Source organism: Tauraco erythrolophus, chromosome 7 (genome assembly GCF_009769465.1).
Source record: "Tauraco erythrolophus isolate bTauEry1 chromosome 7, bTauEry1.pri, whole genome shotgun sequence".
In the NCBI taxonomy this organism is placed as follows: Eukaryota; Metazoa; Chordata; class Aves; order Musophagiformes; family Musophagidae; genus Tauraco; species Tauraco erythrolophus.
This window is the reverse complement of record NC_141471.1, coordinates 12,146,580-12,290,758: the sequence shown is the minus strand read 5'-3', so window position 1 is coordinate 12,290,758 and position 144,179 is coordinate 12,146,580. Positions and strand designations below refer to the sequence as shown.

Here is a 144,179-nt window from a genome sequence, read left to right as displayed (position 1 = left end):
TTAAATTTTAAAAGCAATTTGTGTTGGATTTTATACTCCAGTTCTGTCTGTGGGGATGTGCACCTCCAGTCCTATCCCTGAAGCTGAAGTGCTTTGATTCATCTTTAATCTGAACAGTTTTAAAAAGTGTATGTTCCAAGATGTAAGACATGATCATAGTCTCTGGTGTAATGCTTAACTAACTGCTTGTTAGTTTTAACATTTAACGTATGACGAAAAATAACTAGTTTCAATAGGTTATCTGAGCCATAACAATGCTCAACATAATTTATTCCGTCAGATAACAAGAACTATTTTCGAACATAATGAGAAGCTAATAAAGGTCACTGTGCCTACAAACACATATACATCACTACTAATTTAACAGTACCGATGCTGAACACATGCATTTCAAGTACAAATTTCTTTAACTGAAACCGCGTGATGTTAGAAGAAGGAAGGCAACTGAATAAATCTTCAGCATTTAAATTAAAGCTACAAGTTACAAAACTTACATCTAAATCAAGGATCAGTCTGATACTAGAATCAGACTAGATTTTGGCTAAGAAGCCTGAGTTACCCAATTAAACCTGTAAGGGCTAAAGCTTTAAATAAAACCTGCATTTTCCTAAAGTTTGAAGTTGAGATCCATTTTCCCTGTTAAAAGTAAGGGCAAAGCTGAGGATTTGTGTGTAAGTTTTGGTGCCTCCTTTTTGGTTCATGCAAATAGATTTCCAGAAAGATATCAACACTTTTTCAGGATATTCTTAGTCTTCTCCTGTAAATTAAGCCCCTATGTGAAGGCGAGAAATTTGAAATGCTAATGTTGCAAATTGAGAACTGTTTTAAAAAGTTTTGTCCTATCACTGTCTAGAGGACAACAGCAGCAGATCTCTTCAATGCTGTACGCATTAAATGCAAATACAGATTTGGGATTTACTCGGGTTTTGCCAGTACGTTGGTCTCAATGACTTTGTGAAGAATTTTGCTGTCAAATGAGAAGTGCTGTGGCGTTTCCCAGGTCATACAGGTGTGGCGACAGAGAGAAGCAACAGCTAATATACAGCAAATAGATGGTGTAAAATAATTGCTAAATGGATCATAAGCAAAAAGACTAGAAAATACTTCATGTACAAACCTCTGTTCTAACTAGGTCCATCAAAACAAAATAAAATGCTGAAGCCTGGAGGTGCTGCTCCATACTGTAATTAATGCCAGATTTCAAGGTGCAATTGTTCTAATTATGCAGAGCATTGGCAAGATCAGTATGTTCAGTGTTGACCTCATTGGTTTTTGTTTGTTTGTTTTCTGGTTTATTGCAAAATTGATGTAATTATTTACATGAGGACTTTTTATTTTTTGTTTTAATGCCTTTGTGTGCCATGGAGCAAACAGCAAATCTCCGTCATCCTGCTGAGCAGCCTGTCAGAACAGGGCAGCATGTAAGAAAGAGGAAAGAATGGAAGGAAGCTTTTGTTTTTCTGCTTCTAAATTGTTTTGAGAGAAGCTATGTTATTTTTTGCTTTTTCAATAATACTTTAGAGCAGACCTTCAAAAAGAAAATCATCCTTGTAAGCCAGGAAATCCTATTCTTCTGATGGGCTTATAGGCAATATCAGAGATAGTTGTGCATCCTAAATCAAAATGAGATGTCTTTCTAAACACATATTCTGTGCTGCTCCTTAGGAAAATCACAATTCTGTCAGATCTACCTCTCTCCAGATCTCTATGTGGTGCTGGTTTCTCTTCTACAAGCCTACTCATAATGGCTTTGAAAACCCGTGAGTCTTCCAAGTCTTACTCTTTAAAATAAATACAAAGATTTTCTCTTGGATATGGAGAATCCTGTTTTAAACATGAATATCTTAGCTGGATGCCAAAAACTCTGAGGTCTGTGTGGCTCCTATATGCGTTTAGGTTTTTGGAAGCTGTGATTTACAAACTCAAGTGCCTGTGTTTGGAAAACCACAAAGGTTCCTTTAAATATACGCATGTGTGCATACAAAAGTGATGTATATGTGCGTTCCTATAGACATCGTCCATAACAAAGCTCCAGGAGTGTCCACAAGAGTTGATAATCATTGTTGTCATGTGCTAAAATCCCTTTGGATGACTTTGGCTCTTGTTTGTAGATGGGAGGCAGCTTATGGAAGAGATTTTCCAAACCGTAGAGGACTGCATACATATCCATTAAAACTGAAGATATGCAGCATGGCTTTGAAGATTTCAGAGCATCCTTTTGCCAGCTTTTCTGAGTCACACCTTGAAACCAGCTTACAGTATCTTTTCATTGAGAACAGTGCACATTGAAAGGACAAATTTACACAAAGGGCTAAAGATAGTAGCATTGAAATTAGAATGTTACAGAAAAGCCTCTGTCAGCAGAGTCCTCAAATAACAGTGCCAAATGACCTTCCTCTATGGTTAAAAATACATGCCAGCTATTTTAGGTCAGATATCTTTATTTTCTTTTAATTATGCTACATGTAATGACATTACCAGAAGGAGTCGTAACAAGGTATTTTGGGTTATGTGCACTCTGAGTCAGAGATTGCCATTTATGAGAGGCTGGAAGCCTCTGGGTGTGGACTTCAGTCTGGACATTAAAAAATGCAAAATATTCTGATCCATAGCATATGTTTCTAACTAGGTTGTCAGAAATAAATATGGCCCCAAGAGATGCCTGGGACTTCACTGGGATAATACATGGAGCTATGGCGAAGGACGCACATTCGGGAGCCCTGTTCTGTTGCTCTCTGAATCCTTTTGCACCTTTGCCCGCAGATGGGTCATTAGCCATCAGATTTCTTCTGCAGCTCATTCCTGAAAGTCATACTAACCAACCATAAGCACAACATCTTTGTTCCACAGGGGACTCTGCAGATGAAGGCAGTGTTATTACTTCTGCACTAATCCGGTAGTCTTCTTTTAACAACCCAACTCTGGCAGTCGTTAGAAGCCATCAGAGTGGGGTTCATCTTATCTAACCTTAGCCATTACTGTGCTAAGAATCAAGTTGATCAGACAAAAGACTCTGGGGCAGTCAAGGGACTTGTTCTAGTTTAGTCTTGAGAGGCTCTCTGATTTTATTCACTAGGAAAGGAGGTCCACTGCCATTCATTAGGAACAGAAGTTGCATCTCCTTTTATATGGTAAATAATGTAGGTTATTGCCATAATTTACCCAATGGATTCATACGGATTCATACTGAGGAGGTAGTCATGCAGTCTGGACCTCCAGATCTATTCAGCAGCCTGACTAGAGGTAGGTCATGCCAAGTGAAGACTTAATATGCATCAATATTAGAATAGATGCTTTATTGTTCTTATTTTTCTATTCTGCAAGCTAGTATTTGTATTTATTATTAGCTTATAAAGAGATTTTTGAAGTGAGTTTTACATTTTAAATATGCTTTGGTGAAAAAGAATCACGAAAATGTTCCTTTTCCAACTTATTTTGTATGTGCAAATCACTGCACCATTGTTTTCATTTCTGTCAGGACACTAAGCATAGCTGTTAAGAGTCAACAGATAGTGACCCTTGTTATGTGACTGAGAAATAGCTTTTGGTAACCTTGTTGGGTGACTGGAGACAGATTACAGTAGAGATTTGCAAAACAGTTCAGGGGACTTCAGGGATCAGTCATCTGCAAAAGCTCTGGAAAACTGCCGTTTGCCTTGGGTGGCTGGTTACACAGTGTGAGTAGTGAACAGTCAAACAAATAGTTTACATAGGCTGAAATATGTTTACAAAGTGCATTTGAGCAAATTCCACTGACTAGTATATCTGGAAAAAATCAAAGTCTGATACAAACAGGAAAAAAAAAAGCTTAAAACCACTGGGTAAATTAGGTACAGATCACTCTCTCAGCAGCAGACACGTGCTAGACAGATCCCAAGCTGTACACATATCAATGACACAGACTTCAATCTACAGCCCGAACCACCTTACAGCATCAGGGCCATATGGAGCACAACTTTATGTTCTTCTTGTCCCTATGAGGAGAAGATATGGCTTTGTTTTTCTCCATTTCTTTTTGAATCGAACTGGTTCATTTTTCTGCTAGTAAGTCATTTGTGAAAGTGGCAGAGGTCACATTCCAACTCCGAAATTTTGTCACTCAGAGCTGAGGAAACGAACTATGGGATTGTTTGCATTTAAATCATCAACATTAGACAATTGCATTTATCCTGAAAACCGTCTATGAAGTCTGGAAGCAGAATAGTGGAAACAGACTTTCTTCCATAAAACCCTGTTCACTCAAAATTTATTGTGTGGCTACTTCTGGAGACAAATTGCCACGTATTCTTTCTCCCTCTTTCTCTCTTGCTCTCTTTTGTTAACAAGTATGAAGCAAATCCATACGAAGAAGTTCAGCCAAGGCCAAAGTGTTTCAATTTTCTTAACATGGATGCTCCTGGGCACTCTGAATAGTCCTGGACAAACAAATGCCTTGGAAAAGTTAATAAATATGGTTGCAATGTCTTGGTCTTCAGCCATGACACTACAGAGATGACCCCCATAACTCCAAATACATTGTACTGTCCTGGATTCAGAATTTGAACAAGAATGCGGAACAACTCAGAGCACAGCCTATTTCTAATACTGAAGAACTGAGGTTATAAGTATTGTTTTTGACATACTGACCTAGCCTTTACTTATGGTAGAGTAACAAAGAAACCATGCACCCCGCAGGACGTGAGGCTGAAGGCTGGCCCTGTCAGAGGGTTGCTCAGATGAGCCCTGTGGCAGAGCCAGCAATTCCCTGTCCTGGTGCTCGCTGCCCACGGACGCATGCCCACTCTTTCAGCGCCCGTCTTGTTGGTACCACTGTCACCCATCGGCTGTGCTCGGGATGGTGACCCGGTGCTGGTGGGACGGAGTAGGCATGTTCCTGTGCTGTAGGGTCTGCTGCAGGGTGGTCACGGGAGACATCACACCTTGGTGCTTTACAGTGTGTTTGCTGCATACCAAAACCCAGAATATTTTAATCAAGGGCTTGGAAGTCAAGCAGTCATAGAATCATAGAATCATAGAATGGTTAGTGTTGGAAGAGACCTCAAAGATCATCTGGTTCCAACCCCCCTGCCATGGGCGGGGAAACCCTCCACTACACCAGGTTGCCCAAAGCCTCATCCAACCTGGCCTTGAACACTTCCAGGGATGGGGCATCTACAACTTCTCTGGGCAACCTGTTCCACTGCCTCACCACCCTCTGAGTGAAAATTTCTTCCTTATATCTAATCAAAATCTCCCCTCTTTCAATTTAAAGCCATTGCCCCATGTCAGGCAGTGCCTTTGGTGTAACTGGGATGTCAGACTGATGTCTCCTACAAAGAATCCTTTTATCTTTCTCCCAGTGTGTGTGCACCCTTTGTGTCAGATTTTTGAAGCCAGTTAAGCCCAAGGTTGTCTCCATCTTCCTCCCTAGTCGCAGAACCGGAGTGATTTCAGAGCACTGGTGCATCGTATTGTTTCAGCTTTTCCACCCGACTCCAAGACAAGGACAAGGTACAGGCCTGAGTCACGGGCTGGCTGCCCCTGGACCTGCGAGTACACACACAGAATTCCCTTCATTCCTCAGAGAGGGGAAAAATGAGTTTAACACAGCTCAGCCACTCCATTCCTTCCCCTGCCTTCCCTGCAGAGGCTGCCGGAGGCTCTGCCGGCACGTGCAGACATGCTCCTGTCCAGGGGAAGGGAGCCTGAGTTAATCACCAGCAAGAGCCGCCCGGGTCCGTCTCACTGCCTGTGTGAGAAGGGATGCAGTGCGTGAAGAAGACCCCACCAAGTTTCATGTCCAGCTCACAACCATGAGATGTGACAGAATGTCTTGTTGGGTTTGGCTTTGGCAGCATGCTCCCGGAAAGCTTCCGACTTAACGGGAGGTGAGGAAGCAATTTCAATCAAATGAAACAGGTAGATAAACAAACAAAAAGAAAAGAAGAATGGAAATCGTGGGGAAGGAGACACAAAGAATTGCAGACAATTATGGCTGCAAATTTTCTAATGCACTCTGAAGCATTCATTGAAGTCAAAAGACTTCTTATCCTTAAACATTTCACTTCCCTCACAAGGCTTTTCTCTGAAGATCTCTGAATATCTTGCCTAAGCCAAAGTTACCTGAAAGCTCGGAAAAAAAATGTCATAGAGTGTATGATTACTGCAAGGACTGGTATTTTGGATGTTTGGATTAGTGCCTGCCGTAATCAGAAGTGAGGAAGAGCAGGATTACTGTTAAATGTTCATTATTATTTTCCTACATTGAAAACTCACTGGTCTAATTTAAAGCTTAAAATATATATAGAACAGCATTAAAATATACATAGAAAAGGAACTGTATGTGCGGGTAACCAGACCGTCTTAAAAGCGTGCTGTTTGTCATGTCCCTAAGGGCACTGACGGGCTCCCCTCACCCTGCCCACAGCCCAGGACCCCCTTTCAGCCCCCCTGGGGTCATCAGCCCCAGCCCCAGGAGTACCAGTCTCCAGCCCCACCATAGCTCTGCTCGCAATAAATGCAGTGAGTATGTCACACTGGTTAAAAGGGTCTCCCTTCACTGTTGTCCCCACCTACCCCATCTCTTAAAAGACACGATTCCTGCTCTTATTTCCTCTCAGTTTGAAAGACAGGGCCTGGACTTCCTCAGGAGGAAGCCTCAAACAGAAGAGATCCCTCCCAGCAACCCTAAGCAAGCTCCCCAAGTCCTGAAGAAGGATGGGATTTAGGACACACTCTAGTCTTCAGAATTTATTACTGACTACTTTACTCACTAAGGTGGCTGTCACCTGTGTGTCCCTTTTTGAGGTATCTGGTGCTCTCCAAACCTTACTAAGTCTCTTGAGCTCTGATGCAGGCTTACAGGTTCCACTTGGGAGGCCACAAGCTTGTGCCTCTATCTATATTCCTACACCATTCAACTACAGGTATGAGCCTCAGCCACCTTCTGACACCATGTTGTGCCTAGACTCTAGTGCCATTACTTTCCCTTCTTCTGCCCCCTTGTGCCTTAGTTTCCGTAGGAAGAAAACCTAGATGCAAGCCAAGGAGGACACTTCATGGAAGCAAGTGTGAAGCCCTGTGAGTGTGCAGATATATGACATTGGTTTCATGTGATCAAACATTTACCTCTATATCTGAGCCAGTCACACAAAGTTCCCTTTGTAATCAATGGAGTTTAAGGCACGATTCGTCTAAACCTAAAATTCAACTCATGGTCATTAGAGTTTGCCACCAGTGGTAGAACAAATGGTATGTAGCACAAAAAGAGTTAGGTTTTGCTGACAGTGAGTATACTTACTTCTGCAGTAGTTTAATTTCTGTAAAGAGGTAGCTTTTATTTTCTGGGGGTTTTGGAGAGGACTGTAGTCATGTTCCCCTATTAGCACATCCCTAGTTTATTAGGAGCTCATTAGCCATGGCAGATACTGCGGTCTTTTGAATCAGTGCAGTTCAAATAACTCCTGCTTTACCAGAAAAGAGGATTTTCTTTGTTGTTGTGGAAAGAGGGAAGATGGCTCGTAAGAGGGAATAAAAGATACTGAATTCACATGACTAATGGAGTTAGATACATTTGAAGAGTGTGAGCTTTACATTTTCTAGTAAAGGGTCTCTCTCCTCACCAGGATTTCCTGTGCCAGAGGGAAGAAAGTTTCAGATTGCTTTTGCATTTTAAAATGAAAGAACAGAGCATGGGAGCTGTTTTATAATCTCTTGCTGAGATCAAAGGAGAAGGGAGGTAAATGCATATGTACTTCTTTCTCTGGTGCTGCACCAGCTATTTAGTAGAACTAATGGAGCCTCCAGTGTAGAACAGGCAGAGATTAGCCTCTTCATCTCTGCTAACTGTAAAGAGTCCAAAAGGATTAATATTATTAAGAGTGAATTTCAGCTAGAAAGTAGGAAGGAATTCTCTCTCCTCTCTTTATCTTTTCATCTTTGTTTCCAGAAATAACTCTGAACCATGGTTTTCAGCCTGCCACCCATTCCTTTTTTTTTTTTTTTTCTTATTTCTCAGTAAAAGAAGACTTGGAAATATCTAACACATCTGAGAAGCTTTGACTTTGTGCAGTTTTTGACCAGTTTGCATGAGAACTGTGAAGGACTAATGAGACTGAATAGTCATAGTGAGTTTATGGGCTCAGATCCTCAACTGGCTGGAAACAGTTATGCCGCTGACCTCAGCTGATATGACTCGGTGTATGTTCATGGACTTCAATGAAACCACACAGACTCACTCCAGCTGAGGATCTGACCCGTGAAATTATAGTCTTATCCAAAGCAAACTGAACTTCTGTCATGAATTGGTCTTCAAGGGAAAATAATTGCTAATTCAATGACTCCCACTGTTTTTACTGCAGCTGCTAGTCAGTGTGTGCTGCAGAAAATCTTTGCTTTTAACTGGTGAATCAAGAGTTTCCCCAGCAGCTTCAATACACAGAGGATCAGAGGTGCAGAAGTGTATACACAGTCCTCCAAATGTTATATATTACAAGGCAAGCCCTGGGGTCAGTCTAGGAAGCAAAAGCGACATACTCAGGTGAAATCTTCGCAGCCAGATGTTATGCCTTAGAGTCCTATTAGCTTTTCTGGTAAATGGTAAAAAAAAACCTAGAATCCTGGTTTAGATGGGACTTGGGTTGTCTTACCAGGGTTAATTTTGTGTAGAAACAGTCTGAAAGAGCTTACTGGGACCTGTTTTCAGCGTATCAAAGCAGTAACCCTGGCATGAGCATTGATGCTGCAGCACCATCCAGACAAATCAGTCCTCAGAATTGCAGAATTTGGAGCTGAAGAAAGCAAGCAACCTGCTCAGGAGGTTACAGTTCTGCTGTTCGTCTTGGCAGCCACCAAAGGGAGATGAGCAGAAAAGAAAAGTGATAAAAAAGTAAATGGCACTTTCCTGCTAAGCTAATCAGTTCTGTTTGAGAACAGAGGGCTGTGCCAACTGCAAATCAATGCACTAAATCACTTTCGTTCTTGTGCGAGTCCTGCCGCCATGGCAGCTGCTAACAAGGGAATAAAGAAAACTGTTATTGGACATTTAGTGGACTTTTTAAGTGCTTGTGTAAAATACCATGTTTTATTTAATGCAAAGTTATACATGTAATTGGAGTTTATGGACATTATAGCAGGGAAGAGAAGAATAAGATTCTCTTCTTTCTGCACAAAGAGCTGTTTATGTTCCCAGACCATCCTTATTAAACTGTCTGCAGTGCTAAAGAGCAGCTTTCCTATCAGATTCTACCACTTCACTAGTTTATTAAGGGGTAAACACTGAGATAATATATCTGATATTTCACATGGCTTTTAACGTGTTTAAGTCACAGAACAAGGCTAGTACATACTTACTTTAGGATGGAATTAATGTACTTTAATGCCACAGGCTATATTGACTAAGTCTTCACTGACTATAAGAACATCGAGAGTGACTGCTCTGGATGTGGATATGTACAAAAGCACGTGTAGATTTAATCAGATAATCCCACTTAAGACAACAACTGTACCAAGTGGATTTATACAATGATGTGATGCTATATACTTGTCTTTCTGTTCCTTTCCAAATAATTCCCAAATAATAATCTTTCTTGTCCCTAGCTGTGACTAGGACTACTCTCAGTTTCTGTGACCTGTCTCTGGAGCTTTCAGTAATGTTATTAAATTGTTCATGAGAAGGTTGCAGTTTTCCTAGAAAGCTCCATTTCTACAGCATTCTCAGAATTCTCTTAGCCTAAAATACAGGACTCACATCCCTGAACTCCTGGTTCAAGTCACTGTTGCACATACAGAGCAGCCCAACTTTTAAATCATCAATTGTAGCTGTGCAGTGAAACGCTTGATATAAAATACCCACGGGCAAGCAGTAGACTGCCTTCTCTTTAATTACATCAATTCTCAATCACCCCAAAGCAATGCCATCCTTGGAAGTACTAACTCTGACAGGTAGTACTTCTGGGAATGCCATAAAAACGCCAGCAAAGCAGCAATGGCAGAGAAAATAAGCTGCCTCATCTTTGGAGAATTATTGGACTGTACTAACATTCAAGGGTACAATGTCAGCACAATGCAGAAAGAGTTAGATGCATAGCCCCCATTATTATTGTTGATGGGAGTCAGGTGTCAGGTTTCCTTTGCATCACTCTGAAAAGTTAGCCGCCTTTGTAAAGCTTTAGCCAACTTTTCCTTTGTCACCACTCTTAATTGCAGGATAGATCAGAAGCCATTTGTGCTGTGCTTAAATAAAGACTGAAAGAGTAAAAAGAAAATACAAACAAAGTAGCAGTGATAAACCTAAAGCTTTCAGGCTCTGTGCAAGCTGTGATGGAAAGCTTAATAAATATTAAAGGCTCATGCTTTAACAGGTGAAATTGAAGCAGTTGCTTTGTAGTAAATGGCACTGTAATACCAGAAACACCTGGGACAGCCTCAGAGCAGCCCCTAACTCCTTCTAGCTGACTCAGCTCCCACAGGGTCAAATGGGAATTTAAGTGCCTAAATACTTAAATAACTGGCTCAATTAGCAGACCTGACTTCTGTCAGTAGTATCTTGTCTGAGAAAGCCCTGTAAATCTCAGCCCTCTTATATCACTTGGAGTTAATTGTTTGCTCTCAATAAGCACATGTATCTCAGTAAAAGCATTCCTAAATGGTAACGGTAGTGCCTTCAGCATTCTGCCCACAGACAGATTGGTTGACATGAGACCGTCTCGTGTTACAAAGGATAAATCTTAGGGCAGGATCCAGTTTAAATATGCATTATTATGGAAGTACAAGAGAGAGAGGTCATACTTGGCCTGCTTACAGTAGATAAACAGAGAGCAGATTAAACAAAGCCTTTCATCACCAATTGCTGATTGGGCCTTTCTGATGCAGGCTGTTCATTTCCTAATGTTTAAGCAGGTGTTCGGTTTGGGAAGGAGGGGGTTATACCTCAAAGGCGAGTGCTGTCAGGCAGTGTCTGCCCTCGACTGGGCTGTTTCACGTTGGTCCCTTCGTCGATTACGGAGGGGACCTGAACAGCTGTATCCCCATGAGCATTTGTAGGCATTATTGCAGGTTGGAGAATGGTATCTTAGAAGAACTAAGAGAGCAGTTTGTGTTGAGGCAAAGCACATTGTTATGCCTGTGTTAGGTGATCCACACACTATACAGTGAAACTTTCGTTTTGTAAAGTGTAAAAGAAATACTTAGCTGTTCATCTACACTGTACGAATACAAACATCTTCCTACATTTTCTCCATGTACAAAAACTCCTGATGTTTGCAATTCTTTGAGCGCCCTCAGCATGAGCTCTATGAGCACAGAGGAGTCCTGGTCCCTCCTTCAGTAACACGCAACCTAGTTCATTACCCAAACCTATGTGAAGATCAAGGACTGAAACGATGTCAAGAAGACCTGTAACCAGCAGAGCCTTCTTGCTGGGACCACATTGTTCGAGGAAGTGAAACATCTCCCTCTGCACCATGTAATCCAGCAACAGGTGGTGATAACACCCACCAGAACACAGGTCAAGACTTCCTGGCAAGATAGGGTGGAAATCTTGTCTCCGAACTTTGATCACCTACAAGTTAGTCTTCTAGTCCAAGTCAATTGTCCAGGCCCTCAATAAAATCAATAGGCACTTTCCGAGAGGGATTTATTGTACTTAGCAGGCATTTATCTGTACATGTCCATGCCAGTGTCTCCTCTCAGAAGGTAGAGATCAGTCCTTCCTAGGATTATTAAGCCCCTCTTAGAGCAGACAAGGGTTAAACTTGGAGACTTAGAGTTTGGAGAACTGAAGTCTGGCTTTAACAGCTCATCCCCACCACCCAAGTGGACTACTGATTTCAGAAGGTGACAAAACCTTTCAAAATCAGTTAGTGCAGCACAGAGCTTTGCATCGTTCATGTCCTTCTGCATGTGCAGTCCTGAGATGTGGTCTGCTGTAATGCCTGCAAAGGCAGCTGCTTCACCTCCCCAGACCTCAGCTCCACCAGTTCCAGCTGTCCTTTTAAATACTTTTGCTAACTTTGGTACTTTCACTTTGACATAGACCACTGTCGTGGGTTAGGCCGATCCGGCAACTAAACCCCACGCAGCTCTCCCACTCCAATAAAGTGGAGAGGAGAAAAATATAATAAAAGGGCCGAGGGTCAAGACAAGAACAGAGGAGCACCCACCAACCACCGTCCCGGACAAAAGCAATACTCCGCTTTCTTAAAGCAAAGCAATTTATTAACAGCTACCTAAAAAGAGAAAAGCAAACAAAACCAGTTACTTGAGAGGGTAACAAGAAAACAAGGCCAGAACTTAGAATCAACACCACCACCACCCCTTTTCCTTTTCTTCCCGGCTCTACCTCCTCCCCCCAGCAGCGCAGGGGGGCAGGGAATGGGGGAGTGCAGGTCAGTTCATTCCATGTTGTTACTGCCGCTTCTCTTAAAGGAGAAGGAGTCATTACACCATATTCCCTTGCTCCAGTGGATCCCCTACTCACAGGAAAGCGTGAGTCCTACCCACAGCAGGCAATCCTTACCCCATCGGACTGCTCCAAGTGCGGGCTTTACCACAGTCTTGGACTTTTAAGGAGTTGTTGCCACTCGTTCTGGCGTGGGTCGTCATACAGACTTTAAATGCGTAAATGTGCCCAGACTTTAGATGCGTAAATGCATAAATGCGCCTTGACCTGTGCCTGTAATTCAATAGTCTGCGGGCTCAGGCATCTCCTTTAACAAAGCACCTCCCCATCGGCGGGGGTTGTCCCACGGACTCTAGATGCGTACCGTACTCAGGCTCTGGCATCTCTTCTTGACGTGGATCCTCCACGGGCTGCGAGTGGGTCTCTGCTTGCTCCACCGAGGACTGGTTGCAAAGGGGGCCGCTTGCAAGGGGGACTCAACCACGGCACACGTTGTCCCGTTCCGTCTTCACTGACCTGGTGTCTCTGTGGCCGTTTCTTTCAGATCTCAGTCTTTTCTGGGTGAACTCAGCCCGGTGGGCTCCCCAGGAACAGGGCTCTCCCCGAATTCCCCAAGCGGCTCCGCCGCCGCCATGCTCAATGGGGCCGCCAGCCCGGCTGGGCTCAGAGAGCGGGGGCTACGCCCCCCTCCCTTCTCCTTGCTCCTGGGCAAAGGCACACCTTTCCGGTTCCTTTGTCCCAACATAAATAGGGCAATTCGCAGAGGCGCCGATTGGCTCAAGCCCCGAGGGGGATGGGAGTCCAGTCTGATGGGCAGCTTCTGCCACCCGGACCTCCCCCCCAACTTCAAACCATGACATTCACTCATGTTCCATATGGTCATAATTCAGTTAACAGGTTTAAATTAGTGATGGGCAAACCTTTCTTAAGCCAAACTGAGCATATTCGTGTTCCAATTTAACTTGAGTTTCCTTAAGTTGTATGTAGACACAGCCTAATGAGAAATTAGCCTGTTCACCTTAATACTGGCCAAAGTAGTTTCCCCTTTGATTGAAGAAGCCCTTCACTTTGCCTCAAATGTGCAGACAGATGCTCTTTGATAATACTGTTTGATATGCAGCTGGCATACGATCAAATAGTCATAGGTAGTGTTAATCATGCATATTTATTATATGCTTAATAAATCCACTGGCCGTTTTTATGGTCTTCATTGCAAGACTTCAGCACACCGAGCTGAGCACTGATGGTTTTTACACAAGCATTTTCTCTTGTGCTTCTCTTGTTCTCTAAAGTGATGACATCCAAAAAAAGGGAGGGAGAAAAAGAGAGGAAAAAGCCTGTCACAGTTTATAGAATGAAAAATAAAAATATTTCAAAATGAATGTTCAAATAGCATAAGAAGCTTGCAAAGACATGATTTTTAAACTTCCATCTCCAAGCCACAGCCAAATCACTGAGAAAATACATGATATAGTACACTCCACAGGCAGACGGAGATGCACATAAACTGATAATAACTCAAGAATTTTTATCTCTGTGTGTCCTCAAGCAAAGCATCAGGAGAGAAAAACACTCTTGCAACAAAATTAAATAGTTTTAGATCTAATTTTACTAGGCTGAACTAGATTTCAAATTGATTTCTGTGGAAACTAATAGAGAACAACACACGTACACATTATCTTTCTTACAAAAAAATCCATCAACCACCTTGTGTTTTTACTTACTTTACTCTTTACTAGAAGTAACAAGAAACTAATATTTCACAACATAACATGTTTCATTCTGTAAATGGTCTTTCACGGTAAAGGAGCTTGGAGTGGGCTGTTACGGCGCGCTGAAGTACAGCCCCTGAGATTTGTCTACTCAAATGCCTGTTTACATTCATACGGTGAAACTGCAGATAAAACCATCTCTATTCTGGAAAAAGAGGAGAAGAGAGCTGCAGGACATGCCACTGTGGAAAGAAGTAATGTCCCAAATGCTGCATACACTGACTAAGGCCCATGATGTGATCAATTAAACATATCCCAGAGGATATATGCAGTATCTCAAATTATGTTGGATGGATCCATACAAATCACATGCATGGCTTTATTACTGGCCCTTTCTGCTTCCTGAGTGGTAAACTAGAAGTTATTTTGACCTCAGAGCAAATGAGTGTGGCTGTGTATGGGGGTCCTGGTGGGATGCAGGGCTGTGGAGCGGCCAGAGTACAGGACAGGAACCTGTCGCTGCGTGTTAGGATTGTCACCGGCGAAACATTTCACATGGCTTCCCCAAAAGCTTTCAGAGAGTAACAGTTCTGGGTCAGTAAACAGCCAGAACAGGAGGTACAGAAGTAAAAAGCTCAGTCCAGTTGCCAGCCCCTGAGCTAACTGATGCTTCACATTCAGTGTTCTCTGCAGTATCATAATACCATAAACTGTTATTGCTATTTAATATAATGGCATTTCAGAGTTCTCGTCTTGGACGAGGATCCCATTTTGCTAAGCACTGAACGACAATAGAGCAGAAAGATATTCTCTGCCCAAGAACTAGATAAATAAATGATAAAGGCAGCAAGTAGGTTTATTTACAGCAGACCCCTGCACTTGGCAGGTCACAATCGACTTCCAGGCGAGGCATGAGGGCAGGTGCTTTTGTCTGTGAGTGTCATGGTTTGAAGTTGGGGGGGAGGTCAGGGTGGCAGAAGCTGCCCATCAGACCGGACTCCCATCCCCCTCGGGGCTTGAGCCAATCGGGCCTCTGCGAATTGCCCTATTTACGTCGGGACAAAGGAACCGGAAAGGTGTGCCTGTGCCCAGGAGCAAGGAGAAGGGAGGGGGGCACGGCCTCGGGCCGGGCCAGTGCTCGCCCCCTGTCGAGCATGGCGGTGGCAGAGCTGCTTGGGGAACTCGGGGAGAGCCCCGCTCCCGGGGTGCCCACGGGGCCGAGTTCACCCAGAAAAGACTGAGATCTGAGAAACGGCCACACAGATCATCCAGGTCAGTGAAGATGGAATGGGACATGTGTGCCGCAGTTGAGTCCCCCTTGCAAGCGGCCCCTTTGCAGCCAGTCCTCGGTGGAGCAAGCAGAGACCCACTCGCAGCCCATGGAGGATCCACGTCGAGATGCCAGAGCCTGAGTATGGTACGCATCTAGAGTCTGTGGGACAACCCCCGCCAATGGGGAGGTGTTTTGTTAAGGAGATGCCTGAGCCCGCAGACTATTGTGAATTATGGGCACAGGTCAAGGCGCATTTACACATCTAAGTCTGTATGACAACGCATTTAAGGTCAATATGACGACCCACGCCGGAGCGCATTTAAAGTCTGTATGATGACCCACGCCAGAGCGAGTGGCAACAACTCCTTAAAAGTCCAGGACTGGTAAAGCCCGCACGTGGGGCAAATCCGATGGGGTAAGGATTGCCTCCCAGCGGGTAGGACCTCACGTTTTCCCCATGAATAGGGGATCCACTGGAGCAAGGGACTATGGTGTAAGGACTCCTTTTCCTTTAAGAGAAGCGGCAGTAACAACATGGAATGAACTGACCTGCACTCCCCCAGTCCCTGCCCCCCTGCGCTACTGGGGGGAGGAGGTAGAGCTGGGAAGAAAAGGAAAAGGGGTGGTGGTGGTGTTGATTCTAAGTTCTGGCCTTGTTTTCTTGTTATCCTCTCAAGTAACCATTTTTGTTTGCTTTTCTCTTTTTAGGTAGCTGTTAATAAATTGCTTTGCTTTAAGAAAGCGGAGTATTGCTTTTGTCCGGGACGGTGGTTGGTGGGTGCTCCTCTGTTCTTGTCTCGACCCTCAGCTCTTTTATTACATTTTTCTCCTCTCCATTTTACAGGAGTGGGAGAGCTGCGTGGGGTTTAGTTGCCGGATCGGCCTAACTCACGACAGTGAGTACGGCATCACACTGAACAGCTTGTTGAGCAGTTTTGAAGGAAGCCTTTATGGCTCTGGGTCACACCTCTGACTTCTAACTCAAAGCACAACCTGCCTCATGCAGCTGAAAGCCTTCACCTGAAACGCTAACTATCCAAATGTTCCCTGATTTTGTCTTCTCTTCAGTTATCAGAGAAGAAAAAATCTGTTTGATATTTTACATCTTCGTTTTAGGTCCCTGATGAAGCAGAGAACAAAACCAGTAATGCTGAATACATTATTTTTTTTCTTTTAAAAACCTGAACCTGAATTCCTTAGTCTGAATATTCCCTTGTCTCCTTGCTTTTAAGAAAAATGTTCCAGGCAAAAATCTTATTCAACTGGAAGATTTTCTCTCTGCCTATTCCTCTACTACCTCCAAGAAAGCTTCCCTTACTGTTCCCACCTGGGCCAGGGTGGGATGTCATCGCATACGCCTTGAATTGAAAATCAATTATAAAGAGCAGATCTTTAGTACTGTCCACCTCAGAGGCCACACTCTCAAGGGTGCCAAGCAGCACCAAGGGTGCATCTGCAGACAGTAACAGTCCCACATGTTTTAACCCTTTCATATCCTCCAGTAAATGAGATTTTTTTTTCCCCTTGGGCTTTTCAGTTGTTCTGCTCCCATTGCATTGACCAACAGCTCTCAAGGACCCATGATGCCAGCAAGGCTTCGCCTTCAGGCTTCCTAATGTAGGAGTGAGAGAACAAAACACAAACCAAGGAGGAATGGCCATGTGTTAATAGCCCTGTGCAGATATATGCGGGCTCAAATTTATGCTGTGCAATGCAAGGCACCAAACTGGAACCCCTACACAAGGCACATGACCGTGTCAAAGCTGCTGATGTGTCCATGCAGAAACACAAGCCCTCTGAAGGTGTTTAGGGCAGCCATGCTTCTAACTTCACCACCACAGCTAGAGGGGATGGACAGAGATGGTCGTCCCAGCCTCACCAGTACCGTGGTGGTGGTTCACAGGCACCCCAGCACAGCTTTGTTGGAGTGGATGTAAAAGAGCATGGCACAGAGCCTTCCCATGAAGCAAAAAGCACTTGTGGAATGCCACCGCAGCCCTCCACACTCGGTAACTCATGACTCAATGGCTGGTTCTCCAGTTCAGCTGTAAAGGCTGATTCTCACTCCAAGCAAGTAAATCCCTGAGTGGAAACTGGCTGCTTAAACTAAGTGATGCACCATGGTGGCTGTACAAGCCATAATTTAGGAGGCTGTGAGCCCTTCTCAGTAAGTGCCGTGGCTTAAAGACATTGCTATTTTCCCCGCAAATTTACCATTTTTTTCTTTTGTGTAAAGAATCCCCTCATCCTGTCAATCACTGTCAGCCCAAGCCTGAACTGACTAAGATATAAGAAGGAAGACAGAGAATCATCTCCTGATGTGCAGGCTCTCTTCCCTCCCTATATCCCCCCTTTCAAAATAAATCAAGGCTAACACAACTGTAGAAATGTAACTATTTGAGTAGCTGCATATACTGCTTCAGAGAAATAAAAATAAGGCTTTTTTTCAAAAGGTTTTGATGCTGAGTTTACATTATTACCTCAGAATTGACCCTTCCTGAGTAATTTCATACTGCATGCAAACCAAACAAATTACTTAAGGACTAGTTTATAATGTCCACATTGTGTTTTTCAAAGAATACTCTCAAAAAAAACCTCGGACAAGTAAAGTAGCTTATGGTAATCAATTAGAATATGAGAATGAAACTAATTCAGTAAAACATTGCTAACGCTGATCTGGCAAACCACTGGTGGCCATCTGTCCGATCCTTCTTGTGTTCAGAAGTTGCTTTTTTTAAAAAAAAAAATATTAATAGTGTTCATTAGCTGCCAAGCAAAAGAGCATATCACAAGCTTCTGCTCAGAGGTTAGCTGATATCAGCAGATACTACCCACTTTTCCAAGTTTGAGCTAGAACCTGCTCCATGGATGAGTTTTCCTACTGGGATCGACACAGATAGGAGATACTATAAGTGACGGGCCCAAGGAGAGGTGCAACATCCTGCAGATGCCAGTCATCTTCCTATAGCCCTTCAGCACCAACAGCTCCTCATCCTCCGCACTAGACGATCTGTTCCAGTGATGCACTATCTTTACTGTTAGAAAGTGGGTTTTAATATCTAAAGTGAATTTTCTTTGGTGTAATTTAAGTCCATTACTTCTAGTTGTGTTAATGCACACGGAATACAGTTTGCTCCTTTCTTCTAAGCAGCAGCTTTTTATGTATTAGAAGACTGTTGTTATGACCCCACTCAGTCTGCTCTTCTTAAAGCTAAACAATTTGTCTAAGATGTGTAAGGCCTCGTTTTTAAAAATGTTGAGCTCCTGCTATTCCCATTGCTTTTATTCAGGTGAATGAGAGTGAAAGAACTTCAGTACATTTGATGATCAAACCGTATTGTCTGGTGCCCTTTAAATACTGATAGGTATGAAGGGCACAAATGCTGTTTATAGCTGTATGTGTGTATTCTCATCTTCACGATAAAAGCGTATTTATGGGACCTGTGGCCAGTCTTCTGACTGCATCCACAGGGCAAGTGCAATTTCACAAAAAGAGCAGATTTTAGTGGAAACTTGGCTGCCTTATATCCCAGGCTTTGCTGAATCATTTGGACTAAATAATTTTTTTGGTTTTGTCATGGTTTAGGCCGATCCAGCAACTAAACTTCACACAGCCACTCTCTCACTCCTTCTCCAGTAAAGTGGAGAGGAGGAAAAAAAATGTAATAAATGGACTGAAGGTCGAGACAAGAACAGAGGGAGCATCCACCAACCATGGTCCCGGGCAAAACAGACTCGGCTTTCTCAAAACAAAACAATTTATTAACGGTTACTTAAAAGGACAAAGGGAAACAAAACCAGTTACTTGAGAGGGTAAAAAGAAACAAAGCCAAATCTTAAAACCGACACCTTCCCCACCCTTTCCCCTTTTCTTTTCCTCCTGGCTCTACTTCCTCCCCCCAGCGGCACAGGGGGACAGGGAATGGGCGAGTGCAGGTCAGTTCATCCCATGCTGTTACTGCCGCTCCTTTTCTCAAAGGAGGAGGAGTCCTTACACCCTTTTCCCTTGCTCCAGTGGATCCCCTACTCACGAGGAAAATCCACAAACTTCTCCAGCGTGAGTCCTACCCACAGGATGCAATCCTTCCCCAACAGATTGCTCCAGTGCGGGCTTTACCACAGTCTTGGATTCTTAGGGAGTTGTTGCCACTCGCTCCGGCATGGGTCGTCACGCAGACTCCAGATGCCTCTCTGCCTTGTCGCGCGTCCCAACACGATCGTCCTCAGGCTCAGGCATCTCCTCTCCACGGGCTGCGAGGGGGTCTCTACTCCACCGAGGCTGTCCTGGCTGCAGGGGAAACTCAGCTCCGGCACACCTCCTCCCGCTCCATCCTCACTGACCTGGTGTCAGTGTGGCCGTTTCTCTCAGATCTCTCAGTCCTCTTCAGGTGAACTCGGCCCAGTGGGCACCCCGGGAACAGGGTACTCCCCGAGTTCCCCAGCCGGCTCCGCCACCGCCATCCTCAGTGGGTGGCACCAGCCTGACGCAGGCTGCCGCCCGGCTGGGAGCCAGGGAGCGGGGACAGTGCCCTCCTCCCTTCTCTCCTTGCTCCTGGGCAAAGCACCTTTTCCGGTTCCTTTGTCCGACGTAAATAGGGCAATTTGCAGAGGCGTCGATTGGCTCAGCCCCGAGGCGGATGGGAGTCCGATCTGGTGGCCAGAACCGGGTCCGACCCGGTGGCCAGAACCGGGTCTGACCCGGTTCCAAAACCAGGGAGGTCACAGGGAGCAAATCCCCTCTCCTGCCACCAGAATCCCCCCCCCGCCCACCCCCCCCCCGTCAAACCATGACAGTTTTTCATTCAAAATGTATCTTGGCTGATTATTTTTTGATTTGTTTAAATTATTTAAATGGCTACTGTCAAAACAGTGTTCATGATTATTCTTTAACTGTTTGCTGTTGTTGGAAAGTATAAACTTAAGAAGTGTGAATTGAAATCCTTTTCCATCCCAAAACAGAGGAGAGTGAGGTTTATTCTATAATGGACCTCATTAGGAGAAACGGTGATTTTTGTCCTTAGGGTACTGGAGTAGAATTCCACTTGGTGTCACTTGGAAGGATTTTTTATAATGAATATGCTACAAAATATGACGCTATTGTCCTGCCTTAGTGCTCCAGGGTGGCTAGAAGTAAATCCCACCATACTTGTTCTTTGTCGCTCAATTTCCGTTGTAAATACAGCTTCCTTTGTGTCCGTGTAGGTCCCCACGAAATTGCTCCTTAATGTCGTCAGAGGCTTGTGGTGCAATTGTAAAAGCAAGCAATAATAGCTCCTTGTGTTGGTTCTCATAAATGTAGGGTTATGTATTCTGTCTTTCTAGAGAAAAGGGTTTTTGAAATGTTTTGTTTTCTTCTCTTAGACCCTCTCTCATAGCCTTGAAAAATAATTTCCTCAAACAAATACAGAGAACATTGACAATTATAAAGTAAAAATAGCCACTCTGATTTTGGGCTACCTGTCATTGCTTCTTTAAAAAAAAAAAAAAGTATTAGAAGGAGAAGAGAGTGAGAGAAAAAAAGGAGGCTTTAAAAGTATTCTCTGAGGAACTATATGGCTTTTTTGTATTTAGCCATGTCTTTTATTCTTATTCATAAGATTTCATCAGCTACTGGAAATAAGACTAATTGTGATGGACATTAAAATATACGGGGACCGCAAAGCACAAATACACAGCTCTCCTAAACTTGTTCTGAAATGGTAAACAAAACTAATGCTGAATTTCAGCACTGACAATAAAGCTGAAGTAGTGTCCTATGGTATATATATGGTAGCAGGCAATAACACGGAAAAGATGAAAGTGCACAATCATACCAATAGTTTTATACCTAGCCAGATTATTTCCCTGTGAACATCTACATTTAATTATCCTGTTATCTATCTTCCCCTTCTCCATACGCTCAGTAATTCATCTGTGCTGCGTACATACTACGGCTTGTCTCTTCTGCCTCCTCCTCCTTCCAGACACACACTAAATCTTCCATTGCTCAACCAATGGATGGAAATATTAAATTACAATTTTTATTGTCTGTATTGATTGCAGGATATTCTGTTATTAGGGGTCTGCATGAGTTTGGTTGACACGAACCTGCCCGTTGCTGCTCTAAGAGTGCAGTAAATTTTACAGGGCGTCCTGTTTCTCTGCGACACAAAGCAAAGGCACTAGCAAGGTCTTTGAGAAGGTGGGAAACAGTAGCAACAAAAGCTTAAAATGGCTAAAGGGTCCCTTAAGGCAAAAGGGAGAATAATTTGATGAATTTTAAATCTACGTTATAAATCTCACCTATTGATTGCATAAAATTGGTTGGGGTGAAAGATAAATCAGAGAATATTCTTTTACCTAATAATAGTGTAGTATAAAACTAAACAGTTTTTCTTTTTGATGGGCAGCAGGAGTTGGCATTAGCAACTTTAGCAAGAAAGCACATGTCCTCGTTGCTTGGTTAATGGATTAACTCTCTATGAGAATTGAGAATATTTTCTCACCAAGGAAGCTTTAAGTTTGTGTATGACATCCAGTGTCTTGAGAGTTGGTTCTAAAGGTCCAACAGCCGTCAGCAGTCAGGCATGGGCAGGGTACACTAGCTCACTGCATCTCAGTATCCAGACACCGTAGTTGTTGCTGGTGCTGAAACTAAGGACTGCCCTGATCCTACATATATCATCTGAAGCGTTCCCCTTACCCACTGTAGCCTTTGGATTAGGTTCCAAAAGCCTATGAAGAAACCAGTTGAGAAAGTCGGGAGTGAACAACAGTCTTTATCCTGATCACAACCTAACAGTCTCACATGCACTGAGGCAATGTCGTACAGAGATACCACTTTTCTCAGTGAGCAATGCCTTAGCAAAAAAGTATTCACTTAGAAAAATCTTTTGGCTAAAGCTTTCATAAGTAGCTTCATTCTTTTGGTTTCTGACATCACTACAATCTGTTAATGAAATTGCAACTCAAGGAGGCTAATTTGTGCTCTAATTATATATTAGTCTGGGCTGAAAGGTTTCTGGATGGAACAAGGTTTCCTTCAGGCAATCTTTTATTCCACTTATTGTATTTACTTAACAAAGAGCAGGCAGCTTTTGCTGTGCTTTTTCATGATAGAGTTGAGCTGTAGTGTTACCTAGCAAAGGGCAAACATCTGCAGTCATTTTTGATGGATTCTGATAATAGCCTTTAACAAGAGCAAGGATTATTTGCAAATGCAGAAAGAACCAGGCCAAAAAGCTAACAGATGTGCTGCTGAAAAAGTTTAAGAGCTCTTCAACTGGAATGCCTTCCAGACCAGTGGTAAATTAGCAGCCAGGTATTTTAAGGGAATTCAGATAAACACTTTCTCACCAATAAAGAAATTCCCCATGGAAATCATTTTTCCTGTGTCACTTGAAAGAAGACATTCTTGGTTTGGTTTTAATGCTTCTGCCGCAGGATGAAAGTCCAGCGTTGTTCACAATGTGCAGGATTCAGAGCATTTCCACTTAACTGAGGATTTCTAAGCAGAAGAGTTCTGTAGGAAAGCAACTAACTCCTTCAACGCTATGAATCATCTTTGTCAGTCTATTTTTGTTCTTCTGCAACCTGAAGTAGACAGTCTGTTCATGTAGGTCCTCAGCAAAGTACTCATAGTTTGTCAGGAGGAATTCAGCCTAAACAACTGAACAACAAACTAAATAAACTAGTTAACATACTAAATAAAAAATGTATCTTCAATATATCTCTGTTTCTAGTCTTTGTGTTAACAGCAACTTTTCACTATAGATAAATCCTGAGCCAAATTTTGAGCTCGTATAAATCAGTATCAGTTCTCATTTTGCTGAATATGTCCTGGCAGCTAATGCAGAGGTTGATCATGGCACTGGAAATAAGTGTCTGTGCCATCTGCTATCTGCAGGATAAACAGAAACTGCAGGTAGAAGGAATGGTACTTAATATGAATGTGAATAAGAAGGATTTCCAGTAGGATTCTTATTGTTTAGGTAGTAGCTTCCTGTGCACACCATCAAGGTCTTCCAAAAATCAAATCAACAATTTCTAGAATTAGAAGCCATTGTAGTGTCTTGTGCCATCAGCCCTTGAACTTTCTCTGAGACTTCTGGTTCAGCCTCTGTCAGGGAGAGGAAACGAGGAGGTGAGCTGATGCTCTGATCCATTAGAGCAGCCTCATGTCCTTCCTCCCAGGGCTGACTGCCTCCACCGTTCCCAGATGGACCAGCTCAAGCCTCCTGCTTTCCCAGCTCTGCAGTGCTCGAGCACCATTGCTGGGAAGCATGGCCAAGGAGCACTACACAGGAGCAGAAGCCAGGAGGGACGTGTGTTTGGTATTTGCACATGCCAAGTGTCATAAGCTCATTGCAGTTCAGTGAATTTTGAGGGGGGCTGTAGATTCAGGAAAAACAAAAAGGAAATGAACTTGCTGAGATGTTTTCGCCTGTGCAAAAGTGTGGAGTAGATCAAAATGCACTGACAAAATACTGATTTTATGTCTCTTTTTTTCTCTTTTCTTCCAGAAAAAGTAAGCATACTGTCAACCTTCATAGCGCCCTTCAAGTACGTGAGTCCTGGCACAACCACCATGGAGGATGAAGACAATTTAAGTAAGCAGTCTCTTTCCTTTATAGGCAGATGAATAATAAAGTTTAAAGGTAAAAGCTCTACACTATTGGGGTAATTGTGAAAAGGAGGCGGATTTGCAAATAGTGGATTTGCAAAAAGCCTAGTCCTCATGTAAAATGCAAAATTCCCTGATGCTAAGTGCAAACATGTTGTCCAGTCTCAAGCAAAGCGAGGGTTAATCTCAGCTCACCTTCCCACTTTTCCTTGTGCAGACCCTGGCATGGCAGGGCTGTAAGTGGTGTGTCACAAATGCAAAGGAAAAACTTCTTATAAACAGGAGATATTTACACTCAGGCTTACAAGACTGTGGAGCAACTCTTCCTTTCCAGTTTAAGTTACCTTAGTTTAGTCGTTTGCTTTTCTCACAGTCCCTAAAACGAGGACATTCTGGTGCTATGTCTTACCCCTGTTTATATTTCCTCGATTACAAAAGGACTTTTGCAAAAGTAAAGATTGCAGGAACAGGCCCTCTGCTTGAAAAAAAATTTTTCTTTTTTACTTCTGTGATATGATCTGGAGAACAAAAACAAAGAAAAAAAAGAAAGAAACCAAATCCAATTGAGAAGAGATGATTAAGCAGGCTTAAATAAACTAGATGTAACCCAAAAAATAGTCACCGGATTCTCTTGGGCCCTTACACCCGAACAAAGTCACTGACACTCTCTGAATCCATGACTGTAGAGCTGGAGGAAAGTGCTGCTGGCTTTGAAGGAGTTATGAGGTCTTCAAAACACCAAGAAGTCTGAGAGCGTGCAGTTAGGACTGAATAACCCTCAGTAAACCCTCCCATTTATCACCTAGAAGCAATTATTGTGTGTTATCCAGCCCCACTTATTGTAACGCATCTCAAGTCATTAAAAAAAGGGAGGGAAGCTCTCTGAACCAAATGAGCAACTCTCTGAGTTTCAGTATCACCTACCAGATGGGTTTCTTTTCCAGCCAGACACACACTGACATTTTGCCCTATTAGAGTCAGTGGGTGGGAGGAGTGGTTTTTTTTCCCCCTGTTGTTGCTAATCTGCCTTGGTTTGATCATGGTGTGGCACCAAAGGCAATAGCTGTTGAAGGAGTGAAGGAGCGCAGCCCTGTTTTCTGCTGCTGAGTATCCCATGGACATCACACTGTTCTGCTGCACAGGGACCGGCAGGTTTTTACATATCTTAGCAAAGGCAAAAAAAAAAAATCCTGAAAATCCTTCAAAATTGGTCCCAGGGAGGCTACATTTTCAGGAAGAGATATGAGAAGTACACACAGGAAACATTATGCACATGATGAGCTTGTGCAGGCTCCTCCTGTGTAATGTTTCCCAAATGTGCTACTTAGTTATTTTTAGGTAATGTAGGAAGTTTGTACAAGCCAAACACTGTAACACCATTTTCTTACAGCTGCTGTAATGCCAAGACTGCTTCTTGCCTGTGCTGGCTTTAAAATAGCTCACATGGACAGGGTAAGCTGTGTTTTCTGAAAGAGAAATAGCAAAATTCACTGGTTTAGGGGACATCCTGCCTAGTCCTCTCTTGGGTCAAACATACACTCCAGTGATAAAGATAGCAATTTTTTATTTGGTGCCTACAACACATTTTTAGGTGTTACTATTAGAATCTTTAAAAAGATTAATTAATTTAAAATCAGCCATATTTCAGTGTTCACTTCTAGTATGGTGGTATAAATCCCACTAATTTCTGTAGCACACCTGTACCTGTGTAGTAATTTGGCATTTTAAAGAGCTTCAGTGATTTGTTCTGAACAAGCAGAAGAACTTTCTGTGTTAACAATTTAACAGCCGCCTAGGACAATGCTAGCAAGGCAGAGCAGTGGTTTGCTTATCCCTGTAGTTTTCTGCTCACTGAGCATCCTGTGAGAGTAAACTTTCCCAGACCATGTGCTACATCCATACTCAGAGCTCCACTAGCTGAAACGACTTCAAATCCTTTTTTGCATTCTTTTAGGCCTTCTTTACAAAGGGTCTGTGGTTTAACCCCAGCTGGCAACTAAGCCCCACATAGTTGCTTGATCATTTCCCCCACAACGGGATGAAGAAGAGAATCAGAAGGGTAAAAGTGAGAAAACGCATTGATTGGAATAAAACCAGTTTAATAATAATAATAATAATAATAATGAAAATAACAGAGAGAGAAATAACACCCAAGACAGACAAGTGCTGGAAATGAAAACAGTTGCTCACCACTGGTAGCAGAGGATGGTTGCGATCCATGCCAGGTAAACTACGCATGCATTTTCAACTGGTGATTATTAGCATATAGACACTATTATTGTGGTTTATGATCCATGAGCTGATACTAGAAAAATCTATCATAGGCACTAGGCTCCTTTGGAGTGGCCTTTTGGGTAAACTGGTCATCAGTCTCTGATGAAGACTTTATCTTGAACGTGTGAGAAAAGGACCACTCTGTTCATTTCCAGAAGTCAAAGTTAGCTAAGAATGTAAGAAATGTCACACGGGATTAGAAATAGGAAGTTTAGCTCTGTACACTGTCTTCAACATCTGCTGTTAGTGACGCATTGAGAAGAAGGACATTTAAATGGTGATCTTCCCCTTGATATATCTTTCTAGCACGTAGCAAGAAATTTACTCAGCTACAGTTTGCACTTGAGTCATCGTATTTCTTAGACATCAACAGACCTGTCTAGTCCTCTTCAGAGCCTACTGATACTTCTGATCTCAACATCTAGGAACAGGGAGTTCAGTGATTTAGTGTGTTGTCAAAAAGTGCACCCTTTTATTGCTTCAAGTCTGCTGTCTATAGTGCTTGGATTGCATGAAACAGTGAATGATCATTCCCTGTTTGCTACCTGCCTGCCTGCCTTCCATGATGTTACAGACCTCTGCCTGTCCCTGATATTTAATCATTCCATCCACACTACGCCACGGCATCAAGGCAGATTATTACCAGACACACATACTTGCAAATCTACGGTGCACCTCTAGCAGGAGCATGTGATTCCTGAGGATCGTACTGTGCAATGCTGTCGTATGCGCAGACTCGGTGCAACACCCTTCTGCAGGTGTATACCTCTGCCCAGTGCCTGCAGAGGGACCTGGTGGTGATGGTCCCCAACATATGGATTTCGGCCACTGCAACAGTCTTGTAGGATGAATCTCAGCCCCAGATTCAGTGTATTGAAGCATGTTCAATTATGAGCATGTTGGTAAAATTCCTCCTCAGGCAGCATGAGGCACCAGAGCTTTTGATTGCACAGTGTGAGATGCAGCAGGGATCCTGCCTCTAAGAGCACAGCGAACATCCCCTGGCAGCAGTCAGAGCCCCAAGCAATCCCACACAGAATCAAATCCCCTGATTTTGTTTTGAAAATTGTCTCTGTTGCCATCAGTTGGATTTCTCCCATGCCTAAGGCTAAGCTATAATCTGGTCCTGATTCTGGGAGGCATGGACTTAGATCTGTTTCTGCCAAAGGCTGCCCACATTTTTTGCTGCATGCACTTGTTTGCTTACTTGAACAGAGAGCATCAGAGTCTGAGTATCATCTAAGTAAGGTCATTAGGTCATTTGAATAATTTCCCTTGGTAAGAGCTGTACTAGATGTGCATGGATCTCAGTTATTTCAGATAACAAGATGGGCAAAGTGGAACGGTGTGAGCTGATGAGGAGGGCTCAGTAGCAACAGAGAGATCATGGCAGGTTTCGCTTAAGTAGACTTCTTTGGTGAGGGTTTAAAAAGAAATGTCTGTCTGTTTTCATGTAAGAGAGGAAGAAGTGATTTGTGTTGTTAGCTACGAGTTTATTATTCTAAAGTCAAGAATACAAACATAAAAATACGTAAAAAATCCCAGCAAAAGAGTTCCCAATCCTCTGTTGTGGATTCAATAAGTGTATGAAAATGCCATCTTGCTTGCAAGAGGAGACTGCCCTACATTGCATTTGATGTAGTAGCTGACCTTGGACAAAGGCACCATGGCTCTGGCTCCTGGGTTCATACCTATTGCTTCTGATTTAAAATTTTTCACTTTCAAGTATGCCAGGAATTATGAAGGTCAATCCTTCTAACCTCTGCAGTCAATATGATGTAGATGGATAGCAAAAATGTACTCTACATAAGCAGGTCAAACAGGGGTTAGATGTTAAAACGCAGAAAAATAAAAATTAAGTCCTACCTGTATTGTTAAAAATGCATTGGTAGCAATATAGTGTTTACCAAATACTTCTAAAGACAGTATCCTTCCTCTGTCAGAGATATCAGTTGAATCAGAAGTTTGCTATACTACACAGATTGCAAATTCTTTCTTCCAGTGTCAAAGGTTTCAAATAATGTACTGCCCCTTGTAATTCAATGTTAAAGATGCCAGCCAAAATGAAGATGCCATCTACCATCTCTCTTTTCCCATCCTCCCTGGAAGTTGACTTGGCAGCAGAATAACCTTCAACAGGAACAATATTATCGCTTCAAATGTAGCGTGGAGTATCGGATGGCTAGTTCTGCAGAGCCCTTATGACCCAGAGACATAGGCAGTGTCATTATTAGTGATGCATTATAGTTCTGAAAAGCTCTTGATGATGCAGACTCTCTAGGTTAACTCTACTGTGCATAATGACCAAAAGGAGAAAAACATGAAAGAGCAGACAGAAGATTGAGGAATAGTGCATAAATAAATATATTTCACTAACTGCTTTCTTCTCTCTCATTCAATTACTGAAGCAAATACACGATTATAATGTCTCCTCTTGCTTGTGAAACTGCAAAAATCAATGAATAAAGTTACCTGAGGAGATATCCCAGTGCAGAGGTGAGGATTTTTTTTAGAAATCTTACACAATAAATTAGAAACTATTGCCAAAAAATGGTAATATTTTTCTTTCTCCTTTTTTTTTTTAACTCTGTCTCCTTATAATTTTATTATTCTCCAACCTTTCATCATAGGAAAACCATATTTTATTATCTTTTTTTTTCCCCCAAATGTAGAGAATGTGTTTTGGGAACTCAAAAGCAAAAACATTATGAGAGATAACAGGACTGAAAATGATCCACGGTTTTGCATTTTCCCTGTGTGCATCCTCCGACTTACCCCTTTCCTTTTAGCGCTCTTCATTTCTAAAATTGCTTGTGATTGTTCTATTACAGCTGCTTACAGTATTTATCTTACGCAGTTTGGTGTCATTTGCCTGCTTTGTCTGATTCTCACAATAGAAGTACATGTGCCACCATTAGAGAGGTAATCTCATGTCTGCTACACAGAGGTCTCATAAAAGACACATTTCAAAGACCTCCTATTTCAAAGATACCTGAAAGTATAAAGTAATTTCACATTGCCCGGCGACTGCCAGGTATCACACAAGGCTTCCTGAGGCACTCTCTGAATTTAGGCTGCTTCTGGTTTACAGGCGGTGATGGGTTTCGACCTCGCTGAGGCCTGTGAAGAGCTGAGCGATTTCTTGGTGTTGCAGGACAAGGTCCTCTAGAAATCTGGTTGACTTAAGGATACTTGCATGGATATTCTTCATTGGGGCTAGGCCAAAACATACCAAAAATGCAGACACGTCACTGTCACGCACACTCGAACTTGTGTCCTTTGCGCCTGATCTCTGTAAGTTTTACACTTGCATCTCTGCATTTTTTTCACTATGTCAGTGAAAACTCCCTGTGAGCCAAAACCTGGACTAGAAAACTTCATAGACAAACAAGTAATGTTTATTTTATGTCGCCATCTTTTTCGTTGACCACTGCGTTAGTGACGGTGATTAGGTAAGATGCTAAGGTCACACATTCTTGTTCACAAACCTGTGGTTCTCTGATTATGAAAAAAAAAAACAGCTGGAAAAGGACAATATGAATTATAAATACAAATAACCCCTTGATTTTCCTATTCAGTGGTGCATAATCAATACAAATTCTTTTCAAACCTGAGTACAGTGTAAAGCAAGATCTATCTTTCTTTTCATGCTTCCTGACTACAGTATCATTATGTACCATAATTGGCTCTGTAAAAACCTATTAGGTAAGATGAGAGAGGAGTGTGAAAGACAGAACCAAACCCACTTCCTGCTAAAAAGTATGTCTGAGTAAAAGTATTTCACTTTTATTTAAAAAAATGCACACACCGAAGAGGCGTATTCTGAGTGGAATGGAAACACAAGAAACAGTCACGGTGAAAAATGGCTGGCCAAAGCCACTGCCAGGGTAAATAGAGCAAAGTTAAAGTTGGCGTCTCCTTCCCCCTCTGATCAGAGCTTCCATAAATAGAGTTGTGAACTCAATGAGAAAATACCACATTATCCTTGTGTCTTAGTTAAGCTGACCTTTTAAATGTCTTATTTCCAGAGAGACTGGTTTAAAGACGTCACATTTTATGTGGCTGAATGCCATATGATGAAACTTTCTTTTTTTTCTATTATGTATTTCTTTTTCTTTCCTTCCTTACCTGTCTTCATTCTCTCCCCTTTGCTTCAGAAAGTAAAAATTAACTAGTCACTAAGACCTTAATTTGTCAGTTCATGTTCTACCTCAGCAGAGCACTGCAGCAGATAGCTCTGCGAAGAACTTTGGTGAGACACAGGCACAGGCTGGAAGCTCAGCATGTGCTGAAGGGCTTTCGGGAAAGGGAGCCAAAAGACTCAGTTCTGCAAATAGACCCCTGCAAATGCAGTCAAGCCATGATATTCATTCATGTCCAAGCAGTGAGCTGCTTTCTGTGGAACAACTTGCATGAATGCAGGCTTACTGCTCTGATGGGAAAAAGTGTTCTGATATTTAATAGAAGTGCAACTCATCAGGATATAAAGGAGGTTTTTAATCACGACAATTGGTTCCACAGAATTCTCTGCAGGCTCCTGTGCATCTGTCAGCCCATTTTAATACTGGTCTGCAGCAGAGACACACCGCTCCAGCAGAAACTCCTCGAGGCAGAGCCAGCAGCTCATCCCTTACATCCTTGCAGCCAGCTTGTACATCAGGGTAGATAGAGAGGAAACCAAACGTGGCCATGGCACCACAGAGAGGACGATTCTCTGTCCTCTAAGGACCACAGAGACCTTCTCTGTGCTTGGGACTCACACAGCCTGCGCAGGTGGCATGCTCATGTCTGACAATAACAAACCATGGGGAACACTCCACGCTCAGTGCTGGCTGGAATACAGCAGGCAGCTCAGAAAGGATCAGGTGCATCGCTCCAGGGACAGGTTGCTTCACGGGTTGGTTACGCTCGTGTTTGCTTCCTCAACTTGTCTCTGCCCCAAGCGACGCACAGGACTGGAGGATGTATCAGAGATGCAATACATTTAAACAGACTCATCAGAAGTGACAGAAATCTTATAGGATGCTTACTTGACAGCAGCACATTTTCTATCTCATTCGGAACCTCAGTGAGATGAATCTCTGTTCTCAGTCATGCATTCGCTGTAGCAAAGAGCTCTGCCTCGCAGCATGGGCGTTGCACAAGCGTAGTTCAGAGCAACGCGTGGTTCGTTGGCTTAACAACGTAGTGCTCCCTCCATAGCTCCCCACTGTCATTTCATTCCCTTCCTGGTGCTCCTGGCAGTCACTCCCATTGCTTTTCTTTGACATAGATCATTTTTTACATCAGTAATTACTTCCGTCTGGCTTTTCCTAGTCTTGTTGAGATTTATCTAGAATTTTTGCTATATTAGTTGTTGCTGATGCAGGAGTTAAGAGTATCTGCAATTGAATTTGACAGAATCATAGAAATCATAGAATGGTTAGGGTTGGAAGGGACCACAAAGATCATCTAGTTCCAACCCCCCTGCCATGGGCAGGGAAACCCTCCACTACACCAGGTTGCCCAAAGCCTCAACCAACCTGGCCCTGAAAACTTCCAGGGATGGGGCATCCACAACTTCTCTGGGCAACTTGTTCCAGTGCCTCACCACCCTCTGAGTGAAAAATTTCTTCCTTATCTCTAATCTAAATCTCCCCTCTTTCAATTTAAATCCATTGCCCCTTGTCCTATCACTACACGCCCTTGTAAAAAGTGCCTCTCCAGCTTTCCTGTAGGCCCCCTTTAGGTGCTGGAAAGCCACTATAAGATCACCCCGGAGCCTTCTCTTCTCCAGGCTGAACAGCCCCAACTCTCTCAGCCTGTCTTCACAGCAGAGGTGCTCCAGCCCTCGGATCATCTTTGTGGCCCTTCTCTGGACTCGTTCCAGTAGCTCCATGTCCTTCTTGTGTTGGGGACTCCAGAGCTGAATGCAGTATTCCAGGTGGGGTCTCACAAGAGCAGAGTAGAGGGACAGAATCACCTCCCTCGACCTGCTGGCCACGCTCCTTTTGATGCAGCCCAGGATACGGTTGGCTTTCTGGGCTGCCAGCGCACATTGCCGGCTCATGTCGAGCTTGTCATCCACCAGCACTCCCAAGTCCTTTTCCTCAGGGCTGCTCTCAATCCATTCTCTGCCCAGCCTGTACTTGTGCATGGGATTGCCCCGACCCACGTGCAGGACCTTGCACTTGGTCTTGTTGAACTTCATGAGGTTCTCACAGACCCACCTCTCCAGCCTGTCAAGGTCCCTCTGTATGGCATCCCTTCCCTCCAGCATGTCCACAACATCACACAACTTGGTGTCATCTGCAAACTTGCTGAGGGTGCACTCGATCCAAAGGACTCCCACTTATTATTCTGGAAGCTGAGTCTAGACCAAAGTATTGTTTCAAATGCTAGGAAGTTCTGTCAGATCATTTCTTAGGCTGGATTCGTGATTTTAGCAACACAAGAGCCTATGGTGTGAGTAGAGGCGGACAATGTATTCATTGCAAATAAATTATTCAATGCATTTGCCTATTTTTCTGTTTGTGAATCATTTGTGAAGCATTTCTAATTTCTAAAAATTTGTTCATAAGTATCCACCCACATGGATTATAGAACAAATATCAGCCTAAGAGAACTTTGCAAACTATTTACTTTTACTAGCAATTACCCGGTGTGAATGCAGTAGTTCATTTAAGTCACATGACATTAGTTATTCTTCATCTTTAAATGATGCAATCTTTTTTTAAAACAGGTGTCTAGTGCCTGATACAACTAGAACTTTAGGGACAAGTAAACATTCAGGACATGCAGCAAATCTGTGCTATAAATAATAAATGAACCATTATACAGATATTTGAGGAAAATCCCCAAAATGGCCAAAGCAAGTATAAATATAATTAACTCTTTTTCTTTTTTGGCTATTCTGCCAGCCCTAGGCATAATGTGAGCTAGTATGATGACAACTGTAATGTGGGGTTTTTTTCTTCTTTCTTTACTGACAGGTACCAGCAGTGCAGAAGTAAAGGAAAATCGAAACATTGGCAACCTGGAGGATCATCCGATATCCTCTAATGAGAGGGCAAGAGGGGGCACACCCAGCAGTAAGAGAAAAAGACCCTTAGAGGAAGGCAATAATGGTCATTTCTGCAAACTCCAACTCATCTGGAAGAAAGTCTCATGGTCAGTGACACCAAAGAACGCTCTGGTTCAGCTACATGAACTTAAACCAGGTTACAATATAAAATGGTTTCCCAGACAGGTCCGGTGCATGCTCCAGTCTTTGCTGTTGCTGTGGAAGTAAATGGACTTACGTTTGAAGGCACAGGGCCCACAAAAAAGAAAGCCAAAATGCGCGCTGCAGAGCTAGCTCTGAAGTCCTTCGTTCAGTTCCCCAACGCCTGCCAAGCTCACTTTGCCATGGGGAACTGCATCAACCCATCCACGGACTTTACTTCTGATCAGGCAGACTTTCCAGACACTCTGTTCAAGGAGTTCGAACCATCTACGCACAGCAAGGACTTTCCGTCTATAACCCCGTTAATAATGATTTGCTTTCCACTGCTTATCGACACGGGCGCTTACTCTGCCACAGGCTGGACTTAATTGGGCCACAGTAAGCAAAACAAGCACAGGACGGCCTCCAAAGCGGAGAGCGAGAAGAACCCGGTGGTGCTGCTAAATGAGCTGCGGTCAGGCCTGCGGTATGGTCTGCCTGTCAGAGACAGTGGAGAAGCAGCACATCAAGAGTTTTGTGATGGCGGTGCGAGTGGACGGGAGAACGTTTGAAGGCTCAGGACGTAGCAAGAAGCTGGCCAAGGGTCAAGCAGCGCAGGCAGCTCTGCAGGCACTCTTTAACATTCGGCTGCCCAGCCACATTCCCAGCAGGAGTAAATGTCACCATTTGCCACAGGTGAGAGCTCCTGGGTGGCCACTACCACCACATTGGAGGAACTCTTTCAATGAATGGGATCAGTATTGTTGTAGCTGTTGTTGTTCTACCAGATGGTTCCTCTGATGCTATAGCGAGCACCATACGACAAAATAGCTCTTTTCTTGTAGAAAGCGCCAGATGACACAGGCAAAAGCTTAAAAATCGTATCCTGAAATCACTGGGTACAATTCGCAGCCCTTTCCATAGGAGGCATAGATGAGAGAGCAAAATGTAGGGAGAAATACCAACATTTCGATTTGCTAGAGACAATAACATTGAAGCAGGCAGAAAAATAAGGTCATTCTGTGGTGCTGCATCTTTCTTGACTGAAAAGAGCCCATAAACAAAGGCATGACCATATCTTCCTTTTAAAGTTAATTTTTGATGAGGACAGTGCCATTCAGAGGAGACAGCAATGACAAGGAATGCACTTGTCTCAGAGCAAACTCTCCAGACAATCTGTCCCTAGAAAGTTAGGGATTTTTGTTTATTATAGGCTTACTTTTTGGACTTTTTTTCTTTTCAAATACACCTCCAAAAACAACACAAAGGATAATGAAAGCTCTAAGGTTTTCCTGGAACAATGTAGAGATTACTGCTGTATTCATACAGAAAATACAGATCTGAGGGACATACTTAGCACATCAAAATTTCATAGTTGGTCATATGTCAAAGGCTATCTTAGCATTACTGAAACTTGTTTCCAAGTTCAAAAGAAACCAGGATTTACAGACATTGGAAAGCATTACATGGATTCAAGTAATTTCTTGATTTGTTTGCGCTATCATAAAAGGTTTGATCCACCAGCACCAGGAGGTGATCTAACACTACAAAGCTCCCTTTATGAAGGGGGCTGTTAATGTCCAGGATTTAATGCAAAGCACTGGGTGCACTAAGAGTCATTCTGCTGCTTGCTTGCTGTGAGACCCTAGGCAAGTCATTTAAATCCAATATGCCTGTAATAAAAATGAGCATATTATATGAAAGAACACTTCAAGATCCTTAAGTAGTGTGTAAATGCAAATTATTAGTAGCAATTCTCATTAACATTAGTAAAGATGTTCATTAGACATTCAAGGAGTATGATAGGAGATTAATCCTTTAGATGACATGATTGCCTGCAGGACCCAGGAATTATGTTTGGTGACCCAGAAGTTTCCTTCCTGTGTTTCTGAAAAGAAAACATGAGAAATGTAAGAAATTCTAAAATACATCATAATCCTTCACCTCTTCCTTTTAAATCTGGTTTGTAAACTCCATGAACCTGTGGGATAATAACATATTTTAATAATAGCAGTGATCTTCACAGAGTGCTTTGCAGGCTTTTTGGAAGCCTTGGCCAATCCAGCAGTTCCATCCTCCCACTACTCCTCCGAAGTACGGATAGTTTTAAATGAGAAATCTATACCGTTCCGTGCCCAAATTAATTCTGGTAAAAAGTAGCTTGTTTTGATGAACATGCCTATCCTTCCCCATTGAAACCTAGCACTTGGATATAAAGAGGAATCTCTAGTCCCGTCCTACTGGCAGCTTTGTTGCCTCCCATGAACTTTGCTGAGTGGGTGTGCAGGTAAATACCACGCATTCATCAACCGATGGTTTGTCATGTTCTGACACTGCACTGCAAGTACCATTGCCTCAGTTCCTGAGCTCTCTGAAATATTCCCTGGTTGCTTGGCTTCACAACCATCTTCTACCTGAAAAATCACATCTTACCTGGATCCTCAGTTGTTCACTAGGCAACACGTTCTTCAGTGTATATTCCTTTTTTTATGGCCTTTTCTCCTTTCTGTAGACTTCTGCCCTCCTTATCTTCTTCTTCTTGCTGTTCTGGAAGTATAAATGTCAGTGAAAACATGTCAATGAACTTGGTCAGTATTTTTTGAGTGGTTATGTATTGTCCAACTAAAAGATTACTCACGCACTTTTAATGCCAGCATTCAGCACATTAATTGAGGGATAAACCTTGTAGCTGATTTCTGCTACAAAAGCTGGACCTCCTTACTAGCTGCTCTCATCAATAGACATTGCAGCCATGACACAAAACGTGAATTTATGTTATTGTCTTAAGTCATAACCCAGTTTGTACTGAAACCAACAGACGTATTTCCACTGATTTCAGCTTTTGCACTAAATCCAGAAGCATCTTTACTTGTTCCTCAGCTGTGTTATGCCATATCTCCTCAAGTGTCCTGTCTTTTGCTTCAGTCAGCCCGTCTGGCGTTTGGTCAGTTGAAGCGATGGTAACCGTATCGGGGAAAGTATAGTTCTCATTGAGCTGTGGTCAGAGCCAGCTGCTCCAAAAGTTGTTTCAGCTCCTTCTTGTCTCCCTGATCTTCTGCAAATCACATTTTCAAGGACACATTTCAAGCCATGTTTTCGAAGCTATTCCTACTTAGTAGGCTCAGCTTGTTTTGTGACCAAAAGTGTTTAAGAGCAGGAGAGCACTCTGAAACCCAAACAGCTTGGGGATACAATTTGAAATATTAGAGGGTTTTAATTTCTTCACAGAATAAGGAGTAACTATTGTCCTATCCAATCATTCACTCTCTTCATGTGCTTCATCTTATTTGTCAGGATATCAGATAGCTAACTCATTGATAGTAGGGACAGGTGACTGAGATCAGCTGTAACAGTTTCATCTATATTTTAAATATTTTGTAGAACCTAGGAGTATGTTTATCTCTGTGGTTGCCCTTTACAAAGTGTATTCCAACTTTGCATGTTCCTTTTCCTGTTCCTGTTGCTGTGACTGGTGGTGTTAGGCCAGAATTTGGCTTTTCCTAATTCCTCCCTGGTTGGAAACAGGAAAAGTAAAAAATCTTGCAACACTGCTAGTCTGGTTGTGCTGAACTGATGGATTTCATCTGGTAGAAAGAAGTGTCAAAAAAGTTCAGACCTCCTTATAAGCTGGATCTCCCGACCATTGACATTTCTGCCATGCTCATCAGGGCTCCCAGGGAACCTGGTGTCCCTCAGCTTGGCCCTCAGGCATGCCCTTCAGACTGACAAACATTTTTCCTGCTGACCAAGGGAATTCAATGTAAAATGTCAAAAGAGGCACCCTATCCTCCAGTCTGTCCTGATAGGTGCTGCCTACACAGGAGGCTTCCTGAACTGCCTGGAAATGCAGAGCATTGATGTAAAATACTGCCACCTTGATCTCTTGTGAGTTAGGCAAAACAAAGAAATGCAAGAATAGCAAAGCCAGAAATAGATGAATTCTCTGAGGCAGCTGCAGTCCAACTTGCTTCTTCAGCTGCCTCTCATGCCCCTCACCTGCAATGCTGAAAACCCTCCGTGAAATTGTGAGCACTTTACTATATTGGTGCTTTCCTTAGAACGTCACTGTGCATCCGGATTTTCGTCCCTGTGATTTTTCCACATGCAATTTGTGCTAACTGCAAAATTATATCAAAAAAAATAAAGGTACATCACACTTTACACCAGGAGAAGGTTTTAATCTCATAATTTAAAGCAAAAATAATTGAGATTGTGGCTTCTTCACAGCCCTCAGCAGTGCTTTGATCCATTTCTGTCATTCTCATACAGGTACAATGATGGCTGGGGGACCTGAAGCTCCTTGCCCGTGTATAGGTTAAATAGAAGGTAGCTGAGATAATCCAAGGACCAACTGAAATGGTCACAAGATTTGCCTATCAATCTGCCAGCTACTGTTCTTCCTCAAATGAGATGTCTTATCTGTGCTGTGCCACTAGAAGTGCAATAGAAATACTATTGATGGTCTGAGGCTGGGCATACCATGTTGGTCAGAGTAGCCAAGATAGGAGCCTGAAGATCTGTTGAACTAACGACAGAGATAAAGAGAGTCAAGAGAATGGAAATCACAATGCATCATAGTGTGCCTTCTCAAAGTCACTAAACATTGCTCCTTGTCTTCTAGCATACTTGGTCTGAACTCATATTATCCATCAATTAATATGCAATTTCTTCAATTATCAGCTCTTATGAAAGTCTGACAATTGTTTCTCCCCACCCTGGGAGCTACTGTTCTTATGTTCCAAAACAGGAGACAACATCAAAGGGTGCTGACCTAACCATCCCTAATGTGTCTGTGCTGATAGAAATCCATCCACATGCTCCCAGACTTTCCAAGTGCAGTGTGCTCATTTCAGGAGATCAAGGTGACCCCCAGCTGTGTCTGACCAGTTTACAGATTGTTTTTCTGATCTTGTCATCCCTCTAATCTATCTCACTCAGTCTAAACAGCATTCTTACTGCTGTAGAGCTAAACCATTAATTAATATTGCCATAGCAAATCAGTGATAGAGGGGTGCTTGGATTTCAAATGGAATTAAATTTAAAAAGGTGTGAAAAATTGCATTCACTCCGCTTTGAAATAACTCAATGCTGCTGTTGCTGGTTTGCTTCCAGAGCAGTGGCTGTCAGTTTATTTAGTCAAAAATCTCATTGTGTTTTGTGTGTGTCATCAAAAAGAAGCAGGTTTTTTTCCCCTTTTGGAAATAAGGCTAACTATCTGAATCCAGTTAAATCCCCTATTTACCAAAAGCTTCATTTGCTGACCAAGGCAGTCTGAATATCCCCATTGCACTGATTCCTTACCCCAAGGGAAGTGCAGGATTCCCGCCAGCTAACATCAGTGTCACCTTGGTGAGCAATGCCATGGGCAGAACAACCACCATACCCCACGTCTCTCATCCACTTCCCTCCAGAAACCTGTTTCTCTGTGATGCAACACTAGTTCATTTTCATGCAGTATTGATTGTTCCTGCCTCCTTCACTTCATTTCTCTAACTTTGTTTGCCAGCTTTCTTGCAACCATGCCCTCTCACCTGTGTCACAATTAAGCAGAGACTGAGGTTGACACTGACAGATTGCACTCTGGTGTGAAGAGGGACAGCACACAGAGCTGGCATTGAGCTTTGAGAAGATGTTCCAGCATGTTTATGTGAAGAGTTTTGTCTGGTCAAGTGACCAGGTCATTTTTTAATGACCTTCTCTGTTTCCTCCTGCTCAAAGAGAAGCAGCAGCGGGGGAGGGGGTAGCTCCTGATAGTGAGATACAAGAAAGGGAAACGGTGGGAACCAGAGAAATGCCTCTGCGATACAAATAGTGTTTGATATTCAACCATCTATTTCTGACTCTGTAGGTGAGGAAAGTTGCTTTTTATAATGAGAGCAGCGGGCAGTCAAGGTATTTATAGGATTACAATTTCTTAAGCAAAACAATGGCAAAAGAACCAATTTAGAGGCACAGCATTAGTGCACTGGATACTGTTATTATTATTATTATTGTGGCTGCTAATAAGATTGCAGTCACCTCTAGGCTCACAGTTGAGGAACCAGGACCACCCCTCATATAAGTCCAACATAAAAGATGATTATTGCCCCAGAGTTTTAATGTATATAATCTATGCAAGATCAAAGGGAGACGCAGAAGGACTACTTACACAGAATCACAGGAAACAAATTAACAAGGTAGAAAGGGCTCCAGTCGCTTGCCCTCATACCATTGGCACATACGTGTAGACACATTTGCACATGCAAAACAGTCATCACTGCAAAAGACACATGACTTTGCATCAGCTGGGCTACAGTAATGCTCCAGCTATTTGCTGCAGAAAACAAGCATCTAATTCAGCATATCCATCTCCACCTTCTGTACCTCTCTCTGTTTTGCTCCTCAGTTGCTATATCCTGTAACTCCCTGCTCCCTCCTTGTCACTCACCAGCCTGGGCTGCAGCTCCAAGGATGCTGTTGCATCTTCCACAGCCAGGAGGAAATGGCCCACCTTTTGTAGGCAGGGTCTAAACCTTAGTTAATTATAATTATATTCAATTCAGGCCAGCTAGGTAATAACAATAGGATGCCATAATTCCCCCTTTTTGTTTTACAGTTTTTGTTTCCAGAGGTTTTTTCAAGAAGGCTTTGCAGTGAGCAGAGACCCAGTCCATTCATTCCAATTCCAGCACACTTCCCTCCCACAAATATCACATCGGGGCTTGCAGCTTTACCTTCTTCACCAAAGGACTCTCACTCCAGCTCTTTTGGCTCGGGCTCTCAGCTTGGGCTCTGGCTCCGGCAAGGGAGTCAGGGTCACAGTCTTCAGGTCTCTCATGTTTGTATCATGTCAGGGTCACCAGATGTCACTCACCACCTGGGCTGCAACTCTAAGGATGCCATTGCATCTTCCACAGCCAGGAGGAAGTGGCCCGCCTTTGTAGGCAGGTCTAAACCTTAGTTAATTAGTTAATTATAATTATATTCAATTCAGGCCATCTGGGTAATAATAATAGGATGCCATACCTCCTGGCCCATAGATAACTCCAGCAGGATCCCAGAAAGATTCCCCTGCACTTGTCTCTAAGTCCTATATTATATAGAGTGTGCTCAGGGCTTTCAGAGCATTAAGGTATGCTCAGTCAAACTCTTGTGATAGAGATGTTAAAGTCTAAATATACCACTTACCTAATTAATAATACTTAGGAGAGCTGTAATAATGATGATAATTAGTTAATGAATGGCTGATCTTCATTTACAGAAGTGAAAAAATAATTTTAACATCTTCAAGGAAAAAAATCTTTAAGATTGAAAGACACTTTTCTCAAGAGTATATATTCTTACGTAGTTTAAGTTTATAAGCAACCTAAAACTCTTATTTCACTGAAAAAAGAGGAAAAATAAAGATATGTAATTTTCCTTTGTAAAGACTCTGAAGATTCCACTGTGAGTACAGTGCATTAGAGTGAGGTGAATCTGATTTAGCTGTCTGACTTAGCTGCTGACTGCTTCCTTAGTGTAAGTTTGCAAATACTTCATGCCTTCTGTACATCCGCAAAACAGCGTTTGATTTCTTCCCTTCAGAGCCTAGATTGCTTATTAAACGTGGGTAGTGAGATGCAGTGTGGAGACTTCTGCTATTTACTCCGTGGAACAGCCTTGCCAATCCGGGAAGCTGATGGTGTGGATCTGATTTGTGAAGAATTATTATTTGTGCGACCCATTATGGTGAGACAGTTTGTGCAGAATGATTAGAGCTCCAGCAACGAGCAGAGCTAGTTAGTACATGAAAGCTGAATCCCAAGCTGGTGTCCATCCACACATAAACTTCCTTCTAAACCAGGCACTCTCACAGCTGTCAGAGTCGCCTTTGTTGCTTTCTGGCTTTGTAAGTGAGCTAGGGACACTTCAAAAAGCTCCAGGCAAGCTGGACCTCATTAAAGCTCCCGCTTCATCCTGGACTTACATCCTGACATTGTTTATGATGCTTCATTATTATCTACTTAATACAAGCCATGATCGTTCTGCTCCACTAAATGGAGCTGTAATACAAGTGCCTGGAGTGAATTTTTCTTTGGTCAAGTTCCATGCAAAGCCTTCTCTGTTTGAGCTGGAGCGTTACAGTCATGCCAAACTGCGTTCTTTATCTATTTTTATCTGTAGTCACATTTAGGAAGCCTTAATTATTCAAACAGATTTTTCCTTCTGTGTACAGCGTATCAGAAGCAAGCTCCTACCATTTATTTTACGATGCCTACCTCCCTCTTGTGGTCCTCATGCCAGCCGTGTGGCAGGCAGATTATCGCCGTGCAAAGAGAAGATTAATAACACAAAATGCCAGCACGCCTTGGAACGGTGGCAGTCCAGAGCCTGCAGTTTCCCCAGTGATGCTGCTGAGAAGCCCAGTGTCACCTGCAGCAGAGGCACCGCTCCCTGCCTGCCGAATAACAGGGAAACGTCTCCGTCCGTTTCATTTTATTAGCCTTTAAATAGTGCATTCGTATAGTAATTGTGGAGGAAAACAACATTTCTCCTGCTCCTTTATCTCAGCTGAACTACTTATACATCCTGCAATGTGAAAGGATTATATACATCCACATACCACACACACACACACAAAATAGTATGCATGTCGTAAAATTCAGTAGATGGGATATATTTAGGGCTTAATCTTAGATTGTTGAGAATTAATGGACAGAGCAGACTTTAGACGTTGTTGTAATGGATGTAAAATGTGATTTATATGTTTAGACATTTATACAGCCAACAAAACCAGAGAATTGGCTCGTGTTCCTTGAAAGAGTACAATCTTTTGTTGTTCATTTAGTGCTTTCTTTATATGAATGTCTTACAAGTGAGTTTAGATCTCTAAAGGGAACAAAATTTATCAGAGCAAGTTTGTTTTTTTTCTTTTTTTACATGCCTGATGCATGATGTGGACTTTTGTTAAGATAAAATATTTTTACAAACACACGAGAAATAGAAGTGGTAGATAAATATGCATATTCACTGGAAAGCGAGTAAATTATCCATCTCCTTTCATCACAAAGTTGTATTCAATGAAAACAGTCAATACTGTCTGTGTCTCATGATACCCATCAGCTTCTTCGGCTGAATTCTAAGAAATATGAAATATTATACATCCATTACCTTTCCTCCTCCACCTTAAATACTTCAATGTTGTCTTTAGACAAATTCATGTTGCTTTTTCATCTTTTCTGGTTTCTAATTGATAAGTCAGAGTTTACTTTCAAGCAAGGTAACCATTATTTCCTATTTGCCTTCCAAACTGAGTATACATTTGATCTGAAAGCATCTAAGCATGATTGCTCTTAACCTACTTGTCATCACATCTGCTGCAGGCACTAGCTACGTAATCAGACCTGAATTCAGACAATGGTACCTTAAAATCAGTGCTACATTGAGATGTCACCCAAATGAGCCTATGCTACTGAAGTCACACTGATGTGCTGTATAAATTCCTTGTGTGCTGTTTCTTCTCACTCTTTATCCAGTTCATCTCTAAAAACTAAAGGTGGAAAGAGAACATTCCCTGAACAATCGTATTCAAATGAACAAAATGAACATGTTTTGGTTTGTTCAGAGAATAGCCTAAGTGTCCCACGATATCTAGGTTTCTTCTGTTCATGTCATTTCATTTTTGAGTTCCTATTTTTAGGCCATCTTCTATGAACTGGGGCTATTACTCACAGAAATGATTACATCAACTCCTTTCCCTCCTATGTGGGTCATTGCTTTATTAGGTTAAACACAAGGAATAATGTGAGTCTCCAGGGTCTTGTGGGGAAAGTGAGATGGCTACACTGGCTTCGTTTCTTGTTTGATAATTAGTTTTTATGCAAATCAACTCTGCCCTATACTTTTAAGGAATAATCCTCTCAGGGATATTGGAGAATAAACTCATTATTCCTGAATCAACCCCCTCTTTTATTTCCCTCTGCTTGATATGCACACAAGTAATTCTAACCCTCAGTGCCTGTTGACTCTTGTACACTCATAATATGGACAACAGTTCATAACAGCACGATAAACATACTGTTAGGGCTTGATTATCCTAGTAATTGCAGAGAAACAATGTCCAAGAGAGGTGCAGGAATTCAACATGCTTTTTTAAACCTGAGTCAGCTGCACAGAAACTCTTTGCAAACTGAGTCAGTGGCCATTAACATGCAGCAGCCAAAAAAGCCGAGCTAGAAAATAATAGGGAGCAGTGGTTGGTAACACAACAGGCATAAAGTCAAGTTCCTTCAAGGCTCGTGGTCATGGCAGCAATGAGCTGACTGATGCGCACAAGGAGACACAGATCAGAGCCACACTGAAGCTTTTGTGTCCGAATATCAGCAATTCAGATGAAAATGGAAACAAGTCATATAGCTGTTAAAACTGTTCTCTGAGCCAAAAGTTAGCAGTTGCACCACTTGGAATAGCAGCATGATTCGCCCAAAACAGTGTCCTATAATAATGCTTATAGTGGCTCGTAATATGATAACATGGAGAGAAGAGGAATGTCCATGAAGGTCACCATTCTGAAAAACACCTTCACAGATGCTACAGGTAGTTACCAACTCCCATCCAAGAAAAATGAAAAAACCCTGTCACAAACATTCCTATAGATCATTGACCTTGCAGCTCAGCCCAAGGGTTTTACTATTCCCAGTCAGGACTGACAACACATTAAAACACTGTCATAATTTGCTGCCTTTTGTGGCGTTGCATCTTGTCCCTTCACTGCTCAGCTAAAAGCCCCTCAGATTTATTCCTTCAATCTACTGAGGGAACTAACATTGTATTATTAGTGAAGGCTGGTTGCTGTGACTTTCCAGTACTGACTTCTGCTCATTGCGCTGCTCTCGCGGAGGCGTGTCTTTGGTGCTTGGTGACTTGGATGTCTCACTGGGAAGTTCATCGTGTCATAGAGATCACAGTATAGAGTTACATGGACGTTACCGGAACAGCAGGCATGAGTTCTTGACGTAAAGATATCTTTGCCCATTTTGTGCTTATCTTCTTCAAAAATACACCTTCCTCAGTGCTATAGCACATTCCTGCTGCTCATGATTTGTGCATATCTGTCTGGTTCTCTGATGGTTTAGGCATGGCCTAAACGATCAGTATTTACTCTGGCAAGTATCTCAGCATGGCTGGAGGAGTCTGTGGAGTGCGTTTACCCTTCCTCTAGGTGCTGGCTACTAAGCAGAGAAGATAGCAAGACATGTTAAAAATTATTTATTTGCTAAATAAGCAGATTATTTTACTGAAATCCACTGAAAAGTTCTGAAAAACAAAACTACAAAATCTTGCCATATGAACCCTCAAGTAGAAATTACTTTTTCCTTTCCTTTTTATTTTTAACTATAGTATATTTTTGGTAACAAATGTAATTATCCTACTGATAGGAGATGCCCTCTGCCTTTCCAGGGCAAGAACCTTCAGCTGCGTGTTTTACATTTCAACTTTGAGGGAAATCAAAGCACAACAGGGATGAGGCTGCTGCTGTCACCACATTCTGAAGAACACTGACGAGAAGAAATTCCCCATTCCCCAAAACACTGACAAGCTACAGTGCATAAATTTTCCTTTTAAGTCCTGTATCATAAAACAAGAAAGTAACATGACTTTCAGATTTACTAGTCTTTGATGTAGATATTTTGAAATCTTTCCCTCTATGAATAGGCAGGAACCTGGAATGTATGTAAAATTTCCAAAAGTTTGCCTGCATCTTTTCTTGGATGTTGGTGAACTTAGAGAGATCTTAAGCCATCCCTCTCTCAAAAAGGGGAAAAAAAGAAAGTCCAGTCTCCTTTATATATCAAAAATCAAGCAAACAAGCCAAATTAGAAAGTGCTTACAGGCAGACAAGACATCCATGCCATGTAAATTAGCCAAAATCAAGCAGCTATCTGAGCAAAGTTTCCCCCATGTCAGAGTGGGAACGATTCGTACAAATCTGAGGGATCTGTTGGGGGAGCCCTTGATAACAACAGGTCATCAGATAAAGGCCAATGATGCTGAACTGAGAAATGGGAAAGAAAGAAACTTTGCAAAGACAATTGGGGGAAAAAAAAAAAAGGTTTCCAGGCTGTCTTTGATAGAAATTGATCTGAGCAAATTAAACACTCATACTATAGGTGGTAGTGGCCTGTGTAGTTTTTTTTTCTTCTCTTTTCGAAATGCAAGATGCCAGTGGGGAGATCAGTGCGGGCAGTTTGCCTTTCCTAGGCAGTGGTACCTGGCGTGTAGGAGCAGGGCTGCTCCCAGCTGCAGACGTGAGGGGAGCTTGGTGGGGTCAGGAATAGAAGCTTAAAATATAGAAAGGACCTGGGAAGAGTTTTTCGAGGCAAGGGGCAGAACCAACACCTTTGGTGAAATCAGGCAAAAGCCCCAAGTCTGGGAGAGAAATTGTTGGAGATCATAGCACAGACCTGAAATGAAATCCTCATGGGGATACGCATAGGGGAATGCTCTGATGGAAGCTGGAAGCTGTGTTTTGCTACCCATGCCACGTACGGTATTCTGGGAGCTTATTTCTTTGCACATATACTTGCTAGCATTACAAATATTAGAAGTCTTTTTTATGGTTGGGAAATTAAGGTGAACCAACATAAACTAAATTTGCTCTGATATACGTGGGCATGAAGCCACAAAACAATGTGGGAAGCTAATGCCTTCATTCCATATTCCCACAGGCATAAACCAGAGTAGAATTTGAACCTGGGGATTTATAGCGAATAAAATATCAAACTTACCCTGAAATATGTTGCAGCTGTTTCTCATTCCATCGTGCAGCTGATAAATAGCTAATCTCCAGTTCAGGCCTCTCTATTTAAATAAGCACAGTAAAAAGTTTAGCTATCTCTGACTGAACTACTTCAGCTGAATATCCTTCCTTCACTGCTTCTGGCCCCTATTAAATGCAATCCAGATAAAGTCTGTTTTTTACTAGTATTTGTTTCTCTCCTGACACAGTTGATATCTGCTCCTGCTAAAAGCTTTCAGACTGGAAGGAAAACCTACTGAAAAGTGCATTATTGAGTAAGCATAACTCAGCATCACTAATACGAGGAGGACAGAGGATTTCTGCTGTGTTAACATAGGTCTCCATGGACAGTCTCACTCTCACCATTAAAACCAATGATTTTGCAGAGCTGACACCAAAAAAGAAAAAGGGGACTACATCTTTCCTGTAGCAGAGCAGACGAGCAGGAGCTGTGAGACACCCTCAATTTGCTGCACATTCCGCTTAGGCCGCTCGTCTGCTCCATGAGTCGCCATTGGCCCCTGACGGTGCCAGGCATCTGCCGGCTCCGCACGCGGGGCTGCGGGCAGCAAGCGGGGCAGCTCTGCCATGCCCCACTCTCGTGGCACAGCCTCCCACGGCACAGGGTCACCCACGGCTTCCAAAGTCCTCACCTCAATTCCCTTTTCTGGCTCCGGTTGTCCCTGTTGCTGTTTCCATTTTCCCTTCTGACACCTCATCTGAGCAGGAGCAGGCTGGAGCTGGAAGTAAGAAAGCAGCTGTGAGAACAATTCAGTAAAATTTTAGGTCAAATGTTTGGTGCCCTGTCCTTGTGGTAATCACTTGCATTAGAGCACATTAACACAATTGCACTTGCAGCGAATTAACGATGATCTGTGCAGAGGCACAAAATCAAGTGCAATAATAATACACATGTATGAAAAACAACATGATCACTACCTAATTAATTAATAATCGGTTACTGATTAAAAGGGGAGCAGTTGGAGCTAAATGTGTCCTTGACAACACTAACAGGATTGGTTTAGCACTGATTGTATTTTGCGATAAGATATATAAGTGCAAATAATTGCTTCCACTATATCATTAAATTAGTTCCATGACAGTTCAGCTGATTACTTCAAGGTTTTATCTGCATTTTGTAGCTGTAGATACGCTACCATTTTACACCATTGCTATCTGGTAGAGAAACGCCGTTGTCTGTTTACATGTATTGGCATGTAATGTAGCAGGAGCAGCAGAATCAATACTGTAGATATATACAGTACCTGCATTGCAAAGGGTTACCGTGCTTGGAAAATAGCTGATGAAGACTTGAGGTAATGAGCTGAAACATCCTGAAAGTAATTCCTAGCAGCACTAAGACAATAATATACTTCACCTGACATGGGGTAATCCTCCGCAGACTGAGGGAAGCATAATTTTTTCTGGAAGCGAGTTTTGTGGTCCACTGAGGGTTTGAGTGAGATATGGAATATACCGTCCAAGTGAGGAACAGCTCGTAACTCAGGAGAGGTGGAACCTAAATGAAGTCACAGAGGTCGTTCTTATTTTATCACTGGGGGAAATACGCCCTGTATATCACTCGGCTTTTTCATATATTTAGTTACTGGGGTAATTCTGGGTACAACAAATCGTTCATGTTTTTTTCATCTTGTATTTCATGAACAGAAGGCTTTTAAAACAATTAAAAACAATTGCAGAGAGACCATTTGCCCTGCGAATCCAAGGCTAGGCTTCTTTACGGGTAAGTTTAATGAAATACATGGGAACTCTGTGGTTCACGTAGGGCATGGAGCTATCGGCTAGACATTTTTGTTCTCTTTCAGTATGTTTTTGCTCCTACTGCAGCACAGAAGCTAGAAGGGCCAATGAAGCACTCAGAGAAGTTTGCCCATCCTTTTATCTCCCTTCATGGTAGCAGCCATTCATGTGATGTGAATATTTCTGCAGAAGAGATTTCCATGCCTGTTTTCAACTGCTTTCCTAACAAAATTAGCTTTCTACTATCATGCTTTCTGCTGCTCCTAGTAATCCTTGAGATTGTTCAGCTGTATTTGGTAGCAGCAGATATCTCAAGGCACTCGGTCTCTATCTATACCGAGGCTTTGTAGATGCAAGAGCAACTCAAACTAGTCCTGTGCAGGGGACAATGCAGTTACCTCCAAGGCAGCAGCCAGTGGGCCAGGCAGGATGCTGGCAAGACATACGGAGACATACTGGTGTCTCCCTTTGATCTTGTTTCTTCTCTTCTTAACACAGGGAGTCTGTGTGTCCTCTTTTTTAGACGTGTGAGTCTATTTGAGCCTGCAGAGTCACACAGGGTGTAAGAGGAGTCTTGGGCTTAGTTAGTGCTTCCCTGTGGCTGCATGTTATCAAACTATTTCTTAATTGAAGTCTAGACAAGGAATCAAATTTGTGTAATGATGATATTGCTGTGGCTGTGACCTGAAACAGGTTTTGATATGATGCATCTCAATTTGTCCCCTTTGGGAGACAGCTGGACTTCTCTTTTTCACTTAAAATGGAATTCCTCGGGGTGGGATGGGAATTGTGTAAAAATGTAGGCATCTGGCAGCCTTGTGGAGTACCCAGTTCTGACTTCAGCACCAGGCAGGAATCTTTTTACTGTCAGCACAACGTTGTCCCAGCCTTTGAGGGTACCACATGTTTGGCACCACCATGCTGCATCTGTACCAAGCACAGGAGGCCACAGCAGCATGAACCAGGCTCCAGCGTATGCACATCCAGAGCTTGTGCAAAAGCCCCTCCTACCACGTCTTGGCAGCTGCCTCCTCCCAGTCCATCCCTGAGAAGGCTGGAAGAGGAGTACAGGCATTTGCGGCAAAAACGGTGTCAATGGGATGGCAGAGTGTACTGCTACAGGGGTCTGAAGTCTCTGGATTTTCCTTGGGGTAGCCTGGCTGCCAGGGACATCTCATACTTTTTATAGAATGGCATATTGCATCCAGAAGTCTTGTTTCTATAACACATATGTGGGCACTGTAGCTTCATTTAACTGTCGATGTGGGAATATACAATACAAGGAGGCAGATTTCTCTTGTGTATGTTTGGTCTTCACTGTACTAAGTAATTTTTTTAATATAAAAAGAATCTCTCTTATATGAGCTCCATGGGCCTATTTTCACTTTATACTGTACAGAACAAAGTAGCAGGTGACATTACGGTGACCACTGGGGCACAGTCCTACTGAACCAGGGCCAGTGCACTCTAACGGGACCGCTGGGGATGGAAAGGCTGAGCCCACATGTCGGTGTGGGACAAGGCTGGAAAAGACAAATATGAGGGCAGTCATCCCAGTGCTTGATTGGTGGGGCCCAGGCAGCAGGCAAGAAAAAGCCTTGCTTGTTTTATTTATACCTGTGTTGGTAACCCAAAATTGATCATCTGAGTTTAAGTACATTCTAGTAACGGCTGTGAACAATTTCACTGTTTTTCAATGCAGTGTATTGCCGGTTCAAAGGTCTCTTAGTAATCCTAACAAAGCTATTTCTCCCTCTCTCAAACAGTAAGATAAACTCAGACATGAAATTATTAAATTCTCCATTTTTTCAAACATACCTGGTTCTAATTTTCTGAGGGGCTTAATTAGCAAAAAGCAGAAGGTTGAGAAATGGTTGATTAGAGGTTCAGCTGTAAACTGGAAATGTACTAAGTCAGATGTCTGTTGATGAGTCTACTATGGTACATTTGTTATAGGATAGATGGGGCAGGTGCTAAAATCCTTACTTAACAAAATTGAAGCCAATGAATGTTGACACTGAATTAAACAGGAGCATTTGCTGTATTTGACAGCTGTGAAGGAGTTTGCAGTTTGTTAGACAAAGGGGCAGTCTGCAATGCATCTCAGGGGTTGTGTGTATCAAGAGGTGACTTATGGCTATCACCCAGCTGGCTTGTAATTATCTAATTAAGGTTTAGACTCTGCCTACAAAAGGCGGGCCATTTCCTCCTGGCTGGGGGAGATGCAATGACATCCTTGAGAGCTGTAGCCTGGGCTGGTGAGCAATAACTGGTGAGCCTGATGTGATCCTCACGAGAGATTCTGAAGACTTCCACCCTGCACCAGAGCTGGAGTGAGAAGTCCTTTGATAAAGAAGGTAAGCTGCTACCCCAAAAGAGGGAAGCATGCTGGAGTTGGAAATGGAATGAATTGGGGTCTCCGCTCATGTAAAGCCTTCCTGAAAACCAAAAAACTGTAAAACAAAAAGGGGAATATGGCATCCACCCAGCTGGCTTGTAATTATCTAATTAAGGTTTAGACCCTGCCTACAAAAGGTGGACCATTTCCTCCTGGCTGTGGGAGATGCAATGGACCCTGAAGAATGAATTGGGTCTCTGCTCACTGTAAAGCCTTCCTGAAAACCAAAAAAAACTGTGAAACAAAAAGGGAATTATGACGATCACCCAGCTGGCTTGTAACTATCTAATTAAGGTTTAGACCCTGCCTAAAAAAGGTGGACCATTTCCTCTGGCTGCGGAGATGCAATGACATCCTTGGAGCGCAGCCTGGGCTGGTGAGCAACAGTGACTGAGCCAGGGTTAGGAGGCAACTGAGTAAGTGGGTGTACTGGTTTTGACTGGCATGGAGTTAACTTTCCTCATAGCAGTTCATGTGGTGGTGTGTTTTGGATTTGTGACCAAGTAGTGTTGATAACACACATGTTTTAGCTGAGCAGTGCTTAAGCAGCATCAAATCTTTTCTGTTTCTCATGCTGCCCCACCAGTGAGTAGGCTGGGGCACACAAAAACTGGGAGAGGACACAGCTGGGACAGCTGACCCCCATACCATATGACATCGTGCTCAGCAACAACAGCTGGGGGAAGAAGGAGTAGAGGGGACCTTTGGAGTTAAGGTGTTAATAATAGACCTATTAAACTGTCTTTTATCTCATCTCTTCTCACTTTCACCCTCCTGATTCTCTTTCCCATTCAACTGGAAGGGAGGGAGAGAGGAAGCAGCTGTGTGGGGCTGAGCTGTCTGCTGGGGTAAACCCATAACAGTGAGCAGCACTGGGACACAACTGTGGGAAGTATGTAAAGGCACCGTTTATGAATCTACATTGACATACTGGTTTCCATTGAAGTCAGTGACAAAATTTTGTTGGGAACAGATTCCATGTTAGAGGACCACGTTTAGGGAATATTTGGAAAGAAAAAGACCAAGATATTACAATTTAAAAATCACATTGATGGCTTTTCTCTAATAGCTGCCTGGTTTCCATTCATACCTTGAGGGGCTAATCAATAAAGCATAATTATCTCCTCTGTTTATAGGGTGATGCTTGTTATCAGTTTGAATTGAGAACTATTGAAAGGCCATATGAGGAAGACCTGAATGTATGTGTCAGGATCAATTCAGAGTTTAAATTGCTTATAATGGCTTTTTAATGTCAATGCAGATATCGCCAAGTGACCTAAAGAGAAGGTGACAAAAAAGTAACTGGCTGTGTCACCAGCCAGTTTTGCTTTTGTAGTTTAAAGGGATGTTGTCAAGTGGAAAACCTAGGCAACAATCTAAGTGTAGTACTAAATACAGCACTTTGCATCTTGCTACTGCAGCTTGTGATTGTTTTATTTATTTTAGCTTTCTTTTCTCCTCAATTGCTGTTGAAAGATTCAAATTTATAAAAAAGAAGAAGAAAAAAGATGATCACTAACTATGGAATTTGTTGAAAAGCTAATCATGAAGATTTTGATAAATAGAATCACAGAACAGTTGAGATTGGAAGGAATGTCTGGAGGTCATCTGGACCTAGTCCAGCCCTGTTCAAGTAGGATCAGCTATAGCAGGTTGTCCAGGGCCCATGACCAGTTGTGTTTTGAGTATGACCACAGATGGAGATTCCACAACCTCTCTGAGCAGCCTGTTCCAGTGTTTGACCACCCTCACAGTAAATATTTTTTTTCTTGTATTCAGATTGAATTTCAGATTTTTTAATTTGTGCCCATTGCTTCTTGTCCTGTCACTGGGCACTAGTGAGAAGAGTTTGGCTCCCTTGCCCTCATTCCCTCCAACATTGATGAGAACCCCAGGAGCCTTGTCTTCTCCAGTCTGGACAACCCTAGCTCTTGCAGCCTCTCCTCATAGAATCATAGAATGGTTAGGGTTGGAAGGGACCTTAAAGATCATCTAGTTCCAACCCCCCTGCCATGGGCAGAGAAATCCTCCGCTACACCAGGTTGCCCAAAGCCTCATCCAACCTGGCCTTGAACACTTCCAGGGGTGGGGCATCCACAACTTCTCTGGGCAACCCGTTCCACTGCCTCACCACCCTCTGAGTGAAAAATTTCTTCCTTATCTCTAATCTAAATCTCCCCTCTTGCAGTTTGAATACATTGCCCCTTGTCCTATCACTACACGCCCTTGTAAAAAGTCCCTCTCCAGGGACTTTCCTGTAGGCCCCCTTTAGGTACTGGAAAGCTGCTATAAGATCACCCCGGAGCCTTCTCTTCTCCAGGCTGAACAGCCCCAACTCTCTCAGCCTGTCTTCATAGCAGAGGTGCTCCAGCCCTCTAATAATCTTTGTGGCCCTCCTCTGGACTTGCTCCAGTAGCTCCATGTCCTTCTTATGTTGGGGACTCCAGAGTTGAACACAGTATTCTAGGTGGGGTCTCATAAGAGCTGAGTAGAGGGGCAGAATCACTTCCCTCAACCTGCTGGCCACACTGCTTTTGATACAGCCCAGATACGAATTTGCTTTCTGGCTGCCAGTGCACGTTGCCGGCTCATGTTGAGCTTCTCATCCACCAGCACTCCCAAGTCCTTTCCTCAGGGCTGCTCTCAATCCATTCTCCGCCCAGCCTGTACTTGTGCTTGGGATTGTCCTGACCCACGCGCAGGACCTTGCACTTGGCCCTGTTGAACTTCATGAGGTTCTCACAGACCCACCTGTCCAGGTCCCTCTGTATGGCATCCCTTCCCTCCAGCGTGTCCACAACACGACACAGCTTGGTGTCATCTGCAAACTTGCTGAGGGTGCACTTAATGCCACTGTCCATGTCTCCAACAAAGATGTTAAATAGCACTGGTCCCAGTACTGACCCCTGAGGAACACCACTCATCACAGGCCTCCACCTGGACATTGAACCGTTGACCACAACTCTTTGAGTGTGACCATCCAGCCAGGTGGAGGTCGCTCTCATAGGTTTGCTATGAGAGGTGCTTCAGTCTCTTAATCATCTTAGTGGCCCTTTGTTGAACTCAGTCCAGTGTGTCCATACCTCTCTTGTACTGAGGAGTCCAGCACTGAACCCAGCACTCCAGATGTGCCTCACCAGTTCTGAGCAGAGGGAAAGGATCTCCTCCCTCAAACCTGCTGACAATGCTCTTTCTGATACAGCCCAGGAGTCTGTTTGCCTTTTTTACCATGAAGTCACATTACTGGCTCACAGTCAGCTTATTGTCCCACCAGGACCCCAAGGTCCTTTTCAGCAAATCTGCTTCCCAGCTGCTTAGCTCACAGCGTGTCTGGGTGGCTGAGGTTGTTGCTCCCAAAGTTGGCAGTTCTCTTGAGCTTGATGAGTTTCCTCCCAGCTCGTTTTTTCAGCCTGTCAAGGTCCCTCTGTATGCCAGCATGACCCTCTCATGTATCAGCCACTCCTCCTAGTGTTGTATCCCCAGCAAATTTGCTGAGAGTACACTCTGCCCCATCATCCAGATCTTTTATGAAGTTGTTAGTAGTATTGGACCCAGTGTTGAGCCCTAGGGTATACCACTAGTGACACACCTACATTGGACTTTGTGCTACTGTTCACAACCAGTCCCGGTCATTCAGCCAGTTTTCAGTCTGCCTCACTGTCCACTTATCTGACCCATACGTTGTCAGCTTGTCTATAATGGTGCTATGGGAGACGGTGTCAAAGGCATTACTAAACCCAAGTAGACAATGTCCACGGCTCATCCCTTGTCCACCAAGTCAGTCACCTCGTTATAGAAGGCTATCAGGTTGCTCAACCACAGTTTCCGCTTCATACATCAACGTGGACTGCTCCCAAGTCTCCTTTTCCCTCATGTGTTTGGAAATGCTTTCTAGGGAGGATTTTGCCCACCACCTTCCCAGAAATGGAGGTGAGGATACAGGCCTGTAGTTCCCTGGATCTTCCTTCTTGAAGATTGCTCTCTTCCAGTCTTCTGGAACCTCTACCAGTTGCCCTGAGCAGGAGCAGGATAGAGATGGGTATTTTCCATTTGATTTTCCTCTGAGCTACAAGTTACTGAGTTAAAGCTCTTGCAACACTTTCATGGTCAGTGCTGGACTGGAAGCTGGATGAGAAGATCAAAACAGTCCCTTCTAGCTTTAAAATCTTTGGGTTTGAAAGTGCTCGTAATTCTGTCAAGTCAAATACAGCTGATACTAATACAACACCTTTTTTGTAAGTTGATCATGTCTCTTAGCTCGATTATTTGATAGTCCTAAACACTCCTGTTAATAATATGTGACAGGCAACTGTGGTGGGAATGCTTCATGATTGCTCCTTATGCAATATCACGCTGAGATTGCAGACCCATGCTCTGCTGTTTATGTTATCTGTACTTCACTTCAGACATGTTTTATATAGTACTTTAAAAAGGAGAATGGAACATTTTATCATATTTTCCTGCTAAACCCCTTGTGTCTATTTTTTTTCTTAAAGAATTGTTTTTATCATCTATCTTTTACTGTGTATCACAGCATTATCTTCACCTGTTAAGGGAAAAAATGAATGGACTTACAGTGTACAACAGACTGACAGCAAATCATAGCGGTGGATGTTCCCTTCAAAATGACAGTTATACCCAGATGGCATAGTGACTAAATAACTCATTGTGAGAAACTCTTTTCACAGACAGTTGTTAAATTGAAGGTATTACCAAAACAGAACGTAAGAATTATTGCTTGCTCTATGGTCATTTTTCTTTAGGTAAGTATATCCACCTTTTTTTTTTTTTTTTTTTTTTTTTTTGCCTTCTATAAGAAACGAGCTGAAAGAACCAGTCCAGTCCTCAGCATCATTACAGCACCATTATGGTTTATGCTGACCTAGTATTTTCACTATAAATCCTGTTTTCCACATTAGTCTTGAGATCAGGGTTCATTTGCAGTCCAGGCCTGTTTAGGGGAGAATATTTTTAATGCACTTTGAGGACTGAGTCTAGCCCTTTTAAAATTACAGTAGAGTCACATAAAATTGAAATTAGTTCAGGATGCTTTCTAGAATTGCTCTTTCATTCCTGTACCAAAGAAGCTAGATCTCAGTTTGAGTTGAGGTTTTGCTAACGTTTAATGGAAAATTAGTATAGCTCTGCATAGATTAGAATCAACACATTCAGATGAATGGCTTAATTTATTTAGAAGAGTGCCTAATTTTCAGAGCAAATAAATATTCCAAAAACTTTACTGTATAAATATAATACAAAAACTTGAGCATCTCCAGTACTCTGAAGACTGCAAGGTGTTTTGTTTATTAAAAGATCAGCAGCAGATCAGAAATGCAGATGAGCAGATATACCTGCTTTGAGTACTGACATCATAGATGATCAAAACCGTGTCCACTACTTATTGGACAGGCTCTGCAGGTGCCTAATTAAAGTCTGGCCCTGTTCATTACTGAGCAGAATGTCCCAGTTAAGTCCTTGCTGCATGGCAGAACTCATCTGGATTTAGCCAGTGTCTGTTCCTACTGCCCATAACGTGCGGTTCGACAGCGTCAGGATGCAGGCCAGGAGCAGGGGTGGGAAGCAGTTCTACACCACCCGAGCTCTTGCACTTGGAGCACCTGGGCACCCAGGCAGCTCGCACTGGGCAGCAGACATTATTGCTTCACCTGGAGAGTTAGTGCTCAACACACAAAAACCTGTCCAGCAGGATAACTGAGTCATCCTTTGGGATAACTGGGCCCTGTCAGCCCAATTCCTGCTTTCCAGAGCCTGAAGGTGAAATTAGGTTTGACTCTTGCTGAACAATGAAATAGGGAAGGAAGAAAAAGCTTTTGTTCCTGTCTCTCTGCTGTCTTGGAAGTACATGACAATAACACAGCTGCATGTGGATTTGCAGTGGTTTAGCTTCACACAGAGTTTAACAGCTGATTTAAATTCAGCAGGTACAAGTTTTCTGTGTGGACAAGACTCAAGTCTGTTGGAAATCAATGGGCTTAGGCTTTTCTGAAATCTTCCTCTGTGCCAGGCAGTATGAGATTCTCTAACCCTGGCGTAAGTGCCTGCTCAAGGTGCAGGTGAACGCCTAGTCAGGCCAGCTGACTGATTCTCATAAAATCTGTTTTCTGCCTCCCTTTTCACATCCCTCATTACTTTATTATGTTTTTTTTTTTTTTCAGATACTGGTGTTAAAATGACATCAGGATCCTAGTTTGATCTGGCAAAGATTAGGGACAGAGGGAGATTAGGAGTGCTCTTGCAAAACTGTCGAGAACACGGAGTAGTCCAGGTGTCATAGTGTCCATCTATTCACCATTGCTTTATGCTGCTGATGAGTATAATAAGAAAAAATTTTTCATTCATCCATCAAAAAACGTTAGAGCTATTTACACACATGTATGCAGAACACATGATATGTTTGGCACGAATGCTTTAATCACGCACGATTCAGGTGTAGCCTACATGTAGCTCCACAACGGGAGTGTAAGACATCTGTCTCGAGTGCAGGCTGATAATAAGTGTCATGAATCTTCCCTCCAGATCCTGCAGCACTTCCCGGGTGATGGGCTTGATTTGGCCTGGGCTTTCATGCAAAGCTTTCACTAAAGGCAGAAGCAATTCCATGTGCTGAAGAGCCCGCTGCTCCACACGGAGACAGCCACTTCTGGGGGGTGAGCCAGAACCTTGCTGGCGGGAGAATTGTCTTTTTTCCCCCTAAAATTCTCAAGCCAAGAACTGATGAACGAGCACAGAAAATGTCGTGATATCATTAATGTCCGAACAAAGGCAGAGGGCACATTCTGTGGGACTCCTCTGTAAAATTTGTGTGCCTTTATTGTGCTTTTAAAGGAAAGAAAAAGGCATCTGCTACACAACACATGGAGGATGATAGAAATGCACAGAATAGTCTTTTGTGATGTGTGGAACAGGCATAAAGTCAGTGAAATAAGAAACAGTGCCGGTTGTAAATGGAAGATCATTTTATTTCCTTATAATTATACTTATAAAAAAATTTCCTGTCCTATTTCAACACTGACAGGGAGAAATAGCTTAAATCTAATATTGTGGTGTTAACCAGATGAAAAACAGCTTTGTTGTGTTTGATTTTACTGAAGTGTACACACACACACAATTGTAATTGCAGAGGGATAAACTGGCGATTTTACAAGGTCATTTGAATAAACTCATGTTCTAAAATAAAGCTTTAAAAATAGCTTTTTTTCATAAAAACTCAAATAGGAAAAATAAATATTAAGGTGCTTAGAAATAAAATTTTGAATCCTAAATGCTTTCCAGAAATATTTGCAAAATTATCAGAAATGCTTCGTAAGTTTTTTCAGATACTGATTAATGGGAATTTTTTCATTACTGCAACTGGAATTTGATCTGGCCATGTTTACATGGATGGATCAAATTTGAAGAGGGAGGAAGATACATTTTGTTTTCAAGATTGTCAGGTTTTGATCTTTTTTTTTTTTTGTCTTAGCTTTACAGACAGTTACGAAGAATTGTATTGAAAATTGTGAACATAAAATTCAGTATATTTACACTTTTTGAATGAAGCCCGGTTGAAATAAGTGCTACAAAGTGAAGTCCATATACAGTGAAAACCTTTAGTATTAATTACTCCTGAATGTTTGTGAGTACCCAAAATCCTGACATAAAAGCTGTAATTTCTATGCAAGTAGATAGGATGATTGAGTTATAATTAAAATGGTAATTATACCCTTAATGCTCTGTATTTGACTTTTCAGAAAATGTTATGCTCCAAGAAAAGCTATTTAAAGATCAGAGAAAAATGTTTGAAAAATGAATGTATTCAAGACATTCTAGATCTTTTAAAATCCAGTTATTGATTTTTTACATGCTTCCATGTGTAGTCTGAAACATTTTCTTCATTTATTTTGGTCGATGGAAATAATAAAAAATCATTGGAACGTGAAAAGCTTAAACGAACGCAATATTCTCCGAGTTGATATTTAACACGATAAATATTTGAAATGTTGGAGGGCAGGCGACAGTATTCACTTGCTGACTAAAAGCCTGGCCTTCATCCTCTTAAATGGGTGATGCCAGAGAAAGAGCCGGTACAAATTCAGCAGCCCTAGAGTTCCTCCCTTGCTGGTTCGAGACGTGTCATGCTGCACCCCCCATGGGATAAACACGACTTTTCTTTTGATCCCTCATTGACTCCTTAGACTTAAAATGAGAGCACCTAAAGCTATACATCAAATGTCAGGAGTGGCAGTCTCCTGGAACCGTATCAATATTTGATGATGTGTGGCTTGCTGGGAGGCGTAGAAAGGCTGGCCATGGTGGCGGTGACACCCGGGATGCTTTGCACTCGCCTGGCCGTGGTGCATGCCCAGAGCTGCAGGAACGGGTGGGAGAGCCGTGACTACGTGGTGAGATGTGCCGGCAGATCTGAGAGGGGACCATTCGCCTGCCACCACCAAGCTTGTTTAATTCGGGGCATGTGCGCTCCCTTGCCTGTGCAATTAGTATGTCCTAACTGGGATTAGGAGCATCTTTATTCACCGTGGAGTCGGTACAGTAGTACCTTCTGCTGCTTGATTAAGCGCTGCTCTGAGAAAGGCAAATGGAGGGCTGTAGTAAGGTAAAAGCATTTACAGTAAAATCAGTAAAATTGTGCAATCTTAGATGCTTGGGGGTTTTGTGGCATTACTCACCAAAAAAAGGCTTTACTTCCATCCATCTATTTACCCCATGTATTCATCACTTGCCTTGGACATCATGACTTTTCCTTGTTACTAATCTTGCAGATATGGTTGGACATTTTTCCTTATGTCCCACAAAAAACATGATAGGGAGGTTTTAGGTCAGAGTGATGAAATTTAGTAATTTCTGCAAAATACACAGCAGTGATTTCCTAGTTTCAAGTTAGCTTTCTCTTGCATAAAAAGGAAAAAGAGCCAGGGACTTCACTTCTTCTGTTTGATTTTCTGCTTTCTTATTCCACCCATGGGTGGTGGTGAGGAGCTCTGGGCAGGCTCTGAAGTGGGGGTAAAGCTGGAAAACCACTGAAGGAAATGAGCTTAATTCCTGTTACATGTGGCCCCTCCTCATCCAGTACCTGATCCAAAGCCAGGACTTGCATTCATCTCGCTAGTGGATAGTCCTCCTACTAGCCTACGATACTCATCTTTTGCAAAAGGACTCCCAGCTGATGGCAGGGATGATGGCATTTTCCAGTGTATGCACTGAACAACATCCTTGGCTCGGTGTTTGGCAGGTCATGTCTCTGCCCAACGCTAGGTCGTACTGCCTCGTCCCAGCATTGTTGGTCTTCCCTGCTCATGCCCTTATGCCATGTACTTGTAATGCTCAGGGTCCTCCTCTTTTCTCATGGGACTAGAAATGGTAGCTGGAGAAAAAAGGGGGGCAAAAAGCACATCTGAAGGGTACAATTGAAAGGATTTAGTGTGTGAGAACAAGAGAAACCTTCATAAAGAGCATCTGAGAGTGATTCAAAAGAATCAGTGAAAAGCCAAAGGGGGAAAAAATGGTAAATAAGCAAGTAGTGTGTGAGGAAGAGTGGAGAAATCTGAAAGAAAAGCAGGGGACAAAGACTATTGGCTGTCACCTTCTCTTGCTTTTTTGCAAGAAACATTTGTGAAGTTTTTTTCCTATTGAGTGAGCCTGTTTCAGTATCCCATCCCTTGTTTCATACAGTGGTTTATAGTCTGTCTACCTTCTGTAATTGAGAGCTGCTATTTGCAATCCCCTGCAGTAAGTTCTGAGTCGCTGGTTTTTAGTCATTGAGATTTTTAGAAACAGTACTAGTTAGCAGAAGACATGCTACGGGTGTACATCAATGCCAGTTGGCCCGAAAAAATGTGTTGGTAGGCATCACTGATAGCCATTAGCTATTCCAGATTTTTACAGATGTAGACTGAAATTGAATGCACAAGCAAATTTTTTTAAAGCTTTGCATAAAAAGTTGAACTCATGAAATCACAGAAATGTTCCACTTTTAAAGACATAGGAAGTCCAAACCAAAGACTGCTTAAGCAAAGGTAAATGTTTCTATGGGTTTCTCCGAGGTTTGTCTCGGGTTCTAAATTCATTCCATTTGTAACAAAACTGCGGTCTGGCAGGGAGGCTTTGTGGGGGAAAAAGGAAAGCAATAATTTTCCTAAAATTATCAGTGATGGTGGATTTATAAATTGCTTTTTGAAGTGCTTTATCACTAAAAAAAAAAAAAAAAGCACATTGGACTGCACTCTCAGCCGTGTCCAACTGGACTTGCCTCATGGAAATGAATGTATCTCACCCTCTTCTTACTAACGGAGGATCTCAGCAGCTGTGATTACTTTGCCAAAACTGTCATGAACATGTGCCGGTCAATAATTTTTTTTTTCTTTATTTTGTGCTAGTCCATGCCTTTTGAGCTGGGTTTTACATTTGAGGCTTTCTAAACTAAAACTCTTGAAGTCTTGAAGTAGATTGGGTTGTGCTCCCTTTAAGGGACTTTGATAATCTCTCAAGAGATTTTTAGAAATGTTTGTGGTATGAATGTCCCTGGATCCTCGACCTTCCTGGGGAAGAACAAGACCACATGCTAAGAGGGCTCCTTCTCCCCTTATTCTGTGTTATGCAGGATATCTGTGAAGCTGGTGCAAGCTGCAAAAGCATTTCAGTCTTGCCAGGTAGTGAAGCAGAACCAGAATCAGCCCTTGAGCTCCCTAAGCCCAAGTAGGCTATTTTCTGCTTAAAACAAGTTGTCCTTAATGGCACTGGTGTTGCTGGCTGTGATGGAGGCTCGTGCCTGAACACTTTCCCGGGAGCTGCCTCTGACCGGTGATATACAAGTCAATGTCTGCTGTATCCTTCAGGCGGGACAGCTGTGCACCTCCCTGGAGAGCTCGTGGCTGTTGATTTGCCACCAGCCAGTACACACAGCAAGCAGCTGCACCTGGAGCAACGTGGTGGAAAGTGGTTGTCCTCCTCCTGCAAGGTGTGACAGCCCACACACCACTCTGCCTTCCCATCAGGGCATCGAGAAGGCAAAAGTAGCATCTTAGCCCATTTTTTTAAAATCAGGGAGACATAGATGAAAGATGGTTTTACGGTGTCATCTGCCATTGGTGTTGAAGGACTGGTTTTGTAGCTGAATTTTGCCTGTAAAGGATTAGGACACGCTGTGCCGTGTCGCTGACGTGCCAACACCGTGATGGCAATGCTTCACTTTGCCGTAGAGATTTACATACTGAGGCCATTTGCAGACACAAGGGAGGTGATCCCTGAGGTCCTTCAGGCAGATGAATGCAGGTACAGGAACTGAGGCACAGGTATCTGATAGCTGCTTCAACAAAATGGTTGCAACTTCTCGTCAGGTCTGTCATGTGTGTACCAAAAACCATTAGAGTCTTACGTCCTTGGCATCACATAACATAAAAGGACAAACTCACGTCTAGTTTGGGCCTGCAACGAGACTGAGTTCTTCAAAGGCCTCCAACCATCTATCTGTGCAAGTTCGATACTTAAAAACCCAAGGGAAGCTCAGGTTTTGCCCTTTTCTGTGGTATGACAATGCATTTTGCAGTGACAATACCCTGAGAGATTTCCCATCATCCTTGCCTTGAAAGGCATCTTTGTATCTTTTTGGTGAGCATTTGTTCTGTGTTTTTTCTAGTTCTATATGCACAAATTGTTAAGGACAAAATAAAAGCAGTAAAGCTTGACATGCTAAAGTTTGGATAGATAAAAAAGGAATGACACTAGTACATCCCTGTTAGAAGCCAGTGAGCATTAGTCTTCCGACAGTTAAACCTTATATGTGCTAAAGAAACCATAAAACACATGACACATGGCATAGATTCTAGCTAAACAGTTGTTGAGATGTGGTGGAAATGTCAGCTAAAAAAAGCCTCCTTAACCACCTTAATACATATAAAATGGCAATCTACAATTGGCATGACATATGCATGTATATATATATATAAGTACATGACAAAACACAGCTGTACCACATCATTTTAGCCAGCAAGGGTAAGACTTTTGTATTCTGTTTGTTTTCCAGGTCGCAAGGTCTGTGATAATTTCATTAGCTGCTGAAACATATTTTTACTGTGTTCCAAGGACAATGTTAAGTGCTCAGGACTCCTGTTATTGGCAGTGAAAATTAATATCTAGGACATTTCAATAGGATCTGAACATTTCACTGGAAAAGCATGGCAATATAATGAGTGTAGAGCTAAATGGATTTAGGAGAGGGGATTTTATTCCATTTCCTGGCGTAAGGAAATCACTTTACTCTGATCACTTACTACTGCCACCTATTCACTATTACTACCGCACTGAATCTGAAGGGATAGGGAACCGATTTAATCTGCTGCTGAGAGTCAGTAGATCTGGGCTCACTGTATGGTCAAGGGAGAGAATAAACCTCTTACAGCCAGAGATGGCCAGAATATGGCCATCATTCAGGGGGCATGCATGACTCCATTTGGGCTGACCACTGGAAATGGGAGTAGCCACTGAAATGTTCACCTAGAAATAACAACCTCAAACATTCAAGAAAAGGTGAAGAGTGCCCAGTTTCCTAAATCCACCTCACTTAACACAGCCCCTCCTAGCGTAGCCAGCTGCCTAGGGACCACTACACTGCTTTCCATCAAGGACTGAAGCTTGTTATCCTCAACAAAGAGATGTTACAGCTCACCATACGTTCAAAGTATGTTTCAGTATTAGTCAAGGAGACAAAAATATATGTCAGAACATGGCATCCTTTCACAGTACAAACTGAGTCGAACCATCTCTTGATTGCCTGTGGAAGCAGAGGAGTGGGGTACCCAGGACAGAGACAAAACAGAGTAATGTGCAAATCAAGTTTTAAGAACCTACTGGATTGTAAGAAGGAGGAAGAAGAAATGTAAGGAAGAAGGACTATAAGGAAGAAGAAATAAAGCAAGCTTGTGTTGGCTGTGGAGGACAGAGACTCTGAGGTACAATTGTGTTGCCCAGCCATGTATTACCCAGCCATTTGTCAAGACAGATATCTTGGGGCATAATGTGGAAGTGGCAAGTAACCATCAAACAGAAGGAAGTGACTCTGTGGAGCTCAGGAATGGCTTGAAGATGTACAGCTTTGGTGAAAGTATATTTTGGCACTTTGACGCAAGAGCCATAGAATCACGTTTCCCAGCTCAGTGACCTTGCAGAGCACTGTCTGCATCGCAAAAAACAAAATCATAGAATCATAGAATCATAGAATCGTTAGGGCTGGAAGGGACCTTCAAAGGTCATCTAGTCCAACCCCCCCGCAAGGAACAGGGATATCTCCAACTAGATCAGGTTGCTCAGGGCCTCATCCAACCTGGCCTTGAACGTCTCCAGGGATGGAGCATCCACCACCTCTCTGGGCAACCTGTTCCAGTGTTCTACAACTCTCATGGTAAAAAATTTTTTCCTAATATCCAACCTGAATCCACCTCCCTCTATTTTAAAACCATTACCCCTTGTCCTATCACAACTAGCCCTCCTGAACAGCCTCTCCCCATCTTTCTTGTAGGCCCCCTTGAGGTACTGGAAGACCGCTATAAGGTCACCCCGGAGCCTCCTCTTCTCCAGGCTGAACAGCCCCAACTCTTTCAGCCTGTCCTCATAGGAAAGGTGCTCCAGCCCTCTTATCATCTTCGTGGCCCTCCTCTGGACCCTCTCCAACTGGTCCATGTCCTTCTTATGTTGGGGACTCCAGAACTGGACGCAATACTCCAAGTGAGGTCTCACGAGGGCAGAGTAGAGGGGGAGAATCAAAGCACAAAAATGTGCTCATTTTAGCTGTCACCACTGTAAGGGCAAAATATTATTATTATTATTATTATTATTATTATTATTATTATTATTATTATTATTATTATTATTATTATTATTATTATTATTATTGCATACTTCACAACTAACCAAACGTTAAAATGCAGTAGATTACCCCGCATTGCCCCGTCAAGAGATATGATGGCTTTTCTCTCTCTCTCTCCCCATCTCCTTTTCTTTAATCAGTTTCATTTCTAAACGGATACAAAAGTTGTGTGAGTCAGACCAGCAGTGCTCACTCAGCCTTGGCAAGGTAACTCAATGGTTTTAATGTTTTGTCAGTTGTAGTCAACAAGAACAAGTCTGATGCTTTTAAATTCCTGTCTGAGGTTTCCTTCGGTTCACCCTCCAGAGCACAGCATCTACTTGCAGCGTATCATCCTGCAGTGAGGAAGGAACAAATGGCCAGCAAGGTCCAAGAGTGTGTTGTGTGCACAGGTTCACACCAACACACGAACATGCTTTCATGCTCATGCTGCTCTGAAAAGAAAAAAAAAACACAAACCACTGCTAGAGGAGACTTTGCCAACCTGCTACTCACCTGTGAAAATGAACTACCCAGATTAATTACCTGACAAAGGCTGGACCACAGCTGTCAGCTCAAAACAAGAGTAGTGTGTCAAAGAGAAACAAAACCAGGAGACATGTTTGAAAGGCTCTGTGTGCACCAGGTTTCTTTTTTTTTTCCCCTTTTCTTTTTTTCTTTTCTTACTTCTTTTTTTTTTCCCTCTCTCTTCTGAGAAATCTCCCCTCTGTTGCCATCACTTATTATTTGCCTTGCAGTCATGCTGAGGCTCCCTGGACCTGGAGCGTACCCGTGTTAGGATAAACTACACAGATGTGAAGCAAGAGCACTGCCAACTGCAAGGCTACACAATTGTAACACAATCGGGAATACTATCGAAGTGGCTGCGTTATTAACCACTGCCACCAGTATCACATGGGTGGTGGTTAAAATGGTGATAGCTGCATGAGCTTCATATTGGTTGAAGCTTTTTACTCTTTCTGATTCCCTTGGAGGACTCAGAAGTGGTAGCAAGAGCAGGAAGCATTTCTCCTGGAGTAAACCAAGCAGATGCCCTCCATACTCGAGTTGCTGAGTGCAGCATCGGGCTGCTATCAGGGCTCGGCACAGCTGCAGGGCCAGTGCTGGTCATAGCGGGGCTGTTTTACCACTCGCCCTCCCATATTGCCTCGGTTTAAAGCTAGGCACCATGCAGGGTGGAGGGCTGGGCAGGACAGTGCTAATCCTATAGTAAGATTGGCCATAAATTGAAGTAGAACAGTACTTTGATCCCCACCTGTATCAAAGAAGTCACACGCATGGCTTCACCAAAATGTTCCTGTTTTACATATGGGAAACTGAGGCAGGGGCTGACAGCATGTCTGGGATCAGGCTGCAGGGGATGCGGGAAAGGGGGCAGAAGCTCAGCCCAAATCCCTGAGCCATCTCCCACCTGCTGCCCTGCCTGCTTGTCAGACTCAGAAAGGCTTCTTTGTGCTGTTTTAACTGTAGTGAAAACAAGGCTAAGAGCTGTTGCAGTTTGAAGCCTACATACGGAGTTGGGAAGGGTCCTATCCTGTGGCTGAAAGATTTGCAATGCAGGTAAGGGCGACCTAGAGTCGGCAGTGAGTGCGTAAATCACTGCTCACCCTGGAGCCGCCTGAACTGCCACCCCATCCGTTACACCTCCAGTTGTTTGCAAAGCTTTTCTTCACCCGGGGCGGATTTTCAGTCAGATGCATGTAGAAATTCTCAGATTAATTTGGTTTTGAGGGGGAGGCAGGGGGATTTAAGTGAGGGTTTTTTTTTGTTTGTGTTTATTTCTCCCCTTCGAGCTGCCTTTCATTGCGCATTTACTAGTTCTGGAAGACAACACCCTGCTGACACTTAGAGAAGCATCAGTGAATAAAGTCTGTTGTACAGGCTGCAAAGCCATCTGGACTTTCTACTGAAAAGGTTGGACATGGTTTTAGGCAAGATTTTATCACATCTGAAAAAAAACTTCTGCACTCAGTACCTCTTCCAAGGTTGATGTCAGATTTTTTTTTTTTTGTCAGTTGCAAAACAAAAAAATTGACGAACAGTTGGAAAGCAGTAAGGATGGAGATATAAATCTCTAGAGGAAGCTTTGTCAAAGGTAGTGGAGTATAAACAAAAAATAAATTAGTTTTGGTGTTATCAGAAACTGGACAGGCTTTGATTTGTATAATAGTTTGTCTGGGTTTTCAGACCACCTAGACAATGCTTCTGTGAGGCTAAGCACAGATTCACTTGACAGAAGAGGTGGGGGAAATGGTTAAACACATAATCACAGGAGCAGAAAGGATGAAGAAAGACAAAAGACAAAGGTGCCATGGCAGACAGCCTTGAAATCCTCTGCTTTTTTGCTTTTACTGTTTTCAGGGGCTACAAGCGGTGAATTTTACCTTGCTGTCCATATTAGTCAGCTCTTGAGTCCAAGAATTTTGGGTAGCCCTTGCCTGCTACAAGCCCCCCAGGTTTTGGCAGGACAGTTTTGTAGACTGAAAAGAGCAGCACAAGGCTGGTGTGCCAGCTCCTCCTTGCTGTGGAGCCTTGTGAGCAGAGCAGGAGAGAGAAACATGCTGGATGTAATTTACTGGAGTGCCCTTTAGGTTATGTGCATCTTAGCAAGGAGCTAACATCCAGCGATTACCTTAAAAACACAGATTGGTGACACACAGTTTTATGTATTCTGAGAGCTGGGTATGAAGTTGATTGTTCCTCTTTTCTTTCTGGAATTGCACTCTGAATTTTGGGAGATTCTTTCTTACCCCATGGCTGTAATCCTAGACATGTAATGCCAGACACCTTGGAGATCCTTAGAGGCATCCTTCCAGAGGTATGGTGTGCTGATGAAAGACATTTGTTCATATTTTTATTATGCCTTTTTTTTTGCTGCAAGGGAATAATCGCACATTCTGTTTCTTGTCTGTGATGTGGACTTACCTGAGCAAAATGTTAAAACTGGTTGTCTCTCAATTAAATCATCAGTTATATAGGAACAAATATATTTACCTATATGACATGAATTTTATAGATTTTGGCCAATTTGTAGGTAAACTGTTTTGAGAGTTTTGTGTAAATAGTTAAATAAATAGAAATAATTGGTTTTTACTTTAATTACTAGGTTTATCCATTTATTCTTTGACTTTTTTTCTCCCCTAAGAAGATCTTCTTTTACTGCCCACAGTGAATAAATCAGTTAAAGCAACTGTCCCATGATAAGGAAATTTTCTTGAAGATTTTATTTGCCATAAGAAATCTGATCTGTAAGTGAAAGCTGCAACATCGCACTCATTTGCAGGCAGGTCCCTTCCACCCCTCTCACAGGCATGGTCCCAAGGGAAGGTCATCCCATGAAGGACAGCCCACACAGTGCCACTCCACAGTCTCCTGGCCTTGTGCTCCGTCCTTCACAGGGCTCTTGCTTAAAAACAAGTCTGTTGAAGCAATGGGTTTTGCCCAAGAGTGTTGTCACAGGGTTTAAAAAAGACATTCCCAGATTCCCAGTGTGGACACTTCTTTAGGAGTTTCTTGACTGGAGATGGAGGGAAAGGTGATGGGGAAGTCGTTTTGGCTTTTAGAGCATGGGCTAGAAGTTATGCTGAATTTTTAGCTTCAGATGCAGGTTCTCAGCAGACATAAAACAGTAAAACTCTTTCTTAATTTCAGCAATGTTATGTTAATTACTTGTGTTTGCCCAGTAAGGGACAGTAAGTCAGGAAGGGCATGTACCAGTCTCAAATGGCTCTGTTGGGTGCCTGAGTGGCAATCGGGATTCAGCAGAAATCTCGTTTCTGCCTCTCCTCACACGAAGCCACCATAGATGATGGGAACTGTACCCGCTAATTACACATTTGAGGAGAAGCCCAGAGATGGGTGAGGTAACATGAAATGTAGATTGCCTTACCACCCCTCCCAGCCAAGGGAAAGGTTGTTAGCAAGGTTATAGCCGGATTTCAAGAATCATTACAACAAATGACAGCAAGATCTTTAACAACAAGAAAGGAAAAATTCCGATGTCTGTATAGTAATTACCACACAGTGTATTATACGCCTTGCTCTGCAGTGATTCACAAAGTTGAATCATTCAGTGCCTTGCTGGGATCAGCAGTTCAAAATAGATTAAATTTGTTTTGGACACTGACTGCACCCTGCTTTATCTAACAAAGCATATGTGTGATGGGAAAGACTCTTAATAGCGCAGTTCCTTAATGACAGCCATAAACATACAGGTGTAGATTTTCAAAGTGATGCTCAAGTGATTGGAGCAAGCACTGTTCCCTCCCTGCTTTGAACATTTACCCAAGAGCTGCTAACTGGTTAGGCTTCAGGAAGAGAGTGGACCTCGAACAGCCAAGAGTATTGTATGTGACGAGGGTTTTGCCACTGTTAGTTTCCAAAGGATGTTCATTTTAATGCACCTAGGAAAGATAAAGCAAGGAAACAGAAAACTGAAAGGACATTTCTCAGATAAAGCATTGATTTATTAAAGAGAGATGGCTCATAATATGAATCTAAAATCCAGATTTTTATAGAGAGCATAAAAGCCTTTGTACAGAGTTAGCCATTCCTGGGCACTGGTGGTTTTATAGAGCTTTTATCTAGTTAAAGAAAACCCATTCGTGCTAATTTAATATCTGTAGTGTACAACAGCTTGACACCTGAGGCTTGTCCTGAAGCAGGCACAAGGCTGCAGAGTGAACACTACTTTATTGTTTTGAATTATTCAGCACTTGCAGCCAACCTTATGTGTGCCTTTGTAGAAAGATGGCTTTTGGGTTAAGGATCAGTAAAAGAAAAGAAAAAAAAAGGCAAACAAACAACCCCTCCTTTCTGGTGTTTGTTAGCAGGTGCAGTATTGACTTCAAGAATGATTCTGCAAAATTGATATGGACATTCTTCATTACCGGAGCAATAAATGCAGAGCTGTAGTCAAAAGGAGCAAAGCTGGAAACTGAGCGTGACCTTCTTTAGGGAGCAACTGTTCATGTCGGTGGAAAAGCTTGTTTCCTCTAAATTCATTGAAATGGTACTTATTGGTAGCATCTTTTTAGAGCAAGATGAATGCAGACAGCAATGAATCAACCTCAAATAGAGGGGCTCATCTGTTAGCATCCTAACATTAACACACTAATGTGAATTTAAAGATTCTAATTAAACCTACATACAAAATGTTTTCCTACTAAATAGAAAAACGTATGTTTTAGAGGAGCTGGGGCATTTGGATTTGACAGCATTTCCTTTTCAATAGTATGCTTATTTTATGTGTTCTATTTCCTTTCAGTCACTCCAGGGGTTTCTGAAACAAATAAAAAGATACATTATATTAAGTTTGGTTGATTCCCTGTAGTCAAGAGATATATTGAGAAAACAGACCAATTTTTTTCAGTGAGCTTGTAGAATAAATTCCTATTCGATCTTTGTACGTCCTCCTGTTGCTACAAATTTCTTTTGAGATATTTAACATTCATTAATTTCATTTACAGGATCACATAGTAGTACTCACGTACAAATTCAGAAGCTTTTTCATGATAGCAGAACTCACATCATAGCTATCAATTTCGAAATTTCTCCCTCCCTAAATGCCCCAATAAAACTTGGTGTCCCCCTCCCCATTTCAAACTTTATATTTGTGTGAAAAATTCAACGTTTTAAGACAAAGTTCTATGAACACTGGCACAGTATCTCTTCGCCAATCATGACTGAAAATCTCACTGAAGAGATTTAAAACAAAGTTTAGTGGGAGACTTTTGTATTCCCTGGTAAAAAACGTTTCATATGCAGTGGAGGACTTTCAGCTTGCATTTAGCCACACAAGAAACATCACAAGCGAAGAGCCTACTGCAGCCTTTAATCATTACTGGAGCATATGCTAGATATATGAACAGTCTTCAAAATCTGATAGAATGTTTTTTAGCAGACCTCACATTCATTAGAACAGGGTTGAATATAAAGCCTAAAGAAGTCATTGGGAAACCTCCCAGGCATAAAGGTGCTGAGATTCATCAAAGATGGACCTTAACTAACCCTCCCATTCTACCTTTGTCTCATCTTAATTTCTCCATGCATGTCATATCCTCCCAACCCCAGCACAGGCGGCAGCTATTGTTTTCATAAAGCCCTAGGTCTATTGGGAAACGCAAAAAACAAATGGGTGGGAGAAGGAATTGTCTATTCTGACTCCCATTCTGGGGTCTTTCAGGACATTTTGTCGTTTTTCTGTCTGCCACACAGAGACTGTTTTCAAAGTCTGCCTCATAGAGCAGCCAGCACAGTGCTGATGTTTAGTAAATGATCACTACAATACAAGCAATGGTGTGGAGGCAGATATGTTTTGTGGGGCCTGGGAAATTAGCAGAGCAATCAGCCTCCAGTGGGGTGAGGGTTGGAGAGGGAAGCAGCCAGCAAATAATCACTTTGAGTCCAGGAGCCCATTACACAGCCTGCGCGAGTTGGCCAAGTCAGCCGAGGTCAGCCGAGCCACTGAGGAGTCTTCATGAATGCAGAATAAGTTCAGGACATTTGACAATTACAGAAATAAGAAATTCATTGTGGTAGCTCAGCGTCATATGTAGCTAAAACGTTTGTAACAGGACTATGAACAGATGGAGGGGATGGTGAAAGCATTTCTTTTGACTGAATCAATAGGAGCAGTTGATCTTCCCCATCAATCTTGATAAGAAAATCATGAGGATCTTCAGTTTCAGAAGTGCGTTATTGTTATTGGAGTTTTCATTAGAAGCTCAGTGTGGGAACGTGTACCCAGCTGCTGCCTGTGCAGCGCACATCCATTCCCCTCCGAGAGGCATGAATGAGAAGACCTCTCTGAATCAGGATGTACACAGGATACACGAGTGCAGTCAGCTGAAATGAAAATGTATGGCCAGAAAAACAAAACCGCGTCCATCTGAGATAAAACAAAGCCCATATACGCTGGCCCTGAGGGATAAGCCAAAACCAGACATAATGATCAATACTGTAGGAGTTATGATCAGAGAGAAATAATTACTACACATCTCAAGGAAAGAACCACAATGAATTCCCTGGCAGTGCCTTGTTCTTTGAGTAATACTCTGTAAATGCCTGTGCATCCTGAAGGAAGGCTGAGTTATGAGGGGCTGTGCGCTGCAGCCTTCAGTCTGCCTGCAGAAGTCCTTCCATGACCCTGCTTGGAGACTCTCACCACCGTGAATGCCATTTGCCTCACAGTTCCCTTGAGAGTAAAAATTGTCCCCTTTTACCTCTGGGAAAGTGGGACTCATGGCAAAGCAAGCGATTTGCACCGAGGCTTCCAGGAAGCAGGGCAAGGAGCGAACCCAGCCTGCAACCTGCCATCTGCGCCCCGCTGCCCTCCTTACTGCCACAAGTCATCCCCACCTGCCTGTTCCTCCAGGTCCTCCTTCAGCCCTTTCCACCATGCTGGAGGAGCTCCTGGTGACAGGAGTTAAACTGATGCCAGAAGACTGATGGTGGAGGGCAGCCCACGACCCTCTGCTATTGCTCTTCTCAAGGCTGCATCTTGAAGATGATGTAGTACCTGGGAAGGGCCTGACTAATTCATTGGCTCGAGGGTACAATCACTTTGCGATGAATCTCCAACTAGCTACAGCAAACTTATTTACAAGCCTGGGAAAAAGTGTCTTGTGTAGCAATTTGCTACACACCCTGACCAGGAGCAGTGCTTCAGGATTGATGTTCTCGCTGCTGCATTTTCCTCCCCTTCCACTTAGACACTGAGAGTTCTCCACAGGAAAAAATGCAAACTCCCGCTGTCAAGGAGTGTGTGTTCCCCCTCGGCCAGTAAAAAGAACCAGGTGTGCATCTCCTTTTATCTGTGAAGGGAGTTGTGAACTTAATTCAACCCGATCCCCATTCATCGTGTTCAACATTTACCCCCAAAATGTCAGTAATTTTCTGGAAAATAAAGTACTTGTGGGACAGGAGAAACAGAGCCCTTCGTGATATCTGTATAGTAGAATATTTCTTCCCATCCATATGCAAATCTAACCTTTTTGATATTTCAACCCTATAAACCCTAAGACAGGATTTCAATAGAAAATGTTTACTAAAGGCTTTCTCCTTTATAATCTATTGATTTTAATATCCTTACTACTCCTGTTGAATGTCAGTTTTACCCTGAAGACTCCCATTGCAAACTTGAACACATTTAATTATTTATACCATTTGAAATATTAGTGCTGAGAAATGACTAGAAGTTTTCGGTTCTGTAGTGGTATGATCTAAAGTTTGATTTTCCTTTGTGAATAACACAAGTAATTTGATATGGTAATCAAAGACAGATGAATACTTCAGACAACACAATGCAGTTTTAATAGTAATGACATCTATTTTTCATTTTTCCAGCCTTCTTGTAGATGTTAAAATATAGCTCATTAAGTACAGCAGGATCTCACAGTCTTTTTTCACAGTAAAAAGTTCAGCATTATGTTTCTCTCTTCTGCTTGAACAAGTTACTGTTGCTTCTACTAGTGGTAGTAGGCATTTAGGCAATGTCTATGGGTTGAGTGGAACCAAGAGCAGATTTGCTTCTCAGTGTGGGTCTAGCAGTCTTGTTTGATTGCTCATGTCACTCACTGAGTTAGCAAGATGAAGCAAAGTTTTGATCTCAAAGAAATTGTCTCTGAGACAAATATTCTTTGTACAGAACAATCTATGTGAGGACCTATGAAGGGATAAGATTTTGATAGCAGGCAAACCAAAGCAGGGGATTTGAAGGAAACTCAGCACCTGAAAGATTGGTTCTTCCCCAGAGTCACGTTTTTTCCTCCCAACATGCAGGTGAAGCCAGCGTGGCTGAGCTCACCCTGCCTGGCCTGGGCACAGGCATGCTTGAACTCCTGTCCTTGCTGGTTGAGCCTTATGTGGAGCATCTCTAAGTCAGACATTCTTCCACTCGCTTCAGTGGCATTTTACATCAGATCCCAGTTTTCCGAGGAGATTTAACACCCAAACATAAGTCCCCTAGGTCCAGCACTCAAGCGCATTTTGGACATTTATTCTCCTGTGTGCCTTAGTAAAAATTTTCAGAGTTCTGACTGTCCGTTTCTTTTTATTTTCTTCTGAGCTGTCTCCCTGCCCCAAGCTACTGTTTCTCTGCCATTACATGATCAGTGCAATTGCGTGCACCTCTGTTCATTGCACTGAATTGTTCTTTCACAAAGAAAGTTTCTACTCTTCTTTTTCCGCCATCTTCTGAAATTTTCCCGTTTTCTACTACCAATGTAATATTCTTCCAGAAGCTGCCAAAGTGTATTTGGCTCTTTTATTTACTCCAGATGGAGACTTTTATTTTCACTTATATCTAGCAGTAGGAACTGTGGTATCACCAAACACAACTTTTCTCTGAGATTAATTGTTTTGATAATAGAGAATAACAAAAAAATGATTCTTTTTGTATATGGTTTCTGAGTTATTTCTGATGGCAGATAACATAGTCTAGCCAGTATCCCAAAAGTTCAACCAGGCTCACAATGGCCATCACGAATTGTATTTTTCTGGTTTATATCCCATCAAGAACGATCATCTGGATATGTATCTTTTAGTAGACTAGGACTATTGTTTAATAGGCAAGCAAGAAAATCTCTGGAATGAAATCTATGGTTCTAAACTGAGCAGGGGTAAACATACCAACTCTCATCTCCACCGTATCTGTCCTGTATGCGTTAGATATATTTGCAACCAGTTTTGTCTTCGTAAAAATCTTGAAATCCAGTCTAAAGTCTCTATATAGGTGGAAATGCTGTCACTTATTTCAATGCATATAATGGATCAGGCCAAATAGCTGCTCTAGTGTGTGTTAGAGCAAGAAAGCACTCTACATCTCTTGTAACTTACGGGTATAGGCCAGAAAACTAACCCTGTATCCAGCTCTGCCACCAAGCTGGCTTTCAGGGCTGGATTATTCAAGGCCCTGCAGTTATGCTGCATTACATGCATCAGTCCTCAGGGTACCAAATCCCTTACAGAGCTGAGCTGTGCATCTGCCGATTTCTTATTTTTTTCCATCTGCAAAAACAGTCTGCTCCTTTTCCTTCTTTCCATTGTACTTTGGAAAATCCTTCTTTCCATTGTACTTTGGAAAATCCATTGGGAAATTTGGGGCAATATGGTAGTCTGTAGATCACCCCTCCAATGAGACACTATGTTTCTGGTTATTTTTCCTGCATCCTATATGTATTCATGTATGTCACTCCTTTGCTTCTGTTAATTTCGCTGGCATCATTTTAGGCAATGCAATTCAAGATGAAAAATATTCGCCTGACTTATTTTAGCTAAAAGGCTTCACGTTTAATGGATTTGCAGTTCTTTAATGTCCCAGGTCACTCCTTGAGATCAGCAAACGCCGAATTCCTTATCGTCCCTAAATGTTATCTGAAGTCATGTCGTTATTTTGCCTTTAGTGAGTCTCTTTGCTCTCTGGCTTTGGAACCTACTGCCAAATGAAGTAAAGAAAGCTCTGACTGTGGGGATTTCTAAATCCAAAGTTAAAAGTTATTTGTTCTATTTAGCATTTTTAAAACGATTCTTTTAGGAATTGTATGTGCCTCTAAGCTAATTAACTCTTAATGAGCGCAAAATGCCCTGGGATACAGATTTGGAGGGTACGCTAGAAATGCAGGCATGGATTGGACTGCAATACTGCAGGAGATGAAATTTATGATTTGATTCTTTTTTTAAATGATGGTACAGACAGTTTTATCGAGATACTCTTTTCTTTTTTTTTCTTTATTTCTGGTCTAAATAAAGCTGATCAGATTTTCAGTCCACCATATGGGACCCAGTTATATCAGTCCTGCAAATACGCTTTAGTTTTCCGTTCTGGATGAAGTCACTCTTCAGTAGGGAAAACAAGTTTAGAAACAAACTTTCATATTATGAAAGACAGGCAGTGTTCCAGCACTGAGCACTTAGCCAGGGCATCAGGAAATCAGAACACCTGGCTGTGCCCGGCTCCGTGCTATTCCCCTGGACCAGTCCCTCACCCTTTTAGTGCCTTCACTCATTCATCTGTAAAGCGACTATAATTGCATTTATATCACAGGGGTGCCTTGATGCTTGACAAATGAGAATTGACCCAAAATTCATCCTTTGGAAGCACTGTGTGAGCGATACCTTGGTTGTGGACAATTAGATTAGAAGAGGTATAAACGCAGTCAAAGTGAAATTCCATTTAGGAACTGTCAAACTGTTCTTCATAATTTTTCTTAGTTTCCATCTAATTCTAGTGTAGAATTTTGCATGCATCTCCCGGAAAGGGTTTATATGCCTCTTTCCTTCTTTTGCAACAAGCCAGTGTATTATATTCCGTGTTATATTAAACTGTCTTTTTCGGTAAAGGGTTCATTCTCAGAGCAGTACCTTGGAAAACTGCGTTTAGCAAAACAAAGAAGAATTATTGTATCAAAGAAATCCTATCCTGTATGTATTTGAGCAAACTGCAATCTCTTGCAAGGATTGTCCATAGAAAAAATATTCCAGGTTTTATAAAAAGGACGTTGCCTAATTGTTACATTTTATTTAATTAGATTTTTTCTGTTTGCTATAATAATGTTTAAATATTAAGCTGACTTTCTGCAACAAACTGTAGAAACATATGGTGTACAGCCTGCAGAGGCTTTCAGTGGCAGTAGTATTACTGATAATATTTGTGAATTAGAATCTGCTTTCCTCTGAAAAATAGATGTATGTTCTCCCAATTTAAAACACTGTTTTCACCAACATGTTTTCATCAACATTAGCAGTTTTGGAAAAAAAAGAATAGATATGATCTTCTTAAATACATTTCCTTGTTTCTTCATGGCTGTGGATCTTTCAGGGTGAGAGAGGCTGAACTCAGCCTCTCCTCCATGTTGCCATGGACCCACTTAAAGAAACCAGGTGAATTCAAGAGGGACTGTTTTCACAGGACATCCCCCAGGTAGCTTAGCCCAGCACCAGGAGAAAAACTGGAGTTGTTGCTTGGTCGAGCCACTTTTTCTAACAAAGGCATGATCATTTGGGGCTAACCAGATTGCTGGAGGCCAGGAGGTCTCCTGTCAGCAGTCCAGAGTAAGCTCCAGCCCCCAGAAACTGCTCCTGAAGGATTTGTGCGTACGGCTTGACTTCCCACAAGAAATCATATGGCTCAAATAAAAAAATATAAATCCCTTGGATCTTACTTTATATGTTCAGACTTGCAAAGCAATCAAAGAACAACTCTTGCTCCCAAACAGTGTTTTTCTGACTTATCTCTAATGTATGCTTGAAAGGCTCTGTACCAAACAAAGTGTAGAGATTAAGTAAATGAAAAGATACTAAACGTTGCAGCAGGGAAACAGTCCAAGTAGTGGTGTTCTCAGGAGCACCAGAGTTAGTTTAGGTTCACGTTCATCCATACGCAAACTGCAGAATTCACTTTTTAGACCTTTTACCCTGCTTGGCTTCAGTAACTGGCTTCTCAGGACTCTCCCTAGTGGCTGGGCTCACTCAGACCTGAGGGTTCAGACCACACAGTCTCTAGACCTCACTCCATGGGAAAATCTGAGCTTTCCACAAAGCTGCTGTGCTGAGGAGGAGAACTGACAGACCACTTGCACACCAGTGAACTCGCTCAAGCAACATCTTCGGTAGGATGTGCAAGCAGAGGTACCCCTTCCCTTCCTCCCAGTGGCCGTTGAGGTGGAGGCAAGATGGACCATGATACTCCTCTGACAGCATTAAACATAGCCCGGATTCCTGAGCTGATCGTTTTACCTCAGTAGCTGTGAGTCATTAAAAACTCACCTTGAATGCAGAAATTGATGGCCCTTATCTATAACCCAGGCCGCAGCTCAGCTCAGTTTGGTGGTACAAACATCCACCTCTTCAGCTCACTACAATAAAGTACTTTAAGGACCAACAAATTTCCTGTGAACTGATCCTGGACTAACATCTAGGAGGCTGAAAAAAAAGTCAAACTTGAAATCTGTCTTTACCATTAATCCTCATCAATATGGGTCTCTAGCTTTAATTCAGTTAATTTGGCCTGATATACTGAAAATAGATACTCCTTTTATCTTCGCTTGGGTTGGTGGTGTCTAATTCTAAAAGAGACTGCTCAGCGGTTGACAGCAGGTGACTAATCTGCAGAAACGCCCAGGTGCCTCAATCAAAGAAAGTGAAAAAGTTCTTTCTGACTGTGTCTTTCAGGATTTTGCCGACTCCATATACCAAATGATTGCACAGAAGTTCCAGGAGCTGACAGACAATTTCACTTCCATGCATGCACGTCACAAAACTCTTGCAGGCATTGTGATGACCAAAGGTAAGATGTCCTCTCATTTTCCTCTGACATTTTTCATGGTTAAGTAATACATTATTTACCTGGTCCACAGTATTGAAGGATGCCTTTACTCCTACACAGAAAAATAAATAGTAATGCAGAGAAAAGAATCATTAAATATTTACAGCTCGACTAAGTTCACACAAAAAATATTGGCAACAGAGATAGATTTATTCATAAATATGTCCCTACATTGCTTTGTTTACAGGACAAAATACTGACCTGCCTGATTTTGCATTCCCTAGTAGATGGGGTAGTTCTAATTATCAATAAAAAAATTGTATTATTTATTAATTACTTTTTTAGATCTGGAAACACCAAGTTCTTGTTGTACAAGGCTACCATAAACCTTGCTTTAGACTCACAATAAAAGCAAATCTCAGCCCATTTCCTTTCCAATCAAAAGAAACAAAACTAAGAGCATGCATAATTTTAATTCTCTTCTACTCTGATTGAGGGAAATACTTACACCTATCAGCAGGGCCAAGATTTTATATTCATCCTGTTAAGACTTAACTGATGGACACATACTATACAGAAATCTTTAGCCCTTTGATGAAACTGTTGCATAGACAATCTTTCTTTCTCTGTGAGCAGTTGGGGCATCTCAGTATTTATAAGGATGTCAGCAGTGGAGGTGCTGCCATAAACTTCGTTCTCACTCAGATGTGTGGAGCAGTGGATTGAGTTTAGAAATGAGAAGATAAGCTCAGAGGGGAAAGGCATGTATAATTCATCTGGACTTGTCTTACTTCTTCCTCTCAGCAATTACATTAGCTAGATTCAATAGGGACATTTGTGAATATTGCAGGGCAGTAGGATGGAGACAGGATTATCTGCTGGATCTTTTACAGCCACAGAACCTAAATACAGCTAAGAGTTCTGTGCACAGTAACTCATTCTCCTTTTTTCTGATGAGAAAAGAGTGAGCAATCCTCTCCTGAAATTAGAAGTAGAGAAGTTGACCTAAAAATCTTTTAGACCTCTAACTGATATTGAACTGTTCCTCAGCTAAATTTGTTATTATTTTGCTTAATCTGTTTTGGTTTCTAATTTTTTTATATTAATTTAGGATCTGGAATAATGGATGAGCCTTCCATTTTTAACTGCTGCATAGACACAGTGCTGTACGAACACAAAACATGGTATATAAGTCCTGTAAACCACAGGAGACATATTCATTACCAAGAAAAATAAAAGCAAGAGTGAGATTTACTTTGGGATGTGAAAGATGCACTCTAGACCCAGCGTGCCAGCTGCCTTGTCATAGTCGATTTCTTGACTGTGGCACTCACCAGATTTAAGCTAAGTGCTGTAATTTTTTTAGAGGAGCTCTTTCCAAGCAGGAGAACCACAAGGAAGAATGTTTAAATAGGCCTGTTATAAGAAGCTGAGTTACAGGACCCAAGAATTACTGCTTTAACCACTTCTCGAGGGGAGACTGTACCTAGCTCCCTGTCCCTGTTCAGTTTTCTTACACTCAGTGTGTATATTCCCAGTAAGAATTTCATTAATTCCTGCCTTGCCAAGGTACAGCCCCTGCATTCTTTAGCACAGGCTTAGACCTGCCTTAAAAAGCATGATGGAGCAATGCAGCCTCGTTGCTATATGACCAAAGAAGCAGTCGTACAAAGGACAGTTTAAAACTCCACACCATATGGGAAGAGAAGTCACCCAAAGGAATCTTAACTTCCAAAACTGGCTGTTGAGTGCATGGAGTGCCAGGAGAGGAAAGGGGCACTTCCAGACTCCTGCTGGCCTTGCTAGGCAGTTGGGTCTATCTGTGTCTCTTCTTCAGGGAAGGAGTGAAAGTGTCCTCCCACTGAGTATTTTTATGAGACCTATGGCCTTAGTGGGATTCTACACATTTATATTTCATAATTCTTCTTAGTATTAAAACAAAGTATAATTTTACTTACGTTCACAAGGCTTTATTTTTAATTCTGAATTCCCTTTTATTAATTCCTTCAATCTGTCAGCCATCCAACTGGTCAATATCTTACTGGTTTTGTGGAGCCTAGAAAAGAAATTCACAGATATGAAGTGATTCACAGAAGATGCAAAGCTAGAAAGAGCCTTCTCTTGGTGCATTTTCCAGCAAGATTTTAGTTCCTTCCAGCATGAGCATGTCTGCCAACCGTGGCAATACGAATCATTTGCTATTTGTGTCATGATTTTCTGCACTAAAGTTGCAGATTTGTGGTCTGTTCCCCACCGTCATTCCAAGGGGCAGCAAGGATCTTGGTGCACTCTCTTCAAGGATGGAACAGACAGGTTTTCCTCATCAAACACTAAAATAAGTACCAATTTTCTGTGTTTTTAACATAGAATGTGGCAGAAAACAGAGTTCTGCAAACAATTTACTAATGACATCAACAAAACCAGATCTGGCAATGTCTTCTTGCATTTACAACTCTGACAGACAAAAATTAATTTGTTTTTACCTTTGTTTCGATTTAATGTCATCCCAACTAGAAACAGATTTATCTGTGCTTGTACAGTATTCAGACAAAGCTGGTAAAAAGCACAATGTGATGCTGTGATAACTGGTGTTAAGATAATACAAAATCTCTACAGATGAAACAGAAGTGTGCTAGATTGGTTTTCTTTTCCTGAACTCTGACATTTTTTCTGCCATTTCAGTTTCCCAGGGAAACCAGAGAGAGTTACATTTAGGCACTGTAATTGACTTATGCTGTAGCACCCAGGGCAAATTCCAAAGTATGAGAAAGAAAAAAATGTAGAAAATTATGTTATTGACTGACTGTGAATGTTCTGCAGTAATAAATTGCTAGTCAGAAAAACAGGCAGTCCAGTGTATTTAGATATGCTTTGCTCTGAATTGTGATGAAAAGTTAAAATCTCAATGCATTTTTGTAAGAGTGAGTTTTCAAAACATTTGATCAGTAATCATTAAGATAACCTTGAAAAAATCTGCCTAGTTAGGAGCAAACTGTTACACTGGATATCAGCAGATTTGATGATATTTGATGTAATAAAATAATTGAATATAATAATAATTCAAGAACTAACATAACAGATCTTGAATTAAACATTTCAAAAGATGGAATGGTTGAAGTAAATTATTTAACAGTTCTCCAGTTATAATGTATTTGAAATCTGCCAGTCCTCTAACACATTCTAGTTTTGTTGAAACACATTCAGAGAAGATTGTTCTATCAAAAATTGTTTGATTGACTCTAGAAAAAAAAAATTTAACAAGTAGGACATTGCATTCAAATCTTCCATGTACAGCAAGCCATATTGCCACAGAGTATGTTGATGACACCAAGTTGTGTGGTGTTGTGGACATGCTGGAGGGAAGGGATGCCATACAGAGGGACCTTGACAGGATTGAGAGGTGGACCTGTGAGAACCTAATGAAGTTCAGCAAGGCCAAGTGCAAGGTCCTGCACGTGGGTCGGGGCAATTCCAAGCACAAGTACAGGCTGGGCAGAGAATGGATTGAGAGCAGCCCTGAGGAAAAGGACTTGGGAGTGCTGGTTGATGAGAAGCTCAACATGAGCCAGCAATGTGCGCTGGCAGCCCAGAAAGCAAATTGTATCCTGGGCTGCATCAAAAGAAGCGTGGTCAGCAGGTCGAGGGAGGCGATTCTGCCCCTCTACTCTGCTCTCATGAGACACCACCTGGAATACTGCATTCAGCTCTGGAGTCCCCAACACAAGAAGGACATGGAGCTACTGGAGTGGGTCCATAGGAGGGCCACGAAGATGATCCGAGCGCTGGAGCACCTCTGCTATGAAGACAGGCTGAGAGAGTTGGGGCTGTTCAGCCTGGAGAAGAGAAGGCTCCGGGGTGATCTTATTGGAGACTTCCATTACTTAAAGGGAGCCTACAGGAAAGCTGGAGAGGGACTTTTTACAAGGGCGTGTAGTGATAGGACACGGGGTAATGGCTTTAAACTGAAAGGGGAGATTTCGATTAGATATGAGGAAGAAATTTTTCACTTAGAGGGTGGTGAGGCAGTGGAACGGGTTGCCCAGAGAAGTTGTGGATGCCCCATCCCTGGTAGTGTTCAAGGCCAGGTTGGATGAGGCTTTGGCAACCTGGTGTAGTGGAGGATTTCCCTGCCCATGGCAGAGGGGTTGGAACTAGATGATCTTTGTGGTCCCTTCCAACCCTAACCATTCTATGATTCTATGATTCTATGAGTCTATCTCCAAGTAGAATAATAAGTACTACTTGCTATTGTAGCATAGTATTAATATGAGGACCTAAGTTTTTTGGCATATTGACTATCCACAGTAGTTCTCTTCTCTGAAGATATGTTGGATTCACATATGGTAAATTAAGGACATCAGTTTGCCTGTGGAAAAGACAGTCCGGATAACATCATGTCAAACACAAATCGTCACCTCAGAACATGCATATCCAGGCATATGGTGGATGGAGTTAACTTTCCTCATACTGTTTTTCACTAGTGGCCAAAACACGGTTGATAACACCAGTGTTTTGGCTATTTCTGGACAGCGCTTGCAAAGTGTTGAGATTTTCTCTCTCCCATCCCCATCCCCATCAAGTAGGCTGGGGGTGGGCAAGAGGTTGGGAGGGGTCATAGCCAGGACAACTGTCCCCAGCTGATGAAGGGGATATTCCATACCATATGACATTGAGCTCAGCAGCAAAAGCTCGAGGAAAGAAGAAAGGGGAGACATTTGCATTTATGGCATTTGTCTTGTCAAGCAACCATGAACCATCATTATCCCGATCCATGAGCCTTCTTGCCTTCCTTCTATTTTCTCCCAATCCCACAGGAGAGGGCAGTGAGGAAGAGGATCAACTAGTTGGCCAGGATCAACTAGTATTTCATTTCAGGGTGTGCAACAACAATAGTTGGAGTAATGTTTCTTGCTGTCATAGATTAAGGTAACCTACCAGCTTCTCCCTTTCCTGTATGCCTCTGTCTCTCAGATGCAATTGAGACATCTTGTTTTCACCTTCTGGTCTGCTGTACCTTTTCACTGAGAAATTTGCAGGGATAAATGATGATGATGATGATGATGATGATGATGATGATGATGATGATGATGATGATGATGATGATGCCAGTTAATACAGTTAGAAAAAAACAAGGGCAAACAAGTTAATGTTTTTTAACACAGGCCAACAAATGTGAAACTGATGCACTTTCACATACCTTCATCTCAGATGCATGAAGTCACAGATTATGGGACAGGACAGGAGGTCGAGGAGCCAATGGTGAGAAGCAGCTCTTTCAGGGCTTGGAGAAGAGCACGGTCCCACCACAGGTCACCGGGCAGGACAACCAACTTTACCGGTCCACAGGTCATTGAGGAGAGAGCGTGGGCAGTGCTGCCTGTCCCCAGTGCTAGGAGATAGGACGCCCCAGCCCAGGGCAGCGCAGGGTGAGAGGTAAAGGTGTGAGCTGCACAACAAGTGCTGCGATCCAAAGACAGGCGGCATTTGCACTGTTTATTTACACCATGGAGGAAGTTTGCCTTTGTCAGCTCTGAATAGAGATGGGTGTACATTTGTGCTCTACCTGAAACCATTGGAAGCAGTAGAGAATTCCTGTCACTCAGTGCCAAGATGATCTATTATTGCTGAGCTCCTTTTGGGAAGAAAAATCCTCTCATAATCATTATGGATGTCGTGGGTTAGGCCGGTCCAGCAACTAAACCCCACGCAGCTCTCCCACCCCAGTAAAATGGAGAGGAGAAAAATGTAATAAAAGAGCTGAGGATCGAGACAGGAACAGAGGAGCACCCACCAACCATGGTCCCGGGCAAAAGAGGCTGTTTTCTTAATGCAAAACTATTTATTAACAGCTACCTACAAAGAGAAAAGCAAACAAAAATGGTTACTTAAGAGGATAACAAGAAAACAAGGCCAGGTCTTAAAAACAACACCACTCCCCCTCTTTGCCTCTTTTTCCGGCTCTACCTCCTCCCCCAGTGGCGCAGGGGGGCAGGGACTGGGGGAGTGCAGGTCAGTTCATTCCAAGTTGTTACTGCCGCTTCTCTTAAAGGAAAAGGAGTCCTTACACCATTGTCCCTTGCTCCAGTGGATCCCCTACTCACGGCGAACGCGTGAATCCTGCCCGCTGGGGGGCAAATCCTTACCCCATCGGATTTGCCCCAAGTGCAGGCTTTACCAGTCCTGGGCTTTTAAGGAGCTGTAGCCACTCGCTCTGGCGTGGGTCATCATACAGACTTTAAATGAGCTCCGGCGTGGGTCGTCATATCGACCTGAAATGCGTCATCATACAGACTTAGATGCGTAAATGCAAAATGCGTAAAATGCGCCTCGACCTGTGCCCGTGATTCACAACAGTCTCAGGCTCAGGCATCTCCTTTAACAAAGCACCTCCCCATCGGCGGGGGTCATCCCACGGACTCTAGATGTGTACCGTACTCAGGCTCTGGCATCTCTTCTCGACGTGGGTCCTCCACGGGCTGCGAGTGGGTCTCTGCTTGCTCCACCGAGGACTGTTTGCAAAGGGGCTGCTGGCAAGGGGGACTCAGCCGCGGCACACGTTGTTCTGTTCCATCTTCACTGACCTCTTATCTGTGTGGCCGTTTCTCTTAGATCTCAGTCTTTTCTGGGTGAACTCGGCCCGGTGGGCGCCCCGAGAGCGGGGCTCTCCCCGAGTTCCCCAAGCGCCTTCGCCGCCGCCATCCTCGACGGGGCGGGCATCGGCCCGGAGCGGAAGCCGGGAGCCGGGGCCGTGCCCCCCTCCCGTCTCCTTGCTCCTGGGCAAAGGCACACCTTTCCGGTTCCTTTGTCTGACGTAAATAGGGCAATTCGCAGAGGCGCCGATTGGCTCAAGCCCCGAGGGGGATGGGAGTCCGATGTGATGGGCAGCTTCTGCCACCCGGACCTCCCCCCCCACTTCAAACCATAACAATGGACAAAATGAGACTACTATTTAAACACTATTTTCCCATTTGTGTTTGACAAATCTTAGCAGTTTAAATACTGATAGGAACTTTTTGTCATGCTTTCTGTTAAAAATGAAGCATTAAGAAAGTTCAGTCCTTTTCACAAGAGTGTGGCATTCATAGAAGAAGGTTATGAGTTGATTTCTCACTTCAATTTCCTCCTTTTCTGTCTTTTTTTTTTTAGACTGACAATCATTTTGATGTTAAAAGCAAACTAGGAGGTCTTCTCAGTTATTTTGTATGAAATTAAGATGAACTGGACAAAAGAGCCCTAAATAGCAATTTCATGCTGTGATAAAAGATGGGAAATTATCATCCGTATCTCATGGAACAGATCTTAATCATTGCTAAGTGGAATAACAGAAAAAAAAAGTAAAGTTGACTACATCTCCATGAATCTTTACGGTCATATTAAGACTCATAAAGCCTGACATCTGAGTACAATCATTGGTGGCCAATTGATTCCTGATCCTTAGTTTAAATAGGAAAGTTGAAAAGTAGTAAAATCAAGTAGAAAATTCAGGCCCTATGCAGAGTATTAATCTGCTCCATCCCAGGTCAGTTACAAGTAGCCAAACCAGTGAGAGGAACTGTGAATAATTTACAGATCAGTGCTAAGGGCAGATCCCTTCAAGAATAGAGTTTCAGAAGTAATTTAGGCTCTTGGGTCCCATTTGCATAGGGAGATGGATGCTGAAAACCTGGTGCCAGTGAGACTCAGTGTTTCAGTGAGACTTAAACTCCCAGAATCTGAGTTGGGTGCCCAAACTGCTGACATGCTTTTGAAAATGTCATGAGTTCTCTTCACCTTGTATTGCCTGATACTCTTAAGGACATGGAACAAAGTCATTTGACATTCTTGGAAACATTATCTGCTTCTTACGTGTGTCCAGGTTGACATATCACCATCAGATGACAGGTTTTCTCAAAATATTTTAAAATAGGTAAATAGGCTTGTACTTAGAAGTCGTATATGTCACTCTTTCTCAGAAATCCCTTTTTTCTCTGGTTATAAACCTTAAACCAATAATCTTCAGATTCTCTCTAAATAATTTTGAACTCCATAAGAGCATCCCTTTTCCACAGCTGCAATTCTATTCCTGGATTTTGTAATGTGGACGTATAATGAGCAGACTAGGATTCCTGCAGCCCAAGAGATTTAGGTTTCCAAATTCCAACTGAAAGGACATCTGAGGTTTTGCAGTTAAAACTGTGACTCTACCAGGTTCATCACTTCTTTTAAAATATGGGGTTAGGCATGCCACTGCAAGTACTCCCCTTACAAGAATGACGTTGAGTGTTTCTTCATTCCTTCTGTTAAATCAGTGCTAAGGAACAGAAAATAATTGGGATACATTACTTTTATAAACAGAAAATATGGGATGGGACATAGCTCTGTAGCCTGCTGTACTTGCACAGAGTGGGGAAAAACAGGTTCAGAGTCATCTCTCCATGTCTGATTATGTATTTTGTACTAAATAGAAATTAAATAAAATGCATGCACCAGCTGGGAGCAAGCACAGAACAGGGCTTCACTTTTGGAGGTGAGCACCGCAGCCAGCACATTACATCACATCACACAGTCTCTCATTGCTGTTATTAGCTAACCTAACTCTGTCATCTTAGCTGTTTGGTAGCACAGATTGAGCAAGAAGAGAGAAAAACACACCTCTCCTATGAGCACTCGTATTAGGCACCCAGCTTGGGAAGGGAACTGAACCCGCATTTTCCATCTGCTGTACAAGCTGTTGGTGTCTCCAGCACACCTTACTGGTGCCTTCTGGGCAGCTCCAGCAGCAAATGTCATCTTCCCTGCTATGCCTGCTGGTTGTTCTGGTTTCCATTTCAGAGCAGCTAGCTCTTCCCAGACACTGAACCTTTTATCACAGACCATTTACTGTCTCTGGACTTAGCTTTTGGTTCTTGCTGTTTAAAGACTATTTCTGACTGAAGCAGTAACTGACATCTCTCAAAAGACTGGATGCAGGCTTTGTGACACATATAATTGCATTGGCCACAAGGATGGATATAATAATTAACAGAAAACATGTAAATGAAAAATAGGTATTTCTGTTTCCATCCCTAAGTGTGTGAAACAAGGAGTTGGAAGGTTCAGACTTCCTTTTTGCTCTGTAATAAGCCAAACTGGAAATTGTCCCAATCTCAATACAAACAGTGCATCTCATCCTCAAAAGAGAAGCTTCTTGGGTGAATAAAGGCTTAGTGACATCAACCATTGCTTTTACATTACTGACCTAGTAAAACACATAGGAAGACTTTGTAAATGCAAGTACACTTAAGAAAAAAAAAAATATTCCTCCTGTACTTATCTGTCAAAATCCACATTCAGGATTTCATCCTTTCTCACTGTAATTAAGAATCTCACTAGCACATAAGACTGTCAATTTACTTAATGCTCAGATATCAGTGGTGTAGCATTTATTAGAGAAGAACAGACATCTGCACTCAGGACCTGGCAGGGAAAGTGCAGTTCAGCCCTGTTTTAAAATTAGTAATTATCTGTAAGCCCCTACACAAATCTGTTCCTGAGGAGCAAAACAGTGTTCAAACTCACATGAGAAGAAAGAACCCTCAAATAACATTGATTCTGCCATTATCAAGTTAGGTTAAAAAATTAATCCTTATGGATTTGGTGTGGGAATGAAGCATGCAGGGGCCTGGGTGGACTGTCCCTCCTCCTGCTCCAGATTTCCAAAGCCCACATTGAGGAAGAGAAGGGAAGCTAAAGGGTGCTGGTGCTTGCAAGCACAGCTGTCTCCTTCCACACTCCTCAGAAGGAAAGCTGATGGGATTTCATCCTTTTTATCCTCTAAGGGGAGGAGAGAAATGGGCCATAGAAATTAGAACTGGGAAAAGACCATTAGGTCACCCAGTCCATTTCTCTGCAAGAGCAAGATTGTTCCTGTGGTGCGTTCCCAAGTGCTTTTTCCAGTCTACATTTAAATGAATCAATTAGCAATGGGGCTTGCAACACTACCTTGAGAGACCGTTCTAGTCTAGAAGATCTCATTGTTAATAATTCTCACCAGTTATTCAGCCTAACTTCTGTTTTCTATGATTTCATCCCAGACCCTCAGTTGTACTGCTCTAAATTTAGTACCCACCTCTCTCCTCGGGGTTTACACCCTTCAGATACTCGGAGACACTTACACCACCTTCGTAGGTGTCGCTTACCAAAGGTTTATGTATTTAATTTCTGTACTCCTTCCTGCTAGGTCACTCTCCTCAGCAGTTTCACCCCCATTTTCTGATTCACCTCCACTTTCGCAACCTCCTCTCCATTCTTAAATCCTCCCTTTGAATGAGGCTTTCTGGAAAGCCCTGCATAGAAACATCTTGCAAAACAGATTAGTGCAAGAGTCCTTTTTCAGGCGTCTGATGATGTGATCGAACAGTTCAAAACTGGTTTGTGTTGGAAAGAGATTTTTCTTCTGGAGGAACTGAATTTTCAATTTGTTCACAAAGAAACACCCCATGGTATGGGGGGAAGTTTACTGTGCCTGGCTGTGAAAGGAGAGCCATGGCTGCTCTCAGACAATGTCTTACACAGAGGGATCAGAGATCAGGGTAGAGAGGATGGCACCTCTGTCCCTGCCCGTTCACTGATGAAGATGAAGAGCGCTGCAGAGAATAGCCTTCCCTAGGCAGCGCAGTCAGAGGCAGGATTACTCAACACATTAATAAAGGAAGAAAATACAAGGCTCTCAGAGTAGCTCCCTCTCCACTCTCTCTTCCTACAGAAATACAATATATTCACTTTCACATAACCCACAGTTTGATGTCAGGAGAAGAAATCCCTGCGCAATTCCAGCATTTCAAAGACTACGTTCCATTTATACCCCTAAATATCCTTATCCTCACTGCTAGCAACTTCTTTATTCCTAACATTTGCTAGCTATGTATTTGCCTTTTGTTCAGACTTCTGCTATTCATTTCATAAGCCCCTTAACGTGCTTCTTCCCAGTTTTTTGGTCAGCCATTTCTTCACATCAGCCAATCCCTTCCACCTCGGGTCTGCTCCTCACGACACCCAGTCGCGAGCTGTGGGATACAGCCAGGGTGCTCACTGAAGTTGCAGGGTCCTGTTTGTCATTGAAGTGGTCGTGATCACCACCACTGGTACAGTAGAAAATAAAGAGAGAAAATTGAGCTACAGCAGAGTCTTTATGGCTGACAGATAAATGCATACTGTTAATAGCTATGTGCATACTGGTAATCATGCTTGATGTACACAATTCCGCTCTTATGGCTACATATTCTTTTTTGGGGGGAGGTGTCGTGAGTGTGGTTTTATTCTCCATGCAGAGCTGGGGACAGCAGAGCTCCCAGAGCTCCCAGGAGTGCACACTCTACATTGAAACTGAAGGGCAAGGTACGCCATGCTGCACGCACCAGTCCGTTGATCCTCAGCACCCTCCTTGCACTTGTATCTTGATTTCACTTCTCATGAAACCTCAGAAAAGAGGGAGTTGTAGATGCATCACCAAGTTATGGAGCAAATGAAGGGAGCCCAGAAAGATGGTCCTGGGTAAACACATCCCTCAGTTCTAACCACAGACCTACCCCCATGCCAGTAGTAACAAACAGGGACAATGGTTTCTACTCCTTTTCACAGAAACATCTGCTTTTCCTGCTGTTTTGCAGGGAGGAGATGGGGAGAAGAGCTCTTCGCCTCTTTTGCAGAAGTATTTTGTGGGGGACATTGCCCACAGCCGTGGCAGCAGGCACATCCCGCAGCCTGTCAGCGCAGTCCCCCACAGCGCTCTGCACCAGCTTGAGGACCTGCCCTGGGGCAGTGGGGCGTGGGACTGTGCCCACAGCATGTCCCTACAGGCAGCTTTTCTAGCTTCCATACCCTTTCGTATCTTGACTGTCTCTTATTACAAAATAAAAGTAATTCTAAGGATGTGGTAGAGCTGCCAGGGAAGAAGATAACAGAAAATAATGCAGGACTTGACAGTGCTATGTAACATCAAGGAATTTTCCTCTCCTAAACAAACCTGAAATGGAAACCTGAACTTATTCAGCTGCAAGTAGAGGGTATTAAGAAAAAAAACCTCCTCTGTGATCAGAGCTCTATTAAGCTGCCTTGAAAATTATTCCAAATACACTTTTTTGCAGATAACAATAGACAATACTTTTGACTGATTTGTTTAAAAAGGTAAGGAAAGAGCATAAAATTATTGCTTATCAGAGAGAGAAGCAGCACCATTTAAAATAACATGAAATTGTACCCCATGAATTATTCACACGGGTGATGATGTTACACTATCATTATTTCTGTCTTTTCTTTTTACTGCATAGGATTTTGTGTCAGTTGGCTCCAAGTCAATAAAAGAGGTGGAGCTTTTTTAATTAATCAAATCTGATTTTTCTGATTTTTTTTTTTTTGTTTAAAATGAATATATTCCAAGCAGTGAGTTGTCTTCATGGTGTCGTGTTGAAAAAGAAGATAGATTTCATTACCGCTGGCAGGGTCTAAAACATGCAGCGAAATAGACGCTTGCATACTGACTGGCATTTCTCTACGTGTTGCGCCAACTGCCGAGGAGCCAAAGTGTGATCCCAGTTGTATGCTGGCATTAGCAGTTGCAAACTCCATCCTGTTCGATGTGAATTAAGCTCGCTGAATTTCACAGGCATTCTCCGATATACCGCCAGTGTGATTCAGATATCGTGTCAGCAAATGCAGTTTTCTGATTGCACGTAACAGTCAACACTTCTTGCAATTACCTGCTGATTTTGATTTTCCTTTTCCAACATAGAAATATGCAGGCCTGCAAATTCTGTATTATGGAAGGTCTTAATGATCATAGCACACTAGAAGTGAGAGCAACTCTATTAAAGTCAGTAGAAACATTGATTAGACTAGCCAAAACTCTCTGGTTTTATTGGTAGAGTTGTATCTCGAAGCAGATGGGTGTCGACAGTTTGCGTTTATGACCATGACTGACTTAAAAGCACAGCTCGTAACTGTAGTCCATAAGATGTCAGCCAGTTCTCCATATCCAACTTATTTGCTGAGCAAACCTTCATATTTTTTCTTGCTTACTGTCTCCTCTGTCAGCATCTTTCTGAATCATTTCTATTAGAAGCTTTGTGGCTGCAGGACTGATGTTTTGGGAGATCATGTAGGAAAAGCAGCGTTCTTTGTTTCACGTGTGTAATAGCCCAGCTCAAGGCAATGTGACCATCCATGAATATATTAACATTAATACAGTTATCTATAATTGTTGTGGGCAAAACACTGAAAAAATTACCTAAAAAAGGTAATTTTTTACCTGGCTGTGTACAGGTCTTCCAAGTTCATGAAGAGAAGCTGGCAATATTGAGGTGTAATTCGGATTATCCAAAAGCAAATATATAAAATAGACCAGATGAATCACCTCCCAGGAAAGCTCCTCCCCATTGACCATAAAGAGAGTCTACAGCAATTAGTTCAGCTACAGACAGCTAAACTCAAGTTACCCAGAATAGCTGAACGAATCCCATGGCTGGTGTCAGCAAACTGAAAATGGCTTATGTTAAAACCCATTTTCTTTTCAACATCTCAGCTATGACGTGAAAGTCTGGACTATCACTGACACACAAAAAATGAACATCAGTGGGGTCAAGGTCCCCCCTGCCCGACTGTGAGGTCTACCATGCTTGCTAGACCCCAGTGAGGGGCTCAGGCTCTCAGCAGAGCATGAGAAAGACTCATTACCTCACAAGATCATTAGACTGAATCTGTGATCAGACAGTGAGTCATTTATAGGTACATTTTTGTTATATAATGCAAGTAACTAATTGGCAGAATTTTTGAAAGTAAAACATTGTGAATTGCCTTCCTGCTCTCCCGACTGTCCCCCTAATGTCAACACAGTGTTAGCCAGGACCCAGTGATATGCTGACACAGCTCTCCAGTTTCCTTTCCCCTGCTCCATTTCCTTTTCAAATTGAAAACTATTAGGACTCTTTAGGCAAATAATAGAAACCTAATGCAGGTGCCTGTTATAAATCATTCTCTAGTTACTTTTAACCTAATGTCTTCTCAAACATTACTTCGCAGAAGACTGCGAGGGAAGGAAATGCCTCATGAACTCTGACAATCAGTGGGTCAGGAGTTAAGGTCATAATAATGTAGCCCATTTCTTCTTGTTTGTCAAATGACCTGAACGCAGTCAAATCCCTGGGTCTTTCATCTGAGATTGGCTACCCCTAGTAAGAGCATGGATCTTGCCAAGAGCGATCCTTGTCTAGGATCATACCCTGCCGTACATCCCTAAGCAGGCAAGGTGGCATGTGGCTGGGGGTGACAGGTTAGTGCTAGTTTAGGATTTTGCCACATCTAGCACTGTACCTTTCCTAGGCACAACTTGATGATGTGCTCGGTCTAGATCTGCCACATGTCTGAGGTTAAATTTATCAAGGTTTAGGAGGTAGCTTGACATTCATAAATAGAATCATAGAATCATAGAATCATAGAATCTAGAATCATAGACTCATAGAATCATAGAATGGTTAGGGTTGGAAGGGACCACAAAGATCATCTAGTTCCAACCCCTCTGCCATGGGCAGAGAAATCCTCCACTACACCAGGTTGCCCAAAGCCTCATCCAACCTGGCCTTGAACACTTCCAGGGATGGGGCATCCACAACTTCTCTGGGCAACCTGTTCCAGTGCCTCACCACCCTCAATGTAAAAAATTTCTTCCTTATATCTAATTGAAATCTCCCCTCTTTCAGTTTGAATCCATTGCCCCTTGTCCTATCACTACACGCCCTTGTAAAAAGTCCCTCTCCAGCTTTCCTGTAGGCCCCCTTTAGGTACTGGAAAGCTGCGATAAGATCACCCCGGAGCCTTCTCTTCTCCAGGCTGAACAGCCCTGACTCTCTCAGCCTGTCTTCATAGCAGAGGTGCTCCAGCCCTCTAATGATCTTCATGGCCCTCCTCTGGACTTGCTTCAGTAGCTCCATATCCTTCTTATGTTGGGGAATCCAGAGACATAGAAATCACTTAAGAAATTCCAAGTATTCTGCAGGCAAAATAAAATAGGAAGTTAACATTAATAGCAAGAGTTACTAATGGCTGTTTTTTATGCAAAATAGACAATATACAGAAGTGCCTATTAATTCTGAATCACTGCAGCATGTATCTAGACTCAAGAGCTGGAAATGCTGCCTAAAATGCCAATGTGATCAGTCAATGTTAAAATTTGCCTTCATCAACTAGGCATCACAAGTCTTATTCTGAGAGACAAATTTCCCCTAGGTCCAGTGGAAATAACATCAAGCATTTCACAGGGGATAGACCTCCAACTCTATGTATGTACAAAATAAGGCATGCAAGAGGACAATCTGTTAGCATATATGCTCCTGAACACATCAGGCAACTGTCAGGTGGTTGGAAGTATTTCTCATCATGCCAGGTGCCCTCACATGCAGCATTGAATGGTGCTACATTGGTCACAGATCGCTTTCCCCATTTGGCTCCCCAGTGAGGTGTAAATATTTCAGAGCTAATGCATAAGTCATGTACACCTGTGTTACTGAGTGCCGTAGCAGCGAGACATAACTCTTGGGTATTTCTGGGCATGGAGGAACATAGATCATTTTCTGTCTTTGCAAATGGAAAATACATGGAGATTTTTGATGTTTAACACTCAGACTGGTTCTGCAAATTCTTGGAAGCCATTGCCTCCAGCCCCAGGCAACATCTAAGTGATGCTATGCAAAGATGTACACCTTGCCAGGACTGGCAGACACCCCTGGCTGCGTCCACACATGACTACCTACTGGGACCCCATATCACTGAAAGCCAACATATGGAGTTAATTCACCCAAAAATGAACACCCCAAGCACACTTGCTATTACTGTGTGGGTGGACATTGTAATAGCAAACAACATAGGAGGGATTCATATTATTGCTGCATCAATAGATGTTCAGTGCCTTTGTGTTTCATTTGTGAACAAATCCAGACCTCACAGAAAATCCTGGGTGCATTCATCATCTTACAGTCATGCTAGAAGAGAGAAAGAGTTAAGCTTATTTATGGATAAAATGTTGGAAATAAAAGGCATCACACTGTACACTGGACTGATTTGGAGGGATGAGTAAGGTAAAGGTCCTGGAGAGCAGGAGAGCAGGATGGCTTCCCCAGATGGTTTGCTCTGTATATGCAGAGCGTGGTGCTTTGACTGAGAGGTGAAGGGGGAGATGTGGAAGCACGTTAGAGGTATGCTAATGTAAGAAGGAAGCAGTCAGTCTCACTGCCCTGAGAGGAGGAGTATTGATGGAGGTTCTCAGGCGCAGGCAGAGGCTTGTGGCTTTCTGAACAAGGGAATTGCCTCCTGGTGTACTTCTGCTACACTGAGGAATATAAGACTCTATCTACATCGGTAAATAAATAAAATAGAACCAAAAACCAGCTGATTCTTATCATGTGGACTTTCCAACCAAGGAAAATACTATGTACTGTTCAGGAAAGTATATGCTACTTTCTGAGATGCTGGGTGGGACTCTAACACCTCTGTGGCAGGCAGTGCCTCATGAAATGTTTGGTGTTAGTCCATACGAAAGACACAGTTAACTAGATGGACGTATGTCTGATCTAAGATACCTATTACTTTTCTCATTAAAGCAGTGACCCTAAAGTAAAGTCACATCACAGCAATTCTAATGTACAGGGTATGAACACCTTTCTTTGTAGGGAAGGAGCCATTTGTCCACCGCAACTTTTTATCTAGCAATAAAACTTTAATAAACACAAACGCTTTATAATTGCATTTCTCCACTGCGTTCTCCCATGTGCTCCCATCTTCACTTCTTGGGTTTTGCAGATTGCCAGATCTTCTTTTTTTTTTTTTCCCCTAAAAAAAAAGAAGACTACCAAGCACTTTTCTACTATTACGTTTATAGTAACAAATAGAGATTAAACTTCTGGAACAGGCATATAGTGATGTGTACTTTGCCACTTGTACCTATAACAACTTCTGTATGAGACCATCACAACCAGGAGGCAGGGGCCATTAACTGAATTTTTCAAAATACTTATACCCCTCCTACAAATGTCACAATGCTGCAATGCCACAATACTACTAAACCTTTTGAACTACTAATGTTGCTATCATATTGATTAAGGCATGAGATAATTTTGGTATCATTCGCTACTATATACAATAAGCATGGCAACAGTGCTATAGCATGTCACCCATCACTAGTCCCAGTGCTGTGTGGAGATTATGAAGTATTATTGCCCCTATTTACTGACTGAGACATCACTGACAGCACCAGCCCTTTATGTTTAAAATATAGTTTCCTTCTTCATTCAGCAGTTTTCTCATTACATGCCAATGGATGAGAGAACATGGCCCCAATCATGGTGCTTCCAACCCAAAAAATCTCCCCAATTTTTCCTTTTTTCTGCTTTATCGTAAGAAAAACAATAATATTGCTGACTCTATAAAATAATATCTAAAACTTTTCTACAGCTAAAGTTACATCATAGTAACAACATCATCGTGGCCCATGGTGAGATCGTTTCGTTCCCCATATGAGGACTTGCAGCCTCAGGCCTGTCTTAGTCACTGACTCGTCAGACTTTGAGGACTTGATTCAGTTGCTCAAACAGGGGCATTCGTTTCCACTGAGTCAACTTATAGATGTACACGTGAGACACGTGTAGAAGGCGCAGAACCTCCTGGTCACTCCCACCTCCCTGGAGCAGCAACCAGAGGTTAGGCAGGACACTGAGGGCATCACAGGTGCCACTACATAGGCACAACCGTGCCAACCCCAGCAGTCTGACTTGCTATACTGTACATGTGTTTGCCTACATGCAGTCATGTACAGCTGTCAAACACAGTCCAACACTCTTAGGATACTTTGTTGCATCTAGAGGAAGCACCTGTCAGCCAGAGAAATCCTTTTTCCCAAGAGTTGTTCCTCTGTTCTTTGATATTCAGAGAGGTGTATCCTGAAATGTGCTGTTCAGTAGGTGGTTTCAGTTTGGGCTCACTTCATTCTTAACTATTCTTTGAAATTGTCCACAGAGCTGAATGAGCTACATTTTAGAGCAAAACCCTGTTGAAGTCTATAAGCATTTTGCCACTGACTCCAAAGAAATCAAGATTTAATCCTAGAAGGTGGCTATCCGAACCAAGAAAGGCCTGTCTTTCAATTACCATCCCCATTATCCGGAGAGGCAATGGAGGAATAAAGCTAGTCTCAGTGGTGAATGCTCCGCTGTTCCTGCAACCACAGTGGAAAAGGCACCAATGTAGCTGCTCTTGAAGAAAAAGGAAAGAAAAGGAAACTGGACTGAAAGTCAGATCTGTTTGTTCTCTGAGATTTTTAAAGAGCAGCTCCAGAAGTGTTTCTTGCATTTTATTTAGTACTTATAGTGTAACAGCAATGAAACCTAACATTACAGGGAGTGTGTGTTCCCACCAGAAAATGTCTTCAACAGCTCATAAAAACCTGGCCATTTATCAGCACTGCAGGAGATCTTTATTACCTCCCTACAGCATGTGCTCTCTTATGATGTAGTTATTGATTTAACAAGCAAACTTCGTGGCAAGCTTTTATCTTGGAATTAGCAGCAAGACTGAAATGGAGCTCTTATTATTCTAATAACAGAGATATGAGATTCCTGCATATTCCAAAGGCCATATCATCACCTGTACAAGCATCCCATTAGGGCTGTCTGGGCTGCCACATCGAAGTGTGGGCTGTGAGATCTTTAACAATTATGATATCATACTCACCCCCAGCAATTTCACAACCTTTTTGTTTTTCCTCCTACAGGTTTGGACATCAGGCAAGCTCAGGTTATTGTGCTGTCATCGGGTACCAAATGTATAAATGGGGAATACATTAATGACCAAGGGCTTGCGGTCAATGACTGCCATGCAGAAATTGTGGCAAGAAGGGCATTTGTTCACTTCCTCTACTCACAGCTGGAGCTACACTTAAGGTAACTGAACTCTGTTGATGCTTGGGGAATGTTATACAGCCTTCAGTGGAACAGATTCATCCTCCAGACATTTGAACTATTTGTTTCTTTATGTTGTTTCTGAGTCTTTGGCAGATGAAGGACCAATACACTGCACAGAAAAAAATGAGAGTTAGGTAGTCTAGAGTTGGGTCATGAGCTCTTTCACTTCAGCTGATTTTCTTTCAGTAGCTATTAGATATGACTCATAAAGTTGGGTTTTATGAAGCCTGATGATTTTGTACAAATCTTTACATGCAGGCTTATTAGCATCATTCACTGGCCAGAGACTGGAAGGAGGTCATTTTGCTCACTGCAGACATTTTCCTGTCCTCTTTGCTGCTGCTGAAATATCTCTAGGAAGTGATTTATTGATCATTAATGCCTTCATTGACTCACTAGAGAACCAATGAGTGTTAACAGTACAGTAAACTTTGTGCCAAAGTGCAAGATGCTATCGCTCACTCCTTCTTTATGATGTTTTAAAATGTTATAGCATGTAGAGTCATTACAGAGGAATTATTGTTCTTGTCTTCAGCCAAACCCACCTTGTTACCATTTAAATGGTTAATGGGTCATACACTGCCCGGAAGCTAGTTACAAGTGCGGTATCACAGAGGTCTATCCTGGGACCTCGCTAATCATGACTATCCACAATCTGGAAAAGGCTATGTAATGCTTGTTTATCAGCTTTGCAGAGGACATCAGATTGTGGGGAGGACCAGTCAATATGCTTGAGGGCTGGAGGACTGGGCCAGCAGGAACTTTGACAGAAAACTCAACAAGGACAAATGGAAAGTCCCATGCTGAGAAGGACAGAATGACCCACAACATAGGCTGGAGCCTTACTGGCTGGGGAGCAGCTCTGCTGAAAAGGACCAGGATTTGTAGGCCAACAGCAAGCCAAACGTGAGACAGTAGAGTGCCTGGCAGCAAAGAAGGTCAACAGGATGCCAGGCTGCGTGAAGAGTCAGTCAAAGGATGCCATCATCTCCCACTACTCAGCACTCATTAGACCACATCTACAATACCATGTGTTGTTTTGGGTTCCCCAATACATGAAGGACATCAACCATCTGAAGCAGGTTCAGCAGAGGCCACCTGGATGCTCCAGGACTGGAGCACTTGGCCTTTGTGGAGGGACTGAGGGAGCTGGGCCTGGTCAACCTGGTGATGGGATGGTGAACCCAACAGAACATATGTCAACAATGCAATGGAGCTGACACCTTTACCAAGGTGAAGAAGATGACAGATAACAAGCACACACTGAAACAAGACCAACTCAGTCTGAATAGCAGGACAAACTGTCCTTATGGGAATAGGCAAACAGTGGAACAGGTTACCCAGCATGGTTGTACAGTCTCCCTCCCATCTTGGAGGTTTTCTAAACTTGATTGGATACAACCCTGAGCAACCTGGCAAACTGCTCTGAGCAGGAGGTTAAACTAGAGACCTGAGGTCCTTTACAGCCTGAATTATCCTATGATTCCATGAAAACTGAGCAGAAGTGAAGCTGAGGTGGCATTTATTGTATGGAAGAAATCAAGGAATGAAGCAAGGAAAGAAAACAAAACAAAAAAAAAAACCTTATCTGTAGATCATTCTTCTGCCCTCCATTCTTGTTTGCATTTTCATGTAACTTTATCTGAAGGCCATTAACTTCAGGCAAAAACTCCTTTGGCTTCAGAATGTTTTGCATCAGGTCACAGATACAAGGATTAACCTGAGCAAGATTATATGTTCTTGTGAGCACCTATGATACTGTTGCACCGAAGCAGCGGTGATAGGAATAATGGTTATTTTCACTTCAAGCTGGAGTTGAATGCAAGAGAGTATATTGAGTAGATGAGCTTGGCTAACAAAGGGGGACAAGAGCCTTGAAGGGTTTAATCAAAAACAATATTCTCTCTATTTCAATCTGAATTGCTTTCAAGTTCACATTAAATTATTATGTTTTCAGCAGTGTAGCAGCCCTAGTACTTTCTTTGTGCTACAGTCTCTTGGGAAACAAGTGCTACTACTGTATCTTAAACTATTGTATTGATCCACCTCTCTAACATGTTCAGCCATATTATTATTTTATTTGGATCAATGTTAACGGTCTTTTGTTAAGAGAATTCTCACTGCAGCACAAGCTCTGTTCACAATAACTTCAAATCACTCTCTGTTCAGCCAGGAGCAGGCACCACCGCTTCCCTGACCAGCACATGCGGTAAAAATCTCAATCAAAATTGTCAAGGCTAAGCACCTTTGAAAGACAGAGCTGGGGATATTGTCAAATCAGGTTTTGCTTCCTTAAAATCCATGGGGAAGCAAAACTGTGTGTTATAATGTATTCTTCAATTCTAGTATTTATTACTACACTCAGTTTTATGCCATCATCTGGAGCGTTGTCATATGGGGAGAAAAAGGAGGTGTCCAAAATAAAACGAAAAATGCACTTTCTGCACATTGAAGTCACATTTACCCTTTTTTCTCTAGAAAAAAAAAAAAAAGACAACTCTCACTGGCAGAGAAATCCCATGATGCTACCACATAGCTAAAAGGAAAGATTTTTTAGGACAGACGTGTTAACTCAGCTCCAGTGGGATTCCCTGCACACCAGCTCCTCAGGCTTGGAGGAAACACAAACGTGGCTTCTGCCTTGTTATGCATTTGCATTAATGTAGCCCAAATAAAAGTCCTTTTCCGTGCCAGGAACCTGTTGTACAAAGTCATATATGAACTGAGACCAAAAAGATGATTTCCTAACCCAAAAAAAAAAAAAAAAGAAAGCATAGTTCTTGCCTCAAAGAGCTTGAGTTTTCCATCTCTCCCTGTGGAACAGGCAAGTTTGTTTTGTCGAGTTTCCCCAAGTTTGTTTCTCCATTTTCCACAAATCTTCCTCCCACCAAGCCTACCTGCTCAAACTGATCTCTGCAGCTGAATTTCAAAATTCAGGAGCTTCCAATGCAAGACTTATTTTTCTATATGATGCCATCCTTGAAAAGGGGCTGCTTCTCCAGAATTTACGAATACTGCCATTGACCCCAGTGAAAGCAAAACATGTACTTGCCTGAGGGTAGCATGGAGGGTTCAAAGAGCAGGGAGAAGTAGGCTGGAGAAAACAAGGGCCAGGACAGAGAATTAATGGCCAGGAGAGATGGATGCTCTGAGTTGAATTTGCTTCTTGACACCTCACTTGAGATGTCTAAAAGTTAGTCAGTTGAGTGTGAACTAGATCCCCAAGGCTCCTTTTATCGCCAGTAGAGAGAGATGGACGTCTCTGGAGTGGGACTCAGCAGAGCTATTCATGTAGTGATTGTGGGTGAGATGAATTGCCATGTACTGGGGCAATTTTTTTCCTTTCTATAAAGAGAGCATACAGCGACTGCTTCAGATATTTAAACTGTAGAACAATCCTATCTACAAAGCAAAGTTTCAACATTATGTAAATTACATTCTTTTGCCTTCTCTTCAGATGGTTGAATGTTAGAAGTGTGGCTTTCCTGACTTTTCTTGGGAAAGAGTTCCAGAATGGGAACTTTATCCTCACTAAGAAGCAAGAGTGACAAATACCTCAAAAGGAAACTTTCTTTCAACAATTCGTTGTCTAGAGCTTGAGTTAAATAAAAGCTAAAAGCACAACTAAAACCTGACAGCTTCTAACCAGTCTGATTAAAACTCTTACCCCTCCCAAATTTCATTTTTATGACAACCATAATCCTCCAGCTCTCAAGACTTTCATGAAAAAGATGAAAAGTAAGACGTAAATTTTCTGATATACAAAAGAAGGGCAAGAAAGACCTTTTGAGAAGCTTTTTCTAAAAATCACCATCAAAAAGTACACAAATACCATAGTCTGAATCTCTTGCAACAGTGGCAGTAAAATTCACATGGATTTCAGGGGGATTATTTATACCAGTTGGCGAAGAGGGAAGAAAAGAAAATCCAACTATTCTTTTTTAAAGAAAAATAAAACTAACTGCCTATTCTTAAAATAAATCAGCACCGTGGCAGTCTTGCTGCTGTAGTGGCCCTGCAGGTACTGGAGGGCAGATTTTACCAGAAGCTAAGTTCTTCCAGCAAGTCAGATCCAAACCACTGTTTATTTTATACATAAAAAGCAAGGAATGGTCTTCATCCAGACCAGGTAAGTTTTTTCCAGGAAAACGAGCTGCTTCTTATCCATCTAATATTTCTTATTTTTGTCCTACTAGCCTCTTAATGGACATAGCTCCTTCCCTTTTAAGCCTGCTGTTAGTTTCTCTAGGATGCCATGCTGTAGCATGTAGCATTAGAAACTTCCCGTATGTACATTTACATGCTAAAACCAGCTCCTCTGCTTCTCTTTTAGAAGGTAAGGACTTGCTTCAGCAAAACGCTTCACATACCTTGAACCATAAGTACGTGCTTAAATCTTCTTGAAGTCAGTTCAAAACATATGAATGTGTTATGCTAAACAATGAACTTAAGCACAAGATTAGATTTCAGCACATTCTTAAGTGTTCCTCTTGAATCAACCTCAATCAACCTCCTAAGTCTCCCACAGAAACTCCTAACATACAAATTCTGCTCTTCTAGCCACTACCAGCATGTGGAAATGACACTTTAATGCCACCTCCTGAATGAATGACATTTGTGGGCTCACTGTGGGCTCCTCTCTCCATTGCTTTGTGCAGGTGTGTATGGCTACTGCAAACTCATTCTCCCCGTCACAACTCAAAACGACCATCGCAAGGGGAAGGCAGAAGTGTAGAGGTGCTGAGGGGAGAAGTGACGTTGCAGAAGTGCATCTCGTGCTTCACCTGGACCATTTTTACAAGCTCCTTGGGTCTCCTTGGGCTTTGAAATCCCCCAAGAATCCCATGCACAAGACTCTGCTAAGCAACGGCAGATGGTATTGCATCTCAAACTCTTTTATAACAATGCTGTCAGAGTTTCATTATTAAACCTATTCAGCTACTGTGCAGGAATGAATCCCATGTTTGAGTTCAGCCCCTAGAAAACCATCCCAAAGGCGGGTCAGGACCGTATGTGATATGCAGGATCTCAGCCTCCTGGAGGAAGAGTCAAGCTGCCCTGCCCTCCAGCCCTGCCATTTGTTTTGAGAGCAGCTGTCTATCACCCAACCCATCAGCTACACTGGCCGCAGACTCTTCTTGGTACTGAGGGAGAAGGAAGAGAGCAAGGTTAATGAGTGAAAAACAATAACCGGTAAGAACAGAATGAGTGCTGATTACTGCGAACTCCTGAAATCCAGCCCAAAGAATGACTGCTCCAACTCTACATAGCAACTGTCTCCAAGTACTGCCAGCTGCCCCCCACTCTGCCGAGATTTAACATAATAATAGCGAGCATTAGTAGGACTGCACAGCTTTGTATTCTCCCAGCTGATTTTGCAGTGAATTATTGAAAACTAACTGCGATTGCTCTAAAGTCAAAGCAGAAGGACTTACAGGTATTTTATTATTTTGGAGGCTTGTACCAAGGCGATAATATAATTAGTGCATTTGGGAAATTCCACCACAGCCTGCAGAAAATGAAGGAGCTGCATATGGCAGCATCAGCTCAGCAGCCGGTGTGGCTCCCAGTCCCTGACAGGCAAGCTAACCTGCCTGTAAATTCTTCCTGACAGCAAACGCATCCCAGCATCAAAAAATGACAAAACACCCAAACCATGGAAGAGTGACAGCCAAACAGATTCAATAGCGCAGAGGCTGCACTGGGAGAAAACAGGCAGAGGCAGCTTGGATTAAAGCCAAGGACTTGCTCCGAGGCTGAGTAGAAAGCACCCCTGTTTACACTAAGAGGAGGCAGAGAAACCAGCAGAAATCGCTTTGGTTAATGGGCTGTCCTATAGTGAATTAAATGGGCAGAATTCTGGCTTATTAACAGCCTCCTAGGAAAATCATTACCTGCAGGTGCTGTTCTGTTCAGAGATATTCCTAGGAAAAGACCCCTGAGTTTCTGAGGGAAGGACCAGAGCAGCAGAGGGAAGGGAGCCTTTTATCATAATTTCACTAATCACATTTTCACTTTCAAAATTATAATCACAACCATCGCCCAAATGTACGTATTAAAGGCAGCTGTCTGTCAGAGAAATCACCCATGTCTTCCCAAATGTAAATCATCCGAGGAGCAGCACGGCAACATAGCCTTAATGCGAGCTATCGCTGCAAACGGCAGAATTGGGAGGGTTTGGCCTCCCGGGCAGCTGTTGCTAATGGAATATGTGCGCTGTGTCCCCATCTAGCTGCTGAACCACTGTGAAGATAAAAGCTTCATCTTAATAAGTATCTTTTTCAACTCAGCTGAGAAAAGCCCGCTCAAGTTTTGTCCTCGCTTTTCAGGATGGCTTTTCATTTCCAAAAATGCCAAGTGACCAAGAGGACACTGCTGGCTTAGGTGGACTACTCATCGGTGGCTCTGGTTGAACAGGGAAGAAAAGCAGCGTCTGTGAGGAGGGATGGTTGGCAGGGATTGTAAAATCTGGGTGCTTCATTAGAGGCCCTTTTCAGTGGAGCATATAAGCTCCACTTCTCGGCTGCAGTGATGTTAATGGGATTTAAACACGTGCCTAGGCGCTGTGATGAGCAGAGCTGATTTGTTCACATAAGAGCCTCAGAGAACAGAGAACTTTTCCTTTCTTCATGCACCAGAACCTCTTTAAAATCAATATGTTTATGCATCTGTGCATGTGAGGAAGGAAAGTTACCCTTCAAAAATCCACACATCTTATCATTAGAATATATTCTTGGTAAGTAAGCCAAAAGCACTTTGACAGTTTGACCCCGTTCCCACATTTCTTTACTTGGAGCAGCTTATTGTTTCTCTCTTGTTGTCGCTAGGCGAAATGTATGATGCCAGGTGCTAATAAAAACAAACAAACAGAGGGAGAAAAACAGACAGAGAGAGAGAGCAGAAATGTTTCTGATTTGGCGTGTAACAAATGACCTGGAACCTCTTTTGTGATCATAGCAAACGGCGAGAAGACTGGGAGCGATCAATCTTTGTGCGATTAAAAGAGGGAGGCTACAGGCTGCGGGAGAACATCCTGTTCCATCTGTACGTGAGCACTTCGCCCTGCGGAGACGCGCGCCTCAACTCCCCCTACGAAATCACAACTGACTGTAAGAAAAAAAAATCTTCCCTTTCCTTTTTCCCCCTTTGTGTGGGTTTTTTATTTTATTTTTTTTTTAAGTTCAGTCCTTCTTTCTTTCTTAGTTTGGTTGCAGAAAATGTTTCACTTGAGAACAGAAATGGCATGGGCCATGTGTGTCCATGGAACTGGTGCTTGGTTCTATGTACTGGGGGACGGTGTGCAGGGAAAATCAGAGCTGGGCAAGGCAGTGGGAGACTGCTCTGCCTGCCTGAGGCTCAGTGGCTCTGCTAGGGAATACATCCTCAACAGCCTGCATTTCCTCACAGGAAATTTCCTCATAGGCATTTCCTCATAGGACATGCAACCCCAACAGTAAATAAATGCCTTGGGAAGTGTCCTCACAATCTCAGAGATACTTGGAGCCACAGCCATGGGCTGGACCAGAGGATCAGGTCTACAGCTGGGATGCATGGAATTTTCTCAAGGTTGAGGCAGTACATATGTGTTGAAGGGCTGCCATTTACACCAGACCTGAGCTGTCCAGGCTGCAGCGGCTGGAGTCTGAGGTAGAGCAATGATACAATATGATACATTACGATGTGATATGATACGACATGATACGATACAATATAATTTGGTGTGTCTTAGTGTTGGTCAAAGATCAGACTCTCGAAATACCACCCGCCGTTGCAACAAACAATGTCAGGACCCTTCTGGAATGGATCCTTCCCAGGCCATCTTGCCTATGTCAGACCAGCTGCATGGTGACTATGTGGCGGATGGACTAGATGGAGTCCACCAGGCCAGCCTTGGTGTCCCTAGGCCCGTACCTATGGCATTTAAGTAGAAACATGGTTTCCTGGGGATTTGTCCTCTCAAGGTGATCCTGCAAGTAAGGTAAACAAATCAGGTCTTGAGCCAGTGTGTACGCCACTGAGAGACCTGCAGAGCTTGTCCATGAAGAGTCATCCTGTTCCCGCCACATGACCCAGTACTCTCATCTCGTCACCCCCCAAAACATGCGCGTCCTTGTCACTGCCCCACCATCACAGGCACATCATTTTTGCATACCCACTGCACCAGCTTTGCCACTGTCTAGCTGCAGGGAATGCCCCCAACAAGGGGCAGGGGACTTGAGAGGTCTGTGCCTTGTTATCACACATCTCTCACTCCATGATCCAATGCATGATGCACAACATGCACTCTTATCTTTGCCCCTGGGTATTGCTTCTCATACATACATTTTACAGTGCTCTAACACCCATAGTGCTGGCTGCTAAATGTACGAATAATGAGAAATAGTCCTTGCCCAGACTACCTTGAATGTGAAACAGGCAAGACAGAAGAATGGATGGAGAAGGAAGCTTAGACACAGGAATGTAAAATTAATCATCCAAGGTCAGACAACGACCTAACTTCCTCACAGGCGAATCCATCAATTGGTAGTTTCACTCCTGGTTCTTATTTGTACAAGTTATTTATTAACGATTAGGTATTATTCTCCCCAGACAGGAATCTTTTTGTCATGTGTGAGACAGCAGCTTGCTGGGGTGAGAAAGAACGCACCTATTCAGGAAGGAAATACAGTTCCTTACCTGACATGATTTCTACATTCTGTCAGCAGGGTTTATGAAATGAAGAAAAGCAAGTAAATGTTTAAAAGGCAAACAGCAGACTGACAAATTCCTGATGAGGTAACAAAATGAGGAGACAGCATCATCTTAAAAACAAAATTAAAAATAAAAAAAGAAGTGCCTATGAATATAAAAAATGAATAGTGATTTTGGCCTCCCACTTTCAGTGTGTATCAAGAGATATCTAAAAAGTCTTTATATTTGGTTAAAGGCTCTCATGTTTTCCAGCAGGCAGGCTTCCTGGAGCACTCCTTACTTGACATCAGAAGTGGATGCACCAAAACCTGTAATTCTTTTTAAAATGTCATCCATTCTCGAGAACAACCAAAGACTATCCAGGACGATTCTACTCTTTCATGCCTGAGGAAGTGAGTGCTTTAGGCAGCCGACAGCCAATGCTGCCTATTGATATGCAGCTGAATCCAGCCCTGGAGGTGAACCCTGTTTGGCTAGTGGATTGCTTCAAAAAGCACATAAATCTGCCAGCTAACAAGGGGATGCTTCTTTAGAGAACAGTACCTAGAGGAAGCTGTGTTTAAAAATATATTTTTACGCAACACCTGACACTTATACAGTAAACTTATAGATGATCACAAAAATACTTTCCGTGTTGGTTTTTACACCAGTTATTGTCTCGATGCAGAAACTGAGGCAGAAGGGGCTGTGTGGCTTACCCAAGGTTACAAAGTGATTCAGCAGCAGGACTTGAAGGGGCACGATATCTGGTTTGTATTTCACTCTTTTGAGCAGATCTCTCTACTTTTGTCCTGTGCTCTTAAAGTAATTTAGCGCTATATAAAAAGCCATGTTGCCAAAAGCTATCCTTCAGTGAGATAAGCATTTCCTTTTAGCTCACATTATCCCAGAGACATCTGGGAAGATAAGTATTTTATAATGTTTATCATTCAGATCTTCCTTTTCTTTTTTTTTTTTCTAAAGGAATAACCTTTCTTTCATCCAGTAATGACAAGAAACTCCAGATGAATGCTGTTTTATTTCTTAAACAACAAAGAAGCCTCTCCTAGAGCTAGTGCAAGCCATCAGACATTACTGATTATTCTCTAAAGATGCATTAACATTTAAAAACAGTGTCTCACCGTGTGGTTTCTGGTTTTGCGAAAGAATATGATAAGCCTTTATCAATATAGGGAGTGAGTAAAATCCACTTCTCCAATCTCCTTCCAAAAATTTCCTATTATCCACCATGTCTTCCCAGCACCCTCAGGGAGGCCTCACATTTCCTTCTTATGAGCTTTGTTCTGGTAAGGGAGGAGATAAGCCAGCATGCACTTGAAACCCAGTTTGCTTCTTACTGGGTAGTGCAGGGTACCAAGTTAGCGGCATGTGTAAAAGTCTGACCTTACCATGGTTCATGTGACCAGCTGCAATGCAGAGGAGAGGTCCAGGGAGCCTGCGCCCATGCCACGTTCACGCAGGAAAGAGATTAGGGATAAAAAGAGAAAATTTTTATTTGCAATGATGCCCTTCTTGGATGAGAGGTGAGCTGACTTGTTTGTTGATACATCCTTAGGCAGCTCTAAAAGAGGCAAAACTGAGCTGGACCAGGGATGCTCTGAGCATGAGGGGAGTTTTCTAACTCGTTTTTGGTGCCTGTGGGTCAGGAGGCTGGAAGAGCTTACAGGAGCATTCAAGGGCAGCTGAAGCTTTGGGAGAGGCTGGTACAATTCAAAAGAGCAGGGGAAGAAGCTGAGGGGAGAGGTACTGGAGTGGGTGACAGTGGGCAAGGAGACCAGCCAGGGCTGGTGGTGTTGCCAGGAACAGGAGGCTGGGAAATGCCACAGGGGTTTCAGACAGGTGTGAGAATTTTTATGGATTTTTCCTCACTCATTCTCTCCAGCCGGCCTCTTTCCCAAGAGTCCCTTTTCTCTTCATCATTTCCCAAGGTCACCCACAAGGTTGTTGCACAGCTATATGGTGAGGTGGCAGCATGTTCCCAGGGTCCTCACCACTCTCTAATCACTCCTTCACACGCTCAGCTTCTGCCCTTGCTTCAGTTCAGTGCTGTGGGTCAGGGAGCTTGGGACAACATCTCCTTTTCTGGTACCTTCTCCTTTGTGTACATACAAGCAAGGTATGCCTGGATTTCTGACTTCTCCTGAGGCCGTCATCACAGCACCAAGTTAACGTGGGTTTCCTGAAGGTTTTAAGGGGGCTGATATTTTCCCATTACGGCACACACACTCCAGCTCATGAGGTGGAGTCACGGGGACAGCTAGCCCTGGAGTATTTGTTGCATATTTTACACCTTCTCCTGAATCTAGGGCAAACCACAGAATAATCAAGCCCTTGATTTGCTAAAGTGCCTTCCTGACTAATTTAGAGCTTCTTGACTCATTGGCTTTTTTGTGAAGAGCCTCTCAAAAAGCAAAATGAACTGCTTAAAAAATTGAGCTAATAAATCCTCCACTTCCCCACTCCTCCTTCCCTGGAAGGATTTTACCTCATTGTCCATCGTTCTCCTAGAGATGCACTCTCTCTTTTTGACAACATGGATTGCCAAAGAGACAAACAGAATCTGCCCCAGGGCTTGTCTTCATTCTTCTCCCCTGGGCTGCTTTTCTATCTCTTGCTAACATGCTGTATTGCCTTGTACCATTGACTCCTTGATAGCCCAGCTCCTGTTTTATCCCACGCTCCCTTTAGGTCTGAAACACACCATTGCATCTGCTCCACATGGGGTCTTCCTCCTGCTTGTCTATTAACCTACAGCTGTGCTGAAGCTGTCATGCACACGCATTTGACAGCGCTCTCATCTAAACAGGATCCACTTGCAACCACATGAGCTGGATCATTGCCTTGGCAGGTGATGTGACAGGGAGATGTGTTCTGTGGTTTTCAGAGAAGTTGGGGAACTGAAGAGTACCCAGAAAGACAAGTTTGCACTCTCTACTTCAAGTGTGTTTTCACTCTGCAAACCTGTGCTTTCCCTGTCTGTGACTCCAACTGCTAGATTTTACATCCCATTCTCAGATAAACTGGTCTCTGTGAACTCTCAGAGCTGAGTGCCTCCAAAGGTTGCCCTGCTCACACTGGAGACTCAGCACTCTGTGTTCAGATGGGGCTGATCCAGATTGCGTCAGTATATGATCCCCAAATTGGAGTCTCTGAAAGTCCTATCCAGAGCAGAGTGGCTAGAGAGAGCCAGATTCAAGCAGAAGCCATCTAAGGAGCCTGTCCGTCTCCAAGAGACGGACGCAAATGAATCTCTCCAAGAGACGGACACAAATGATCTCCTGTGACTGTCAGGAGGCTCTAAACCCCAGGGCTCTGCATTCGGGGTCTTGCAGGCAGCTATCAGGATGCAAATACCATGAGGATGCTTATGGCACCAGCTGGGCTAAAATCACTCTCAAATGTATTTGGTTTGGTGAATGTTATTGCAAGTGCAACTCTCTATCTTCCTTCTGCCGATCCCATGTTTTGTTTAATTGGACAAACTCTGTTCTTGTGAGTAGATTATAAGGGCCAAAAGTATACCAAGAAGAGCCATCTCAATAACTCAGTGATCTGAAAAGAAATTGAATATCTGTACCTACAAAAAAAAAAAAAGGGAGGTCCTAACAGATTGATATACTGCCCGTATTACAAAAATTGAGGGTAACCATAGGTCATCCTTTGGGCTTGGGCACTATTATTTGTTTCTGTTGTGCAAGTGCTGCCAGGTATTGTATCGCTCCATCGCGGCTGCTGGCCTGCTGCATCTTGGGAAACCATATTGGAAATTTGTAGCTATTCAGCACATAGAGCAGCTTCCTCCTAGGCTGTAAAGTTGATTTTATGCTGATGAATGGCTTGGCTGTGGAATTGGGATGAAGATGCATTATTTTCCTATTTTTCATATGACTGAGCAGAACAATACCTTGGGGGACCTCAGAACAAAATTATCATAGAGAACCATGCCCAGAAGTAACACGAAAGAAAAAAATGCATGCAACACTGTAGGCTGTAGCACTGAACACTGTCTCGGGAGAAATAATCCTTGCACTGGATGAATTATTGTGGTCAATCCAGATTGCTTTGTCATGTAAAGGATGCTGCAGAAATTGCAGACACAGCATGAGACTGTTGGATTACTTCAGGGGCTAGGGAACTGGTTATTAAAGAAGGTGAGGAGAAATTGTCCTTTTGCTTTGTTAAGACTAGACTGGAGTGGATCCAAAAGGTTTGGGGTCTGAGCACAGCACCCTTGTCATCCTCCTGGCAAAGCGATGGCCCCTTCCTACTTGTGCCACTGACACAGCCTCGATTTACCCAAGTAAACACAGAGGAAATGTAAAGGCTTTCTGCAGTTAACTAGAAGCTGATCTGTCAAGGAGCTTACACCCCTGCTGAGGTCTGTTAGCAGTCCAGTGTTGTGTGTAGTTGCCCTGTTGTCTAACCCAACTCTCCCAGGCTGCTGAAATGCTGTTTCAGAGTGCAGCTGCTTTCATTCAAGTTAACTTGACAGAGAAAGGATGGTCACAGGACTGTCACCTCTGGTTAGTGCTCTCCATCACTCAAACACATCACTCTTGGCCAGTAGCAGAGGGGAAACGTTCTTCTGGCTGGGATGGGCAGAGCCCAGCCCAGGTGCAGTGGTCCTCTGTCCCTCTGAGCACTGCAGGTCTGAGCAATGTTCTGACTTAGCTCAGGGTTTCCCAGGTGTGGAGGTGGTGCTGCGTGAAGCCACTTCGAAGAGTTCTCTCCAATGTCCAACTTAAGTCCATGCTGGACTGTGGAGGAGCCTTCTTCTTCTGGGGAAGATGGGCAAAGGCATTTCTGGAGAAGGAAGCGTGGCCGAGGGATCAGCAGGACCTTGTGACAGGACAGCCATGATGAGGATGGGAAAGTTGCTGGGGGAGGAGGTCTGTGATGTTCAGCTTTGATGGGGGCAGTGAGCAAGAGACAGCAATGTAAGGCCTGTGAGGGGTGGGGGGACTCTGGAAGGCTTTCAGATGAGTGGAGCTCCTCTCCTTCCAATGCACAGCACCCACACAGGACCTGCAGGCACTGGTTTGACCTATCTCCAGCACTGCAAGAAACTTTTTCTCTTCCAGCATCTCCTACTCACTCCCTGCTTCTCCAAGGCTGCAGAGGAGGGAGAGAAGAAAGGAGAGAGGAGAGGAAAGGCTCATGTCAGGGGAACCAGCACGAACAGAGATGGAGACTGGCCAAAGCCCCTTTCTGTGAACCAGGCAGCCCTTCTGATGCTGCCTGAGGGAAAAGCTACAGAAGCAGCACCTGTTGCACCTCCATGTTCAAATGGACCCATTGCTCAGACAGAGCAGCAGTACCAGAGGGTTTGCAAATATGTGGCCCAGGTGTTCCGGCTGCTGGAAATTCCATCTCTTTTGGTAATCCAAAGATGAGGTCTGATGCCCTACACAGCCTAGGGTCAGCTCTAGCCCCTAGACCTGACAGAGAAGCTAGTGATGTCCAGGCTTAGAAAGAGTGTGGTGAGATTATGAAAGCATTTGTAGTTTTATTGTTGGTATTACCATGCTTGACCACAGAATGCACCTCTGAAAGACACACTAGTTTTGCTACATTGAAAGTCCTGAAGCTTTCCCTCCCAATTAATCAACCTGTGAAAGTTTGCTATTGCTTCCTGTTTTGTTATTCATCTCCACCAGGCTGGATAGTTAGGTTTTTAGTGGAGTTTTGCTAAAGCTGATGGTGAATAACCACTTCACTTCATGGGCAACTTTCAAACCTCAAAGAACTGACTGCCTGGAAAAAAAAAAATCAAAACCTGTCAGGTAAATTTTTGAAATAAAATATTGTGTGAAAGTGAGATCGGATCCTGTATTTGTCATGTCTCCTGGTCAGCAGCACACTAACAAGGAGTAGAAAAAAACCCTACTTCATTTCTTTCCACACCTAGCTCAGGGTAAGCTTTTTCATTCAAGGCCACTTAGACTCAAAGAAGAACTTGAACCTGTATTTCACAAGTCCTCGATCAGGACTCTGGTGAATTCACTGTCAGCTGAGCTAGACAGCTCCCTGTCTTCAGTCTCTATTATAAAACTTTGGCAGTACTGATATATCATGAGAAAACTCTTTGGCTTTAAGAATGCATTGAAAATGTCCCAATTCCCTCTCCTTGTGATATTCTTGGCTGCTTTTGCTTACTTGGGTTTTGTTGTTTCTGGGGGAGTTTTAAAGTAGAAAATAAGATTTTTTAGAAGGATATGTCAGGGCAGTGTGTGTCTGTCTGGGAAAAGAGAAAGAATATGCTGGAAACTATGGGTTGCTCAAAGCCAGCATTGGCCACAGCTTTGAAAAGCTTTCGTGTAAAGCAAAATGTGTTTGTCAAGATTCAGGAAAACAGGTTTGCACAGCTATAATCAGATCCTAATTTTAACAGAATGCTTGAATCGCCAAAGGGAATTGCACTGTATTTATTGATTCTGCTTTGTTATGGGTTTTGCTGCTTTGTAAAACACTGCATTTGGACGCAATGTTCAGATGTGATAAAAAGGCTACGTTAATCAGCAAAAGGCCATGGCTGAGAAGCTTTCAGAATAATAGTAGAAAATTTCACCAAGAAAGGCTGTTTGTCCTGAATCGATCCAGCCCAAGCAATAACTATGTCTGAGGTTCTCCAAGGTCCCCTGAAGCAGAGACTAAGAGATGGCATGCTCAAGGGCACAGCTGCCCTGGTCTCAGCCCCAACATCCCATACCCTGCTGGTGATATGCACCTAATTACAAAAACGATATGCACGTGTTTTGAGTAGAACAGATCAAAACATAGCTGGGAAAAAGCCCTGTGGGCAAAAAGTGCGCCCACTCAGATCTGGTTTGATCTAATTTGCCCTTCCACTGAGTGGGAGTCACAGGTAAAGCGCATGAGCTGAGTTTGTAAAGCTTGTCAGGCAACTCCAGGTCCAGTTAAGATCTCTGAAAGTCCTTCAGACTCCTGGGGAGCTTCTTAGAGTCTTATGAAGAAAGAAATCTGAAGACAACTGAGTAAGAGTGGCAAACAATTTGATCCTAACCATAACTCTGCTGGTACTTTTCTAGCTAGCCTTACTCTGGACATTTCTGTTTCCAGACCTGTAAAAAGGCAATAAAAGGTATCCAGCTGTCACAACTTTGAGGAAGGACAATTAATGCTCAGAGTAGTATATTAAAATGGAAAGTACTATATCTCCTAAGCACTATTATATCATTATTCAGAATAATTTAGTAATTACAATCCATAGATTTTTAAGACCAACCAGGACTGATGATGTAGGTTGAATTTCTCCAGCCAGAGACTGCAGAATTTCACTCAGTAATTTCCATCTACAGCTCCAGAAGCCGAAGTTGAACTAGGGTATGTCTGGTGATACAGCGAGAACCAGTGCCACAGCCTCTCCAGGCTCATACCGATCACAGGGGGACTGAATATCTGTCAATATTATTCACAGATTTCTGTCATTTCTGTCTCACAGGGTTCATTTTCTGTTTTCATATTTTGCTGACTTCTTTCACAGCATTTTTCTTAAATCACTCTTGAAGATTTCAATTTCCAAACAACAACAAAAATCCCAAAACCGCATGAATAACAGCATGTTCTGTTGGCAAAAGAAAGCGGGTTATGATGAATAACACATTCCCCTTATGTTTGTGTAAACTTTTTGATTAAAACATGGCAGGGGAGAGAATTTTCACCAAATGGGCAATTCCAGTGATGTCGACAATTTTTTTCGCACAAAGTATATTTAAAAGATAAAGTCTACCTTTAAGAGGAAACATTTTTCATTTAAAAAAAATAGGAAAAAGATACAATGATGCATAGCTTAGGACATAGCTGAACAAGTGGTCCCCACTGGCCTCTGGCTGATGGGCCACCTCATGTTCCGCACGCAGCCTCTGGCCACTGCCCTGATCCGGGCACCCGCAGCAGCTCCCCACGCTCTCAGAGATGAGCTGATCATTGCTGAAGCCCAGCTAATGTGCCTCTGCAGCTGGTGACAAGGCTCTTGAAGGCTTCGGAGGCAGAAGTTTTCTCCATCACACAGTTTACAGGGCCGTGCAGCCCTTTGCCCTTTGCCAGGTCTCTAGACTTTGCTCGGCGAGGGCAGCTGTGCTTCCAAAGCAATGGCGTTGCACATCTGATTTTAGATTAGAGGAGCAATTAGCAATTAAAAATAATAATCTTGAAGTGTTTGAGTTGTGCTTTCTTTGATTGCCACACACACAGAATCTTAATTTCACTGATAAGTCTTGTGCTTTTGGCTTTAACATACTAATGCATGTCTGTTGCAGAGCAGGCTGGAGCCTGCAGCCTGGATTTGCAGGTGGCATCAAGGATGCCTGACCCAGTACTGCTCATTCCTCTTTGCCTGTAACAGTTGTTTATAACTCTCAGAGGAAACAGTGCATGTCTTTATTGCCAACAAATTGTTTTAAAGAGAATTTTAACTAGCTGCTCACATTTTGATCCCAGGGGTTCCTCAAAGACAGACATTAGAGAAAACTAGTTTGTAAGGTATATATTTTGATCTCTATCTCAGATTACATTTTTTGTCCCAAGGGGTTAAAGCTTGCTAAGAGACCAGGGCTTACTTAGAAGTTAGCACAATGGTAAAACGGATTTAATGTGTTAAGAGTGCTGTTTTACGCTCCAGCAGTTAGTTTCATGAAGGTATTCTAGCACCTCTCCCCAGGACGAGCATTCAACACATTTCATATTATTCTACAAAAATAATAAAAAGTTCTTGGAAAATGCTATGACACCTGAAGAGAGGAAATTTTGCCCCTCAGTGATCATATGTGAAGGCATTTTGATGGAAAAAAATGAACAGTTTTCTTTAAAATACTCTGTGATACACTTCACTGGTTCTTTAGCAGCACTATGCTGGAGTACCATTCTTACACCCTTCCTACAGTTACTGTCTCTAACAACACAGCTCAAACCAAAAATGATAATTTTCTCAGTATGTACTTAAAACAGATAAGGACAAATAACACAGTCGTTTCCTTTCTGTTCTCTTGGATTCAAACTTGAAGTTTTTCCCATCACTGATTCTTCTTATGGATTAAACACCACATATTGATGAACTATGAATGGGCAAATTGCCTTTGCTTTCACCTCTTGTCTGTACATTACTGGAAACTACTGGCAGATGAAAAATTATAGAAGAAGTAGAAAGATTCAAAAATGTTATTTGAAGATTAATGATGAGGAGAAAGAATAGCATGCTGAAGGTAACATCTTTTATTAGATCATGGTATACCTGATTGCTGTCCAAAGCCAGGATTTCAGCCAGGAAAGATGCAGGGAGGAGGGAAGAGTTGAAGAAGTTCAGTTCTGTAAATTTCCATTCCATGAATTACAGGTGTCCCAGGTTTTGTAACATTCTCAGATAAAGTATGTATTCAGTATTTATATTTGTATACAAGGCTTAATGGTATGGTCCAAATCCCAGACCTGCACTGCATGGCTCTGGGATTGAGCAGAAGAGCTCCCCTGGCACCACATTCACATGAAATAGGCCTCCTGGCCTACATTTTAAAAGCATATATTGACCTTAAAGGATTCAATTTGATATACTTTTAACCCATGCAAGCCAGGTGCTTGTGTTCCCTCCCAGGAAGGATGCATCCCTGTGCTCACCGCAGAGATAGCACCAAAAACCCTCAGACAAGACCACTGCTTATGCCTCCTGCCCTCAGAAGCCACAATTCAGCTTTGCACATTGTGAGGAGACCTATTAATTTTTTTCCTAAATTCAGTCTTCTTTCAGAATATCCCTAATGTTTCTTGCTTTCAGAAGCTGGCCCACTGCATTTTAGCCTCGCTTTCTGCTCATCACTAAAGCATGACGCGGCAGAGATTTATCTGAGCAGCCGCAAAGGATACACATCCGAAGCATTCATTGTGCCACGATGCTCACTTCAACACTTCCAGAAATAGTAATATTGTACATTTATTCAGCATCTGCTTGAGGAAAGTGCATCTGTAATAAACAGCAAAATAGAAAGGCAGTCAGATGTTAACGCTTCTCTTTGCACCCCTTTGTTTCAAACCGCTCTGAGGAATCTTTATAAACCATGCTGATGAGTGGAGGGTCCAGCACTGAAAAAACGTAACACAGGCTGTTTTATTTCTTCTTTCATGAGGAGAGAACAGACGTCACTGAAGCAGGGAAATAGAAAATGAACCTCTGAGGCAGTCATGCAAAATTTTAGACAGAGCCTTACTTGTGTGATTCTGTTTAATCACCATCCATTTCCTCTTCACTCTTCAACTAAATAATAAATATGGAGTGGCTTTTTTCACTACCATTTGAGCTAGAACTGATCCTGCAGAAAATATGAAAATAAGGGGCAAGCCTTGAAATCAGTGGGTTTCGCTGATTTTAAGTACAAGGCACCGGTGTAAATTTATAATCCAATAATTAATAATCCAGTGCCTTTTTATCTTAGAATGCTTAGGAGCAATTTCCACATCTGAGTGTAGCACACATCATGAATCCACTCCAAATTATTTTTAAATTTGTCTTTTCCAATTCTGGTTTGAATTGACATTTTGTTCTGGTTGAAGTGGCATCCTCAGACGCCTTCTCCCCTGCAATTAGTTGAGATTAAGCAGCTGGAGAACCAGCACAGCAAAGATCAGAAACGCTCATAGTCACTGATGCTTTGATCATACTGAACAGCAGAACAGCAGTAGGCTGTAGTTTGTGACTTTAAGTTGCATAAATAAGTATATTTCTGAGACTGCTTTAAAATGATTCATATCAGGCTGTGCCAGTGAGTGAGCTGCGTTTTTTACAGCTGACAAGCAGCTTATGTGCTGGAGTCTGTCTGCAGCTTGAGTGCAAAACACACAGTCCCTCATCATTTTCTTTATTCAGTATTTATATCTTTCTGCACTACCTCATGACACGCTAAAAAAGAACCAAGTACGTTCCAATTGCAAATGTAGATTTATTTAATCATTGGTAATCTGAAAGTGTGCAGAGCTTTGGGTTATTAGTATTTTATATAAACGCTGCAGACCACCTTTCGGAGTGTGTGTGCCGGCTGTCCCAGCAATGTGAGCAGCCTGAGACAGGCAGCACAGCACAGGGTTTTAGACACACCCTATCCATTGAATTTAATAGCAGTTGAGCAGCTAAAACCCCTTATCAGTGCTGTGGAAGTGTATCCCAGAGTGAGCGTAGGCTGGCCACAGCTGCCTGAATCCTATCAGCTAACACCGTCTGCTTGGCTGCACCCTGGGTAGGGAGCGCGTTACGGGGAGTAAAGTTGGACACGTGGGCTGAGTTAATATGAGCATTTGGAAACTGAGACAGTCTGTGCACTTGCACACACTTCCTAAATACTTTTTAAAACTTTATTATTCACTTTCTGGTACTTGCAGGCCAAGGCTTAGATGCTACAATAACAACCAGACATGGAGTACTTTGTACTTCTTTTGGTCCTGAAGGAAACTGAGATCATAAAACAGGCAAATAAAAAATCAGATAAGCAGACCTCCCAAACTCACAGAAATGTTTTGAATCCCTCTCCCCTCAAAATTGTTGTCCTACGCTTTAAATTCCTCAACTGCTCAACAGTTGTTTGCAGCGCTGCTGCTTATTCTTCCCTTGAACTGGCTCCTTATCTCTGTCAGCACATGGTGGGACACTTTGCCCCTCAGTGGGCAATATTTTCATAGCGAAATCAAAGTCATATAAATGATAGGCTGCTCATCTTATCCTGATGTAATCAAAATTCCCTAGCAGTTACATGTCCCTTTACATGTATGCAAAATGTAGGTATATGAACATAGTGAACTGCCAGAAAAATAGAGTAATGTAGGGGACCAGTGCACCTACATGGGAAGGTCAGAGCAGGAGCTGAGAAAGCAAGAGGAATGTAGAGAGAGAGATGGAAAACAAGGAGAGAAAGGCGTTGCAAGAGAAAATATTCTTCTAAAAAAAAAGGATGGAAAAAGAAACCAAAAATTCATTTTGCCCTGGGGGATTTCCAGCAGGTGGACTCCTGTGGTAGATCTTTATTGAAAAGATAGCATCTGTTTTTCATAAACAGTTTTTGAGCAGTACTTTTAAATGAATTTGCAGAAGAAGGAAGCATCATTATCTTCATTATACCTGCGGGAAAGCTTAAGAAAAGAGAACTGATTTGCTTAAAGTCAAACTTTCTACCAGACGAAACAGCAATAGTCTCTTGAGTCACTCTTCACTGGTTCGCTGGCAGAGGTCTAGCTCTGCCGTGCCATCAGTTCTCGGTGTGTGCAGACTAAGGCAAAGTGGTTTTGCTATACATTTCTTGCTATTGCTCAGCTAGATGTGTTTGCTAAGCAGAAGTGATCACTTTCTCCTTTTGTTGTCCAAATTTCATGGTACTTTCCCCACAACTCTGTTGTGTAATAATAAAAAGTGCTGCTCACCACGCTTGAAGATTTTAAAAAATGTGTTTCCCTGCAGTTTCCCAAGAAAAATATGGACCTGTTCCCAGATAGCTAATCCCATCCAAAGAGCATCCTCTGAAAGATACTGCAGGAGGCATCCCAGACAAGAGGGATATACATGAGATCAGTACACATGGCCATGAAAATGTTTTCCCAAGTGTTGGCACAGCCCAGCAAATTAAGAGGAGAGAGATCTGTGGCATTTCTGAGACTTTGGCATTTTTACTTATTGAATTTTTTTATTTGTGCATTGGCTCTTCCCAGTTTCCCCCAGAACTGGAGTTTGAGAAGCCACAGTACTCCAAGTCTGGTGGTTACTGCAATGTCTCAGCTTCTGAGGCACTCTGTGACAACTGGGCACAAGTACCCCCACGTCCCAACTGGGACACTGCTGTGATGGGCATGGCAGTGCAATAACTGCTCTCCCCCAAATTTGGTTCCCAAAGCAGCACAAACAAACTCAACTGTATTTGCAAACGTTTCGGTTATGATGGAGCCTGGTTTTGGGTGGGAATTGGTTTTGACCATGGCCAGTCAATCTAATTGATACCTGGTCCAGTCTGCTGCTGGCACACACATCCCCATCCTAAGTTTTAAAAAGGATGACAGAAGCCAAGAGGCAATGATGGGTAGGGGCTCAGCCGCCCATCTGCTGGCAGGTCACAGCCGACTCTGCTGTTCTACACATGTTTGCTGCCTCTGCGAATCCCAACGGACTGAAGCAATTTATTTTCCTGTTCCCTTTTTGTAAACCATCCATTGGCAGCAGCCAAAGTCAATCAATTGCTTCCACCAGAGCTCGCAGCACAGAAAATGGTCATACAGAGCAACGATGGTAAAAAACGACGGAGGGAGAAAGCAAGTGGCTGGGGACTCTGCACCGAGCCAGCTGCTCATGGCCAGAGGTTCCATCAACTCTGCAACCTGTGACACTCTGGGGTTACTGGGCATCAGGAACTCAGCTCCATAGCCCACTGAGGGCTGAGGAGCATCACCTTCATAAACAGAAGGCTTCTGATCCAGCTGAGGGGTAGGCCATGTTAAAATACACCGGAGAGCTGGAAATACGGGCAAAAGACTCATGTCTATAGAAGCAGCGCTCCTTTTCCTCGAAAGCAAAGGCCATCATGTACTGTCTTTCATTATTTTCCTTTGGGCTAGAGGGAAATTGTGAAAGGTCTGCTTCGTGGGGAAGGTGTCTTCCAGTGAAACCCTTTGAGGGTAAGACGGTGAACAGACCCAGAGGATTTCTTGCTGTTCTTTTACAACCAAACTACCCAGGGGTAAAGTAGCACTATAAAGAGGCTAAGAGTAATTTCGATAATAAACTTCAGTTTTTCTCTTTTCATAAAAACGAAGATGAAGTACTTTAGAAATGTCATTATCTTCTGCACTTATTGCGTATCTGCAGGACTCAGATAAGTTCACTGCAGCGCAGGACAAGTGCATTACCTGCTTGCTCTGCACCACCCCAAAGGCACCTGCCTTGCACTCAAATATAATATCACTGAAGTGGCGGGAGGCAATTGCATAAAAGATACCAGTATGACACAAGGCAGGAGGGTACCTCACTTTAGGGAGACTAGAGAGGGAATTTAAGCAAGCAATGAATAACCAGTAAGTTTTGATTTGCGTTTGATCCAGAGTATAAAACTTCAGCTTTTGAAAATTTTCAGTGAAATTCTGTGATAACGAACCAAATCTCGGTTCTGAAGTTATTCACAAAATGCCACTGAATATCACACAAGAGTATTGGACTGGACTGCATCACGCAGATGAGTCTTTGATTACACTCATTGAACCAAGATTTTCCCAAATATTCCTCTGACACAGCTCAATCCTGTAAGCAAGGGTTAAAATCAAGAAATTTTACTGCTTCTTTAAAGAAAACAGTGCATCTCTGTTCTTTTTAAATATATAAGAGAATGGGAATGGGAACAGGAACTCAGCATGTGCTGTGTGAAAGTTTTGATGGATGTGAAAAGACAACCATGCTCAGGAGCACATCCTTTTCTCCATTGTGCTGCTTTCTTGGGCTGTAATCTCATTTCATTTCACGTCCAATTTGAAGGACCTCCACAGGTGGTTCTGCAAATGCAACCTATGCCATTCACACAGCCTCTCGGTTTCTTTCTAAAAACATTTAATTATTGCCACCCTTGTGTTTGTTTTGCCCAGTGAACAGCAGCAAGCACATAGTGAGAAAATACCGTGGGCACCTCCGAACAAAGATTGAGTCTGGAGAAGGAACCATACCCGTCCGGTGTCATAACGCAGCTCAGACGTGGGATGGCGTGTTGCTGGGAGAGCAGCTCATCACGATGTCCTGTACAGACAAGATCGCCAGGTACTGTAGCTCCTGATGTATATACGTGGTGAAACTCATTGAGTATGGAAGTTTGATGCCGCACAGGACTATGGCTGCTGGTGGGGAATAACTAGCAGGTGCTGATAAACCCTGCGGAAATAAAGACCTCCTTTGTATGCAAAACCAGGCCATATAAATAGGACGGAACGTAAATAGGAGATTTTCCCAAATTCTCCATGGGTCATTAGTTCCTTTTTACAGTGTGACAAAAATATAAACTCTCCTTGCAGCATTTTTTGCCAATAGAATTTCAGTGTGCAAATAAAATACATCCACTCTGCTCTTATTGGGTCATTTACCCCAAAACTTGCAAACCACCCATCATGCAGATAAACTTAGCTCATCTGCACCCTGTTGGAAAAAGTACCCTAAAACCTGCTAAGAATATTTCTACTATTTTGAATGTCATTGCAGAACTCTTGTATCACAGCCCCCTCTGCGGCTTTTTACTTAATCCTGCAAATACAACACATATGTATGTAGAATAAATACTGTTTAATAAATATTTCATAATTATTCCACGGTGGCACATAAAATGTCAACACATTCGCCATTCTCAATTTAGGGTGTCAACTAACAGCACATGATGGCTATCAAAAACTGAAACCAAAGTTTCCGTGTTTGGATGCATACTTCTATGCTATCAGTATTTAACTGTACATACCTATATACTTATGCTTACTATTATGTATGTATTGCGTGCATTAGCTATAGATGCAGCTCTACATGTAAAATACATTACATTACAGCTATAAAAATGTAAATGTTATGATCACATTCTCTGGTGGAATATCATGCTTAAGAATTCAGTTACATTACATCAGCTGAGAATTTGGCCCAATTATTAAAGGTCAATATAAACATAATCTTTCAAAAAAGCATAAAGCTTTTGTTTAATGCAAATGCATAAATTCTGATCTTAGCTTTAACCGGATGACCTACTGAAGTAAAATTAGTCTGTAGGTTTAGCAAAGCCTGGCACTTCGGCAGAAAAATGTATGACTGAACCAGCAAATGGAAATACTAACAGACTCACAAAATCTGCCCTCTGCTAAGTGGAATCGTCACAACTGTTTGCATGAAGGATAAAGAGCAACTTCTGCTATAATGTTTTCATTTATTCATAAAGAGATAACAGAAAACCCAGACTGTTTTCAGTGGATCTCCCGCACTGTTTTTAGATGCAGTTGAGTTTTCCAAATTCACTCATACGGATTCAAAAAACCAAACAAATTTAAGTTTGAGAATGGAAATGTTGCGATCTCTGTGGTTTTGAATGTCATTAGCCAGTGAATTAAATACCAGCTTTGCAAACAGTATTACATTTCCTATTGATGGGGATGTTGACTATAATGCACAGCCTCAGATGTTGGGTATTCTCCAAGCATGTCTGCTAAGCACTTTCAGTGAATCCTTTCCTTGTTGCCACATATTTAAACAGCATTACAGTCTGTGAAGAAAAAAAGAATCTACCACAAAGTTTTTCCAGAACAAGAAAAATCTTGCAGCTCTCATCTTTGATATTATTTTTGCAATATTGTAGGAATCACTGCAATTTTTATTATTTATTTGCACTGTAACTCAAGTGGGCATGGGGTTTTCCTAGATCAAAAAAGAAAAAGAAAAAAAATCAGCAATCATTATTGCCTGCTTTGAAGAACAAATGTTTACTCTCACCAGTAAGGGACAGTTAAAAAAGAGGCTGAGAAAAGAGGTTGGAAAAGCAACATTTGTAAGAATGGTGGTAGTGTCATGGCACTGCAAATGCTTCAGAAATCTGAACGCGTCCAAGCACTGTGGGCTCCTTGGTCAGGTTCAGTTCTGGTACAAGGAAAATGGGTAGATCGACTGATGAATTAGCAGATGAAGGGAAACAATCAAGTAAATACGGAGATTCAGAAGTCAATGAAGGCGACAAAGAAGAGGGAATGGTCATTCCTAATAAAGAGAAAGGATGGAGATGGGAAGTGATCATAGAAGTTGTTTGTGGGTCTGGTGAGGACAGCTCCAGTAACTAGAAGAGATGGAAACTAGACAAGAGGGGCCCAAACAGGGATTTTGAGGAGAAAAATTCAGAGTTAATAAAGTAAAGAGCATGGACTTGAATGTAAAAAAAAATACCTATTCACAAGGGAAACCAAGAAAGGCAAATGGAGTCCAGAGAGTGCTGGGGGCATCGTCATGGCGTGTACCATGGTGAAGGGTCTGAAGGAATCTGGAGAGAGTGCCCGAGACTATCTAAGGATGTTCCCAACCCTGGCTGCACTTGGAGGTCATGCCTTTCCCTTCCCTCCTCTCTCACGGTCACATTGTGAGACCTGGTTCTGCAATTTTATTTCCACTAGGCTTCTAATCACATATATTTGTGGCATAACTTCAGTTGGGTTCACAAGTTCTAGTTTGGGCATCATGGTGCTAGTGAAAACAAAGCACCAATAACACAAGAAATGTTAAAAAAAACCTGTTACATGTCGGAAAATAAGCAGTCCCCTCAGGGCTGTCCACCAGTGACAGCATTGCTGGAGATTTTTAGCTGCTATAAAATTTATGTAGAGCTTGGCAAAGAGTAATGAGAAGAGGTTTGGCTATCTGCAATAAACTTTATCTCAAATTTCAGTTTACCACATTAAATATGATCTATGATCAACTTTTACCCTTTTTATCCTCACCTGTAAGGGGGAGAAAACAAAGGTTTCTTCTCCAGACCTTTGTTTCAGCACATACAGGGCTGTTTTCTGCCTTCTTTGCCTCTGGCTGTAGCACATATAGGCAGGAAAGGAGTTTGGTGGACGAGGAGATTGCTGTGTGAGGTACCTTTTCCCGCTCATGCCCCCAGTGAAGAGATCAGTAGGTGGTTTCTGTGCTACACTTCAGACTCCAAATATTAGCTCTACCATGTAGACCATTGACTTCAAATATCTGCAGGGTGCAGGAATCTGGTTGCGCATGATCTGGGCTTGTCTCGCGATGAGAAAAAAGATCTCTGAAGCTGAAATTCATGTTTGTATAAGCAAGATTTGACAAAAATGTGGCTTGTATACTTTGGATTTTGTTGCTTGTAAAAGCCCCTCAGGAGCACTGGGCTATTAGAGAATGTTTCCTCTTGAGAATCAAGCCAGTAGCTGCTAAAATATACATCATTTTGCATTATTTGCAAAGGACATTGCCATCAGAATACCAAAGACCCAAGAATGGAGAGAGTTACTCAGAAAAGTGAATAATATTCTATAAATCATGTATCTAACAATTTATGCTTTCTTGCTCACAGGATAGCCATAAGCAGAGAGTAGTTAATCAGATTTGTTTGTTATTCAACAATATTTAGCAATTTTTATGACTGTCACCAGAAGTTTGAGAGAATTTGATGCTTGGTATGCATTACTTGGGCTCTGTGGCTGTGTTGAGATTGCAGGATAAACAGCCTGGTATCATACCTATTCCCTCTCTGAATTAAAGCACAAACACTTCTGGCATGAATACTCATGTTATTTAGCTCAGGCAGGGAATTATGAGGTGAAATTCTGTGCCTGCATTATAAAGGAGGTCAGACTAGATCTTGGTGATTCCTTCTGGCTTTGAAAATCTATGCATTTAGATGTGCAGATTTAAAGTTTGAGCTCTGTGAATCCCCAAATAACCCACTAAAAGAGAGTGTTAGCTTTTACACTCAAAACTTCTGCAAGTCTCACAGTGTAGCTGAAGTGATCTCAGCCTCTCACTGCCATAGATTTTAGGATTAAACCACATTCTTTAGACCTAAAGATCATTAGTCACACTAAAATCAAAGTTTTCAACCTTCATTTTCCTCTGTAATGTACACTGTATACACTTGTGAAAAAGCAGCAATATCACGAGCACAATAATTCTGAAAATGATCAGCTGTTTGGGGGAAAATTTGTGTCATTTAACATTTTCTTGACTCTAATCATAACCTATATTAAGACCTATATGTTACAGAGACATCACAGCCCTAGGAGAATTTAGGCTTTTTGTGACAGCAAACCCATTCATACAATGGGCCGAATTAAACCTCTTTTCATCTCCTTTTCTCATGTTAAGACTGGATGCAGGAGCAGCTTGTACTTCTTCTTATTAGAAGGTCAGTGCAAGGTTAATGCTGCTGCTGGTGGAAGTCTCTGCAGTTGCTGTTTGGAAGCAGACAAGCATTTGAAGGAAAATTGACATATGTACACATACATACACACACACACATAAGCACACACGTTTAGGTAAAAAACAAGGATATCTCTAGCGTTCAGCTTCTCTTTGAGGATCTAAATGCAGTCACCAAACATTTGCAAGATTCAGCACTAAATTCTATCTCAGACCCTCAGAAGTGTTCAGACCAGTGAGGACTGAGACGTGCCCATGCTCCTGCCACCTGCAGGGGTGGGATTTGCAGGACCCCCTTGGTGCCCTGGGGCCTCAGGGACATCGGCTTTCTTGTTTGTGTCCCCTTCAGTGACATGGTCTCCAGCTGCACAAAGGCAGCCCAGTGCTGAGCCTCTCCTCTCCCCTACACAACACTGCTGGCTTCCCACAGCACACAAAGTGTGTACATGTATGCCAGAATTGCAGGTGATAGTTCACACAAGCAAATGCATACATATATAAAATCAGGATTTCCAAATGTCTCTACTCCTTATTCCTATAGCAGAAGAAATATGAAAGACTGGACAAAATATTAAAGAACTATGCACTTCTCTTACTCAAGTCCATCACCCTCTGAATAGACTTGCTGGGGTAATTCAGAGTCTTCCACAGAGTATGGAAACCTTCCCTTCCATAAGCTTAGTCCTCTGATTCAAGGAAACACTATCTGCGCATCAGACCTCCTTCCACCATGGCTTATCCCCTAGGCCCTCCATGCCCTCAATTTGACAACACATACTTCCCTTCTGTATGAAGTGCCTTGTTCTGTGCTCTGAGCTCAGCAGGTTTATACATCTCATCACCAGCGTCTGGGTCCCTTCTTCTTCCAGGCAGAGAAACTGGCGAAGTCATTTCTCCCAGCATCAACCAATTCAAAATAGCTGGGCATTTTCCCCAGAACAGCTACACAGAAAGGTTAAATGATTGCTGTTGCCTGTGGTTTGGCGGAGAAGTGCGGTAACGCTGGGAGCATGTGGAGGAGGCCACCACGGCACAGCAGACCTGTAGCATAAACAGGCGTTCCCAGGTCCTATGTCAACACATCACCTCTCCTGCCATGCGCATGCAAATTTGAAGAATTTGAAAAAAAGAATAAAAAAATTATTCTGAGGATCTTGATCCAAGCACTCAACACTAGGGTTTATTTAAAAAATCGGTTCTTATCTGGGTGTCCCATTAGAGACTGAGTTGTGCGGTGCACTGCTCTTCCCCAAGACCCTCTTCCTTGAGACGCCTTAGCAAGGGGACAGACCTTACATGATGGCCAGGGCAGAGCACGTTCACACTCACTGGATATCTAGCTGATGTATTTTCTTCAGAGAGATGCCAGCTTTCTGTGCATCAAACTTATATCTACACACACTAATAGTTTATGTACATAATTGCAAATGCACAAGCTATGGCACTTGTTCTCTTTCAGAAGTGGGCATCTGCAGCTGCCCTTGCAGGGTGCAGCCTTGGGGAATGTACTTTGTAGGGTGCAGGATTTGGAGGGAACAATCTTCACAAACACTGTCTTTACACATCAAATAAAAGCCAGGATTCAGTGTTTATTTTGTAAGCTCTGGCCTTAAAATTGCTTTCTTACTACCGCTTCTCAAAAGGTCACTTTTAAAGGACTGTGTATTTTCTTGCCACCAGGTTAGTGGTCGCCCGCTTCCTGTTACTTCACCAAAACAATGACATTAAGCCCAGAGGTTAACTAAGACCTTGAGCATCTAAATTATACTTCACCTGTAAAATGACACAAGCAATAGCAAAGGACCTCCGAACTTTGCGTTACAGCATTGACAGTCTCTTCTTGTGCCATGGCTAAAGTTTGTGGATTATTTGGGCCCACAAGCTAGAGAAGAGGAGGGAATCTTTATTGAGAATCTGTTTGGAGTATTGCAAGGTAATGTAGTCTTAAGGCACTGTTTCAGGATTTAGCAGTGGGAGACTGAAGTAGCATTTTACAAGATAATTTGAGCACATTAAGCTGTATTTAAATGTAACATATAAAAATGCAAGACTAAAAGTCAGTGTTAGAAAATGGCATTCTTAGATCTATTTTAGTGTTAGCCTGTCCACCAGAGCCATTGTTAGCAGAAGACTGAGCCTAGCAAGGTAACTCTTAAGAAAAGGTACTTCAAAGGCTGCATGTTAATGTAAATGAAAATCAATTAACACAGCTAGATCTTCAATTAGAGATGATTTGTGCATATTTGTAATTCTCTCTCTTAACCCCTTTCTGTGTGACTGAGATTTCAATTTCAATCTTTCACTACAAGTTATGTTCCAGAAAACGTATATAAACCACCTACTGCTAAAATACAGATCAAAAACTAATGCGCTAGTTCCAGTTTCCAAACCAATAATAGCTAAATGGTCGTCTAAATAGGAACACCACAGGTGTTCTGCTGAGCACAGGCCACCATGAATAACAATTTATATTGTATGAAGCATAGCTGGAAATATTGGTAATAGAAACTGTGGTACAGGAGGTTAACAACACACCAAGCGGGTAAGACTTAAAGCTTTTAATAATGACTAAAAAAAAGTGTCTTTTATAAAAAGCCTGAACAAAATAAACTTTGAAATTCATCAGCAGTGCTTTTCAAAGTCCGAGGTTTCCAAAGGTCCTGAGGAGACACTTCAGTTTCACCGAGCTTCAATGGCAGGTGGACACAATTCTCTGAGATGTTTTGAAGCACCATGAGAATTTCTCCACATCTGCATTTCGAAGGGGTTTGAGGGCAGGAGGATGTCAGCATTCGGATTTGAGTAATACTGTGTGCAAACTGATGATGGAAGTACTCAGCAAAGGGGCTCCAGGTGCCACACCACACCACGTCCCAGTGATGCGCAAGGAGCCACATGCAGACCTGCATGAGCCCCCAGGCCCTTTCCTCGGTATTTTTATCATCTGTATTTCAGTCGGTCCTGGGGAGGGGTCGCAGCCAACTCGCGTGGTGAGATGATGGTACAGCATGCAGGTGTGGAGGCTGCAGTGTGGTGATGACTTGGGGACACATTTCCCTGCACATTTTGCTGGTGGTTCCAGGCTGCCAGGAGCATGGGAGCTGCATGGGGGCTCCGCAGGGGCTGGCCCCCAGCCCGCCCCGTGTCCAGGGGTTGGGGAGCACGGCGTCTAACTAAAGAAAGGCTGCCTGTTCTGGGATGCCTCCCAGCTCGTTGCTGGCATTTCCATGATTGACAAACAGGCAAAAATATATTTATTCAAGGGTTATCTATATTGAAAACCGGACGCAGGATTTTGTCTTTGTAAACAGTGCAGTAATATCTGGTGTTTGAACGAAAGGAAGGGTATACTTTCCTTCCATTTAAAGCACTAAAACTCCCATATTTAAGGGAAAAGGGGAGACATTTGGTTTTATTGATCTTGCTTGGTGAAGATTCTGGGTTTTTGTAAAAAAGGTATGTGACTAAGGGAGCAGTGGGTTGATTTTCTCTTTATTGGAAGGGTTATTATGAAGCGCACAGCATAGAAGTTATTAGAGAGATGCATGCCCTTGAAAAAAGCCCTTAAAATCTTGCACAATTAGGAAAATTCAGAATGATCCAGCATATTTTCTCATAGCGAGAAAAGTCACTTTGATATATTGAGGACCCAAAATGTAACACTGCATTGCCCTGAATAATAATTTTATTTTGCAAAGCCACATTTGAAGAGAGCACTTTGTTACAGATGGGAACACAGCTACTTTCATGGACCTAAATTAGGCTACAAAGAAATAGCTCCTTCAAAAATGAACGCGCTGATTGATAGTTCCACTCTTGCTCAGACAGATCTTTCTCTATCATCTACCTACAAGTAATCCCATAGATGTTCAGATATCAAAGGACCAAGTCAGTACATTAGCCATGTGTGTTGTTCAAGGGATGAACAATACACAGGGTAAAAGACCTTCCCCAAAATATTTGTCAGTTAAATCTATTGTTTATGCAAAATACTGAACTGGCAGCCCTCCAAGGCAGGTCTTTTTATCCACAAAACAGAAGCAGAATGAGTAACTGAACATTTCCCCAGTCATTTATGTTCTTTTACTGTGCTCTGAAGGACAAGAGCAGCAGTGCGAGGGTCTTGGTTTGGCCAGCTCAGCACAAGACCCCTCTTTATCTAGGACTTGTTCTGACTTAGTGGGACTCGTGCACATGCTCAGGGCTGCTTTCCAGAAACAAACAACTGACCAAACACTTTGCTGAACCTGGGCTAGACTTGAAAGCAAAGCTCCTTCTCTGCTTTTTCATCTCTCTTCTCTGAATGGATGCTGCTAAAACAGTGCTGTGTTGAAGTGGGAAGTGGTCAGCGTACAGATGGCAGTGCCATCACCCTCATCCATTTCCCCACCACCATCATGGTGGACACCAGCCTTGGCATTGCTCAAGAAGACCCAGCAAGCAGTCCTACCAACTATTGCCTTCTCAGTGTGAGCACCTTTTCTGATTTCTCTGTCCTTCCTACTGTAGGATGCTCTCTGGTTCTGGGACAGTCTCTTTTTATACCACCTTCTACCCATCAGGCACGGCTTGCTCTCATGCCCCATATTTTTTGTTCTGTTTCTTCTCCTTTTTTTTTTTTTTGTCTGGCCCCTCTGTCCAACTTGTTTTGTATCTACTTACACCTTGAAGTCAAAATCCATCATGGCTGATACAGAAGTTTCATTGCCCCGTACACGTGCCTGGATCTTCTTTTGGGATGGGAAAACAGGGTTGTCTCGAGGAACAACTCTTTTCTCTGGAAGACATGGACTGCAGCTCTGCCTCCATATAACACTGCAGGCTTCAGCAGATCATACTGCTTTTTTGCCTTGGTTCCCCAAGGTGTATAAAAATGGAGTTTTACCTCACAACAGCATTGTGAGAATTAATTAATGTTTATGAAATGCTTTTAATACATAGGGGATGACCTGATCATGTTTATACTGTAATTTCCAATAATGTAATTCCATTGACATCCGAATCCCTTTTTCCATTAGGATGAACATGTTCAGAATTAGGCAGAGAAATATCTCTAAAGAAAAGGCAGGTTCCTTTCAAAGAATTTAAATTAAATAATCATTATTACTTTATAATTTATGATCTGAACACAATCTCCTATTTTGGTAAATAAAGCTCGGACTATTTCTTGTGATGTGCGTATTGCTAAAATTCAAATATTGTTGAACATATGTTGTTTTTCTATTTAGCTGCTTTTTTCTCTCCTTCAACCAAATATACAATGTTTTTTTTAAGGAAATGTCAAGTGTTGAAAACAACACTGATATCTCTCAAGTTTCCATCTGGACAAAGATATCCCTCTCTAATTTTTTTACTCACCTTAGAAGCTGGTCAGAGGCATAGTACTGTTAGCTGAACTCAATTCTGTTTCTTAAGCTTGCATTATTAATTTTGCATTATGATAAGATATTTACTCAAGGAGGCAGCTAGTTCTTTCCTTTAAAAGTGATGTTATTTGCAGGAATGACCACACTTTTTTTCCTCCAAATGAAGTTATGCAAATCTGATCGACTAAAGTAAATGTTTCATAAAACCAATGACTGTTTAAATTGCGGGACTAAATTGTTTGTATATAAATATTACCTTTTATATTCCATTTGAGTTTTATGTGGATGAACACATTACTTTAATGACCTGCATTTACAGAGGGAGGCAGGGAGAGTCTGACTCTGAAATCCTCAGCAGCCAGATGGCTGCCTTTTCTTGCATGAGATTAAAAGATGTTTCTCATTCACAGCCCTGCTTTGGAGGCAAATTAATATAGCCAGTTAAATTGCTTGTGTTTTTGGAATAAAATTTAAAGAGAACTTTTTAAAGCAATTGGTGTCACAGGTTCCTAGAGCAGATTGCTCTCCAGGTACAGCATGCTGGTTTTAAACATTCGGTAATTAATGGAAAGTATTCCGTGTTAATTGACTGCTTCAGGAAAGGGAAATATAATGACTCCTTATTAATCATGAAAAGAGACATACAGCACGGAGGCACTGCAATAATTGCACTAACGGTTGAGAAATGTTAATTAATGAAAAGAACAATGATGTAAGAAATTAGCTACATAATGCTTGCTGCTGATGGAGATTGTGCTTTAAACACATTATTTAGCATGGCAGCCACTGGATATTGCCTTAAATAGCAGACATGTCTTTACCTTTTCCTTCAGTCAGCTACGGAGTTCCAAATGTTGCCAGTGTTTTGGTTTTTAATGAGCCAAAATACAGTCTCCAAAACTACATTTTCTGCAGCGTCTTCAGTTTGAACACCTGAACTCAGAACTATTCAAACATATTGACAGCGCTCAACTTATATAAAAATACTATCCAAGTGCAAGAGAACATGTTAGTGTTTGTGGTGGGGAACAACTTATTAGATGGGCTGAGCTAAATAGGTTTGCCAAGAAGATAGCTGTATCGTGACTTGTTTCCCCTTTTTAATTTTTCCACTTTTTAACCAATTACCTGTCTCTTGAAGAATTTAGAGCAAGCATCCTGTCATATTTGTTACTCTGAACACTTTAGAGCAGGTCAAACTATTGGTTACAAATAAATTGCCTAAAAGTGTAACTCTTTTTTTTTTCTCTTCAGGAACAGGATTTGATTTTTATGGATATCTTCATGTCTGCATGATCATTATGCAAGGAAATGCCAGCCTGTGAGGCTTTCAAAAAGTATTCACAATGATTTTGTGGGAATTTTTGGCCACCTAAGTCGCATGTTACCCTGGCTGTATGACTAGGGAATGGTACTAATGTATGACTAACAGTAAATAAGGTAGAATAACAAAAGTACTCATTTTAGCTCTAACATTGTAAGCGTAAAATTATAGATGCAGAAAAAATTAAAAATCTGCTAAAGACATGCTAAATGAACGTTCCTCAAACAAAAAATGCTTTTCTAAAGAATAGCTCTCAACAAGAGACCTCTCTTTGCAATAACACAGGACAGAAATTTATCCCTTAAGTCACAGTTTAAAATGATTGTAGAGGGAGAATCAGCCCACGGGTGTATAATAACCCAACAGTGCAGTGCTTCATGCGTCATAGGACAGGGACAGGAACGGTTTCATCCTCATCCCTCCAACCCATGTGCTGGCCTTTGCTGATTTTCCCAGGACAGCTCTCTTGTGGCCATTCCTCCACCCGTGTATTTTATTGCTCCTGAATTTCTTTTCCAGATGGAACATCCTTGGGCTCCAGGGTGCTCTGCTCAGCTCCTTCATTGAACCCATGTACTTGCACAGCGTCGTTGTGGGAAGCCTCTATCACACTGGTCACCTTTCCCGGGTAATGAGCCATAGAATAGAAGACATTGGTCAGCTGCCAGCTTCATACCGGCGCAATCAGCTGCTTCTCAGTGGTAAGCAAACACCTGCCTGCAAGACAAATGATCCCCTGTGCCATCACTAATTGTGCTGGTCACCAGCAGGAAAGTTTACTTGTTTGTAAGTAAACCATTAGCCTATGCCTTCTTTTTTTCCTGCAGAGTATGATTTTGTAGAATGAAGAAACTGATGCATTGAAATCCAGTTCCTTTTTCATATGCAGTGACCACAAAAAAAAGATCAGCAGTGGATATAAGCTGACTAAGAAAACTAGCACTGTACAAAGACTACTCAAAGTGGAAAAAAGTGTATGACTAAGTAAAAGGTTTCTAAAAACCACAGAGGAGGTTTTCAGTATATTTTAGGTTTAACTCTCTTCCCTGCTGCTCTCCCTCACCCAGTGAGCACACAAATGTGCAGAGCCAGGAGAACCAGCCCTCACATCTCTGGCCCCGTGCATGCGGCCCCGCCATCCATGCCTGTTACTGGGAGCCCCTGCTCCTTTGCCGCTTGCCAGTCATCGTGTTCAGAGCAGGTGACCATGAGAAAAGGGCTGTTTGTTCATGCAGTAGACCCTGCCTGCTCAGCAGACCTCGAGGAGGCATTGCTGCCATCTGATAAGATTGCTGCCTGTGGCGTGAGCATCTCCATGGTTTCCTGCTATCTTTTGGGATATTCTCACGGACACCACTTCTCCTTCCCAGCCCCTGTCCCTACTCCAGGCCTCTGGTCCTTTCTTCTCCATCCCCCTGACTCCCACTTCCTTAGCCCCCAGCCAGGCAGCAGCTGTCCAACCTCATCCTAGCAAAATCCTACAAAGTCTTGAATGCCCACAGGTCCTCATGAGGCATGTGAGTGCTAAGAGCCACCAGTTCTCCACAGGATTAGATCCTTATTTTACTCTTAGGCTCTGATAATTGTTCTTCAGGAGAATTGTCTGAGACACCAGTATGATGTCAGCGTTACAGAGTCGGAAGGTCAGGATGTGTTAGTGGAGTACACCATTGCCTTTCAAAGTCCTCTAGGTTCCTCAGTCAGGAGAATGCTGTTTATCCCTTATCTATTTCATGTTGTTGGGTTTTTTTTTGATATAACCTTGTGACAAAATTGGTTTGTCTGAGGCAGAAGTGATAGTTTAGCCATTGGGGAAATTCTCGGGTTCTGTGTGGTTTGATACATCTGGTAAGTGTAATGTGCATGTACGTGTTATGAGGTGAGTAGGTCAAAAGACTTATCCTTATCTGAACAGCTTACCTCCATTTTTTAACTCTTCAGTGCAGCTAGCCAAAAGTTGTGCAAGGCAAGTACACAGGAAACTCTGCTGCCCACTCCTCCTCCTGCCCATGCCCCATCTTGTCCCTCCTGCCCTGGTCCATCATGGACACGACTGAGCCCTGTCCTCCTTCCCACACCACATCATGGGAGGCAGGAAAGGACTCGCAGCTGGTAAGGAAAAATCTCCCAGTTTCCCAAACTTGGCTGTTATTTTGGCAACAATCCCCTGTTTGCCAGAAGCCTCTGCATCTCCCACTGAGGATATTGATCCCATCCTGTGCCAGTCCTAACTCATTGTAAGTCCACTCATACATCAAGATCAAAATCACTCCCACTTCCACTGTGCCTGCAGGATACACAGGGAAACCCACTTGAACTGTTGAAGGACTGAAAACACCGTAAGGGCTTTAATAAGAGATTTAACCACAGAACAGCTATAGCTTTGCTGGGTTGGCCTCGCAGAGTAAAAGTAATGGCTTATACTTGGCTCAAGTGTGTATTTATGTCCAAGAGTAATTGCCAGAGATTTCAAGGGAGTTAGAAATGTATCGGGGGATGCTTTGTGTCACTTTAAAATCTGCGTGTTTCATGGCTGGCTTCCTCCTTCCCTGAGACTTCTGTTTGGAAAAGCTTTCACTTTGCTTTCAGTTGTGTTTGTGAGTTTTCTTCAGCTCAGGAGAAGCAGTGGGAATGTCTCTCTCTGTCTACTTGGTTTTGTCTCTAAATCCATTATTTGTAATCTTCGCTCCCCTACAAATCCCAGGGAGCCAATACTGCTTAAAACTTACATTGCTGAGGCTTGTGCTGCATTTCTCTTACCTGGAAAACTGTGCTAACAGCATATCCAGTGATGAAGGAGATGGGTACCTAGCAAAAGCCGTACCAAATGCATTAGAGACCAAACCTCAGCAACCTCAGCCAGGCAACTGCACCTCCCACACTCCTCTCAGGGATCAGCCCAGCCAGGGATTTCAAATCTCAAGAGTCCTTCAATTATAAGGATGCAAATTATTTTGTCACTTGATCATAGCAGTACAAACATTTCAATGGAGAGGAGAGTCATGGTGTGTAATGAGATATCCTGAGGTAACTCTTTCTCCCCACAGAAAAATAATCAGTGAGGTTTTTCCACTCACACCAGTCCCAGACAAAGCGAAATCCACTTATTCACTGGGATTACTCTTGGGTGTATTTTTTAGAAGAAAGAAAAGCCCTGTGTCATTTTTGTTTCCTTTTCTCTTAAGGTTGAGGTCATTCTAAAGGGTATCCCAAAGAGGCAGGAGGATTTGCTAGGAGAATGAGGACAGATTTCAGTTCATATCCCACAGTGCTCAAGTTCATATTATTTGTACAAAGACATTTCTTTTCCTTCCAGTTTCTAGAGTCTCCTATTGTACTCTTTGCAGTGTTGGTTTTAAGCAGGATGTTTTACATAAAGGAGAGAAAGTAATCTAGATTATTTGGGTGCTACCTTTCAAATAAAATCAGAACAATTATTTGTCAAAAGAAAAACAGAAAAAAAGTGTTAAAAAAGGATCAAAAACAACAATCAGAGAATATATCTAGGCTCTATATTTCCATCTACCATGAGTATCATGGTGTTTTCTTTGAAGCCTCTTCTCTTGCATTCAGAAAATGATGTGAAAGTATCTTCTACTCACCTAACTACATGTACTTATATATAATAGCTGTGAAGAGACAGCATGAAAGCCAAACCAGCACGGAGGGTTCTCCAGGCCCTGGGCAAGCTCCTGGCTCTCACAGTAGTCCCCCAAGAGCAGAGGGAGGTCCCAGGCTAGGCAGAGGTGATCAGCCCCCATCTGATGGGCACCCACAGCCTGATCTGTCCTACATACAGCCTTTCCTTCTTTTTCTCTGGTTTTCACAGCATTTATATTTATGTGGTAGCCTGTGGCAACTTTGCATGGCAGGATGTCTGCTATCGCATTTTTTGGCACTCAGTCCTCTAAGCTTTTGGGTGCTATCTTGACAGAGAGTGGTGCATAGTGTCAAACAGCTGATTTTGATCTGTTTGCATCTTGTTCTGTATAGAGCCATTTGAATAGCACCGGACAGACATCTGATTTTTCAGCTCTCAGTTTGTATCCTGTTGCCTGGGTGAACTGGAGGTTTAGATGCAGACTGATCTGTTATCTCAGGGGCGAAAAGATTTGAGAGACGTATTAACGCGACATGAATGTGTTTACAAATCCTGGGCGAGGTTATGACTTAGCTGTAATTCTCTTCCACCCATGGTAGTGAGTTCAGTCCGTGACTGAGATGATTTCTGCAATTCCAGCTTTGCCACCGATACAAAGTGGTTTTGTTGTATAATTTCCACCCTTTGATGACCACCTTTCTCTGTGCGTGCTCAGTCCCATCTGGCTCTTGCAGCTCCCTCCCAGGGCAGAGGAGACAGGAGGAGAGACGGAGCATGTCCCTCACTGACATTGCTTCCTATGACGCTGAGAGGCCCCAGGGAGGAGCTGCCTACAGAGGCAGTGCCCGTGCCACGGCTGGCCCTGCACAGCCCTCCGCTTCTCCCATAGTCCCTTGCAGGGGCTTACCAAGCTCGGCATGTTTAACTCGGTGACGATGCTGCATTCCCACCGGCTTCCACTCCTCTCCTTCTGCCTGAGATTAGCAGATGCTCATGATGGGCATCTGTTCCAAAAATGAGATCCCTGAGCGAGAAGGGGCACTTTGGAAAGGAGGGGCTTTGATCTCTCTTCTTTAATCTCCTCCTTTCTGAACAGCCTGTATCAGCAGTTCTCCCTCTCTGCAAAAGTTCTTTGAAACTCTTCAGCAGAAAATGCAAAGGACCTTTTCCTGTTGCCCTCCACCCAGAAGCAATGAAAGCAGGTCTCATCAAGTCAGGCAAACCATGAGCTGTTGCTGGAGCTGCTGCAGCCAGGGACTCCAGCGGGAGCTGCCATTTGGAAACTGAGATCCAGCCCTGGCGCTGGCCTGTGCTGGGGTGGCTGTGCCAGGCAGCTCCTGCCCACCAGCACCGTCCTCACCTGCCTGCTCACCACCATGGCTTTTGTTGTCCAGGTTTGCAGGCTAGTGGCCCACACAGCAAATTAGTAGAGAGGGACTCAACTGCTGGATCCAGACACATCATTCAATGCCCACATTTTCCAAAATACTCAAACTGCTTCAGGTCACTCTGTTTTTTCCAGCCCTGGAAGCTCCCAGTGTTGATTCTTTGGTCCCAAAAGCACTAATGAGCAGGGCAAGGCAGAGCTTACTTGGTTGCATGTGTCCTGTGCTGGAAAATAAACCAACCACTTTCTTTATGCCTCTTATTTCCTTGCAAAGACTAACCCTTCCCTGATTTCAAGTGCAAGAAATGAGAAAGTGACAGGAGTCATGGAAAGGTTGAACTGCACTAAATGTTTAAGAGGAGACAGGAATTTACCTGATGAAAAATAACTCTCTCATGTACACACGCACAACTGACCTTGCAGCCCTGATCTGCATTCAGAGCCAAGGGAGATCTCACTCGTGCAGGCAGTGGACTCCAGTGTGTGATTCAGATGTCCAAAATTGGTCATGTGAATGACACAGGTCATGCGGTCACCCCAGGTGACCAAACCCATCATCATTGTAGCTGTCTAAAATTAAGTAAGATGCATTCCACTTAAAGATGCCCAAAATATTGCCGTTAGGACACTAACTAGCTGTCCATAGAATCACAGAATGTTAGGGATTGGAAGGGACCTCAAAGGATCATCTAGTCCAATCCCCCTGCCAGAGCAGGACCACCTAGATTAGATCACACAAGAATGCGTCTAGGTGGGTTTTGAACATCTCCAGAAAAGAAGACTCTACAACCTCTCTGGGCAGCCTGTTCCAGTGTTCTGTTACCCTGACTGGGAAGAAGTTCTTCCTCATGTTTAAGCGGAACCTCCTGTGTTCCAGCTTATATCCATTTCCCCTTGCCCTATCATTGGATGCCAGTGAGAAGAGCCTGGCTCCATCCTCATGATGGTCACCCTTTACATATTTATAAACATTAATGAGGTCCCCCTCAGTCTCCTCTTCTCCAAGCTAAAGAGACCCAGCTACCTCAGCCTTTCCTCATACGGGAGATGCCCCACACCCTTAATCATCTTTGTGGCCCTGCGCTGGACTCTCTCAAGCAGTTCCTTGTCCTTCTTGAACTGAGGGGCCCAGAACTGGACACAATATTCCACATGCGGCCTCACCAGGGCAGAGTAGAGGGGGAGGAGAACCTCTCTCAACCTACTAACCACACCCCTTCTAATACACCCCAGGATGCCATTGGCTTTCTTGGCCACAAGGGTACATTGCTGGCTCATGGTCATCCTGCTGTCCACCAGGACCCCCAGGTCCCTTTCCCCTGTGCTGTTCCCCAACAGTTCAGTCCCCAATTTGTACTGGTACATGGGGTTGTTCTTACCCAGATGCAAGACTCTACACTTGCTCTTGTTGTATTTCATTAAATTTCTCCCCGCCCAACTCTCCAGCCTATCCAAGTCTCTCTGAATGGTAGCACAGCCTTCAGGTGTATCAGCCACTCCTCCCAGTTTAATGTCATCAGCAAACTTGCTGACCATGCACTCTATTCCCTCATCCAAATCATCAATGAATATGTTGAACAATACAGGTCCCAGTACCGACCCTTGAGGGACTCCACTGGATACAGGCCTCCAACTGGACTCTGTCCCATTGACTACTACTCTCTGGCTTCTATCCTTCAGCCAGTTCACAATCCACCTCACTATCCGATCATCCAGACCACATTTCCTCAGTTTAGCTGTGAGGATGCTGTGGGAGACTGTGTCAAATGCTTTATTGAAGTCAAGAAGAGATTGACTCAAGAAGAGAACAATCTCTTGAAGAGATTGTTGCACCCATACCGGGTAAGAATCTTGCAGGCAGACACAAGGTGGGGAGCAAGAGTTTTCTGTGTAGGTTTGTGATGTCTACAAGGTCATTATTAACTTGGATCCAGTAATCTCTCTGTGATGGTGAAATGTATGTTTTGTGTTTTATTATCCCCTGTTTATACTCTCTGTGCTCCAGTCTCCCTGTCACAGCGAAGGCCCCGACGGTTAATAGCAGATAAGTATGCTGGACCGTGGAAAGCTCACCTGGAGGAACTCATGGCAAAAGCACTTTTCTGCTTAATTCCTTTTAAAAAACAGTTATCCCATTAAAGCCTTTCTGAAAGATTCCGCTCAGCAATCCTCACACTGCTGTCAATAGCACACACTACACTCTAATGGCTTTCCTTAGGCTAATGGAAGGTTTGCCTGCAAGGTGGAAAAAGATCTATAGGAATTGCTAAATTATGTCTTCCTGAGGTACTTGGCCTGGTAACATTTAACCGGTGGTGACAACAGCACGTGCAGCGCACAATGCCGGTGCGTTCGCTCAAGAATGTCTAGTGCCACAAGAACCCACTGCGTTAGCAGACTCTGGAGGTTTTGAGCACTGGATGTTACTGGTGTCCTTCTCTCCTGCCAGGGGTTAGCCATGCTGAAACTCGGCAGCCTGGAAAATCTCCTAGCTTCAGTGTGAACTGGATTGTGGGGAACGCCGACCTGGAGGTTATCAACGCCATGACAGGGAAGAGGACCTGCGGGAGCCCCTCACGGCTCTGCAAGCACATGTTCTTCACTCGGTGGGCAAAGCTTCATGGCAAGGTAGGTCTGACACAATGACAGGACACTGCCACCAGCCTTAGGTGGGCTAGTCTTTACTCCAGTGTCAACCCTGTTTTAGCAATCTCATGATGAATCTGCAGCCTCTGTAGGTGTCCTGCGTCCCTCCTGGTGGGGCCTGGGAGAGGATCATGAGCTGAGAACCTACAGGGTTGCTATGGGAGCTGAGAGTCCAGAGAAAGCCAAGGGCAAAACCCAGGTGGGTTTGGAGGGGAGACAGGTGTTCTGGCTCTCCTTGGTGACAGAGCCATGCTCAGCTGAGCAGTCAAAAGCCAAGAGAGTGTTAAGCATCCATACAAGCACAACCAGGTGATTTTGTATGCATCTCACCCCAAGTATCCCTTTGAATCTAAGAGATGTATTCAACTCACTAAGCCTTAGAGGCCTGAGGGAAGTATTTTCCCTCACCTTGGAGGATTCTATCTCACTTCATTGTTTCACAGGGGTTTAGACTCCCAACCTAAACAGCTCCAAATCTTACCCAAGTTAACCGACTAAAGCTGGTGCTATGGATTGCCCATTCCTCTCCTCTTCCCCACTCTCCCAGATGTACTGATAAATCCAAACAATGATACAGCTGCTCCTCTCAAGCTGGGTGGCCAGGTGCCGAGGGCTCTCTGATTTCATTACACTCAGCAGCAGTACAATTTAACAGCATTAAAACTACAGGGTGTACTTAATTAAAATGGCCACCACCCCTTGACAGCCCTGCTTTCTCTAGGGAAGATAGCGGTGAACTCCACGTATTTGAAATGGCACTGAAGTCAACCTGCCCACACACTTCAGTTAGTTACTTCCCACAGACAGGAGACAGTGTGAGGACAGATGGATGGCCAAAAATGACAGGGTGAAGCCTGGGGTGTAGGACATATAGGAAGAAGCTTGATGCTGAATAAGGAAATTTTCCTCTTGTTGTTCCTGGTTCTGAAGTCACCATTTCTCCTCTTGCCTGACCCTTCAAGGAAGTGCTGAGGGAGAGAAGGACACAGATACCAAGGTGGTGAGCCTGACCCCACCACTTCCAGGAGGAGAAGCAGGGAAAATGTAAAGTGTCTCTTCAGCTCACCTACTTTCACTGCTAGAATATTAATTTGCTATAAGGAGGCTTGTCAAGAATTTTCCTGCAGTCCACATAGAGTGAGAGAAGATGAGGACAAGAAAAAATTATTTTATTAAATGCCAAAACCTTTTTCCTGTTGGGAAACGAGTGGAAAATAACAAGGCAGAGTGATGGCAGGGGAGTTTGGAGCCACTTCCACTAACAAAGTCATTCAGGAAGGTAAACAGACAGGCAGAGTGCGGAGGTATGAGGACAAGCCCAAAGGAGTGGTTCTGCTCTGCAGGAGACTTCAGGCGGTGGCATGACCTGTCCTAGCAGGGACCCTGAGTCTGGAGGGTCACAGAAGAGACCAACCAGGGCTTCGTGCCCAGGGCTCAGTCACAGTTTGGTGGCACAGATCCCAGACTATTTCTTGCACAGCAGGTGGCATGGGAAGTAGGGGGGCAAGAAGCATTCCTGCTGCTCTCAGAGTGGAGGGATCTTCATGGGAACAAAACCTCGGGCAAGTTAAGCCCCAGGGCAGGCTATGGCTGGGACTATGGCCGGGAGAGCTGGACTGCACCTGACTCGCACCATGATGGAGTTGGGGTAAGCAGGATCAGGCTTGTGGCTGAGCAAAGCACTTTGCTTTTGACAAAACGAAGCATTTGATAATGTCATCGACATCCACCTCTGGGGAATGAAGGGGCAGCTGGAGGGGGGCCACCACCAGCCAGGCCAGCTTGTGGCCCATTGACACTTGGGCTGGCAGCATCACCCACCCTTGCCAGGCCAGTGCACCCAGCCAGGGCAGCCCCACGGTGAGCTGGCACCGCACAGGCTGGAGCAGCTCCTTTCAGGCTGGGCATTCACCTTTTCCTTTCATCTGTCTTTCAGCATCTCTCTTTTTTTAGAGAGAAGGAAAAAGAGTGTGCTTTGCTCACCAGGCTGTGCTTTGAGGGTGCACTTTCCTGCAGGGTGCTACTTCCCTGGCTTGCAAGAGTTGGGCTTTCACCCGTCTGCTTGCTCTAAGGCATTTTCCAGACCGGTTTCTTTCATGTGATATCAGAGCTGTGCTGCTGGTTCAGCACTGTCAAGACATGGGCAGGTCAGAGGAGGTCATTTATTTAATCTTTCTGCAAAGCAAAGGGTGCTCACTCCCACGTGTGTGCTCCAGGTGATGAGGAACAGTGGACATACGGCGTTGTCTCCCAAGGCAGCTCCCAGCGGGCGGCTCTGGTGTCCCGGCTCAGCACTCGCTTTTCCCACACCAGCACAAATCTTGATGCCTGATATCTGCCCTGTCCTGGGCGGGTTTCACAGCATTTCCAACAATAACAGATTAAAGAGGGAAAAGGGGAGAGTGTGGGAGAGGACCCTCCTTCATGTGTCTCTTGGCATTACTTGGAAGCACTGAGCTGCTCCATTTCTCAGGCTAAACTGAGCACATTCATTAAAGATTCACAGAAAGGATTTTTCCCTTTTTCATGCCTAAAAATCATCTTAACTGAGAAGCAGGGTTTTGCCTTTGTAAAACGCACTAAGATTTGCTACTGCCTGTGCCCACTGCAGGCAAAGCTGTTTATCCCATTCCTCTTCACAATGGCTCAAAACAGTATCACAGGCATGTATTGCTTCCTTGTTTTTTATTTTCTTAAATCAAAAGCAAACACACAAAGCACTGTGATTGTTTGTTGCTTATAGAATCATAGAATCGTTTAGGTTAGAAAAGACCTTTCAGATCATCAAATCCAACCATTAACCTAACACTGCCAAGTCCACCACTAAACCATGTCCCTAAGTGTTGCTCACCAGCCTGGACTGCGGCACCAAGGACACTGTTGCATCTTCCACAGCCAGGAGGAAATGGCCTGCCTCTTGTAGGCAGGATCGGTACCTTGAGTTGATTAATTAATTAGTAGTTCATTATATTCAACTCAATCCAGCTGGCTAATAATGACTGGATGCCATAATTACCCCTTTTTGTTTTACAATTCTTGTTTTCATGAAGGCTTTAAGGTGAGCAGAGACCCAGCCCATTCATCCAACTCCAGCACACTTCCCTCCCGCGAATACCACATCAGGGCTTGCAGCTTTACCTTCTTCACCAAAGGACTTTCACTCCGGCTCTTTTGGCTCGGGCTCTCGGCTCAGGCTCTCAGCTCCAGCGAGGGAGTCGGGGCTTCTCAGGGTCTCAGATGTATCACATCAGGGTCACCAGTTGTTGCTCACCAGCCTGGGCTGCGGCACCAAGGATGCTGTTGCATCTTCCACAGCCAGGAGGAAATAGCCTGCCTCTTGTAGGCAGGATCGGTACCTTGAGTTGATTAATTAATTAGTAGTTCATTATATTCAACTCAATCCAGCTGGCTAATAATGACTGGATGCCATACCTAAATGCCACATCTACATGTCTTTTAAATACCTCCAGGGATGGTGACTCAACCACTGCCCTGGGCAGCCTGTTCCAATGCTTTACAATCCTTTCAAGTCAAGAAATTTTCCCTAATATCCAATCTAAGCCTCCTCTGGCACAGCTTGAGGCCATTTTCTCTTGTCCTATCACTTGTTACTTGGGAGAAGAGATCAACACCCACCTCACTGCAACCTCCTTTCAGGTCGTTGTAGAGAGCAATAAGGTCTCCCCTCAGCCTCCTTTTCTCCAGGCTAAACAACTCCAGTTCCGTCTCAGCTGCTCCTCATAAAACTTGTGCTTCAGACTCTTCACAAGCTTTGTTGCCCTTTGGATACACTGCAGCACCTCAATGTCTTTCTTGTAGTAAGGGGCCTAAAACTGAACACAGTATTTGAGTTGTGACCTCACCAGTGCCGAGTACAGGAGGATGATCACTTCCCTAGTCCTGCTGGCCACACTATTTCTGATACAAGCCAGGATGCTCTTGGCCTCTTTGGCCACCTGGGCACACTGCTGGCTCATATTCAGCCAGCTATCGACCAACACTGCCAGGTCCTTTTCTGTCGGGCAGCTTTCCAGCCACTTTTCCCCAAGCCTGTAGCATTGCATGGGGTTGTGGTGACCCAAATGCAGGACCTGACACTTGGCCTCATTGAACCTCATGCAATTGGCCTTGGCCCATCCATCCAGCATGTCCAGATCCTTCTGTAGACCCTTCCTACCCTCAAGCAGATCAACACTCCCGCCCAACTTGGTGTCATCTGCAAACTTACTGAGGGTGCACTAGATCCCCTCGTCCAGATCATTGATAGAGATATTTATACTGAACCCTTGGGAACACCACTCGTGACCGGCTGCCAACTGGATTTAAGTCCCTTCACCACAGCTCCATGGGCCTGGCCATCTAGACAGTTTTTTACCTATCAGAGAGTATGCCCATCCAAGCCATGAGCAGCCAGTTTCTCCAGGACAATGCTGTGGGAAATGGTGTCAAAGGCTGTACTAATGTCCAAGTAGACAACATCCACAGCCTTTCCCTCATCCACTAAATGGGTCACCTTGTCATCGAAGGAGATCAGGTTAGTCAAGCAGGACCTGCCTTTCCTAAACCCATGCTGACTGAGCCTGATCACCTGGTTGTCTTGTACATGCCTCGTGATGGCACTCAAGATGATCTGCTCCATAATCTTCCCCAGCACCAAGGTCAGGCTGACAGGATTATGAAATGTAGACACGAAGATTATACAGCTACTGAAGCCTCCTGTTTCTTTTGGCTCATTGGTTGATTTTTTTTCCCCCTTCCCTGATTTTTGTTCTGCAGCTGAGCACACGAATACCAAGCCATGGAGACATGCCATCAGTGTACAGCGAGGCAAAGCTGGTGGCTCAGACGTACCAGTCTGTCAAGCAGCAGCTGTTTAAAGCATTTCAGAAAGCCGGTCTGGGCACCTGGGTGAAGAAACCCCCAGAGCAAGATCAGTTCCTACTAACTGTATAAATCACTTGACACCTTTGCTACATGACTGGATCAAATCAGCTGGAGAGAAGGCTAGGCAGAACGCGCGAGCCAAGAGGGTTGAAGCAGTTTGAGATTTAATAGCAACCTCCATGGGAATATTTGCTTTTAATTCTGTATTGGAAATACGTAAATAGAAATGTGTCTGATGCACTGAACTTGACTTTAGAAAACTGCTTTTTAATGAGCCCTTCCCATGAATGTAGCTGCCCAAATTATAATGCCACCCCCACAAAGATTCTGCTTTTCTTTGTTTATTGCTGTTGGTTATTACTGATTTGAGGCGTTAGCAGGCCACCTGCCTGATCCGAAATAGAGTTTGTTTTCCCTCACACAATCAGTGCAAGAGTCATCACTGAATAATGGAGAATAGTGAGCAGAGATGGAAGTACCCCAGGCACACGGCATGACAGCAGGTCTCAGAGCATCCATAATCATGCACAAAAAAGGTGTCTAACCTCTATGCAAAAATCATCCTGTTAGCTGCCTAAATTTGTGAGAAAGAATTTGGACCTCAAAGATAAGCAGCATTTTTAAACTACGTTTTCCACTGCTGGCTCTGACACCTTGAACAGACCACTTCCCATCGAATCTTCAAATCTGGCCACAAGTTTTGCACACTGAAAATGTTAATTATCTGGGCCCAGTTCATCACACATGCCTGCCCCTTAGACATCAGCCGGGATGCAGATGCTTCTCAAGAGGGAGATTCAACCCCGCACTGCCTGTGGAGGTGCACGGCTCTGCAGGGGCTTCCAGGGAAGTCGTGTGACAATGCTCCTACCTCTGGAGCTTCAAGTGACTGCCTAAAATCAGGCAGGCTGGAGACAGGA

The 144,179-nt window shown here is 43.0% G+C and overlaps 1 protein-coding gene across 1 annotated transcript; it reads left to right on the top strand.

Moving 5' to 3' along the window:
- The first annotated feature begins 23,930 nt into the window (after positions 1-23,930).
- On the top strand, positions 23,931-143,328 carry ADARB2 (adenosine deaminase RNA specific B2 (inactive)). The gene is given in 11 exon segments (XM_086614785.1): positions 23,931-23,952; positions 33,212-33,439; positions 33,442-33,944; positions 33,946-34,119; positions 77,389-77,503; positions 96,255-96,423; positions 103,402-103,553; positions 119,749-119,917; positions 131,261-131,442; positions 138,179-138,357; positions 143,152-143,328. Coding segments are annotated over 11 exon segments (2,070 nt in total).
- Positions 143,329-144,179: the final 851 nt, after the last annotated feature.